Below are 144,179 nucleotides of genomic sequence, written 5' to 3'. Positions count from 1 at the left end.
TTACTCAATTCATTGCCAGTTATAAAGTATAAATAATAAAATTAAAAATACCAAATGCATGTTCGTAAGTTGTTAATTTTATAGTAATAAAGAAATGTACAATAATTATATATTAAAGGATAATTTGAATTATGCCATTTATACATATTATAGCATAATTATAATATTACTTTCTTGAGGCACTTATATTGTCACTATTATTTTATCATGATTTTTGTCATTTGGAGCCACTTTCTAGTTCTGAATCATCCTGAGTATAGAACTTATAGGTTATAGCATATTAAACAAGTTGATAAACACTTTGCGAATTGGATACTTCATCTTTAGATAGGAATAAAAATAACTCCTATCACAGGATGAAATAGGTTAGGATGTGAAAACTGTTCCCACATAAATCCTGGCACACAGCAATACCTTCTAAAAGCCACCAAGTACTGCTATTGATCTTACTTACAGTACAGAGGGTCTTAATTGAAATTTTTCATTTTTTTCCTACTAAGCTGTAGTCTGAGACAGTACAAAAGAGAACCCTGGTACATAAGAATTTGAACAGATGTTATCCAACACCTAGATATAAATGGACATCTTTCTAGTTACTCATATATATCGAGAGGTATTCCTATATCCAGGGCTCCAACATCATTTCCTTTCTGTCCAGAACTTTATTTTTATCTCCCCACTCCTTCTCTTGACTCTTCTACTCAAACTTCAATTATCCATCTTAACAAATGGCCCTAGAAAGCAAGCCCTGAATCTTGTCAGAGGATGTAGCCCTCTGTACTCCTGTGATGTTCTCCCATAATACACCATCAAATCAACTTAAATTGCCTGCTTCCCACTTCTTCTGAAAAAATAATAACTTCTTTGAAAGCAGGTTTCCTATTTATTTTTTCCTCATATCCTCAGTGGTAAAATACACTGCCTAGAATGACATAATATTTTACTGTATTATGTATTTGTTAATTAAAAATAGACACATTTTCTAGGGGTAGCATGCAACATTCTTGTGACTTGAAACAAAAGTGCAAATTAAGACCATTACTAACAAATGTCTAAACACATAAAATTCACTGTGTTAACTTCACCTCACTATGACAAAATACCTGAGATAAACAATGTTAAAGGAAGAGAGATTTATTTTGGGTCACAGTTTCAGAAGATTCCATCTATGGTCAGGTGACTCCGTTGCTTTTGTGCCTTTGAAAAGACAGAGCATCATGGCAGGTGGCATGTGAGAGAGCAAAGTTGTCCACTTCATGGCAATTAGGTGGCAGAGAGAGAAAGGAAAGGACTGAGGTGGCAGTGTCCCTTTGTCAGACATGTCCAGATGACCTATTTCCTGCAAGTAGGCCCCCAACGCCTGAAGTTTCTTCCAACTCCCAGTAGATTTAAGATTCAAATCATAACAGTTATTTTTCACTTTAACAAGCCTTAGTAGAAATATCCATTTGCTTACTTTGATACATTTAAAGTTCTAGATGTTCGTAACTAAAGTTTAAAATAATATTAAAAATTATTAAATTATTTAAAGTGTATTGGTGTTCTATTGACAGTGTGGAGATATAGACATATGCACATATACAAATTTATATACATACAGTAGCTTATGATTTCTTTATTTCAGTAGAATTGCTAATTATGTAGCTATTAGCAAGATTTTTACCTAATCTGTGTTTAACTAATGATAATAATGGATTAAATATAATGGCATTAAAATATCTACAATCTAATATATATATGCTTTAAAATTTAAAAAATTATTTCATTTTTTCCAAAATGGTTTTCTTCTGAAATATTAAAAATTTATCATGTTAAAAGACTAAATACAAAGCTTAACTAATTAATAGATTAATTAATCAAAATTAATATTTCATTTAATTTTGAATTTGCTTCACTTTAGATTATTTATAATCCAATTATTAGACTAATAACATATGTATAAAATCATGTTATTACAGTGATATTATGTATTACACATGTGCACAAAGGTATGCATGAATCTCATTCTGGTATGCTTTGGATATACAAGAAATTGGACAGATTTTTATATTCAAGAGCACATTGTATATATGCTATCTCAGAAAAATAATTTGACAAATTAAACAAATTGTTTTTCATTTCTATTTAAACAGTGCGCTGTCAAATCCTCCATGGACTCCAAAGTAGCATTCCTCTCAAACATCAGAAACAAAACAGGCACAAACATTTACAGAATTCAGATGCACCTGCTGTTTGTTTTAAGGGCATAGGAGAGTTATTACTCTGCTCCAGTAGAGTCCCCATTCTTCTCTGAAATCTTATGAGCCCTAACTTTACTGTCCACAGTCCTTTTGGCATTCTGGTCTTCTGAGCTCCCACCAGAATCACCCATTAAGCTCCATTTACAACATTCTAGGTCTTCTTTAGCTTGTATATCTAAATTTTTTCAAACTTTCTGCAAACTGTCCCAAATGCTTCTGAATCAAGTAGTCTGGTGAGTCACAGCAACACCCCCCCTTTTTGGTACTAATGTTAGTACTAGTCAACTTTTCACCATTGTGAAGAAAATACTTGATAGGAACAACTTAGAGGATGAAAAGTTTGTTCTGGTTCATTGTTTCAGAGTTTCAGTTCATGGTTGAATGACTCCATTGCTTTGCTGAGAAGCAGAATATCATGGCAGAGGAAATCTACTCAGTTCATGACAGTTAGGAAGCAGAAAACTTGAGTGTAAGGGTCTGGAATAATATAATACCCAAAAGCATCTCTAGTGATCTACTTCCTCTATTCACACCCTACTAGCCTACAGTTATCACCCATTAATTCATTCAAATAATTAATTCATCAAATGGATTAATGTACTGATTAGATTATAGCTCTCACAATCTAATCTTTTTACCTATAAAGATTCCTGCATTTTCCCACATTGAGCTTTCAGGCAACATCTCATATTCAAATGTAACACTTCTATAGAGGCTAAAAGACTTTCTGTTAGGATTTAAAACTAATCTTCCCTCTTTCCATTTTATTTCCAGGTTACTATAGTTGACATTCAAGAGCAAAAATCTGATTTTATCTATTTCCACTTACTATTGACAAGATATTTACTTGGTTTAGTCTATCATTCTCATTTCATTTCTATCCCATACAAAATTAAATATTCACCTTTATCTATCTATGTATTATATTGCAGGGAAACTGTGCATTATTTTATAGAGAAAGTATTGCTGATATTTCTTTATGTTATTGCTCAGACGTGTGTTACAAGATTAGTAGATGTTTTACCATTTTAATTTGTTTTAAAATGACTGTGATGTTGCATTATCTGTTAAAACTTTATTTCATATTTTTTTTCTAAAATATCAACTTTCTGTGAATGTTTATGTGAAACACACACACACACACACAAAGTTCCTAAGGTAAGGAAGCCTAAGCAGTGTTCATGAGGAATATCTTCTTAAGTGTATGTTTATGCATGACCTACATTATCAACAGAGAATTAAATGAAAACAGACAACCGTTTCTGCTTTTCAGAAAAGTTTTCCTCGTATAAGACATTCAAGGAGAGTAGCTGTCAAGGACCTTTTTGCAAGTTCATCTAATGTATTGTTTCCACATGTGTTAAACTTACAGCTTAACTGCTAACGTGGAGACAAGGACATACCCAGTTGCCAATGGTTTCACTGAAAGGCAGTTTTATTCAGTTTCACTCTGGAGAAATTTGGAGAACATTTTTATTTAAGAAGTTTTCAAACATCAATTCATGTGAACTGTATTTTAATTTAGAGAATCTTTTCATTAATAAAATCTAGATGTTTCATGTTTGTGCCTATTATGGAATTTTAGAGCATATTCTTTCATCTTCATTTTATAGTAAAATTTACAACTACTACTTCTACTACTACAACTACTATATCCTTCATTGTGAATACAGGCAATGAAACTGGACCAACAAACAACATAAAATCCCATTGGCTGTGTTCCTTACTCAGTGAAACATTCTACACTTGATATTTTATATCTGATGATCTCAAAACAACTGCATATTTCAAATTAAAAATGAAGTCCGCATGTACATGCATGGGACTGTGATACCTCATTTGCCATTAAAAAAAAAGGGGGAAAAAAAGTCTGTTATGACTGAAAGACATCAAACTCCTCTCTCTCTCTCTCTCTCTCTCTCTCTCTCTCTCTCTCTCTCTCTCTCTCTCTCTCCCTGTCTCTCTCTCTCTCTCTCATTTTGCTTAACAATTAATTGAGACATAAACACATGCTAGAAACCATTTAAATTTCAGATCATGGAGTTTAAGTAAGAAACAGGAGTAATAGGGTCCCTGATACACAATGCAGCTTAATTTAAAAGGCAGACAAGCTCAAATCTTAACAAGTAAACAAATTCATGGGTAGAATACATTTAGACAATTATAGGTGTTGGGAAGAAAATGAAAGGGTTGAGGGATAGAAAGGTGCATGAGGCTGAGGAGATGTCCACCCTCCCTAACTGCATGTTGAGATTCCAAGTCATACAAATCCCACCCTTCTGTCCCCATGGTAGTGGTTACTGCAGGCCTGGTCAGTTATGTTTTAAAATCCTCTATTCACATCTAAAGAGCAGAGATGGACAGTGAGCCCAACTCTGGTCAAAGTCCTTCTCTGAGATCGTACATGCTGATGCTGAGAGATTTTATTTTATTTATGTGGCTTGCAAAACAACCTATTTAGATCCCTAGGGCCCCTGAGTCAGCCCCATTCCAGGATATCATGATTTCCAGGTTAACATTTAGTTTTAAATTTTCTTTTGAACATCATTTGGTATGAATTACTGTGGGCTGCATCAGCAGAGTCCAGAGTGTGCGCCCACTCTGCTGGCTCCTTCTTTCCATGACATAGTATGCTCAAGACTCCTAAAAACTAAACCAATCGCCTTCCCAAGACATATCCTCAACCACGTGCTGCTACTCATTCTCTTCCTTTCCACTCACTCCTTAATAAAGCTGCTTCCCATGTCAGTCAATCTGTGTGTTCACAGGTCAACTCTGAAATTAATTCTAATGAAATCACTATTGATGAACTTGTTAGAAAATCAAATGAATGCTGCTTAGATCTTACTCAATTTATCCTGAAATACAGAAATACTCTCTTCCATTGCTTGCCTAACTATTTTCTTTTGGTGTTGTGACTGAACACAGAGCCTCATGCACACTGTGGACTCTGTGCCATTGAGCTATCCTCATAGTACTAAACCAGTATTCTTGACTTGCTTTTCCATATGCCTTTCTGATACCTCCCTTGGATCTTTATGTCTGTATATATTATTGCTTCTTTTGGCACTCTACTTGGAAGAATTCTACTTCTCTCTAGACCATCTGAGGCATTTCCAGGGCCCGACTTGCCACATAGTTCTATTAATTCCTAAGTCAATATTTTCTACTACACACTTGACTTTAAATATATAATTTGTAGGTACTTCCTATCATTCGACAGGACCACAGATTCAATATGTAAAACACTGAGCTCAATATAGTCTTTGTGGTTCTCACTCCACCCCTTTGTTCCCCATCTCAGCAAAGAATGCCACAAGCCACCTGTATTCAGAGCTGGATACTAGTATCCATGTGATGATTTAACTTTCATGGCTATTCTGAGAATGAAATAACATACAGAAAATACATAGTATTGCTTGACCCAAAATATTCAACAAAGAGGAGGTATCAAAAAGATGTTCTTAGGAATAAAAATTATTTATACCTTATTTTAATAAATAAGTTACCTTCTTTCTGTCACACTCAGTATAAACACCCATTTTATCGATAAAACCCATTTTAAGAAATTGCGATATGCATACCATTCAACTTGGATATTAGATAAATAGGATGCTGCTACTCTTAGTCTAATTGTTGTTCTAATCAGTTTTTTCATTGCTGTGACCAAAAAACCATACAAGAATAGTTATAAGAGAAAAAGTTTATTTTGGGAATCAGAGTTTCAGAGATTTAAATCCATAGATGACTGACTCCATTTCTTGGGGCCTAACATGAAGTAGAACATTATGGTGAAAATGTGGGGCAGAGGAAAGCAGATGGCAACATGGCAGCAGGAGAGAGAAAGAAAGGGGGAGGAGAGAGAGAGAGAGAGAGAGAGAGAGAGAGAGAGAGAGAACTCACCTTGCCAGGACAAAATAAATCCAAAAGACATGTCCCCAGGGACCCACATCCCAGCCATACCCTACCTACCTACAGCTTACAGTTACCACCAAGTTAACCCCTATCAGGGGATTAATACACTGATTAGGTTAAATCTCTTATAATCCAATTATTTCACCTCTAAACTCTCTTGCATTGTTTCACTCATGAGCTTTTGGAAGACACCTTACATCTAAACGGTGACAACTGGGGAAATAAAGAAGAAAGTCTGCAGGCCTTCATCACGAAGCTCCTACTTCTTAACATAGGCTTTAGAAGTGACTGAACAAACCCTGCTCCTTGTTCAACTTGCATGTTAAGTGTTAGCTTCTCAGAGACTCCCCATCATATTGTACCTTCCCCTCTAAGGATAGGTATTACTTATATGGCCATTATTCAGTCACGAGTCTGTGTCACCCTGTAGAATTTGAACTTCTTGAGTCCAAGAGCTCTGTCTTAACCATCACTACCTCCCTATATCTGATTGGAAACATGCACATTTTAAATGCATTGCAAAACCCTCCCTCCCCTAATTACAAATTTGTCAACTGTGAGGCACTTTCAGAAAAGCAGTCTGACTACAGACTCGGTGAGAATCCTCTCTTGTATTTCACAGTCTTGCAGGAAAGCAGTATTTTTTCAGGTATTCCACCCTACAATCAATACATGTAAATATACTGCAACTAAAAATAGGGTCTTGGGATAGGCCCTACCATCACCTTAGTTTCAGAAAGTTTTTTGTGAAGAATATCTGCTTATCTCAGCTGTCTTTGATTTACTCTCTAGCTTGCTCCCTGTGGAATCTTCTGATTTGAGTTTATTTCATGACTAATGCTCTAAGATGCTGCTGATTACTTGAAAAGTGTCTCTTTGCTCCTCAAACCATTCATACGCAATCACTAACAAAAGAACAAAACAATGTAAGCTTTCCAAGACTTAAAATCACCCTATGCAGTGTTCCAGGGTTGGTTAAATAAGGAATGAACGAGAGTGACAAAGGAAGGTTCTTAACTCAGAATGGGTCCAAGAACAGACTTTTTAGTTCTTGGTTTGGATTTTCGAACCTATTATATAAAACAATTAAAATTTGAGATTCAAAGGATTCAGTCTACCTTACACATACATATGTCTTCTATCCCCACCATTAAAAGTCACCACAAAATGAGCATCTTGGCAACCTCTCAAGTGTATTATATTATACTTTTAGAGATCAGACATCTAAGGAGGTTTCACTGAGCTAGAATCCAAATGTCAGAAGTGCTGCACTCCTCAAGGCAGACTCTGGAGGAGAATCCATGATCTGGCCTTGCCCAGCTTCTAAACACCACTAACTTCCCTTTGTTTATGATGCTTTCCTCCATCTAGAAGCTTTGGCCTAAGTCCTCCTCACACTGTCATCCATCTCTCTCTCTCTTCTGCCTCAGTCTTTCACTAAAAGAACTCTTAGGACTACACTAGGCCCACCCAAGCAATCCAGGCTACTCTCCCACGTCAGAATCAGTGTATCAGCAAACTTAACCTCTTCTACATTATTTTCCTTTGCCACATAATCCTTCAGGTTCTGGGGATTAGGATATGAAATTCTTTCAGAGGTCCATTATTCTGCCTACCACCCCATATATAGAAAGCATCTTGATTGTAAGCTACAGGATGATAGGATGCTCAAATAAATCTGAATTTCATATAAGCAATTTTTGGGGGTGTAACGACCCTCAATGGATTATTAGTATATCTTAAATGTCACATGGGGTATGATTATACTAAAATTATTTGTTATTTATCTGAAATTCAAATTTAACTGGGTATCTTGTATTTTTATTTGTTAAATCTGACAAACTACCAGGATTGGGTACAAGTAATCTTGAACTAATATCCAGATACAAAAAACTATAGAACCTAAAATTCTTGTTTAACTGCTTCTGATATTTTACTGTGCCATTATTTTTTAAAGTAAAATTCATCACTACAGTCTTATAAAAATTGTTAAGCAAAATGGAAAACATCTTTCTGTGAGAATAATTTGTGTGAACTGAAATGTTATTTCATATGTGAGAGAAAATGTGCATGACCTACTGTTGTAAGAAATCAGGATACAAAATTTCATACAACACATAGTTACAGCATGAAAGAGTTTAGGTGCAAAAAGATACCAGACACAAATAATCCAGAATGTCCAGAGAGGTTTGTTTTCCTTTGTGGGAGAAGGGAGTGATTGTTTTAAAATTTATTCTTTGTATTCATTTCCCTCATGTAGAACTTCCATAATATGAAGATACGATAAAATAAGCTATAAGCAGATAATGACTAAATTCATTCTGTTTCTTAAAGTAATATTTATGACAGGGTTAGTTGGGTCATATTGAAATAATAAAGGGATAATTAGCATAAATAAAATTTATTCACCATTTATGAATAGAAATTCTTATGTATTATGTATGGTTGCTATTTTGCAAATGTCCCCCCCCACCACACACACATTTTTTTTTCCTAAAGGGAATAGTCAAAATGTAATCTGTTTCTTTTAAAGTAAATGTACTCAAATGCTTATTAGTTTAACAACACTTTAGAAAGCACATCACATTGTAGGTATTTAAAGTTGTGATACAATCATGCAGATAACAGCTTACTGTCACACAACTTCAATGCCTTTGCTAATTAGCAACATTTGTGAGAACCTGGTCATTTCCAGCAACTTGCTCTTTTGATTAATGTCTTGAAAGTAAAGCCAGCTGTTAATTATGTTAACAACCAATTCCTTGGGAATCATCATAATCCATTTTAATGGACTGACAATTACTATTAATCAAATCCAGGGACCTGAAGTGTTACAAATTTGAAAATTCTGTTTGCTGGGCTTCAGTATATATGTATGAAAGCAAAGAAGGATACAATTGTCCTTCATTTTGATTTGGGTTTTTGTTATTTTATGAAGGAAGGTTTTCTTTTCCAATTATCTGACTAGTTCTTTGATTGTACTATTCAGTTAAGTCTCTTTACATGATGCAAAACAGCCAGCTACAGAGTAAAAAAAGTAATTCAAAATTAGTTGTTTGGCATATTGCTGAAAAGAAAAAGGATGTTAGACAGAATTTGGTAAGAAATATAAAACAAACAAAACTTGCATTGTGGCACAAATTCAAGAAAAAAGTCATTGAGAAAGGAAAGAAACTGTAAAGATTTAAAAATAGGACATAGGAGAACTCTGTGTTTTTCTTCCTGTCCTCACTTTTTCTCATTTGCTACTTCAGGTCATTGTTTCTTGTGAGGGAATCAGAGAACCAATGACATTTTAACCATTAATACCATGGACAGTGTCACATGCACTAGTTCCTTGTGCTGGAATTATGGGCTCCCATGATGATAAATATTTTGATACATTTTTTAAAGATTTGCATGAAAGTATATTAATATATTGCATTTGTCATTTATTCCCTTACTAGACACTCTTAATTATGGAGTTTCTGTTTTGCAAAAGTTGCTGTTCAAAGTCTCACAGTAAAGAGAAGGGAAGATAGATGAGGCCCTGTTCCCATGTAGCCCATAATGTTGGGAGGAGGAGAGCAAACACTTAAGAAAGTGCATTCATACTGCACTCAGGCTGCTCTAACTGGGTGGAAAGAATTGTAAAAAATAAATAAATAAATAAATAAAGGGCATGTGATACGGATCAAAAGGGGGTAGGAAATTTAGATAGGATAAGCTGGGAAGATTCTGCAAGGATGTGGCACTTGCACATGAACTTGGATGAGTAGAAGGAATGAGCTAGGAAAGATCTGAGGAAGCAGCTTCCTGGAGTGGGGTTAGCAAAAGTCTCTAACCTGAAAAAAGGGATTTGGGGTGCTTAATGAACAAAAAGAGTGGTGGGCTTGGAGTACAGTAAACTGTGAGGAGAAGCGTGATGAAATTGGAGCTGAGATGAGGCAAGGACATTCAAGGAACTCAATAGACCACAGGAAGGGTTTATATAGGTCACAGCAGAAAACGATTGGCAGTGTTAAGCAGGTGGGTGATTGATCTGAAATGCACACTTTCCTCAGAGCACAGATTTTTTCAATAGTTAATGGCAGATATAATTAATGGTATACACACAGGAGTAGGTTCTGAAATCAAATTATATATTTTCCTTATCTTTGCTTTTCAATATAACACATTCAATATTTAACAAAAAGGAGTTTACCTTTGAATTAATAGGCATATAATTCATCTAATACTCTTTTCCTTAGTAAAATGATTGATGGTTCAAGAATGTCTCCTCAATTACAGACATGCAGTCATATATTATAATAATCATCTATCATAATCAGTTTGTCTCTGAAGTAAAAAGGAAGTTCCCTGGTCTTATACTAAGAAGTCTTAGCACAGAGGAAGTGACAGAATATGGTCAAGACCAGAGGCTTTCAGACTGAAAAAGAGTGTCCAGCTCTCACTACAGGTAGATTCTCTGATCTCTTGGATGAACTTGACCTCCATTGTTCCTCTCTTTGACCTTACATCACTTGACTAAGATGCACAGAGGTTTGATTACTTCTGACTACTCATTAGGAAAGCCTATGTAGGAGACTGGGTTATTACCAGGGGTGGTATTTGGATGCTAATTCACAACGTGGTGGGACTAGGGAATAATAGAATTACTTTAGATTAGGTAGAGGGGAGTGAAGGGAGGAGAGGGGATATGGGGATAGAAAGGATTGTAGAATAAATCAGACATTATTACCTAGTTATATATGTACATACATAAACTATACAATGGATTGAGTTCTATATCATGTATAGACAGAAGAATGAGAAATTATACTCCATTGTATATGATGTATCAAAGTGCATTCTACTTTCATGGATAACTAATTAAAACAAATTAGTTTTTTTTTAATTTAATAAATGAAAAGTGATAAATTCCCATGGAATCCTTTATAGGACTCATGAACAGCTTGACATCTGGAACCACAGAAGGCTTTTCTCTACATACCTGAATTAATTTCAGGAAGGAACATAACGAGAGCTCAGATTCTTGATTACATTATGTACTTTATGATGAAGCATGGTATTTCTTCTTCTTTTTACTTATGGAACCCCAGATTCATCCACCTGTCTATAATTTCCTTGCATGCACTTTGCTCTTCCAGATTAATGTGAAGTCAAATGGCCATCTTAGCATATGTCTATTGATCCGGATTCCAAACAGACCAAAAGTACCATAACTGTTGTAGCTCTAAAGATCTTAGGAAAGCATTTTATGCAATAAATAGACACTCATTCAATGTTGTCTGTGGATTTCATTGACTTTTTCATAGATTACTATTTCATAGGAAAATAAGTAAAATGGATAATCTCTCTCAAAGAAATACTGAAAACTGAATTTAACCCAATCAAGACACTATGTGCTGTTATAATTGATACATGGTTATTCTTCTTCCCTGGTTAGGACAAAATTAGACTTTAATTTGTTATCTGAATAATATGTAAGTTCTGAAGCAAGATTAGAAAATCTGCTACTGGTAATGAGCAGATGAGTGCTAAATTAGTATCTTGCTTTTACAGAAAAAATTATGTCTGGGACACAAGAATCCTGTCTGCTAATTTGAGTCAAATTCCAGCAAGCTGTGTCAACTGGGAGAAAATATTGGATAGCCCTAAGCCTTCAATTATCCTTTTGTAATATGAAAAGTCATAAGGAAACATCCTGAAATTCTTCTTTAGTTCTATAGTTCTGTGATGTTTCATAGGTGTAATGAACCTTGGTGTTCTAACCATAACCAGTTAGTTGTGTGACTATGCATATCTTCCTCCTCTCTGAGCTCCTGCCTTTTCATCTCTACACTTAAAAGACTATAACTTTCACTTTCCATTGTAGGCTGAAAATTCAATTTAATGACCTCAAAAATAATAAGGCTTCCATATCATGATATGGACCTGCTGGAAAGATGATTTTATGCTTTATTCATTTCCCCAGACCCCTTGACCACTAAACACGTGAGTTTTTAGGGTAAACAGCTGGAGTTTACAGCAGACATTGTAATACAAGAAAAGACAGGTTAATGTATAGACAGAATAAAAGAGATGCTTATTTTTCTGTTTGAAAAAATAGCTTGAGAAGATTTAAGCCTCTCTCATACAATTTTTAGCCAACTGACAGTCTCTGAATACAGTGCTTAAAATCAGTATTCATGCATTTCTAATTAGTTAACATTACTGAAAGATGTAAAGGTATATAGATCTCCTTTACTTGCAATAACAGTAAAAAACTTTTATAGATTTGAAACCACAGAAAAACATGAAATATAATTCACCTTTAACGATATCGTTTGCAGATAATCTGTATAGTCATATGGGGGCACTTATTTTCTGTATTTTGTATTTGTACATACATTGGATTTAATATAAATATTTGATATCATATTCAGTAAAAATAACTCTGGTGTATAGCATTGTTTTTAATATCTTTCCTTAAAGAGCATTCTTAACACTAAAAAAGAAAATAACTCTCATAACATAAAATGTTTCTATTTGCTATTATTCTAAATTATCATTCTATTCTTTCTAAATTATCTACTATCATTTCATATTATATCATTGCCATATGTATTGTATACAACACAGTCATATATCAAATACTTATTGAGTGCTTTCTGTGTACTTGACAGAGTATTAGATTTTGAGAGACCCAAAAGTGAATAGTACATAGTCTTTGCTTTGAAGAATTTGCATCTTAGCTGAAGGAAAAATATGCAAAGAACATAACAGATTGGAATATATATATACATATGTATGTGTATTATAAAACAAAGTCCTAGTACAACAAAACAAAAAGAAAAAGTCTTTAAATCTATTCAGTAATTTTTTGAGACGGAAGCAAAGTATTAAAGTTTAAAAATGCATCTGAAATAAGGAGCTGTAGTTGACTAGAACAAGTACGTGGGGAAAGCATGTGTGAGCAAATATGTGATAAAACACCACCATGGTCAGATACCTGTCCAAGACTTCTCAGAGCAGCCACGCTGAGGTTCCAGGGGTAGGGTGACTGGTAGTGACCTAATGGAAAAAGTCAGGGCCAGTCAGAGAGGCACATGAACCACATGTGATGGGAAAGAATTTGAGGGAAGTCTAATTATGGAAGTAATGACAAAGGTAATGTCTATTGTGTGTTTGTTCTGTGCCAAGTACTGTGCTGACCACTGAATCCTTTGGGGTTACTGCTAAAACTGTCCCTTAGAGATCCAATGATTAACTCAGTTGCACACAGAGAGCATTAAAGCTGGAATTTTAACTCTGTGTGCCTCACGTTACTGTATGTCCTCAGCAGTATGCACAGCCAGGGTTCCAAAATGGCTCTCCATGGGCCCAGAGTGTGGCATAAAAGAATTGGAAGAATGGCAATGGCAAACCCATGCTTTAAAAAACAAATCTTTTCTTCCTCTGGTAATCTCCCTTGCCTCCTATATTGTAGCATCCTTGAATTATAATAAAGAGAACTCCTTTGATTTATATTTAGTCAAATTTGCTTCCCAGAACATGTCCGAAGAAAGTTCCCTTCAATTATTTAAAGCTGTGTTTTGGACCACAGGCCAAGAGTAGTGCTTTCTTATCAACTTTCCTCCTTATCGTCTTTTATTTGGGTCCTCCAACATATAACCCCAAGTCTCCTGTGATATTTACTTATTTATACTAAGCTTAACATTTATTTAGTGATTTCATTATAGAATGTTTAAAGAACACTGCCACAATTTCAGGACAAAACTGATGCCTCACTTTGGAAAAGAAGCCATTGGAAAGTCCATTATTATTTCAGTGACATGACGTCAGTGGTTCATTGACAGCAGATAGATGCTCTGGATGAGTATTGTTGAACCTTTGACTAATGGTTTATTTATGAGAAAGTAGGATATGATGGTGAAGCTTTGAAAATCTCCCTACGGTTGTCCTCAACTCAGAGACTGCTGAGTTGTTCTCTGTTTTAACCAACTGGACATTTTCAAATGCAACTGGAAGAAGAGCTACGCTGTTTGGGCCTGTAGCTTATTGTAGAATACAGGGCATGTGAGCAACTTGGAAAATGCAAAAGGGAAGGCAAAGGGAGTGATGAAAAGGCTGGGAAGTAGTTCCTAAAGGAAGAGCAGAGAAACAAGGCAGAAGCAAAGAGGAATGGGAGCTCAATAAACCTTTACATTCTAGGAAGGATGATTACAGGTGGAGACGGTAAATATGATTTTCCCCTCCCATCAACAACTGGGAAAAGAGGTGCTCATGCTGAAGTCTGAGGAGGTAGGTGATATGTCAAGCAAGGAGTATAAGACACAACGGAGACGTGGCATAGTATCTTCTCTGAAATTGTTCATGGATTTTAGTAATATGGTAACATATTTAACTAATATAACACAATGTGCGACTTGAGAGAACAAGCACCATGGTATCCTGAAGATGGGGAAAAGCAAGCCATCCAGAAGTTCATAGAAAAGAAAAAGAGAATTTGGAGTTATTATGCCCTGGATAAGCCCTGAAGTAGAGATAACTAAAAGGGAGACTGACAGCATCAATATGTCAGATATATAATTGGAAACTGGAGGGTAGAATCAGAGCTAGAGAAAAATTTGAGTCAGGCCATTCGAGATATTTTGAGGAAATAAGAATGAATGAAATATCCAGAAAGAAATCTGTAAACATTAAGTTTTATTTTAGTGAAGTTAATCATATGATCAGACACTGGATTATCTGTTCTGGGAATTACAGAAAGAAATTTTTAATCATCCTACCAAACCCACATATATAAATATAATAGAAATGTTTTATTTTTAATTTTGTTTTCTTATTTATTTATGTGTGCTTGTGTGAGTGTGTGCATGTGCACCCAGGTATTGAGATAAAGAAATAAATGGTGTTAGTAATGCTAAGTACCATCCACACAAATTTATACCTTAGAGAACCTGACAAACTATGGTAAGATTCTTTAACGCTTTAGTGTTTGTAATAGGTGACAACATGATAAAAAATGTAAGGCCCAATTTCTTCTCCTCTAAGAAATAATAATCTACCTGGGGGAGAAAAAAGACATTTATAAAGTGCCAAACAGTGAAAAATAGTTAATTTTAACAGTTAGCACAAGAATTTATATGGTGGGAGGTGTCTCTTAGTGATATGGTGTAAAAAAATAAAATAAAAATGAAACATCTCCCTTTCAAATATTTGGGGGAAAACTTTAACTGGTGTATTTGAGTTTTTTGGCTAAAGAGCATGCGGAAAACTTTGTTTTTCCTTCTAATAGGAAAATACGGCAGGAGAGATCCAAAATAGAGTTCCAAAGAACAAATAGAACATTGTAAGTAAACTCTCTTAAAGATAAGATCCACGTCAAGGCAATCATTGTTACTATTGGAATACTTAAAGACAATTTAAAATTTGCTGTTTATAAACTCCTCTATTTTCCAACTAAACACAATGAATAGTTATGTGTTGCAAAACAATGTTTCAGTCAATGTTAAACGCGTATATGATGGTCAACAATTGTATCATGTATTACCTTTGTAGATATCTTAGTTTGTGCAAGTATGGTCTGCAATGTTTGCACAATTATGACCTTAACAAAGAATATGGGAATAGACTTCTCAAAATGTATCCCTGTCATTAAATGACACCTGATTGCATTCTCAGTGTGACTTCTGACTGTTGGCTGCAAGAATTTAAGGAAATCTGGCAATTTTTTTTTTTGAAAATTTTTAAAACAGAAAAGAAACAGAAGGAAGTTTTACTTTTCTTCTTCAAATCATCAGGAAATTAGTATGGCAGTAAGAATGATAGGTCCAGAATTTAGGAGACCTTGATCCCACGCTGGATAATTGTGCAACAGGTTGCTGACAGCCTGAGAAGCTAAACAGAGGTCCTGAGAGCCTCATGAAGCCAAGGCTGCTGGAGGTAGGGGCATGATACAACACACACATTAGGTTGAGGCCACAAAAGACTACATTCATGACCTGGAGTGAACTGGAAGTCAAAAGCCCCCTGTATCAATAAAACCAGCTTCTGCACATATCAGTCCCTAACATAGGACTCAAGCTAAAGGGCAGCACTATCATTCCTGGGCTAGTGTTCATCTTCTCCAAAGGAGCATGACATTATACCACGTCCCAGATTAGCCTACAATTTGTTCAATACAATGCCCAGCAGTTAATAATACACCAACTGGTACATAAGAAAACAAGGTGGTCTAAAGGACAGGGGCAACAGATAATGAAGTAATTAAATACAGCTTCAATGTAATTATTCTTAGTACATTGAAGATGACAAAAGACAAGATTAAAATATTGAGTATAGAACTGAAAATCATTTAAAATAATACAAGAACCAAATAGAAATACTGGATCTGAAAAATGCAATATCAAAACTAAAGAACTCCATAGACTGACTCGAGAGGATTCGATACAAAAATAAATCAAAGTAGATGATAAACCAGGAGAAAAATCCAAAAATGATGAAGAGATGTAAAAGATTGAATAAAAGGTACAGAGAATAAAGCGAGAAGAAAAAAACGGTGTAACTGGAGTCACAGAAGGGAAGAAGAGAAAAATGTGGGACAAATAGTGTTAAGGAATAACAGCAGGTCAGCAGGTATAGCTCGATTGTAGAGCATTTGCCTAGCATGTATGAGGTGCTAGATTTGATTCCCAGCTTCAGGAAAAAAAAAAAAAAACCCAAAATAGAATAATGGCAGAATGATTGACAAATTATCAATGACATTAAATCACAATATCGAAAGATCTCTGGAGTCTACAGGATGTCTGTTGCATGCCATCATGTTCACACAACATAGTACAACAAGAAACAGTGACAATTTACTGAAACAACTGACAAAACACTTTGAAATTTGGAGAAAAGGGAGAGAATCTGGGAGTCTTCAAGCACAAGGATGGAATTTCTTCTCTGCAGTTAAAGACAACAATAGCTATTCCCCATAATAGCAGGAATTCAGAGAGAATCCAGGAATTCAGGAAGAGCTGCAGAAAGGGCTCTTCAAATTCACTGTATGAATTCTTGCCAGATCTCTGAATATCCCACATATAAAAATATTGAGAACAATATAGTCAGAGTTAAAAATTAAACATTGGTCAGCACTAAATAATTGCAAGGATTCAGGTTAGTCTCTGGGAAACAAACAAGTAGGGCCACTTACTTAGCACTAGGAAGGCTTTGAAAACCCATTTAATATTTGAACCACAGTCAACCAAAGTAGACAAGTGTGGGCATTCTGAATCGAAAAAGGTTGACTTCATACGAAATAGGATACATAGTCTCATAACTGAATACTGAGAAAACCACAGAATAAAATGCGAAATTAATAATTATAGCCGAATCACTATAACTTCACTATCAATGAGAAAGGGCAATCAACAAATGCAAACCCTGAGATGATTCAAATGCTGAATCATTTGGCATGGATTTTATTATTATTATTATTAGGTACTGGGAATTGAATCATTCAGCAATAACCCTAGTCCTTTTTATTTTCTTTTAAATTTGCAGACAGATTTTCACTAAGTTGTTGAAGGTCTTGCTACATTGTAGAGGCTGGCCTTAAACTTTTGATTCTTTAGCTTCAGACTCCCAAGTCCCTAGAATTACAGGTATGTTCTACTACACTCGGCTTCTGATATAGATTTTTAAATCATCTTTGTTGGCTCGATGTTTGGGCCCTACATATTGCCAAATTAATAGGTTTAGACCCTACCTAACGCCCAATGTGATATTATTTAAAGATATTGCCTTGGAGAGATAACAATGATTAGAGGAGATAATGAGGATGGGGCATTGGTATGATGAGATCACAGTCTCTGTAAGAGATACCAGAGAGCTCCCAGCTCACCAGAACCTGATCCCTCTGGTACCCTGATCTTTTATTTGCTGCAGCCAGAAAAATGAGATAAATATCTGTTGTTTAAGCTGTTCTACTCTTTGGTATTATTTATGGCAGCCCAATAAGACTAAAGCAAGCCACTATAGTTAAAAAAAAAAAAAAAAAAAAAAAACTTTTAAGAAAGCAATTACACACCTTCAACAAATGAAACAAATGAAAAAAAATTCAGTTTAAGAAAAAATAAGACAATATATTAAAGTAGAGCTATATGAAATTTTTAAATTATAAAACACAATAATGACTGTCACAAACAGTCCTTTGCTGGATATGCTCGGTAACAGAATGGAGATGAGAGAAAAAGTGTCAGTGAACTGGAAGAACTGTCAAAATAAATACTATTATCTGGAAACTAAAGAGATGGTAGGTAGAAACCAAAATGAACAGAATCTCAGAGACCACAGAGATCTCAGAAGCAATAGCACTGGATCCAATATTCATGAGATTAGAGTTCCAGAAAGAAAGTAAAAAGTGTAGCACTGAAAAAGTATCTGAGTAATATTGACAAAGGAGAGATATACAGAACAATAGAATAGACTAGATTCCGGAAATAGAACTCACATATAAATTCAACTGATTTTTGTGAAAAGCATCAAAGTAATTCAATAATAAAGGAAAATCTTTTTAATAAGTGAGGCTGGCATTGCATATCCATATTTCAAAAATTAATGACCACATCCCTTACCTCACGACATGCAAAAGATAATTCAAAATGGATCACATCTCTAAGCACAAAATATGAAACTATAAAACATTTTTCAAAAGACATCTAGGGGAATCTGTATGGCTATGTGGAAATCAGATTTGTTTAGACAGAGATACAAAAGCAGAAGCTATAAAGAAAAAAACTTGATAAATTATAATTCCACCAAATTTTTTAAAAATCTGTGATTTAAAAAACTCTGAAGAAAATGCACAAACTGCCAAGCTACATACTGGGAGAAAATTTTTTGTGCAACATTTTTCCAAGATAATTTATTCTTATTATATAAACAATTCATAATAAAAAGACAACCCAATTTTTAAAATGAGCAAAAGATGCAATCACCAAAGAAGAAACACAACCGGTTAATGGCCACATGTAAAATTATTCAACAATATTAGTTTTTAGAACAAGATGCAAATCAAAACAAGAGGTGTTGAATATTAAATTAAAAACACTAAGAGGGCATGTTTTAAAAAGGTTGTGGAGCAACTGAAATTATTTTGCACCAGAAAGAGAGTATAAAATATGAAAAATATTTTGGAGAATGTAAGAACTACTTTAGGTGTTTCTTATAAATTTAAAAACATAAAATTTCTGAAAATTTCAGAAATTTCTCTTAGATATTCACCAATAGAATGAGAGTTTAAATCTTTATTAATATCTATGCAATGTTCTTAACAGCTATATCATTATTGCTCCAAGTTAGAAATAACCCAACTGTTCATCAATGGGTGAATGAATGGCAATATTTGTATGTGTGTGTGTTTGTATGTGTGTGTGTGTGTGTGTGTGTGTGTGTGTGTGTGTGTGACAGAGAGAGAGAGAGAGAGAGAGAGTACAGTCAGTCTTTAAAAAACTTAAAACTTTATTAGCCCTACAGAAAAATTTCAGTAGGAATATAATTAGTCCACTACTGTAATGCACCATCCGATGTAAGACAACTAAATAGTGCTCACAGAATTAGCTATATTGAAACAACATAAAAATAACAACTGCATTACATTATCTTCAGTTATGCTTTCATTGACCTCCATGATTTTTTATCTTAAAATAACCTACTAAATGCAGTAAGGAATATACTGTTTAGAGACGCAGTAGCAATTGGTTGAGAGAATTCTTCTTTCCTAAGGCAAGCAATTTTCTCCTAATGTGACAATTTTGTAAAGTTGAATTATTATTTTAAGATATCCTTAAATCCAAATACATTTTTTGTGTTATGGACACATGTGGAAATGATATATTTCATTTTCTTCTGCAGCCAAAAAGATGGTTATCAATGTTAATATCCTTTTGTTAAAAAAAATGTCAGAATGAGCATCTGTACTAGCTTTCATAAGGTTGTTTCTTCACTATTTAATGAGATTGTGATATTATTTAATAGGCACATTTTTGCATCTTAATTGACTATTAAATATAGGGGGTAAAGGAACTGTACATTTTGATGTAAATGATATTTGAGAAATGTGTCCTTTAGTAGCAATTAATTATTTCAGACCTTGATAATTTCCCCAGGTCTCTAGAGACAGATGGGAAGAAGTCTATTTCCTTTATTTTTTTTTTTTTAACATCTGTGTTTGTGTTAAAGTTCCTTTCTAAGTGAAATTATTTTGCTGACTTCACAATCCCTAACATTTCAAATAAAAAAGTAAAATAAAGAAACTTGCTTTTCAAAGATGACTTGACATTTTCAGGACTTTAAATTTCCTCCATGTTGCCTTTTGTATCAGTGTAGTAAACACACTGAGAAGAAGAAAGGACTAACTCAAGGTTTGTACACAAAATTAAGCACCATTTTTATTTTGTAGCTAGCAATGGCATATACTCCCCAACTAACATTTTTACTTCAAACAGATTTATTAACAAAATTTGAAGGGCATAATAATTTTCAAAGAAAAATATTGCCTCTGGGAGTCAAGGGCCTTTTGTGTTGTGAGCCAAACCTGTTCTCTGTGTTCCAGATACCTCTCAACTTTCTGGTGGGAATTCTGCAACATGCCGTTTTTATTAAGGTTAAGAATTGTTGGATCAAATGTGGATGCAAACCTCAATTTAAAAAAAATAATTAACATGTACTTTTTTTTATAAAACATTTATTTTATTTCCCAAGTTTGTTCCTCATTTGAACAGTTTTCAGTTTCGTGAAACTGCAGAGAGCATTTTCTGTGTTGGCCTGCACTAATGACAGAGGACCCATTGCGTTTCATGGAGTCAGGATGGGGGGCTGGTGTTTAGCAAATACAAATGAGAATTCTTTGTTGTTTCTTTCTTCCACTGACTCAGGAAAAATCATATAAAAAGTAAAACATGAATAATTTTCTCCTCCCTCATCCACAATTTCTCCTCACCTAACTCCAGCCCCATCACACATGTCGCAAATCTTGGTGTACCTTGAATATCTTGGCCTTTTTCTAATTAAAGGCGGCTGTGCAATTCCCCAGGCAAGTGCAAAAACCCTTTAGGTCCTAAAAAGAAATGACTTCCAAATTGAAAAGCTAGTAAATAAGTCAGTTTGGGGCCCAAAGCAATTATCATTACAGGGAAGCATCTTGTTAAAAGTCCATCTTGAGTTGACTAGTTTCGGTCTTGCAGTAACCGGGAGGCAGGAAGGCAGCAATTTCTATCCCAAACATATATAATGGCATTTTCTCTGTATTGTAATGACTTTTAGGTAAAGATGTTTATGCTAGAAATGCCTAAACACCAAGAGTGCTTGCCACTCTCCCAACCTCCATGAGAAATGAAATATTATTTTTAAGTTCACAGAAGTAAATCTAACTATATTTACATCACCAGGCATTGTAACTGGTTATGTATTGCAATTCAATTTAGGATCTGGGTTTTAGTCAATACAAAGCACTGTGCTTAGCTTCCGCTGGGAGAAGATTATCAAGGTTGTTAAAATACAAGACATTTGAAAGAAAAGGAGACAGAATTTTATGACAGAGACATAAGAGCAATTCTGTAAACTAGGGGTGCAGAGCCGTGGAGAAAGGAGAAACCAGATCATCTGGACATGGGGAAGGGAAGAACCATAAGGAAAGGTCACAGGGGAAGCAGCCTTGAGCTGGTCTTTTCAAGACATTGTTTCCACGAGCAAAACTGGTGCCAAAGGACTTTCTCAGGAAAGGGAAGAGTTTGAAGTGAGTCTGGAGTGGCAAGAGTTTGGGTGAGGACATTATGAAAAGCATCAACTGTTCCATTTCAGTGGGGGAGAGAAAATGAATAAGGTAAAGACAAACATCTTCACTCAGTCTGTGACAAATATGTGAAATTTCCTATTTCAAAGACATAAGCAGCCACTTCAGTATTTTTAGCTGAGAGTAATAGAAATACATGTGGAGAATAGTAGATTGGAGGTGATAGGGACAGGTGTAGGAAAAGCTGTGAATCACTAGAGGTGACTGAAACAAGTGAATGCCAGCTTACACTCATGCCCTTGGAATGAAAGAAAGGGAGTAATATGAATTACAGAAATTTGTATTCCAGTTATGCAAAAGATGTAACATGCATAACTTAGAAAATGCTTTAAGCAGGTGGAAGAGAGAGAAGCGGGGGAGGTTATTACGACTCAAAGGTTAAGACCTAAGAAATTGGCAAGAGGATCAGATAAAAATAAATATGAGGAATTTAGTAGGAAAAATATTTTAAATAAAATGGCAATATGGGTAAGTGAAAAAAAAAATTCCTCTCACTTCCAGGGCATCAGTCATCACTGCTGTAAAAGAGAAAAAGAGACTTCCCAGAATTTTATTCATTCATTTATAAAGCATGTATTCTAAAACAGAGTATTTGTAAGACCTACATATGTTGTGATAGGTACTGAAAATGATAAAAATAATAGCTTACATACATGTGCAGGATCTTTTAAGAGCCAGGCACCGTTCTCAGTTATGTAACCATTCACTCCCCACATTGCTTCATCTCTGATAGAAGATCAAGACGTAAAGGAACTGGAAGGTTACCCAAGGACACACGGTTATCACAAGCTTAACTGAAACCATGTCCATATTTTTTTTTTCCCAAAATACAGGCTTTAATTAGGAATTATGCCCTCTAAATTGCTATTGGAGCCCAGGGGATATTTATGGGTAAAAATAAATAATAATAACTAATAACAAGAAGCCACCTTTTCTGACAATGACTGTGTAGCTAACTCTGGAAGGTTAAAAGGAGGCAGCCGGAGGACTTGTAGGAGAGCACCAGGGCAGCAGCGGGCGCAGTCTGGGCACAGGCTTGGGGTGAGCAGCACGGCAGGCTCCGGGAGTCGCAACCCATCAGGAAGCTTCTCGCACTGTCAGCAGAAGTGTCTCTGGGGAAGTCAGCCCTGTTATGTCACACTCTCATTACTCCTTGGAAATATCAGACAGTTATTAAATGAGATCTCAATTAATCAGAGACCTCAATTAGTTAGCCTGCATCTCCCAAAATGTTATTTTATAATAAGAAAAGAAGAATAACAAGCATTTGACTCTCCTTCAGGCTATCTCTTGGACTAGGGAACAACTGAACCTCGCTCCCTTATATGTAAAGTCAGGTTAGATGAGAGGTTCGCTTAAAAAAAAAGAAAGAAAGAAAAAAAAAAAAAAGAAAGAAACTTTGTACTTTTGATTCCTCCACCCCCACTCCTCAGTCAGGAAGATCCATGAAGCTCAATTGAGGAACTATTTGCAGTGAAGTTCAGAGGCTGAAGTCTCCGGTCCTATCAGGGTTAGGGTGAAGTGGGATGTTAATGGTAGGTTCATGGTCTGTGATACTGTGTCATCAAAAGAGGCAACGGGAGGTTCTGTTTAAAATTATAGACTGCCAAGAACACCGAGTTTGGATCCTGGTATGAATTTTGCGAATTGTGTGCCCTTCAGCAAATATATCCTATTGATGTGTAAAAAATAACCTGAATTTAACAACTTAAAAAGGCAAATATTCATTAACCTACCACTTCTGAAGTTTGATAGTCTAAGAGAGGCTTAGCTAACTGGTTTTGGCTCAGGGTCTCCCTGAAATTCGGATTATCTGAAGAGGTCTGAGAATCTATTCTAACTGCTATGGTTACAGGTAGATTTCAGTTCCCTAGTGTGTGGGTGGTTATGTAGAACTGCTCATAGATATTTGGTGACTGGCTTTCACTACTGCAAGGGATCTGAGAGAGAGAGACCAATATGGGAGTCATATTTGTTTTACAACTTAATTTTGAAAGGGATATTCATCGTATCTTCAGCGTATTATTCATTGGAAATTAATCACCAAGTTCAGCCCAGGTTCAAGGAGAGGAATTAAGCCCTACCTATTGAAGAGAATGCAGGAATCTGTGAAGAGATTTTTAAATCACCATAAATAGACACTTAACTTCTCATTGCACTTCTCCATTTTTAAAATGGAGATACCGATAGTGGCTGTGTAACACAAGGAAGAGCACATGAGTGTGCACACGTACACACAAACACCCACACACACACTCACTCACACAGAGTCAGGTGTTTCCCCTGAGTCTGCTTCCATTTTGTTCAGGTCTTCCATTAATTGCATGATTGCCCCACCTCCACACACAATCTGTTTACTGGGAGAACAATCTGCTTACTAGGTCCATGGATTTAAACATTAATCTCATCTAGAAAGGCCCTACAGACACACCCAGAATGTTTGGTCATGTTTCTGGGCAACCAATAACCCAATCAAGCTGACACATAAAATAACCATTATGGGGATAGTGTAACATAAATTTAGTTGATAGTTGAAAATCACTTAGAACAGTGTATAATAAGCATTTCTTAAAGTTACTCATTTTCAGATGAAATTGGTATCTGAAAATATCAGAAATATGAGAATAGTGAGAAAATATCAGAATGTGAGAAATAAAGAGACTCACCTTTCATAAATAACACATTTACTATTAAATCTGCATTGTTCTTTCTGCTGTTCTTCCTTTTAATGTTATTGTAAGGGCAATCAGAAAACTATTTGATTTCTTAAAGCAAAATATTTTCTGCATCCATTTGTGAAGATACCAGATATTGACTGCATTTACACTTTTTTGCATTGATTCTTATTTCTCCATATAAAATATTAAGGGATTTATTAAAATATCTTAATAAGTGGCCACTATGTGAACGTATTTTAATGAATGAGCCTGATGACCTGAGAGGAAAACATATTAGGTCAGGCTTACTGCAGCGTGGGTTAGCTTCATTGGGTTATCTTTCTCCTTCATAAAAGGACTAAGAAATTCTGAGAGAGGAAGCAGAAAAGACATAGAGATACAGAGAAAGAAAAAGTGGGACAAAGAACCCTTCAACTTATTTTCCCCAAATTAACTCTCTATCAGAGAATGTGGAGAAACAAAAAAGTGATCTGAACAAAATAAACTCTTGCAGCTCAGCTCAGATGTTCCAACCTCTGCTCTGAAGCCTTCCTCTCAGAAAGGCTTATGTGGGACCAATTAATTGAACATGAACAATCTACCCCAGCAGCTTCCCAATGTACAGCTGTGCCTGAATGCCTTGTTTCTAGTCTCTGAAGAAGATATAATCAAGGGAATGTTTCTCTAAATACATAAAATCTCCCCAAATCCCAAAGTGCAGGTCCCTCTTGCTTTTGGCAGGCAGTAAGATATTTTAGCTTTCAAGCAAGAATTGCCTCTTCAGGGTCGCCAGGTTACTGTGGGACTGCAGTAAAACAAAGACGTGCTTTCCATGGAGAGTTTGTAATGAGGTCTTCATGTGCACGAGGAAATACATCAGCATATTAACCCCATTGCCTTCTCTGGCTCTTTATTGAGGGGAAAAGGAGAAGAAACAATAGGGGCAGGGAATAAGAAAAAGTATCTCTGAGTAGAAAATGAATAAAGTTATCTATTGGGTTTTAAGAGTAATGTCAAATAATATTCTACTTTTTTTTTTTTTTTTTAGATATATAATGCCACTTGCAAAAACAGAGCCGTGTGGGAAACAGAGCAAAGAGGAAGACTCTAAAGCAATGCTTGGCACATAATTGTGTTCCATAAATATATGGTGAGTAAGCTTATTGACTAGTAAAAAAATGAAGCAATATGAAGCTATCATTTACACACATCAGATTTGTCTTAAATCTCCTTCTCTTATCAGACCCAAACTCTACACCCGAAGATGCCTTTGAAACATTACTGCCCTAAACGGGACTTTGGAAGGGCACGATGGTTTTGATGAGGAAAAACAAGCCTTTTGCAGTGGTTCTTTTAACTGTGGAATGCATCTTAACATTCAAACCTCAAGTTCTGCCTTCCCCCTGGGAGATTTGATTCATTAGGTCTGATGTGATGCCTGAGAATTTGCATTTCTGATAAAAATTTCAGAGGATCCAATGTTATAGGTCTAGGGACCCCACAAAGAACCTTGATGGTAAGGGACAAAACACTGGTCTAAAAGTTGTAAATGTGTTTTGTTATTTGTTTTCTTTTATCAAAGGGCTATATTTTAGGTACTCTACACCTTAAAAATTAATTGACCATAATAAATGACATAAATCTACTACATATGTTTTACAAATAAATAAATAAATCTTTACAAATAAATAATTTTTTATGTTTATTATCAAATTTGATTATTCAAATAGCTCCATGAGTTAAAAAAAAGCAGTACTTCTTATCATCATCTTTTTAGCAGGTGATTTGATGTTCAACTCAGGTGGCAAAGATATTCTAGAGAGCGATCATGTCTCATTTCCAGTAGTATCCTTAAAACCCCACAATGGAAGCAAAACATATCCAGTGTTAAAGATGTGTTTAATTAATTAGGTTTGTGCAAGGACATCACTTGTAAGTGGTTTAACCTGGTATTAAGCCGCGTCATGGGACTCTAAATTCAGTGTTCTGTTTAATTATTCATAATACTCTAGTACCAGATGATCTCTGCTCCTATTTTCTCCTCCACAACAGGTGGAGGGTTAGATCCACTCAGCCCCAGAACAAGACACGAAACCACAAGCCTCTTCTGTATGGGGACTTTCAGAGGGGCCAGCACCTCCATTGCCTGCTGCATTGAATGACACTTGACACTTGAAGATCCATCGCTCATAATGGTGGGATTGACTCTCATGTCTACCTTCTCCCCAGTTAGAAAATTCTGAATGCATGTATCTATCTTGACAGAACTACCAGCAGATCTCAAGTTTGGGGATTAAGGCTCTAGGAAACCACAAGCCATGGAGGAGGTCCATGGACCATATGGCTCTGACTCTTTTCTCATGGGAGGGAATCCTCCTCAGGCCAAAAAGCTTAGGATGGGTGATTGCCAATTCACTAACTATCATCTGAGGAGTCTCCCCTTTGAGTTTGCTCTGCTATGTGTCCACATCAGCAAATATTCCAGGGGATGTTGCTGAATTGAAGTGGATTTCCCCATTAAGTGAGGAAACAAGGCAAGACTTCATGTTGACTTCTGAGCAGAGTCCCAGAGAGAATCTGCTTAATTAGACCAAGAATCAGATTCCTGCATGCCCTGCCAGAGGAGCCCACTGACTTTCTTAAGCTGAGAGCTACAGAATGTTTTCCTCTCATAGTGGCCATGCTTCCCAGAGGAATAAAAAATATATTTATACAAATTATTTTATCCCAAGAATATTTTATCCAAAGAATTTATAACACTGGAATATGTTTTCTAAGTCAGTAATGGACTAAACATTTAGATTTGTGGTACTTTCTCAAAAATAAACAGTTCTCATTAATCACATCTATGCTTTTAATTTGGTCATTTGAATAATTATATGCTAAATAAAAGTTGGACTTCCTTACAAATTATAAGCAACTTTAAACTAACTTTATAAAATTTGAACCATTTGTCTTTGTTTCAAAACTGCTATTAATATAAACAACGATTACTACATACAACCAAGTTTGCTGAAAATATTTTGAATTCAAGTTTCTGCTTACTTAACTCAACTTAAATGAACATAAAATTATTGTTATTGAAATCAGATATAACCATATAGATACTTTCTTCTCTGTGATCCCTGAAACTCAGCAGAGCGTCTACAAATCAAATACAAACACCTGAGCACTCTGAATTTGCACTAGTAAACCACACACAAACAAGTGGTGACATTCATCTTTATGTCCTCTATTTAAAAATGCCAGTTGTCCCCAGAAGAGTCCAAGATCCAGGGACGCCTCCTAGGGTCAGGTGCATTCAGCCAAAGTGGAATGAGCAGGGAGAGAATACCAGAAGTGAAGGTTAGAGGTGATTTGTAAAGGGCAGCTATAGCTGATGCAACAACAGACCACTAGAAGAGAGAAAGAAAAAGTTTACCATGGAAACAGGCAGAAAAAAACCAGATGAGATAAAGGCTATAGGTCAGGAAAAGGGATGAAGCTGAAGTCAGATTTTCAAACGGGATCTATCTAACGGAAGTGACAGATTTTATCTGCCATATCTTGCTTCTTTTGTGGTCTCAATTTTTCTGGCATACAGAGACAGAAACCACAGGCTCTTTAATGTTGCCTCAAGTCTACTAGCTTCTAAAAACCACCTTGCAGGAGGAAACCTAATGTATGCAAGAATATTTATTAAGCATTAATACATGCCAGATGGTTCCCTACACGCTATTTATACATTGTGTTTGCACTGCTGAAACTCACAATGCAGTGTGGGAGACAAGCACTTCATATTATTTGAATCCAAGGATTGTTTTCCTGAATTATTGATTGAATGTGTGGGTGTACAACAATTAATAAAAACTATAAATGGAAGAGTTTCAAAGAAACATCCTAAAATAATTAATACCAGGTTAAATATTTAGCAAAATGGGCGGGTCACAAAAGTGCTTCTAAATTTCTATGAAGCAGATCGGCAATCTCAGGTTAATGTCTGAAAGTGACTATGACTTTGGTGTTGGGAGTTTCTATTTAGATCTTGATGCTACTAATTACTCGTTGGATCACATTTGGTAAATTTCTGAACTACTTGGTATCTCAATGTCATACCTCCTTGTCAAACTGGAGAAATCAGATTAAAATTTGTGACACATAGAAAATGTTTACCAAATGCCAACTATTCACATAAGAAGATATCCTTGTCACCTCATAAGACAACCAACTGCCTTCTCCAACCTCGATGGCAAGAATTTAAAAGACCTCATTAATTTTTGTCCATCTCATGGGATAAAGCATCATTCCAAGAGGTCTTTCAGGGGATGAAGCAGCATTCCAAGAGGTTCTTCTTCAAACTCTACACATTTCCCTATCTCAAGTCCTCTCCTGTATGACCATTTTCATAGGAGTGGAGTCTCTTCACTGACCTTGTTCCCAACACCCACAAGCAATACTGCAGAAGTGATTTTTCTAAGATCTAAATTCGTACGGGTCACCACTGCTATGGTAAACCTTGGAAGTATCATGACCTATAACTGCAATTTCTTTTCTATTTTCATTCCTGAAATATCTGAGGAAAATGTGCTTTTCAGTAGTAACTTCTAGACCCAGAATTCCAGCTCTCCAGGAAGACCAGATTCTCCTTGATGTATTGAGATTTGGATATGGAGAGAAGGGATACATGTGCCTGAGGAAGCATCCCCAAGAATCTCCCCTGGGTGGCACCTGCAATGTTCCTTCATCAATTCTACTAAGGCTCATTGAGCCCTTGGCAAGGCCTGCTGATCTCCGGATTCAAGGAAGTTAATATGCTTCCCTGTGCATAATGCACCCTGGTAAATTCAAACTAACAAAACTCACCTTGCAGAATTTGAAGCCACTTATCAAGGCACCCAGAGCATAGACCTGCAGTCTCCAGACTCATAGTCAATACCTCTTTTGCTTCTTCCTCCCACGGACCTCATGTTCTGACCACTCTGCAGGCGCACTTTGGTACCCTTCACTTTGCTTAAGCTTATTTAACTGCTCTCTACTGTGCTTCAACTTCCTGGGCTCCAACTGATCCTTCATGGTTCAATACCAATGACACTGATTATCCTTAGCTGTTTTTACAAAAAGTATTTACCCACAAAAGACACAGGAATTAATCTTGACCAGTGCTTCCTGGGTTCACATTGAATTTTCTTTATTCTTCTGTTATAACACAAATCATAATTTAGACAGATAAATAGATAATAGGTAGATAGGCAGACAGGTAAATAGTTTTCCTGCCTTAACCAAAGCACTGTAAGATAAAGGGGAATTATTTACTAACTGCTTTCTTTTTAATATATAGGGAATCTAGTTTTTAGCGTGATTGTAAGTCTCAAGAAAAATGAGTAAAAACCACAGAATTTACAAGTTCCACCAAAAGCACAGCACCTCTACCAACCATCCTCTCCAACGCAGTACATAGTTACAGTTGAAGAACCAAAAATGCATGTAATTATTAACCACATTCCATAGTTTTATAAAGGTTTACACCTTGTCTCATGGCTTATCTGGCTTTTAACAAATGTATTACAGGTATTCACCCATACAGTATCACATAACACGTCTCACTGCCCTGAAAATCTCTCTTACTCCATCTTTTCATTTCTTCCTCCCTCCCCTAACTTCATCCTACTGCTGATCTTTTACTGTTTCAAATCGTTTTGTGGCTTTTCCAGAATGTCACATAGTTGTAATCATATAATATGACTTTTCTAGAATATCATAGAGTTAGAGTCATATTGACATTTTTCACTTAGCAACTTGCATTTAAATTTTCTCCTTGTCATTTTATGATTTGATATGCTCATATCTTTTTATATTTTATTACTATTTATTTTGTTTTTATTGTTTTTTAGTTATACTGATAGTAAAATACATTTGATGAAATTAAATAAGAATAGATTATAGCATATCTTTATAGCACTGATTCATATTTCATTGTTAAATGTACCACAGTAAATTTATCCATTCATGTACTGAAGGACATCTTGGTTGCTTTCAAGGATTGGCAATTATGATTAAAATTAAAATTACTATAAATATTTGTGTGCAGGTTTTTATGTGAATGTAAATTTTCAACTCATTTGAGTCACTGACAAGGACTGCTGTTGCTGGATTGCATGACAAGAGTATGTTTAGTTTTGTAAGAAACTACCAAGCTGTCCTCAAAATAGCTATACCATTTTGAATTTCCACCAACAAGAAATGAGAGTCCCTATTGCTTAGACCCTTGCTAACATGTGACGATTTCTGTGTTTTGGATTTTTGTCATTCTTTTAGGTATGAAGTGGCATCTTATTGCTATTTAAATTTACAATTCTCTAAAGACATATGATGTTGACATATGATGTGACTGTCTTATTTGCATATCTTCGATGATGAGGCGTCTGTTCAGATCTTTTGCCCATTTTTTAATTTGGTAGTTTGTTTTCTTATTCTTGAGTTCTTTGCATATTTTCGATAACAGCCTTTTATAAGATGTAGATTTGCAAAGATTTCATCACTACTCAGGCGTGTCTTTCCATTCTTTTAAGATTGATTGTCTTGCTGGGGAGATAGCTCAGTTGATAAGAAAAAAAAAAAAGATTGTCTTTCATAGAGTCAAAGGTTTTAATTTAATGAAATCCAACTTACCAGGTTTTTCTTTCATAGACCATGCTTTTGATACTGTGTTTTAAAAAAGTCATCACCAAAACCATGATAACCTAAATTTTCTCCAATATGATTTCCTAGGAGGTCTATAGTTGGCATCTTATATTTAGGTTTGTGATCCACTTGAGAGGACTTTTGTGAAAATTTGAAGTCTGTGCCTAGACTAATTTTCTGCTTGTTGCAGTTGTTCTAGCACCACCTTTGATGCTTTGTTTTCTTCTTTGGATTACTTTGATCCTGGACCAAAGATCAGATGATTTTGTGTGTGAGGGTCTATTTCAGGGTTCCCTATTTTCTTCTCTTGATTTCCCTATTTCCACCAATACTATGCTTTCTTCACTACTGTAGCTTTAGATTAAGTTTTGAAGTCAAGTGCTCAGTTCTCTGACTTTACCCTTTTCCATCAATATCATATTGATTCCTCTACTTGTTTCCTTTCCATAAAATTTTGATTCAGCTTGTCAATGCCCACAAAATAATTCGAAGAATTTCATTACAATTGCATAGTTCAACTATAGTTGAGTCTATAGTTCAACTTGGTATTTTTATTGCCTGGATGTAGATCAGTATTTTGTACATTTGAGGGAGCCCATTATATTTTATTGAAGCCACACATCCATTGAACAAGTTTAACATAAAGAATTTGTTTACCACTCCAAAACCTTAAGATGGTAGGTTTGCACTGTTTGCTGTATATTCTCTTCTCTGTGGTAATAAAATAGAAGAGAAGAGCAACTGTGAGAATGGATCATAGAACATGCTCCACAATGACCAGAAACATTGCTTCTCTACTCTGCTGATGGTTCTACCCTAAAACCTGAGCACTTCCTTCCATATCCCAGAAATTTTAAAAATAGATTTTGAATGCTGAATGAAATGAATATGGTTTTTGGCTAGACACCAACATGCTGAAGCAATTTCAACTCCCCATTTCACCATGATTTCTTTACACCGAAGCCCTCAACTGAGATATTACCTATGCCTGGGACTCTCTTCTTATTTTTCGCACTTTGTACTACTAGTCAACCCTTAGGTACCTGTTTACACATTGCTTCTTCTTTGTCTGTGTCTCCAATGTGCTTTGTTCTCTGCTCCACTTCCAAGGACCAGACACACTGGCATGCATTAGGTAGTCAACACACAACTGCTGTTGTTAGATAATATATTTCATCCTGTTCATAGATCCCCTCAGGATTATCAAAATTCATATACAAAACAATTCTTGAATGAGCAATTCCTGTGTAGAGAACAAGTCTACATTCTGGATTAGAGTCTATAATGTGTTTTTGGATGTGGTTGTGCACTCACAAGAGTATTCTGTTTTCATCTCCCTGATCTTCGGTAGGAGCAGAATGGATACACCAGATTCAAGTTCTCTCCCTTAATAGAAAAATTCCCTCCAATATAGGAACACATCTTGCATCTCAGCACCTTAAAGACAGCTGTTATCCATTTCCTGAGAGTTTCAGTTGCAGCTTCTGGTCTTCTGCTGAAAGATTTTATTCTATTATTTATGATTCAACCTATTAAATGTCAATGGGAAGATTCCCTGGAAAGGTGTGTTACTGTGGTCACCAGCAGATTTTCTCATCCCAGGAAGAGTCTGCTTTCTGGGGTAGAGAAGGGCTTTAAAATCAGCAGGAAACACACATGCTGAAGCAGAGATGTGTGAAGGGCACAAAGAACCTGCTATTATTTTCAAAGCATCCCTGGAAATGCTAAGAAGAATTCTAGGGTTTTCTTTAGAAATGATAACTTCTGGACAGTTTGAAGAAAACCATAGATACTGAAAGATGTGATTCTTCTGCCATAGATAGAACAGTGACTTTTTATTCTACTGCTATCTTCCCCCACCTCCAAAAATGCATTTTTTATGAGAAAGTCAAACTGGCCTTGTCTTGCAGGCAAACACTCCTCACAGAACAAATGAGCCTTTTTTGTTAAATTACAGAAACAGTGAAAGATTTATGATTCTGTTGGACAAATCCTTTTGTTTTAAATAGTTGCCATTTTTCCATGAAGAAATCAGACACCTTGTTGGTGTTTTCTTATAGTAAACATAAGGTCACTGAAAGGAAACAGGCCGGATGAAAGATCACCATGGTATTAAATTACTTCCATCTGCAAACACTGTAAATCCCGCAGACATAAAAAGAGAAGTTACGGGTAGAGCTCTGAAGTGTCATGTTTTTGGACTTGAAAAAAGTCCTTCTGTGGAGTACTTTATTCTAGTGCCAAGATTAAGAAACTTGTAGTTGTGACGCAAGGCTGGGCAGAGGCCTTTTACAGCAGAAAACCTCACTCACTCTCTCTTTTTCTCAGTCCCTTTTGTCCGCTCACTTCCTATACTAACTTTTAACTTTATATTGGAAGAAATTATATGCTTTAGAGTGGAAGTCCCATAGTACTCACTTTTGACAGAACCCGTTGAAAGCATACAATCTTTCTCTTCAGTTTATTTTTTGACTGATTATACACTGTTTATACTCATACTAGAAATCAAAATGATATCTCCTAAAAACAAAGTCATTTACATTGGTAATCAATTAACGTTTTCTACAGTAGCAATTTTTCCAAATGCCTTGGTAGTCTTTAAGTAGGACTGAGATTTTTCATCCAAGGTTATTAGCTGTTAAGAGCTATGGATATTACTGCTAAGCATCTCAACTCTTGTTCTAATTTGAAGAAATGTATTTTTCTGAGTCTCACCATCAAAGGGCAGATACTTACTTCCCAGTCTCCTCTAAGACAGGATGTGGACATAAGACATGGTGGAATCAGATATCTATAGTCAATATTTGAATATGACACAACCGTTTCAAAGTAATGGGTTAATTTGGAACTCATTTTCCTCATAATGATGATATTGAGGGAAAAACTACAGAGGCAGAAATGGCAAAAGAAGAAGGGTGTTTTTATCATGACCTTGTCTGCCATTTGATAGTTTAAGGTACTTGGACAGTAAAAACTCTGCCTCAGTTTCTTCATCTCTCCAACAGGGTAAGTCATAGATACTATCCCATAATGCTGATTCAGGATTGTATGAGTTAAATGGGTCTGGCACATAGTCACAGGAATTAGCCTTCCATGAGTATGTACATAGATTGAACCGCATTCCTCAACTTCCTTCTTGATGAATTTTTCCAATATGTTTTTCTTAAGTTAATCATGTAAGAAAATTTTTTTCTTAAGTTTTTTTCTTTATAATAACCAGAACAATTTCTCTTGAATACAACCAAAAATCCTGACTTAAGCAAAACCATCTCTCAGCTACATTTTCAACAAGAAAACACTCTCACACTAGAGACACATTTTAAATTCAGAAGTGCAATGTTTGTGAGAAAATCATTTCCCTGTATAGTGCTCTGTTTGTATGATGCTATCAAATAAAAATTCTGTGTTTAACTTTGACAATAACCATCTTGGCAATATTGCCATATTTATCTTTTCATGGGATATAATTAAAGGGTGACCCAGCATCTTGAAGTATCTGCTAGAATTTCTGAAATTATTATGTTAAATAAAATTTTTTTACAGTTTTGCAGAAAATAGGAAAAGAGATGTCATTTGTCTATTTCTTTTCACCTACCAGTCCTCAGATTTACCTTAAGGAAAAAAAGAAAGTGAGTTACAAGTTCACAAGGCCAATGTGGATCTACAACTCCTGGAAACACAAGGCAAAGGTGAAATGTCTGTTTGGCTCTTGTCCACACAGCCTGAAGACATTATGGACAGATTGTCAGGAGGAAAACACCAGGGCAGACCATGTCATGACTGTCAAGAATCTGGCTCCGTGCTTAAGAATTCCAGAAGGTTGTCTGGGAAATAGTAACATCACAAGCTTCCTTTGATTCTCTCTTTGATAAGATCTCTTCTCAGAGCTTCTGAAGGGAAAGAAAAGAGATAAAAGATGATATTGACAAAAAGTTCTATCTGCTTCAAAGGAAGTCCATGTGGTTTTCCTGCCCTATATAGCTCTGCCTAAAAAAGGAAGACAGCTGTTTGCTGAAGGAGGGCCCCAACTGCTGTGGCCAGTAGCTTCAGGCCACTAATTACAGTCTCAGAGGCATCCGAGAAGGCAAATTCTTGAACATCTATCTCATATCCTTCAGTATCTTAATTCCTTCCAAATATGCACTGCTTCTCATGACCTAAGATTAACCTTGAAGAATCAGATATTCCCCTATCTTTCTATGTGGTAATTATTATTATCATTTTTACCCGATGGAGGTTGAATGTTAAGAATCTTGATGAACTCCCAGTAAATCCCACCCACACTGAGTAGCAAATAAATGTCACACTCATTTTGGTGACCAGTTAACTGGGGAAACTGTCCTTCATTCACAATGGCATGTTGGTACTATGGCCACACGATGAAGCTAGAAAGTACCAGAATGGGATGCAAGCCACCTACTCTTGTTCCTGTTCAAGTACTAATAGCCTATGTGATCTTAGAGCCCTGTGATCCTACTGTCATCAGATTTTTCATTTAAGAAATGAGCGAGTTGACTGAGATAATCTCCAAGGCAGTCTCCAAATTTCAATTACGTAACTTTCACTTTCAGAGATAATTTTTTTTTTCTAGTTAAAAGCACCTATCTAAAATAATCACATCAAAGTAGACTACGAAAGTCAGAAAAAGAGAACCATACTGGTAGTTACAATCACTCACTTCATAGTATGGATGCATACATCCTCCTATGTTCTAATAAATATGTCACATAATATGTCAGCAAAGAGTTCATTAATAATAATGTTTAGTTAGTAAATACTGAACCACCCATAAATAGTACATGACAAAATGAAAACAGGTAGTATCTATGGAACACATACTTTGTGCCAAAAACTAGACATAAATACTTTGGACATATTCATTTGCTTCATTCTCAAACGAATTGAGAGATCAAATTCTGTCACTTTATAAATTAGAAAGTTGAGGGAAAACCATACGAGTAAGACTTAACAAAGAACCAAAGCACTCAAGCTTCATATTCTATGCTCTTAATCACTTCACTACTGCCTTTTAAAGTTAAAAGTGTATTTTGAGGGTGGGATAACCCAATCATTTATTTTGTTAGATTATGATGAAAAAGTCCCAAGTATAATTAATTCAAATTCTATTATGTGATTTACTGCCTCTTTTAATCTGGAAGAACAATTTAATACTTTCAATATTCAGTTATTTCATCTGTAAATGGATAATATTATACAGAATCATCAAATGGATCTGAGAGGATCAAAATGTAAAATTATCCAGTTTAAATCAACAAAGGAATTTATTTTTTTAGCAAATATTTATGAAGTGCCTACTCTGCCAAGAACTAATATGTAGTAAACAAAAACAAATGTACGCTACCTTGGAACTGATAAATTTTAGGGAATGAGTTTTCTAAAAGTCCACAAACAACAACATAATTATAGATTGTTATCAATGAATAAGTGATTTCTTTATTTCTATGTAATAAGTACAACAGTAATTAAAGGGATTCTGGAAAGTCTCAGCAGAGATGACTCCGGCTCCATGGGATGACATGTGAGCCTGAAGGAGAGACTTGCAGGGCTGTTGGATGTACTTCCAAGATGGCTTCTTTACCTATATCAACAGGGCCAGAACTGAATGACTGAGGCTCAGATACACTCAGCTGGGATGTAAACATATGACATCTTCAACATGTTAAGATTTATGGAGAGTTAAAATAAGATGATGTGATACTGAGTGACTACAGGAATATTTGGAGAGTCTTCAAATCTTTTTTAGGAATTAAGGTCATTGGAACCTGAAGGATCCAGTCAAGCAAAGATGATGGAGGAGAATTCCAGGCAGAAATACTGTAAAAGACCTGAGGAAAGAATAGGAATCAAAGTGGAATGAGATGAGGCCAGGATGTGAATAGGGACCAGGTTATGTGTGGATTTCCTAGCCTGGTTAGAAAATTAGGGATCTTATTATAGATTCAATGGGAGGACATTGAAAGGTTCAGAATGGAAGAGTGACAAAAATCTTAAAGGAAAAAACATGTGAGAGAAGAAACACAATAAAAGAAACAACAACAAAGTGCAATCCTACTTCAATTTCTCCTGACTTCATCCTTTACAATCAATCCTTTTGGTATCTTCAAGTGAATACTAAACACTGTCTCATTCTCCTATTCTCACAATAGAGACTTTTTACTTCTTTACTAATATATGCATACCATGTGTGTAAGGTTAACATACATCTAAAATAGGAACAAAATATTTCAGAGTTGGTAAACTCATAAAATGACCATCATTTAACTCCAAATCTGAAACAAAACATTTAAGCCTTGTATCATTCATTCAGGCATCTATTTACTCAGTGAATTTTCCACGGATCACCAAGTATCAATAAATGCCAAAAAAAATTTTTAAATTGTGTGTAACACACTGTCTGCCTGACATTCTTCTTTTTTTTCTTTTCTTTCTTATTTTTTTTTTTTTTTAGAAAGTGCTATTGAAACATAAAGGAGGAAAAGCACTGTCTAATTGCAGAAAACCTATAAGACTGTTCAGCAAGTTTTGTGCCTGATAAAATACACTTAAACTGATAAAATTTATTTCAACTGTTTGTTTCTTGACCCAAGACATTCTGTTTTGAGTCATAAAAAGATTGCATTTGGTGCTTCTACCAAGCGTTATTTATGCAAACTGAAAATGGAGATCTTCCTGATGATCTTTTTGCTCACTGTCCATTGTCAACAATCCTCAGGAACTGGATTCCTTCCACTTGAAAGGAATATCAAAGCTCTATACATTCCTTAGCTTCCAAAGCAGAACCAAAAGCCTACACAATAGTTCAGATGAATGACACACACACACACTTAATTGGCAGAGTGAGGAGTGGTGAGAAATGGTTTAGTAGTTATTTCTTTTGGTTTGTTATCTCTTATCCTGCTCCTCCTACAGACCTTTCTAGGTAAATATATTTGTCCAGATGTAAGAGTCAACTATTTTAAGGGAAAAATTGGCCAAAATAAATTTTTAAAAGCTGGAATTCTAAGTGAATAACTAGTTCTTTATAATCTATTGCTAGTTTTCCAAACAAAACAGATCCTCTCTTTACCTGTCCACTCAATGATGTCAAGGTCTCAAAATTGAAAGTCAATTGCTTATTTATTTCATAATCAGATATTCCAATCTTCGAAGTTATGTTGTTTTTATGCTCTCTTGATCAAAATCATGGAAGGAGAATTCATATTCTCCTTACGACTGACGCTTCCTAAACTCACAGGACCCCATCCTCGCCTGGAATCTTTCTATGCACACTCATGATAGCAAGATTCTCTCATTGTCTCTCTTTATGATCATACTAACTACTGGTTTAGAGCACAGCATACAGAATCAAAAATGTGGGTTGTAGTTCTGTCTCTACGTCTTGTTAGTTATGTGATCTTGAACACAATTGCTCAACCTCCATGTCTCAGTATTTTGATGAAAATGATACATAACGTATAAAGTTATAAGAATGAATTTAATTAGTGTATGTAAGTATTTAGATGTGCTTGGAACATCATTTACATTTAATTAATGCAATGTTCCCAGGAATTCACTTGGGTTTTTATTTTTCTTTGTTTCATTTTGTTTGCTATTTCTAGACTCATTTTTCTTCCTAGTATCCATGTCTAGTTTGTTGTTTGCAAAACTAGTGCAATAACCTCTCATCATCAAAAATGTACCTTTTGCTGACTGAATGGAGTTGGAGCATATCATGCTAAGCACAATAAGCCAAACCCAAGAAACTAAAGGCCAAGTGTTTCCTCATATATGCAGATATTAATTCACAATGGGGGAAACACTAGGGAAGAATGGAGTTACTTTAGATTAAGTAGAGGGGAGTGAAGGGAGGGAAAGAGTATGGATGTATGAAGGATAGTAGAGTGAAACAGACATTATTATCTCATGTACATATATGACTGCATGACTGATGTGATCCTACAATATGTACAATCAGAAAAATGAAAAATTATACTCCATTTATGTATGATTTATCCAAATGCATAACTGTATTCTGTTATGTATAACTAATTAGAACAAATAAAAAATTAAATATGTATCTTTAATCATATCTCTTGCTTAAAGTCACTTACAGCTTCATGTAGTAGTTCAAGTATTTCCTTCAGATGAGAAGAAGTGGGGAGCCTCTATCCTTGATGGTGCAAGGGCTTCCAGAAGACAGGAACTCTGTAATGTAATCAGCGGTACATTGCCACAGAATTATCTCACGACATCTCAAAAACCTCAAAAACGTCTTTCAAATAGTCTGTCCACAGATTAATCAGTTCAATACTAGAGTCATAGCAATGGAAGGTAAGAAAATATAAAAGATAATTTGCATGACTCATAAGGTTTCAGATGACTGTGTATACTTGAATGACAGAAAAGAGAATGATATAGCAAATATTTTTAAAAAGCACTCCTCATTATTTATCCAAAAGAATTGAAAACATCATAATTTAGAGATACAGGCATTCTCCTTTTTGTATCAGAACGATTTACAATAGCCAAGTTAAAGAACCAGCATAGATGTCAGTCAAGAGATGAATGGATAATGAAAATATGGTGTATATACACAATGGAGCTTTAGTCAGTCATAAAGAAGAATGACTTTATATCACTTGCAGGAAATTTCATAAATCTGGAGAGCACCATGTTAAGCAAAAGTAGCTAGACCCAAACATAAATGTACATTTTCTTCCATATGTGGAAACAAGTGAGAAAAATGGGAGAAGGAATTCAGGATGAGGGAGGAGGGGAGGGCAAAAGGAGGTACTGGGAGGTGAAATTGATCCAATTGCATTATGCAAAAGTACAAATATACCACAATGAAACTCACTACTCTGCATAATTAATATGCACCAATAAAAATTAATTACATTATGTTAAAGTTTGTGCATCACTCAGGTAATACTGGAAGCAGGAGAGAGACAAGAAAAAAAATGGGTTTATAGATGTAGAAGCAAGGAAAGGGAAAATAAAATATCTGAAAAATGAAAGGAATTTCCCAGACGAATAAGAATATAGAGGAACAGCATACTCTAGATGAAGAGGTAAGGCAGGTTAGGATAGGAATGAGTTGGGTTTTGGAAATACAAATGGTGGTCAGATTGGACTGGCCAAAGGTCCAGAGACCAGGTACTTCTCAGCTATATATGTAATATATTAGATAAATGCCTTAGTCCAAGCCCGGGCTTCCTTAGCTTCATGACATGATGATGAGAACTGCTTTTGAGAAACTAGGCCAGACCTATCATTTAGAAGACTATTACTCTGAACTTACTCAGGAGTCAGAGACATCTAACCCCTCCAATTTCAAACCAGACCTATCAGTCATACTTGGTAGTCAGAGAAGTATAAGATGGCACTCTTCAGTGATTTTCATGTGATTTTGACCAGAATAAAAACAAGTTAATAAAGAAAATGTGTACTTTTCTGATTCTAGTAGTATAACTAATTATTAGTCACAGATTAACAAGTGTGGGACAAGTTTTGAGCAAAAATCTCCACCAAGATTTGTGCTAGTTAACAAACAGTGTGACTGAGGATGCAGTCCTGCACATTTGGATGGTATGAAGTCAGATTCCCAATGATCTCAATTAGTCTCTCTGTTATCACAATTTACATGCCTAGTTTAAATTAAACATCAGTGGATCATCAACAAAACTTGTGCTTCTTTGTCCTACAGTAGAGTTTTCTATTCCAACTAAAGAATGCGCCAAGAGATGAGTTGCTGGAGGTTTTGTGTTTTGCATGCATTTGATTTATTTTTACATCTTTACTGCTCAACACAGTGTGAGCAGGCCTAAGTTATTCAATGCAGTTTTGTTGAGTGAATTATTGAATGAAATAATATATGAATTGATTGAAAAATTGTTGAAAAGATAGAATGAATGATTAAATGAACAAGTGAATGAACAAATAGGTTTGTCAAAGAGCTTTACTAAAGTAATGAAAAAAATGAATGAGTTAATGAATCATGCATTATTTACATAATTACATTCCTCATAGCTACTATAATATTGAGAAGGAACTCTATATTTTGTTCCATTAAATCAGGTGCAGTAAGCCGGCTTCTTTTGTTAAGTAGCTATGGGCTTCTGCATATTTTTCTGCATCATTGAAGAAAGTTTTCTATAGAAGTTAGCTTTAAATGAATCCTTGAAGAAAGTCATCTAAAACTAGCCCAGCATGAGAAGTCCAGCATGCTATTTCTTTCACTTCCCTAGGTTACTCCCCTATGAAAAATATTTTGATTTAGCTGGTTCATTTCACGTGATGGCAGCATGAATTATCACTTTATAGCGGACATCAGCAAAAGGATAGGAATTCACCATTAAAACAGAGTGAAACTGAAACTATTTTGGCCTCCCTCTGCTTTCCTGGAAGATAAATGATTATGATGTCAGTGCAATTTGAAAGAATATTAAATCAGAGGCTGAAAATACCTAGCAGCTCCAACTCCTTCATATCACAAGCCCTGCATTCCCACGAACTCTGAAATCTAGGATGATCTTCTCATTCTCATACTCAAAAAACAAATGGCTAGTTTCATAACACATTAAGCCAAAAAATTCCCCTTCCCTTACGATAATTTTACACCTCTGATTGGTCTATAATTTGGTCTTCTTCCAGATGTTTTCCAAACCTACCTCTCATAAATAAAACACACCAGACATGAAACACTCACCAAAGAAAGAAATAAATATGTAACTTAAACAGAATAACTCTGCCTTCTTAAAGTTTTGAAAGTTATTTTTATTTTACTCTTAGAAATTGTGTCAGCAACTTTGGGCGATGACAAATTGGTAGAAAGAAAAGTGAGGTCTAACTTGCCTCCAATTCTTACAGGAGAAGAGGAGGCAATAACTCTGAAATTTATTGTATGTCTGTATGTGCCAATACCTGCAATACTTATCTTGAGAGGGTTCAAATGGACCCCCAAAGATGGTCACATCTCATCCTTAGAACCTGAAAATATATTGTCATGAAATATAGTTTGTAGATGTGATTAAGTTAATGGTCTGGAATTGGGTATATTATCCTAATGGACACTATGTAATCACAAGGGTCCTTACAAAAGAGAAGACAGAGATTCAAAAGGGAGCAAGGTGATGTGGTGGCAGAAGCAGAGATTGGAGTAATGTGCCCATGAGCCAAGGAATGAGGAACAACAGCCTATAAAAACTGGAAGAAGAAAGAAATGAATGAATTCTTTTCTGAAGTCTCCAGTAGGGAACCATATCTGCTAACCCCTTGACTTTATCCCTGTAGGACTTGTAAGACTTCTGACCTCCCAAAATATAAAATAATAAACTTGTGTTGTTTTACATCATCAAATTTTTGATGGTCTGTTATAGAAGCAATAAGAGACTAATGCACCTTTATATTATCTCATAAAGAGCTTCTAACAATGTGAACAAGTAACATCTCTGTTTTATAATGACACCCAAGATTTGGAGAGACACCCTCATGTTGACACTGTAAATTTATAATAAGGCTAGGTCCCAAATCCAGATTTGTCAGAGCAAAACAGCCCATGATTTTTTCCACAGGACTATGTAATCAATAATTTGTTCCAGATTTTTTGCTCCCACCAACATCAACCAGATGGATTGCTCATGAGTATGAGTTTTCTAGAGGTTTATAGAGGTTCATTTGGCACTGTAGGTCATTTCTTGCATGAATGAATACTATACAGTATGCATTGCCCAGAGATCTTGCTTTATTTTATAATTTCTTCTTTCACTCAACTACAAATTTGGGGATTATCCGCTTTGCAAGGAGGTAGCAAAGAAAGGAGAAGAAAGTGAAAGTCAAGGCAGACCTCAGTGTCTAAATCCTGGCCCAGAACCTAGTTTCCAGCAATGTAGAGTCTGGTGGAATGAGTTTAGGGCTTTTATTTCTCCTTTATAACTTCTGCAGGAAGTTACTACAACACACAGCAAGTCCTGCCAAAAAAGCTGGCTTTGGGGATATTCCTGGAAATGATTGAAACGGATCTCTTCTCCCTGAGCTACCAGAGAGCTGCACCTAACATCTTTAAGGGCAGCTTGGCCCTCTTCCAGAAGAGATGCTATCTGATTTACTGCAGTGCCTACCATGACTCCTGCACAGCCCAGCTCCCCACCTGACTGGTGGGGAACAGCTGCAGGAAAGTGCCCCCCAGCAGCCTCATTCCAGAGGGAGGGGGAGGCAGGTCCAACATCTGCCTTTCTTATCGGTTACCGAAGTGCACAACTACGCATGTTTTGGGGTTGATGTTTGTCAAAGAAATTTTCCAGTATGTTAAGTCAGTCCTGCCCTATGACTTGTTAAGATTCTTCGGCAACTCATTTAGGATCCTTGAAAAATAAAAATAATTCCTCCTGCTTTCAGCTGAACTACAGGATGTTAAATCAGATACACAGTTTAAAGATGAGGCCCCACCAAAGTATTTCCTCTATTTTCATGAAAAAAAAAAAAAAAAAGGAAGTCCTGGGGAGAAGAGAAGATTAAACATATGAAGGACACCATGTCGGCCACCTTCACATTGTCAAGAAGTGTGGGGTTTGGTAAAGGTGGGATTAGCACTTCCTTCAAATTTCTCTTCCGGCGGCTCTCCTGCTCTCCTCTCCCTCATCAGAGTTTTTCAGGCAAAGAAGCCGGCAGCAGTTTGTATCACTTACACCCCTTTGGTCTGATCGGCTCTAAACTTGAGTGGCTTCATGCAGCTCAGTGTGCATGTGTAAGGGGAGGTACTGAGCAGCTGCAGAACCTGACAGGCAACACAGAGTGCCTCCTACATTTCTATAAGACCCATTCCTTAGCATTAGAACCTCGAGGGAAAATAACAGCCAAGCAAAACTCTAGAGTCACCATCTTGAGCCCAGCACCACTTTTCATTTGTTCTAATTGGCTGCTAAAGAGGGGGCAGGGAAAAGGAGAATCTCTTATGTATTTTTTAAAAACCCAGAGAAAGATTTTAGGTGGATAATGTGAATTTGGGGAGAAAATGAACGCGAGAAACATAGAAAAGGTAAGATGGTATGAAACGTTAAAAAAAAAAAAAAATGTGTCTGAAGTCATTGAGAAAGTACCTAAAAGTAGCATTGATTATTTTGATTTTTAATTTTTAAAACTCACAAAGGTACAATTTTGGAAGACAACTATCTAATTTGAATAAGAATCAAAACATCTTACCTTTCAGTAAGATGTCAGAGTATGCCACTATTTGGCTTATATGTTGAAGGGGAAGCATCTTCAGACTCTCTTGTTAGTTTCTTGACAGAACCTAAAACAAAACAAAACAAAGTATTTCCTCTATTTTCAAAAAAAAAAAAAAAAAAAAAAAAAAAAAAGGAAGTCCTGGGGAGAATGGAAGATTGAAACATGTGAATGAACACCATGTCAGTCACCTTCACACTGTCAAGAAGTATGGGGTTTGGTAAAGGTGGGACTGGGTGCTATGAAAGCAAAGGTGTTTAGCATTTCCTTCAAATTTCTCTTCCATCAGCTTTCCTGCTCTCATCATCTCAAGAACTTTTCCATGTGAGTCCTATTTGTCTATACTTAGTTGTTAAAGTGGACTCTACAATCCCAACCCACACTTGCCATAAAACTGATAAATCCTGATCCCTTTTTTCAGTCCCTGTTTTAGACATAGCTTCTTCCATATAGAAGTCTCTCCTTCCTTTGAAGCCCAATATTAATTGGAAAAATGTATTTCAAGGATGGCCCTTAATAAATCTAGCTTGAGTCACATCTCTCTGCATATATAAACTTCCTGCTGGTTGGCAAATTCTTTGAGAAGATGAATTGTGTCATTTTTATTTTATATAATCTTAGGCAAGTTCTACAATACCTATAACAAGAAGTTTTAGTCATCTTTTTTGGCCGTGACCAAAAGACCTGAAAATGGCAATTAGGGGAAGAAAAGGTTATTTGTGGGCTCATGGCTTCAGAGGTTGACGCTTGCTCTGGGTCAGAGATGAGGCAGAACATCATGGCAGAAGAGTAGTGGAGGAAAGTGGCTCAAGATATGGCCACCAGGAAGCAGAGAGAGACATTCACTCAAGAAGAACAAAATATATACCCCAAGACATGCCCCCAAAGACCTACCTCTTTCAGGCACACACTACCAGCCTACAGTTACAACCCAGTTAATCCTTGTTAGGCAATTAATACACTGACAAGGTTTAAATTTTTATAACCCAATCATTTCACCTCTAAACTTTCTTGCATTGTCTCACACAAGAGCTTTTAGGGATCACCTAATAGTTAAGCCATAATAATAGATGATGCAAAATAAATACTTATTGCAAAATGTTATGGTCATAGATTGTGCTTTTGACTCTATGATATAATGGCATATATATGAATTAAAATGAAATAACCGATAGAAAAGGAACACCTATATATTATAGCCATATTTTAAGTATCCACAAGTAGTCTTGAGTATTTTAGATCACTTAATTTAATTCTTAACAATTTTAAATTCTTTCAAGGAAAGTATGAGTACCTGCCATGTGGAAATCTAAGTACAAATTATATCCCTATTTTACTTATGACACAAAATAAGGCTTAAAAAAGTAAAGTCACAGAGATAGTAAATAAAAGAACCAGGATTCAAATTCAGGTGTATATTAATCTTAACATCCCAATCTTTTAATATAAAGTCTAATTAAAAATGAAGTTTTCCTAAATGCAACGAGGGAAAGAAAAGTTATCTTATAAACTGTTTCTAGCCCACCATGGAACCATCAATTGTATTTTTTTCTTAAATTAATAAAAGAATTGACACATCTAGCTAAAAATCCTTATGGTTTCTAATTTATGTTCAATTGCTTGATTCTGTTTTATATACAACTGACCTAGACCCTTAGGAGCCTATTAGTGAATCTTTCTTGCAACTAAGAAAGATGTGGTAAGGAGTTTCTATAGTCAATTTTTTCTGATATTCACCTTTCATTTTTTTTTTCTTCCAAGCACTTTCAATTACAAATAATAGAAACCAAACTCTAATTGCATAAACAATGATAAATTAATAAATGAGTGGGGAGTTACATTTGCTTTGGAACTAAAAAAGCAAAAGTAAATTTCTTAGTCTTTCTAAAACCCAGGGTTTCAATTGCATTAAATTCTAGATCACCTTTTCCCTCTTTCTCTTCCTCCTTTTTCCTTCTTTCCCATCCTTTTTCTCTCCCCTTTGAATCTCTTTCCATCTATTGACTTTCTTTTTCTTATGTGCTTTATATTCTCAGAGAGACTCTCTCTGAAATTTAAACTTTGAAAGATAGCTTCCAACACCATTAGCGCTATATATAAAACTATCAGTAATAGAAAATAATGAACAACACGATTCAGTCAGCTCAAACAAATGCCTGTGGCAATAAAGTAAGTTCTCTTTGTTTATGAAACTTTTTTTCTAGAAAGTTGCCATCAACACTGAATTAACAAACATAGAACCACTGCTTCTAGGTAAAATACAATAAAACATTAGGTTTCTGTGAGTCTGTGTATATATATGCTTATACATTATATAAAATATATACTTACACACATGTATCTGTAGTTTATCATTAACATTAATTCAAAATCAACAGCACTATACTTCATGCTTGGATAAAACATATTATTTATTTTCTCTATCAGACAATCGAGAGCCTCTTGCTCTTTGAAACCCTAGCTTTTACTTCAAGATTATGCTTGGGGTCATTTATTCTTTTAAATAAATAAATACATTTATTTATTTATTTTCGATATTGGGGATTGAATGAAAGGGCACTTTACCACTGAGCCTCATGTCCCATCCAGTTTTTACTTTTATTTTCAGTCATGTTCTTTCAAAGTTGCTAAAGGTCTCACTAAGTTGATAGGCTGGCCCTAAATGTGCAATCCTTCTCCTGCTTCAGCTTCTGCAGTCCCTGGGATTATATGCATGTGCCACCACACCCTCCTCCTTGGAGTCATCTTAAAAGACATAGTCACGCTCACACAAATACACACACACACACATACACACACACACACAAAACCACCAAAACATGAGAAACATGAACATTAAGTGAACATCAAAAGAGCACTTGCTTACAGTATGAGAACTGGAACAGAAAGTCAGTCTCACCCTGTGCAACCTTAGCTAGGAAGGTGACATCAGGTGACTCAAATCATTAGTCCCTCAGTGCATATCTGAGAATGATGAAGAAACACTGCAAGTACTTATTCTGAAGATAGAAATAAACTTTATAGAGAATTTATATCAGTATTCATTCACAAATATGGAAGCCATGAACAATGAGGATCAACTGTATTTGCCCAATTCTGAGTCATGTACTCACTCCTGGACAAAAAGAGATTGATGCCAATTTCACTTGAGCAACAAGGATGATTCAGTTTATCCAGGATGGTCCCCTAAGGAAAATAGATGTAATTAGCTCAGAAAAAGGAGATTGAAAGATAAGCAGGAAAAATGTACTTTTATAGGTGTTCATAACACCCCTCTCAGCTTACTCCTTCCCAAACAAGAGAGATCTATTTAAGACGTACTTTAAAACAAATTTTTCACTTTTAATTTTTAGCATTTAAAACTGTTAGCACAGTTTTCCTCATGTATAATTGATCGGCTATTTGAAGACTTATGTAGGAAATGTGTACCCTGGGTAGTATTTATTAATTTTTATAGTCTACCCAACTATCACACATATATACATATACATATACATACATATATATTTATATGTTTTTGAATATTGTGTCAACGTTTATCTAGAATTTTATTTAAAAAATCAAACTTAATTTGTGATCATCATGTTTGCATTTTCCTTATTGGGATTAATAACTACTAATCAGCTAAGAAGTAAATTTCTTGAATGATTGTATTATACTTACACGGTGCCTAATTCACCTTCACTTCTTAAAAGACAGGGGAATAATGCTTATTTTGCTTTATTGTGAATGAAGTCCTAGGCTTGTTGCTTTTTAGGTGATGTATTTTGTCATCAGGAACACTTTGTCTGAGACAAGGGAACTGGGCTCAATTTTGTTAGGTAGTTCCACTCATTTACGTAAAAATTCAGTTAGTACTGATTGTCTTCTCTGAGCTCAGCCTGTACTATCTGTTGGAGACATAGCCCTCCCAACAATAGAGAGGTAAATAGGTAAACAGAGAGTTGCATAAAGCAGTCACTCAAGAATCCACTAATTCCTAAAGGTATCTTCATGTTAGCCTTGGACATATTCACGGTGAAGAAGACCCACTCTCGACAAGTGCACAGTCAAGATGGAAATATTTCAGCTGAGTATGAGAAGAGCCATTACAGTATAGAGTTCAGTTCATTTAGGTGGCACATGGGTAGAAGTAGGGAGGAGGGTAGACAAAGAGTGACATTTCAGTGACATCCAGGTTAAGTAAATGTGTCTGAGGTGACCAAGAGGTTTGAAAGTCATTATGGAAACTTGTTAATACAAGTTTGACTTGTCCTTTGAACACTTGTATTGTTATATCTCTCTTCTTATCAACTCTTATAAAATGTGAATAGGTGATATGCCTGAGGTGAAGGCTTTAGGAGCCAGGATGTTGGGGCCAGTGTTCCTATGTATTAAAATCAGGTTTCCCATAGGAATGCAAGCTTTTTTTTTTACTCTTTTTTTTATTATTATTATTGTATACAATGGGATACATGTTGTTTCTCTATTTGTACATGGATCAAGGCATACCATTTGTGTAATCATACGTTCACATAGGGCAATGATGTTTGATTCATTATTTTTTTTCCCTTACCCCCCACCCCTCCCACCCTTCTTTTCCCTCTATACAGTCCTTCTTTCCTTCATTCTTACCACACTCCTTATCCCTGACCCTAAACCTAACCCTAAACGTAATGCTAACCCCTCCCACCCCCCATTATATATCCTCATCCGCTTATCAGGGAGATCATTCGTCCATTAGTTTTTTGAGATTGGCTTATCTCACTTAGCATGATATTCTCCAATTTCATCCATTTGCCTGCAAATGCCATAATTTTATCATTCTTCATTGAGGAGTAATATTCCATTGTATATATATGCCACAGTTTCTTTATTCATTCATCAATTGAAGGACATCTAGGTTGGTTCCACAATGTGGCTATGGTGAATTGAGCAGCAATGAACATTGATGTGGCTGTATCTCTGTAGTATGCTGATTTTAAGTCCTTTGGGTATAGGCCAAGGAGTGGGATAGCTCGGTCAAATGGTATTTCCATTCCAAGCTTTCTGAGGAATCTCCATACTGCTTTCCAGAGTGGCTGCACTAATTTGCAACCTCACCAGCAATGTATGAGTGTTCCTTTTTCACCACATCCTCGCCAACACCTATTGTTGCTTGTGTTCTTGATATCGCCATTCTAATTGGGGTGAGATGAAATCTTGGGGTAGTTTTGACTTGCATTTCCCTTATTACTAGGGAGGTTGAACATTTTTTCATATATCTGTTGATTGCTTGTACATCTTCTTCTGTGAAGTGTCTGTTCATTTCCTTAGCCCATTTGTTGATTGGATTATTTGTATTCTTGGTGTAGAGTTTTTGAGTTCTTTATAGATTCTGGAAATTAGCACTCTATCTGAAGTATGGTTGGCAAAGATATTCTCCCACTCTGTAGGCTCTCTCTTCACTTTGCTGATAGTTTCCTTTGCTGAGAGAAAGCTATTTAGTTTGAATCTATCCCAGTTGTTCATTCTTGCTTTTATTTCTTGTGCTATGGGAGTCCTGTTAAGGAAGTCTGATCCTAAGTCAACAAGTTGAAATTTGGACCTACTTTTTCTTCTATAAGATGCAGGGTCTCTGGTCTGATTCTGAGGTCCTTGATCCATTTTGAGTTGAGTTTTGTGTAGGGTGAGAGATAGGGGTTTAATTTCATTCTGTTGCATATGGTTTTCCAGTTTTCCCAGCAACACCATTTGTTGAAGAGGCTATCTTTTCTCCATTGCATATTTTTGGACCCTTTGTCTAGTATGAGAAAATTGTATTTATTTGCTTTTGTGTCCGTGTCCTCTATTCTCTACCATTGATCCACCTTTCTATTTTGGTACCAATACCATGCCATTTTGTTACTATTGCTTTGTAGTAGAGTTGAAGATCTGGTATTGCAATACCCACTGCTTCGCTCTTGCTACTGAGGATTGCTTTAGCTATTCTAGGTTTTTTATTCTTCCAGATGAATTTCATAATTGCTTGCTCTATTTCTGCAAGGTACATCATTGGTATTTTAATTGGAATTGCATTGAATCTGTATAGCACTTTAGGTAGTATGGCCATTTTGACAATATTAATTCTAACTATCCAGGAACATGGGAGATCCTTTCATCTCCTAAGGTTTTCTTTAATTTCTTTCTTTATTGTTGTGTATTTCTCATTGTAGAGGTCTTTCACCTCTTTTGTGAGATTGATTCCCAAGTATTTTATTTTTTTCGATGCTATTGTGAATGGGGTAGTTTTCCTAACTTATCTTTCTGAAGATTCATCACTTATGTATAAAAATGCATTGGATTTATGAGCATTGATCTTGTAACCTGCTACTTTACTGAATTCACTTATGAGTTCTAAAAGTTTTCTGGTGGAATTTCCAGGTTCCTCTAAATATATAATCATGTCATCAGTGAACAGGGATAGTTTGAGTTCTTCTTTTCCAATTCGTATCCCTTTAATTTCTTTGGTGTGTCTAATGGCTCTGGCTAGAGTCTCAAGGATGATGTTGAATAGAAGTGGTGAAGAGGGCATCCCTGCCTTGTTCCAGTTTTTAGGGGGAATGCTTTCAGTTTTTCACCATTTAGAATGATATTAGCCATGGGCTTAGCGTAGAAGGCCTTTATAATGTTAAGGAATGTTCCCACTAGCCCTATTTTTTCTAGTGTTTTGAGCATGAAGGGATGCTGTATTTTATCGAATGCTTTTTCTGCATCTATCGCAATAATCATGTGATTCTTAACTTTAAGTCTGTTGATATGGTGAATGACATTTATTGATTTCCGGATGTTGAACCAACCTTGCATCCCTGGGATAAAACCCGCTTCATCGTGGTGCACTATCTTTTTAATATTTTTTTGTATGCGATTTGCTAAAATTTTGTTGAGAATTTTTGCGTCGATGTTCATTAAGGATATTGGTCTGAAATTTTCTTTCCTCGATGTGTCTCTGTCTGGTTTAGGTATCAGGGTGATATTGGCTTCATAGAACGTGTTTGGGAGGGTTCCTTCCTCTTCTATTTCATGGAATACTTTGAGGAGTATTGGAATGAGCTCTTCGTAAGGTTTTGTAGAACTCGGCTGAGAACCCTTCTGGTCCCGGACTTTTCTTTGTTGGTAGACTTTGATGACCTCTTCTATTTCATTGCTTTGAAATTGGTTTATTTAAGTTGTGTATGTCCTCCTCGTTCAGTTTAGGTAATTAATATGTCTCTAGAAATTTGTTGATGTCTTTGAGGTTTCCTGTTTTGTTGAAGTATAGATTTTCAAAATAGCTTCTAATTATGTTTTGTATTTCACTCGTGTCTGTTGTGATGTTTCCTTGTTCATTCTGAATTTTAGTAATTTGACTTTTCTCCCTCTTTCTCTTTGTTAGTGTGGGTAAGGGTTTATCAATTTTGTTTATTTTTTCAAAGAACCAACTATTTATTTTGTTAATTTTCCCAATTGTTTCTTTTGTTTCAGTTTCGTTGATTTAGGCTCTGATTTTAACTATTTCCTGTCTTCTACTACTTTTGGTATTGGTCTGCTCATCTTTTTCTAGGGCTTTGAGCTGTAGTGTTAAGTCGTTTATTTGTTGATTTCTACTTCTTTTTTTGAATGTGCCCCATGAAATAAATCTTCCTCTAAGTACTGCTTTCATAGTGTCCCAGAGATTTTGATATGATGTGTCTTTGTTCTTCTTTACTTCTAAGAATTTTTTTATTTCCCTCCTGATGTCTTCTGTTATCCACTCATCATATAATAATGTATTATTTAATCTCCAGGTATTGGAGAAATTTCTGTTTTTTATTCTGTCATTTATTTCTAATTTCAATCCATTATGATCTGATAGAGTACAAGGTAGTATCTCTATCTTCTTGTATTTGCTAACAGTAGCTTTGTGGCATAAAATATGGTGTATTTTAGAGAAGGAGCCATGTGCTGCTGAGAAGAAAGTGTATTTGTTCTTTGTTGGATGGTATATTCTATATATGTCTCTTAAATTCAAATAGTTGATTGTGTTATTGAGATCTATGATTTCTTTATTCAATTTTTGTCTGGAAGATCTATCCAGTGATGAGAGAGGTGTGTTAAAATCGCCTAGTATTATTGTGTTGTGGTCTATTTGATTTCTGGAATTGAGAAGGATTTGTTTGACGTACGTGGATGAGCCAGTGTTCGGGGCATAGATATTTATGATTGTTATGTCTTGTTGATTTATGCTTCCCCTTAAGCAGCATGTAATGTCCTTCTTTATCCCTTCTGACTAGTTTTGGTTTGAAGTCACATTATCTGAAATGAGGATGGATACTCCAGCTTTTTGCTGTGTCCGTGTGCATGGTATGTTTTTCCCCATCCTTTCACCTTTAGTCTATGGGTATCTCTTTCTATGAGATGAGTCTCTTGCAGGCAGCATATTGTTGGATTTTTCTTTTTAATCCAATCTGCCAGTCTATGTCTTTTGATTGATGAGTTCAGGCCATTAACATTCAGGGTTATTATTGTGATATGATTTGTATTCCCAGTCAATTGACTCATATTTGTTTTTGACATGATTCGGTTTCTCCTTTATTTGGCTATTCCTTTAGGCTAGTGCCTCCTGTTGCTGATTTGCATCGTTGTTTTTCATCTCTTCCTAATGGATATTTTGCTGAGAATGTTCTGTAATCTGACTTTCTTTTTGTAAATTCCTTTAGCTTTTGGTTATCATGGAAGGATCTTATTTCATCGTCAAATTTGAAGGTAAGTTTTGCTGGGTATAAGATTCTTGGTTGGCATCTGTTTTCTTTCAGGGCTTGATAAATGTTGTTCCAGGCCCTTCTAGCTTTTAGGGTCTGGATTGAAAAATCTGCTGATATTCTTATTGGTTTCCCTCTGAATGTAATTTGATTCTTTTCTCTTGTGGCCTTTAAAATTCTGTCTTTATTTTGTATGTTAGGTATTTTCATAATAATGTGCCTTGGTGTGGGTCTGTTGTAATTTTGTATATTTGGAGTCCTATAAGCCTCTTGTACTTGGTTTTCCATTTCATTCTTCAGATTTGGGAAATTTTCTGATATTATTTCATTGAATAGATTGTTCATTCCTTTGGTTTGTTTCTCTAAGCCTTCCTCAATCCCAATAATTCTTAAATTTGGCCTTTTCATGATATCCCATAATTCTTGTAGATTTTGTTCATGATTTCTTACCATCTTCTCTGTTTGGCAAACTTTATTTCAAGATTAAATAATTTGTCTTCAATGTCTGAGGTTCTGTCTTCCAGGTGTTCTATCCTATTGGTTATGCTTTCTATGGAGTTTTTAACTTGGTTTATTGTTTCCTTCATTTCAAGTATTTCAGTTTGTTTTTTTTTCAGTATCTCTAACTCTTTATTGAAATGATCTCTTGCTTCCCATATTTGATCTTTTAACTGTCGATTGGTGCGATCATTTAATGCCTTCATTTGCTGTTTCATCTCCTCCTTCAATGCCTCCATTTGCTCTTTCATCTCCTCATTTGCTTCCCTGATTATTTTAATTACGTACATTCTGAACTCCCTTTCTGACATTTCTTCTGCTGTGCTGTCATTGGGTTTTATTGATGTAGTATCTAGGTTTGTTTGGGACATTTTCTTCCCTTGTTTTCTCATATTGGTCAGCTGTCAGTGGGACCCTGTGATATTGTAGATTTCCTCTATTGGCTTATAGTGTCCCTGTAGATTTCCAGTATATCACCTCCCAGCCTTCAGTAGTCTGAAGTGTTGGAGGAACTTGATAATGCAGTGTTTCTGAAGAAAGCTGCCCCTAGCCCCCTACTGGTTCCAGGGCTTGGAGCTGGCTCTGTGGGGAAAGGCTCTCACTGGGGGCCTGCACTGTGCAGCTGGACATGTGGGAAGAGCAGACCGCTGGAGTGTGGAAGGCTACCTGGGGAAGACTCTAGCTGCCCTGCCCTGCTCTGATAAGCCACCCTTACCTGTGCCTGCTGCCCAGGCCAAGTTTTGCCCAGTGGGGGAGACTCACCCCGTGACTCTATTTCAGTCCAAGTCTCTCAATGCCTCCCCTTCTGAGTCCTGGGTTCTGGAGCGACTGGAGATGCAGTCACCCTCTAGGCCGCCATCTTGGATCACCCCGTGGAAAGAGCCTGCGGCTGGAGTGGGCAGAGCCACCTGGAGAAGTCTCTGGCTGCCCTGCCCTGATCCCAGAGGCTGCTTGCGGCCGAAGCTCTCCGTTGGTTCGGGGACTTGTGGCTGGCTCTATGTAGAAAGGCTCTCACTGGGTGGTCTGTTTTGAGAAGCTAACCTTGAAAGGTGCCTCCCACCGCAGGGGGCCGGGCTGCTTGGGTAAGTCTCTGGCTGCCCTGTCCCTGGTCCCTGAAGCCGCTTGCAGGCCAGAGCACGCCGCGCTGGCTCCGGGACTTGGAGCTTGTTCTGATGAGAAAGCGGAATGCAAGCTTTTTGAATACTGTTCACCAAAATAATAGCAGCCTGTGGTGTTAATCGCATCTTTGGCAAGAGTGTTTGGGGACTAGATAAATACCACAGCCACTGTATCAAAAAGCCTTAGTACAGTATCTCCTAGTACTTTCAGTATGGTAATAAATCATGTTCAGTTATATAAGAAAGGTAAAATGCATAACATCCCTATGATGATTCTTACCCACAAGTCACTAAATCCAATAGATATTTTCTAGAACTCACATTATTTGGCTGTTCAGGAATATTTGACACTATTGATCTCATTTCCTAAGGGGTTTTAGTGCATTGATTTATCCAAGTATGTATTAACTAGTCCAATAAGTATTTATTGGCCACATCATAGGTGCTGGGCACTAGGGAGTCACGGAAGATAAAAGAGTGGGCACCAGCAAGCACAATCTAGTGATTCAGAGTTTAAGTCACCTCATCTTTAGGTCAGCAAAAGGATGCTAAAGTTCAAGATAATTTTTTTTTTTTATCCAAGGATCTTCCTTTTATTAACTTATTTTTTTTTATCTTTTAATTTTTACAGACTGCATTTTGATTCATTGTACACAAATGGGGTATATCATTTTGTTTCTATGGTTGTGCACAACGTAGATTCATACCATTCATGTAATCATCCATGTACATAGGGTAATGATTCTGTCACATTCCACCATTTTTTATACACGCCTCCTTCTCATTTCCTTCTACATAATCTAAAGTTCCCCCATTCTTCTCACCCTCCCCACACCCCACTCCCATTATTTATCATTCTCCACTTATCAGGGGAAACATTCAGCCTTTGGTTTTTTGGGATTGGCTTATTTCACTTAGCATGATATTCTCCAATTCCATCCATTTATTTGCAAATGCCATACTATTACTCTTCATTATGGCTGAATAATATTCCATTGTGTATATATACCACAGTTTCCTTATCCATTCATCTATTGAAGGGCATTTAGGTTGGTTCCACAGTCCAGCTATCATGAACTGAGCTGCTATAAACATTGATGTGGCTGTGTGACTGTAGTTTGCTGATTTTAATTCCATTGGGTATAAACTGAGGACTGGGATAACTGGGTCCAAAATGTGGGTCCATTCCAAGTTTTCTGAAGATTCTCCATACTGCTTTCCAGAGTGGCTGCACCAATTTGCAACTCCATCAACAATGTAAAAGTGTGCCTTTTTCCCCACATCCATGCCAACATCTATTATTGTTTGTGTTCTTGATAATAGCCATTCTAATTGAAGTAAGATGAAATCTTAGGGTTGTTTTAATTTGCATTTCTCTAATTACTAGAGATGTTGAACACTTTTTCATATATTTATTAATTGCCTGTATCCTTCTTCTGTAAAGTGTCCAGTTCCTTGGTCCATTTAATGATTGGGTTCTTGGTTTTTTGGTGTAAAGTTTTGTAAGTTCTTTAAAAGTTTGTAGATAAGTGCTCTATCTGAAGTGAGTGTGGAAAAGATTTTCTCCCACTCTGTAGGCTCTCTTTCTTCAGATACTTGATTGTATCCTTTGCTGAGAAAAAGCTTTTTACTTTGAGTCCATCCCATTTATTGATTCTTGCTTTGATTTCTTGTGCTTTGGGAGTCTTGTTGAGGAAGTCTTATCCTAAGCCAACATGATGAACATTTGGGCCTACTTTGTTTTCTCTTAGGTGCAGGGTCTCTGGTTTAATTCCTGTGTCCTTGAGTTTTGTGCAGGGTTAGAGATAGAGGTTTAATTTCATTTGACTGCATATGGATTTCCAGTTTTGCCAGCACCATTTGTTGAACTGGCTATCTTTTCTCCATTGTATGTTTTTGGCTCCGTTGTCTAGTATGAGGTGACTATATTTATGTGGTTTTGTCTCTATGTCTTCTATTCTGTACCATTGGTCTGCCTGTCTATTTTGGTGCCAAAATAGACTGTTTTTGTTACTATTGCTCTGTAATATTGTTTAATGTCTGGTATTGTGATACCTGCTGTTTCACTTTTTCTACTCAAGATTGTTTTGGCTATTCAAGGTCTCTTGTTCTTCCAGATGAATTTCAGGATTGCTTTCTCTATTTCTATGAGGAATGTCATTGGAATTTTAATTGGAATTGCATTGAATCTGTATAGCACCTTTGGTAGAATGGCCATTTTGACAATGTTAATTCTGCCTATCCAAGAACATGGGAGATCTTTCCATCTTTGAAGATTTTCTTCAATTTCTTTAATGTTCTGTAGTTTTCATTGTAGAGGTCTTTCACCTCTTTTGTTAGATTAATTCCCAAGTATTTTATTATTTTTGAGGCTACTGTGAATGGAGTGGTTTTCCTAATTTCTCTTTCAGAGGATTCATCACTTATAAATAGAAATGCATTCTATTTATGCATATTGATTTTTTATCCTGCTACTTTGCTGAATTCATTTATTAGTTCTAAAAGTTTTCCAGTAGAGTTTTGTGGATCTTCTAAATATAGGATCAGGTCATCAGCAAATAGTGACATCTTAAGTTCTTCTTCTTCTATTTGTATCCCTTTAATTTCTGTCTAATTGCTCTGGCAAGTGTTTCAAGGATGATACTGAATAGAAGTGGTGAAAGAGGGCATCCCTGTCTTGTTCCAGTTTTTAAAGGGAATGCTTTCAGTTTTTCTATATTAAGAATGGTGTTTGCCATGGGCTTAGCATTGATAGCCTTTACAATGTTGAGATATGTTCCTACTATTCCTATTTTTTCTAGTGTTTTAAGCATGAAAGGGTGCCGTATTTTATCAAATGCTGTATTTTATCAAATGCTTTCTCAGCATCTATTGAAATAATCATATGATTCTTAATTTTAAGTCTATTGATGTGATAAATTACATTTATTGATTTCCAGATATCAAACCAACCTTGCATCCCTGGGATAAACCCCACTTGATCATGGTGCACTATCTTTTTAATATATTTTTGTATGCACTTTGCCAGTATTTCGTTAAGGATTTTTGCATCTGTGTTCATCAGGGATATTGGTCTAAAGTTTTTTTCCTTGAGGCATCTTAATCTGGTTTTGGTATCAGAGTGATACTAGCCTCATAGAATGAATTTGGAAGGGTTCCTTCCTTTTCTATATCCTGGAATACTTTGATTAGTATTGGTATCAGTTCTTCCTTAAAAGTCTTATAGAATTCGGCTGAGAATCCATCTGGTCCTTGACTTTTCTTGATTGGTAGTCTTTTGTTGGCTTCTTCTATTTTGGTGCTTGAAATATATCTGTTTAGATTGTGCATGTAGTCTTGATTCAGTTTGGGAGGATCATATGTTTCTAAAAATTTGCCAATGTCTTTGATATTTTCTATTTTGTTGGTGTATAGATTTTCAAAGTAGCTTCTAATTATATTATGTATTTCAATGGTATCTGTCGTGTTCTTTCCTTTTTCATCACTAATTCTAGTAATTTGAGTTTTCTCTCTTCTCTTTGTTAGTGTGGCTAGGGGTTTATCAATTTTGTTTACTTTTTCAAAGAACCAACTTTTTGTTTTGTCAATTTTTTAAATTGTTTCTCTTGTTTCAATTTCATTGTTTTCAGCTCTGATTTCAATTATTTTCTGTCTTCTACTGTTTTGGTGTTGAACTGTTCTTCTTTTTCTAGGGCTTTGAGATGTAATGTTAGATCATTTAGTTGTTGACTTTTTATTTTTTTAATTTATGAGCTCAATACAATGAACTTTCCTCTTAGTAGTGCTTTCAGAGTGTCCCAGAGATTTTGATATGTTGTGTTGTTGTTCTCATTTACCTCTAAGAATTTTTTTATTTCTTCCCTGATGTCTTCTGTTATCATTGCATCATTCAACAGCATATTATTTAGTCTCCAGGTGTATGAGTAGTTTTTGTTTGTTATTTTATCATTCATTTCTAATTGCATTCCATTATGGTCTGATAGGATATAGGGCAGGATTGCTATTTTTTTATATTTACTAATGGCTTCTTTGTTGCATAGCATATGGTCTATTTTGGAGAAGGATCCATGAGCTGCTGAGAAGAAAGTATATTCGTTTGATGATGGATGAAATACTCTGTAAATATCCATTAAATCTATATCATTGGTTTCATTATTTAGTTCTATAGTTTCTTTGTTCAGTTTTTGTTTGGAGGATCTATCCAGTGGTGAGAGTGGTGTGTTAAAAGTCCCCCACTATTAATGTGTTTTGGTCTATTTTATTCTTAAAATTGAGAAGGGTTTGTTTGATGTGCATAGATGCTCCATTGTTTGGGGCATAAATATTTAAAATTGTTATATCTTGCTGTTTTAAGCTTCCCTTAAGCAATATGAAATATCCTTCTTTATCCCTTCTGACTAACTTAGGTTTGAAGTCCACTTTATCTGATGTGAGGATGGAGAACCCTGCTTTTATACTGGGTCCATGTGCATGGTATGTTTTCCCCCATCCTTTCACTTTAGTCTGTGGATGTCTTTTTTCTATGAGTCTCTTCAAGGCAGTATATTGTTGGGTCCTTCTTTTTAATCCAATCTGCAAGTCTTTGTCTTTTGATTATTGAGTTTAGAACATTGACATTCAGGGTTATTATTGTGATATGATTTGTATTAATGGTCATTTTGGATTATTTTTGTTTTTTTACTTGACTTGGTGCCTTCTTTGATTGGCTTTTTCTTTAGGGTAGTTCCTCACTTTGCTGACTTGTATTGTTGCTTTTCACTTCCTCCTCATGAAATATTTTGCTGCGAATGTTCTGTAGGGCAGGTTTTCTATTTGTAAATTCTTTTAACTTTTGTTTATCATGGAAATATTTTATTTCATCATCAAATCTGAAGATTATTTTTGATGGGTATAGTATTCTTGGTTGGCATCCATGTTTTTTCAGAGCTTGAAATATATTGTTCCAGGCCCATCTTGCTTTTAGAGTCTGGGCTGAGAAACCTGATGATAGCCATATAAGTTTCCTCTTAAATGTAATCTGTTTCTTTTCTCTCACAATATTTAAAATCCTATCTTTATTTTGTATTTGAGGTATTTTCATTATAATGTGTCTTGGTGTGGCTCTTTTGTAGTTTTGTGCACCTGGCGTTCTGTAAGTCTCTTGTATTTGATTTTCCATTTCATTTTTCAGGTTTGGGAAATTTTCTGATATTATGTCATTGAACAGATTGTTCATGCCTTTTGTTTGTATCTCTGTGCCTTGCTCAATCCCAATAATTCTTAAATTCAGTCTTTTCATGATGTCCCATGATTCTTGAAGATTCCATTCATGACTTCTTAACATCTTCTCAGTTTGTTCAACTTTATTTTCAAGATTAAATATTTTATATTCATTTTCTGAGATTCTGTCTTCCACGAGATCTATTCTGTTGGTGGTTGGTGATGCTTTCTTTTGAGTTTTTAGTTTGGTTTATCATTTCTTTCATTTCACATATTTCTGTTTTTTTTTTTTTTTTTCAGAATCTCTATCTCTTTATTGAAGTGTTCTTTTGCTTCCTGCATTTGCTCTTTTAACTATTTACTGGAATGATCATGCATTGCCTGCATTTGCTCTCTTATCTCGCCTTTTGCTTCACAGATCATTTTAAGTATGCAGATTCTAAACTCTTTTTCTGTCATTTCTAGTGCCATGCTGTTATTGGATTGTATCACAGTAGTATCTTGGTTTGTTAGTGACAATTTCTTCCCCTGATTTTTCATATTGTTTCTATATATTCCCCTCTAGCCGTGAAGATCAGAGATACTGAAGTTCCCCCCTTGCAGGCTTATTATGACCCTGCAGTTTTCCACTACCTCTCCTTTTAGGAGAAATTAATACCAGTAGTACTCAATACAGAGAAAATATAGCTCTTAACCAGATAGTCCCTATAAAGACTTCAACATTATTGTAATGAACAGGATGAGTTCAATTACTATTTACAGTATTTCTAGTTGTGAACAAGAGGATGGGAAAAAGTATAGGATATAAGTGAGTAAATAGAGGTAGGTGTCAAAGGGCCTCCAGTCTCCTGTGGTGTCTCAGGAAGGGAGCCGCCCTTCCAATGATGATGGCCATGCCCTCAGGAATAATTCAAAATGCCTGCACCAGCCTCCAAAGGAGCTGGGGAGCCTTAGCGAGGGTGCACTGAGGCAGCACGGAGGCAGGTGCAGTGTCCCTCAGCAGTAGGGGGTCAGGTGGGCAGGCTCAGTTACCAGCCTCCTTCCTCTGTGTGGGGGCAGGCTGGAGGGCTCAGTCACCATGACCACCATGGTGTGGGGGTTGCAGTGGGCTCACAGATGGCCTCTGACTTTGGTGTCCATTTATTAATTCTTTTTTTTTTTTTTTTTTTACCATCCCATTTATTGATTCTTTTTTTTTTTTTTGCCTTTGTTCCTAATCTTTTTTTTATTATTGTAAACAAATGGGATACATGTTGTTTCTCTGTACATGGAGTCAAGGCATACCATTTGTGTAATCATAAATTTACATAGGGCAATGTTATTTGATTCATTCTGTTATTTTTTCCCTTCCCCCCCCACTCCTCCCATCCTTCCCACCCCTCTTTTCCCTCTATACAGTTCTTTCTTCCTCCATTCTTACCACCCTCCTTATCCCTAACCCTAAACCTAACCCTAACCCTAACGCTAACCCCTCCCACCCCCCATTATATGTCCTCAACCGCTTATCAGTGAGATCATTCGTCCTTTATTTTTTTGAGATTGGCTTATCTCACTTAGCATGATATTCTCCAATTTCATCCATTTGCCTGCAAATGCCATAATTTTATCATTCTTCATGGCAGAGTAATATTCCATTGTGTATATATATATATATATATGTATATGTGTATATATATATATATATATATATATATATATATATATATATATGCCACAGTTTCTTTATCCATTCATCAATTGAAGGACATCTAGGTTGGTTCCACAATCTGGCTATTGTGAATTGAGCAGCAATGAACATTGATGTGGCTGTATCTCTGTAGTATGCTGATTTTAAGTCCTTTGGGTATAGGCCAAGGAGTGGGATAGCTGGGTCAAATGGTGTTTCCATTCCAAGCTTTCTGAGGAATCTCCATACTGCTTTCCAGAGTGGCTGCACTAATTTGCAACCCCACCAGCAATGTATGAGTGTTCCTTTTTCAGCACATCCTCGCCAACACCTATTGTTGCTTGTGATCTTGATAATCGCCATTCTAATTGGGGTGAGATGGAATCTTAGGGTGGTTTTGATTTGCATTTCTCTTATTACTAGGGATGTTGAACATTTTTTCATATATCTGTTGATTGCTTGTATATCTTCTTCTGTGAAGTGTCTGTTCATTTCCTTAGCCCATTTGTTGATTGGATTATTTGTATTCTTGGTGTAGAATTTTTTGAGTTCTTTATAGATTCTGGAAATTAGTGCTCTATCTGAGGTATGGTTGGCAAAGATATTCTCCCACTCTGTAGGCTCTCTCTTCACCTTGCTGATAGTTTCCTTTGCTGAGAGAAAGCTATTTAGTTTGAATGTATCTCAGTTGTTGATTCTTGCTTTTATTTCTTGTGCTTTGGGAGTCCTGTTGAGGAAGTCTGGTCCTAAGCTGACATGTTGAAGATTTGGACCTACTTTTTCTTCTATAAGATGCAGGGTGTCTGATCTGATTCCGAGGTCCTATTAATTCTTGATATTACTTCCTGAGCTTTAGGATTCTTCCTGAGGAAGTTGTTGCCAGCAATTAGACTCCTTATTATTTCCTTTGGAAGACGCTCTCCCTCAGGTGCTCAGGTCAGGCTTGCATGTGTGATCCTCCTGCCTTGGAGTCCAAGTAGAGAGGATTATAGCCCATGATGCTTTCAGTGTGAGGTGCCCCCTGCCCCTGCCACACACACACAGGCTCCTGAGCTCGTGCAGGCATGTTTGTAGGTGAAATGATTGGGTGGGGAGAGCTGTGACCTTCAGGTAGAATGGACTGTCTTGCTGATTGCTCTAGGTAGGTGGGACATGGCCGGTTACTTTGGGCCGAGACTCACTGGGGTTGTGTCCCCAACCTCCCCCTCTCTCTGCCTCTGTCTCTGCCTCTTTGCTGCCCTGAGCAGAGGAACTTTCCTCCCCTGGGCCCTCCTCCCATGATCGGCAGCCTCTACTTGGGCCCAGAGCGATAGAGTCAGCAATCCATGGACTGAGACCACTGAAACCTTGAGTCCCAAGTGAACATCACCCCCTCTAAGATTTTCTTATTCAGATTCTGGGCCATGGTGATGATAGAGTTAATGAACGCACAGCTGTAGGCCATTGTTTCCAGCTTTGCAAATAGACTCGTGTGTGTTTGTGCTTGTGTGTGTGTGTTGCTGGGAAGCGAACTATGTCCTTGGGCATGCTAGAGAAGCACTCTTCAAGTTCACCTCCCATCCCTGTGGTTGGAGCCTCCTGGCCTGACGGCGCCCTTGTGGAGCTGGTCCCCACAGGATGTGCCTGTGTGAGGGAGTTCTTCAAGTTAACCTGAAGGACATTGGATCAGGTCCTCAGGTGAGAGGAAGACAGAAAGTTCTCTGGCAAAGCAAATCTGTGACAATGATAAAAGCCAGTGACGCTTTTGTTTTCTACAAGATGTAAGAGATTGCTGTAGCAGAAAAGCCCAACTTTATTCTGTGGTATCCAACACAGTGTGTCCACATTAACATTGTGACATTACTGACCGAGGGGGTGGGGCTGGAGAGGCAAGGCAGCAGCATTCTCTACACTCGGGAAACCTCCCTGCCACCGATTCCCATCAGGGTGCTGTTCCTATATCGTGGGAAATAGAACCCCCATGGGAAGCACACAGGATTATCTGTAGGACATACCCAATGTTAGGGGCAAAGAAATTCAACTGTTTCACTACAAACATTAACCCAACAGGAGAGAAGTAGTCGTATAAGGACTGAAGTGGCCCTGAGCCAAACTTGCCCTGGCCTTCTCATACGGAAGCAAGCCACGCTGAACCCTGAGCCTACTCGGGTCCCTTAGGACTCTGTCTTTGGTAATCACATCCCAACCATTCCATTTCAGACCAGAGAGACTTAATTCTTCACTGGGGAGTTAAGAACCTGTATGTGTTTTGGGGGATAGAATTTAGTCCCCAACACTCCCTGGTCCTACCTGTCTCAGAACTTTTTTCAATAGGTGTTGAATTTTGACACGTAATCATTCTACATGAATCCATACCATCATGTGTCTTTCCTGGCTGTTCAATAAAGTGCCTTTTAGAGGGCTATTTGTGTCCATATTCAGGATGGCCTTTGGTCTGTCCTTTTTGGTTTTCTCTGATGGTTTTATTCTGGCAGCGTCTTTTCTAGCTTGATGGTGGGGTAATTCCAGCTCCATGAAACACATTGGGAATGCTTTCCTGTGCTTCTGCTTCCTGGAAATGTTTGTATACAACTGGTGTTAATTCTCCTTCAGAAGAGTAGAATTCTCCAGGGATATCATTGACACCTGAAGATCTTTTTGGAGCTCTTCATATTAGGAACTTTATTTCCTTGATATTCACTTGGCTTTCTGGTTAAGTAGCAAGCCTGAGAAGGTTTAAGCTCTCCAGTGCCCAAAGCCCATGTACTCACCCTCAATGACCTTTAGCAGTGACCAGGAGGAGATTTTGGTTGCAGAGGCTGTGGGGCATGTGGTGAGGCCCTTAGCCCCTGCTGCAGGCAAGCCCTCCCCTGCCCACTGGCCCGCCTCATGCCTCCCTGCCCATGGGATTATGGAGGTGATGCCACAGAATACTCTGGAGTCTCCAGTACCTTTCCAGATGTGTCTTCTCTAACACCAGTGCCCCCCAAACCCCCACCCTGAACCACAAACTTCAGGGAGGACCCGCAGACTGGGAAAGGGATTCTCTCTGGCCAAAGCAGTGGAATCAGGTCTACAGTGGCTCAGGAGAAAATCTGCCTATACTAAGGACAAGGGGAGAGAGGCTCCATCTACCCTGGCTCGAGGTGCCCAAGTCTCTGTCTACACTGAACATTGGTGGGAGGCCCAGTCGTACTGGCTCTGGCCTGGATGGCTGCTGGGTTCCTGCCTTTGCCCTGAGGCCTCTCTCTGTTGTTTTGTGTGTGTGATTTTTTTTTTTTTCCTTTTTAAAATTTCTCTGTATTTTGTAACCTGCCTTTTTAAAACAAAGCAAAAGAAAACAATCCTTGGAACATCAATTTTATTATACAATTGGTGAGGAGGAGAAATTTCTCCAGAACCATCTCTACCTTTCCAGAAGCACAGGAGGAAGACCAGGGAAAAGCAGGGCAGGGGGAAATGTCCCAGGGGACAGCGTTTCTGATGTCTGTAGGTGGGGGCAGAGAGTCGTGGAGGGTGCAGACTGGAGTCTGCGGTGGAGAAGCCAAGGCCAGTAGACACACATCATGGCTGAAGCACTTTGAGTTCACTGGGGATGGGTGAACTTCACTAGGTCAAGATGCTGGAGCTCGGGGACTTCTTGCTGTCTGTTGGTCTGTCTATCCCATCACGGCACATTCCTTGGAGTCACTCTGTGTGGGGACCTACGGGGTCCGTGGCCTCCTTGCATGGGTGCCATGCTCCTTGCGATGGTGGGCCAGCAAAAGCAGGGCACACAGCAGCAGAGTTTTCGAAGGCAGGTGGCAATCCTCCCAGTGACCCGCCTCCAGCCTCTGCGGCTCTCCGAGGATCGTCCTGAGGAGAAACCCTGGGAGGACGAGCTGGGGCCTTCTGTCACCCACCTGCTGAGGCTGGGCCTGGGGTGCTCGGGCCTGCAGGGCACAGGGCCTCGCAGGCAGGCTGGGCTGGGCGGAGCCCTGTGTACCCGGAAGAAGCCCAAAGGGACTGCAGGCCCGCTGGCACCGGCAGCGCCCTTCTGGCCCGCCGACCTGGCCTCCACAGCCTGCTGCTGCTCGCTGGGCACGGGAAGTGCAGGCTGGCTGGCACACTTGTTGGGGTGGGTGCCGGGGGCATTCGTGGGAGCCGGGAGAGGCACGACCACACAAGGGCGCACAGGCCTGGCCTGGAGCTCGCGGCCCGCCCCCTGGTGTCCCTGGTGCTGGAGGATGCCATAGGTAGCCACAGCCTCGTCCCAATTCTGATTGTCCAGGGACACCCAGGCTTCGTAGGGGTCGAAGCCCATGTCCAGCATGATGGTCAGGATGGCAGGATTGGGGCGTTTGGGGAGCAGCTGGCTGCCAGGGCTGGGTGGAGGCTGCTGGCCCTGGCTCAGCCACGGGTGGCCCATTACCTGCTCGAGGGTGGGCCTGGGCCAGGTCCACTGTCAGCATCTGCTGGATGAGGCTGCGGGCTTTGCAGACAGGGGCCTGGGGAGGGCGTAGGGGGCCCGCAGGATCTGCTTCCACAGGCCCTTGTGGGTGCAGGCCCGGAACGGTTGCCTCCCTGTGAGCAGTTCAAAGAGCAGGACTCCCAGGCTCCAGACGTCTGCCGGGGGCCCCTCGAAGTCCTGCCCCCACAGGAGCTCCGGGGCCCAGTTCGGGAGCGTGCCCCAGGAGGTGCTGAGCTTCTGCCCCCACCTGAAGGTGAGGCTCAGGCCAAAGTCAATGAGCTTGATGCTGCACCTGGGGCGTCCAGCACCAGGTTTTCGGGCTTCAGGTCCAGGTGTGCGATGTCCCTGTGGTGGCAGTGTGGCCTGCCAGAACAGCCTGCGGGCCTTCCCCTCCCTCAGGCCACCGGACACCAAGATGCAACACGTCAGATGGCCCCCACCTGCGCGCTCCATCACCATGCACATGTTGCAGGGTCTGGATGACCTGGAAGAGCTGGATCTGGTTCGGGTGTTCCAGGGCCATCAACCTCCGCGGTTCCCACAGGACATGCTGGAGTGCCTCTGTCTTGGGCACGACTTTCACCGCTACCTCTGCCCCGGTGAGGAGATGGAGGGCCAGGACCACCTGGCTCAAGCCCCCCCACCCGAGCTTCCTCACCACCTGGTAGTGGTCCATGAGGGCCGCCTGGTAGCAGGAGCTGGACCCCTGCCGCTCTACTCGATGCTGTCTACTCTGACTGCCAAGCATCCTAAAGCCGGAACACTGAGGAAGGACACTAGCTAAAAAAAAAAATAATAACTAACCCAAACAAAACACCAAAACCAACAACAAAAGACAAAACAAACAAACCAAAGCCCAAATCAAAAAACCAACAGCCAAAAAACCCCAACCACCAACCACCAACCACCAACCACCAACCACCAAACGCACTATCTGGGAGTCCAACAGGTCACCACCAAGAACTTCCTGTACTTATGGACGAAGAGCCCAGCCCAGTCACCAGCTCATATGACCGCAGTGGGACAGCACATCACAGTGGCTGCTTGGGAGGTCAGAGCATGAGATGACCCAGTCACACATGGGCACAGCCCCCACTGGCCTTCTCACTTTGGGGTCTCCAGGATCTTTGCCACTGTCATCATAACAAGAAAGGACCCCAGAAGTGTTTTTCTTTCAGGGGTTTATGGAGAATGATAGTTCAACTTTTAGAGATTAAAACATGTGGCGTCCTCCAGTGGTCTTTTCACTTGGAGTCTGATGAGAATTCCTAGTCACTTGGGGCTCTCACAGGCCACCTCATCTCTATACACAAAGTGTTCATTCAATTCCTACTTCTTCCAACTCAGAATGCTTGGCATTCAAGGCATGGTAGCGCTTTGCTCACATGGTGATGCTACCCTATAGTGCTCTGTCCCCTCAGATGCTCTAGGGCTTGACATTAACACCTGTTGAGAGGGAGGGAACGTTCATCAGCCTCTCCCCACAAAGGTTCACACTGGATTTCACTCTAGAGAACCTGGCTCACCAAAAGCAGTGGCTGAGCCGCTCAAAATAAGAAAGGATAAAATACCCAAACCAAGAATCCTAGAACCACCAGACGTGTCCTTCCTATAGGGGGAGGAAATGGAGGCCTTCCCAGATACCTGGGTCCCTTCCTGATGCTGTAACAAAGTACTGGGCTGTGCCATTTATTTGCAATACAAATCACATTCCCAGGTCAAAGCACCTTGTTGCTGTGTCCTTGCAGGATGGGAGGGGCAGGAGGCTTGAACTCATTCTCTCAAGTCCTGCTTTGGGTTGGTTTTGTTTTGTGATTTTTGGTGTTTTGACATATTGGCCATTGAAGCCAGGGCCTCGGGTGTGTCAGGCAAGTGCTCTATCACTTCAGTACTTCCACAGATTTTTTTATCTTCTGTTTTCTCTCTTATTATTTCCTTTTTTTTTTTTTTTTGAATATAAGAAGAAAATTATTTGTGTAGATAATGTAAATATATCTGAAAAATGCTAAATACTACACACACAACAACAGCAAAAAACGTGTTAAAACAAATACAGTAAATTTGCAAGACACAAAATCAGCAAAATACAAAAATTATTGGCATTCTATACACTAATAATGAACTATATAAAAAGAAATTAAGAAAATAATCTTTCTATAATAGCATCAAATAGAATAATATACTAATGAACTTAATCAAGGAAGTAAAAAACTTGTACACTGAAAACTACAAATTGTTGATGAAATACATTTCAAAACAAAAATAAAAGGAAAGACATTCATGCTCATGGATTGGAAGACTTGCCAAAATGTCCACAATACTCAAAGAAATCTATAGATACTGTGTAATTTCTGTCTAAATTCCAACAATTTATTATTATTATTTTTTTTTTACAGAAAACAGAAAAAAGTAATCCTAAAATTCACATAGGACTGTGAATAGTCAAAGGAATCCTGAGAAAGGAGAACAAAACTGGAGGTATCAGAGTTCCTAATTTTAAAATGTATTTCAAATCTGTAGTAACTACAACAATACATTAATGGCATAAAAACTGACATTTAGGTCAATGGAAAAGAATATGGAGCCCAGACAAACCCATGTGTATACAGTCAACAAGGGGGACAAGAACATACAATAGGTAAGGGGCAGTCTTTTCAATGATGTTGTCAGAAAAACTTGATACCCAGATGACAAAGAATGAGATTGTATTCCTATCTTATACCATACAAAATATTGGCTCAAAATGGATCAAATATTTAAATGTAAGACCTGGAGCTACATAACACTTAAGAGAAAACATGAAAAAACTTCACACCACTGGGGATAGTGATGGTTTCTTGGCTATCCCACCAAAAGCACAAGCAACACAAGCAAACATAGGCAAGTGGAATTACATCAAACCAAAAATGGTACAAAGCAAAGGGAGTCAAGAATACAGTGAAAAGACAGCCTAGGGAATGACAGCCTAGGGAAGAGACTAATATCTAAAATATAGAGAGGACTTTTACAATTCAACAAAAAAAAAAAAAAAAAAAAAAAAAAAAAAGAAGGAAAAAGAAAAACTAAGCAAATGGGCAAAGGACTTTAGAAAACAGCAAAGAAAGGTCAGATTCAAAAGTAAGGATTAGAGAATGAAGTCACTAACTAAACTGTCCTCCTTAAACTCTGTCAGGGGTGGACCTCTTAGTGTTTACAAGGACCCTGGAAAGCAACTTGTCCTTCGCCTTAGACTGATAAAAATTTCATTCAGACAGTAGGCTCAGATTTTTTCCACTCTTTTTCTTTTTCTTTCTTTCTTCCTTCCTTCCTTCCTTCCTTCCTTCCTTCCTTCCTTCCTTCCTTCCTTCCTTCCTTCCTTCCTTCCTTCCTTTATTTCTTTCTTTCTTTTCCTTTTGAAACAGGGTCTCACTAAGTTGACCAGGCTGGCCTTGAACTTACAAATTTCCTGTCTCAACCTCCTGAGTAGCTGGGATTACAAACGTGTGTCACCTAGCTGGGTCAACCATATCAATTATTTTTTAAAGCATTTTTGTTGGTACATTATAATTATACATAATGCCGGGATTCATTGCTCCAATATTTATATACACACATGAATATAAAAATATGATTTGGTCAGTTTCACTCCCCAGTACCCCCCTTTCCTGCCCCTCCTCCTACTCCCTTGGCCCCTTCCTCTATGCTACTGATTTCCCTTCTATTTTCATGTATCTTCTTCTTAGTCCCACTTTTTTTTTTTCTTTTTCTTTTCTAGCTTCCACATATAAGAGAAAACATACAACCCTTGACTTTCTGAGTTTGGTTTGTTTTGCTTTTCATAATGCTCTCAAGTTCCATCCAGTTTCCTGCAAATGCCATAATTTCATTCTTCTTTATGACTTACTAAAACTCCAACATGTATACACACTACTCTTTGTTTTTTATAGTAGACACCTAGGCTGGTTCTATAGTTCGGCTATTATGAACTGTGCTGCTACAAATATGGATATGCCTGTATTGCTATACTATGTTGATTTTAGTTCTTTGGGATAAATACCAAGGAGTGGTATAACTAGGTCATATAGTGGTTCCATTCCTACTCTTTTGAAGAAACTCCAGACTAATTTCCATAGTGTTTGTACTAATTTATAATCCCACGCAATGGTGTAAAAATGTTCCTTTTCCATCATGTCCTCTCCAACATTTATTATTGTTTGTATTTTTAATGGCTGCCTTTCTAAGTGGTGTGAGATAAAATGTCAGTGTAGTTTTGAATCGCATTTCCCTAATTGCTAAAGATGTTGAACATTTTTTCCCAAGTTTTTTGGCCATTTGTATTTCTTCTTAGAGAAATGTCTGCTTAGTTCCTCTGCCAATATATTGATTGGGTTGTTATTTGAATGATACATTTTTTGAGTTCTTTATTTATTCTGGATATTAGTACTCTGCCAGAAGATCTAAGATTTTATCTCATTCTTTAGGTACTTTCTTCACACTCTTGATTCCTTTGCTGTGTAGAAACTTTTTAATTTGATGCCCTTCCATTTATTAATTCTTTTTTAAATTTTTATTTAGTTTATCTTTTTATTATTATTATTTTTATTTAGCTTTTATTTTTTACAGACTGCATTTTGATTCATTGTACACAAATGGGGTACATAATTTTGTTTCTGTGGTTGTACACATCTTCCAATTTCTTACAGATTGCATTTTGATTCATTGTATACAAATGCGGTACATCATTTCATTTGTATGGTTGTACACAATGTATATTCATACCATTCTTGTAATTATACATGTACATAGGGTAATGATGTCCATCTCATTCCACCTTTTTTCATACCCCCTCTCTCTCATTTTCTTCTACATAATATAAAGTTCCCCCTTTCTTCTCTCACTCCCACCTCCCCAACCCCATTATATATCATTCTCCACTTATCAGGGGAAACACTCAACCTTTGGTTTTTTTGGGCTTGGTTTATTTCACTTAGCATGATATTCTCCAATTCCATCCATTTATTTGCAAATGCCATACTATTATTATTCTTTATGGCTGAATAATATTCCATTGTGTATATATACCATAGTTTATTTCTCCATTCATCTAAGGCATCTAGGTTGGTTCCACAATCTAGCTATTGTGAACTGAGCTGCTGAAAACATTGATGTGGCTTTGTTCTGCAGTATGCTAATTTTAACTCCTTTGGGTATAAACCAAGGAGTGGGATAACTGGGTCAAAAGGTAGGCTCACTCCAAGTTTTCTGAGGATTCTCCATACTGCTTTCCAGAGTGGCTGCACCAATTTGCAACTCTGCCAGCGATGTAAAAGTGCCTTTTCCCCCACATCCATGCCAACATCTATTATTGTTTGTGTTCTTGAAAATAGCCATTCTAATTGGAGTAAGATGAAATCTTAGGGTTGTTTTAATTTGCATTTCTCTAATTACTAGAGATGATGAGCACTTTTTCATATATTTATTAATTGCCTATATGTCTTCTTCTGTAAAGTGTCTGTCCATTTCCTTGGCCCATTTATTGATTGGGTTCTTTGTACTTTTGGTATAAAGTTTTGTAAGTTCTTTATAAGTTTTGGAGATAAGTGCTCTATCTGAAGTGAGTGTGGAAAATTTTTCTTCCACACTGTAGGCTCTCTCTTCACATTCTTGATTGTATCCTTTGCTGAGAAATAGCTTTTTAGTTTGAGTCCATCCCATTTATTGATTCTTGCTTTGATTTTTTGTGCTTTGGGAGTCTTGTTGAGGAAGTCTTATCCTTCCTTCATCTTAGCCAACATGATGAAGATTCAGGCCTACTTTGTTTTCTCTTAGGTGCAAGGTTTCTGGTCTAATTCCTATGTTCTTGATCCATTTTGAGTTGAGTTTTGTACAGGGTGAGAGATAGAGGTTTAATTTCATTTTACTGCATATGGATTTCCAGTTTTGCTAGCACCATTTGTTGAACTGGCTATCTTTTCTCCATTGTATGTTCCTGGCTCCACTGTCCAGTATGAGGTGACTGTATTTATGTGGTTTTCTCTGTGTCTTCTATTCCGTACCTTTGGTCTGCCTGTCTATTTTGGTGCCAATACCATGCTGTTTTTGTTATTATTGCTCTATAATATAATTTAATGTCTGGTATTGTGATACCTCCTGTTTCACTTTTTCTACTCAGGATTGTTTTGGATATTTGAGGTCTCTTGTTCTTCCAGATGAAGTTCATGATTGCTTTCTCTATTTTATGAGGAATGAAATTGGGATTGTAATTGGAATTGCATTGAATCTGTATAGCACCTTTGGTAGAATGGCCATTTTGACAATGTTAATTGTGCCTATCCAAGAACATGGGAGATCTTTCCATCTTCAAAGGTTTTCTTCAATTTCTTTTTTAATGTTCTGTAGTTTTCATTGTAGAGGTCTTTCACCTCTTTTGTTAGATTAATTCCCAAGTTTTTTTTTTTTTTTTTTTTTTTTTTTTTTTTTGAGGCAATTGCGAATGGAGTGGTTTTCCTAATTTCTCTTTCAGAGGATTCATCACTTATGAATAGAAATGCATTAGATTTACGTATATTGATTTTATATCCTGCTACTTTATTGAATTAATTTATTAGTTCTAGAAGTTTTCTAGTGGAGTTTTTTTGCATCTTCTAAATATAGAATCATGTCATCAACAAATAGCAACAGCTTTAATTCTTCTTTACGTATTTGTGCCCCTTTAATTTCTTTGGTCTGTCTATTGCCCTGGCAAGTGTTCCAAGGATTATGCTGACTAGAAGTGGTGAAAGAGGCATCTCTGTCTTGTTTCAGTTTTTAGAGGGAACGCTTTCAGTTTTTCTCCATTAAGAATGATGTTGGCTGTGGGCTTAGCATCAATAGCCGTTACAATGGTGAGGTATGTTCCTACTATTCCTATTTTCTCTAGTGTTTTAAGCATGAAGGGGTACTGTATTTTATCAAATGCTTTCTCAGCATCTATTGAAATAATCATGTGATTCTTAACTTTAAGCCTATCGATGTGATGAATTACATTTATTGATTTCTGGATGTTGAACCAACCTTGCATCCCTGGGATAAACCCCACTTGATCATGGTGCACTATCTTTTTAATATATTTTTGTGTGCAATTTGCCAGTATGTAGTTAAGGATTTTTGCATTTATGTTATCAGAAATATTGTTCTAATGTTTTCTTTCCTTGATGTGTCTTTGTCTGCTTTTGGTATCAGAATGATACTAGCCTCATAGAATGAATTTGGAAGGGTTACCTCCTTTTCTATTTCCTGGAATACTTTGAGGAGTATTGGTACCAGTTCTTCCTTAAAGGTCTTGTAGAATTTGGCTGAGAATCCTTCTGGTCCTGGGCTTTTCTTTGTTGGAAGGTTTTTGATGGCTTCTACTATTTCGGTGCTTGAAATTGATCTGTTTAGATTGTGTATGTCATACTGATTCAGTTTGAAAGGATCATATGTCTCTAAAAATTTGTCAATGTCTTTGATATTTTCTATTTTTTTGGAGTATAAATTTTCAAAGTAGCTTCTAATTATATTATGTATTTCGATGGTGTCTCGTGATCTTTCTTTTTTCATCACGAATTCTAGTAATTTGTGTTTTCTCTCTCCTTCTCTTTGTTCGTGTGGTTAGGTGTTTATCAATTTTGTTTACTTTTTCAAAGAAACAACTTTTTGTTTTGTCAATTTTTTAAATTGTTTCTCTTGTTTCAACTTCATTGATTTTAGCTCTGATTTCAATTATTTTCTGTCTTCTACTGTTTTTGGTGTTGATCTGTTTTTCTTTTTCTAGGGCTTTGAGATGTACTGTTAGGTCATTTAGTTGTTGACTTTTTATTTTTTTAATGTATGAGCTCAATGCAAAGAACTTTCCTCTTAGTACTGCTTTCAGAGTGTCCCAGAGATTTTGATATGTTGTCTCATTCACTCAATGTTGGATGAATACTCTGTAAATATCCATTAAGTCCACATCGTTGATTGCATTATTTAGTTCTATAGTTTTTTTGTTCAGTTTTTGTTTGGAAGAGGATCTATCCAATGGTCAGTGTAGTATGTTAAAGTCTCCCACTATTAATGTGTTTTGGTCTATTTGATTCTTAAAATTGAGAAGGATTTGTTTGATATGCATAGATGCTCCATTGTTTGGGGCATAAATATTTAAAATTGTTACATCTTGCTGTTTTATGCTACCCTTAAGCAGTATGAAATGTGCTTCTTTATCCCTTCTGACTAAGTTAGATTTGAAATCCACTTTATCTGCTGTAAGAATGGAGACTCCTGCTTTTATACTGGGTCCATGTGCATGGTATGTTTTCCCCCATCCTTTCACCTTTAGTCTGTGGATGTCTTTTCTTTATGAGATGAGTCTCTTGAAGGCAGTATATTATTGGGTCCTTTTTTTAAATCCAATCTTCCAGTCTATGTCTTTTGATTAATGAGTTTAGGACATTGATAATCAGGGTTATTATTGTGATATGATTTGTATTAATGGTCATTTAGGCTAATTTTTTTTTTTTAAATTGAATTGGTTGCTCCTTTGATTGGCTTTTCCTTTAGGGTAGTTTCACTCTGCTGGCTTGTATTGTTGCTTTTCACTTCCTCCTCATGAAATATTTTGCCAAGAATGTTCTGTAGGGTAGGCGTTCTATTTATAAATTCTTTTAATTTGTTTATCATGGAAAGATTTTATTTCATCCTCAAATCTGAAGATTATTTTTGATGGGTATAGTATTCTTGGTTGGCATCCATGTTCTTTCAGAACTTGAAATATATTGTTCCAGGCTCTTCTTGCTTTTAGAGTCTGGACTGAGAAATCTACTGATATCCGTATTGGTTCCCCCTTATATGTAATCTGATGCTTTTCTCTCACAACCTTTAAAATCTATCTTTATTTTGTAGTGAGGTATTTTCATTATAATATGTCTTGCTGTGGATCTGTTGTAAGTTTGTGCACCTGGCAATCTGTAAGTCTCTTGTATTTGATTTTAAATTTCAATGTTCAGGTTTGGGAAATTTTCCGATATTATTTCATTGAACAGGTTCTTCATGCCTTTGGATTGTATCTCTGTGCCTTGGTCAATCCCAATAATTCTTAAATTCAGTCTTTTCATGATGTCCCATGATTCTTGGAGTTTCTGTTCATGACTTCTTAACATCTTCTCAGTTTGTTCAACTTTATTTTCAAGATTAAATATTTTACCTTCATTTTCTGAGATTCTGTCTTCCATGAGATCTATACTGTTGGTGATGCTTTCTTTTGAGTTTTTAATTTGGTTTATCATTTCTTTCATTTCAAGTATTTCTGTTTTTTTTTTCAGAATCTCTATCTCATTATTAAAGTGTTCTTTTGGTTCCTGCATTTGCTCTTTTTTTTTTATTGTAAACAAATGGGATAGATGTTGTTTCTCTGTTTGTACATGGCGTAAAGGCATACCATTTGTGTAATCATCAATTTACATAGGGTAATGTTGTTTGATTCATTCTGTTATTTTTTCCCTTCCCACACCACTCCCACCCCTCTTTTCCCTCTATAGAGTCCTTCCTTCCTCCATTCTTGACCCCTCCCTAACCCTAACTCTAACCCTAACACTAACCCCTCCCACCCCCCACTATGTGTCATCATCCAATTATTAGTGATATCACTCAACCTTTAGTTTTTTGAGATTGGCTTATCTCACTTAGCATGATATTCTCCAATTTCATCCATTTGCCTGCAAATGCCAAAATTTTATCATTCTTTATGGCTGAGTAATATTCCATTGTATATATATACCACAGTTTCTTTATCCATTCATCAATTGAAGGGCATCTAGGTTGGTTCCAAAATCTGGCTATTGTGAACTGAGCAGCTATGAACATTGATGTGGCTGTATCTCCGTAATATGCTGATTTAAGTCCTTTGGGTATAGGCCAAGGAGTGGGATAGCTGGGTCAAATGGTGTTTCCATTCCAAGTTTTCTAAGGAGTCGCCACACTGCTTTCCAGAGTGGCTGCACTAATTTGCAGCCCCTCCAGCAATGTATGAGTGTACCTTTCTCCCCACATCCTCGCCAACACGTTGTTGCTTGTATTCTTGATAATCGCCATTCTAATTGGGGTGAGATGGAATCTTAGGGTGGTTTTGATTTGCATTTCTCTTATTGCTAGAGATGTTGAACATTTTTCCATATGTTTGTTGATTGCTTGTAGATCTTCTTCTGTGAAGTGTCTATTCATTTCCTTAGCCCATTTGTCGATTGGATTATTTGTATTCTTGGTGTAGAGTTTTTTTGAGTTCTTTATAGATTCTGGAGATTAGTGCTCTATCTGAAGTATGATTGGCAAAGATTTTCTCCCACTCTGTAGGCTCTTTCTTCGCATTGCTGATAGTTTCCTTTGGAGAAAGCTTTTTAGTTTGAATCTGTCCCAGTTATTGATTCTTGCTTTTATTTCTTGTGCTATGGAAGTCCTGTTGAGGAAGTCTGGTCCTAAGCTGACATGTTGAAGCTCTGCACCTACTTTTTCTTCTATAAGATGCAGGGTCTCTGGTCTGATTCTGAGGTTCTTGATCCATTTTGAGTTGAGTTTTGTGCATGGTATAGGGGTTTAAGTTAATTCTGTTGCATATGGTTTTCCAGTTTTCCCAGCAACAACATTTGTTGAAGAGGCTATCTTTTCTCCATTGCATATTTTTGGCCCCTTTGTCTAGTATGAGAAAATTGTATTTATTTGGGGTTTGTCCATGTCCTCTATTCTGTACCATTGATCCACCTTTCTATTTTGGTACCAATACCATGCCATTTTTGTTACTATTGCTTTGTAGTAGAGTTGAAGATCTGGTATTGTGATACTCCCTGCTTCACTCTTTCTGCCAAGGATTGCTTTAGCTGTTCTGGGTTTTTTATGCTTCCAGATGAATTTCATAATTGCTTGCTCTATTTCTGTAAGGTACATCATTGGGATTTTAATTGGAATTGCATTGGATCTGTATAGCACTTTTGGTAGTATAGTCATTTTGACAATATTAATTCTTCCTCTCCAAGAACTTGGGAGACCTTTCCATCTTCTAAGGTTTTTTTTAATTTCTTTCTTTATTGTTGTGTATTTCTCATTGTAGAGTTCTTTCACCTCTTTTGTGAGATTGATTCCCAAGTATTTTATTTTTTTTGATGCTATTGTGAATGGGGCAGTTTTCCTAACTTCTCTTTCTGAAGATTCATCACTTATGTATAAAAATGCATTGGATTTATGAGCATTGATCTTGTAACCTGCTACTTTACTGAATTCACTTATGAGTTCTAAAAGTTTTCTGGTGGAATTTCCAAGTTCCTCTAAATATATAATCATGTCATCAGCGAACAGGGATAGTTTGAGTTCTTCTTTTCCAATTCGTATCCCTTTAATTTCTTTGGTGTGTCTAATTGCTCTGGCTAGAGTCTCAAGGATGATGTTGAATAGAAGTGGTGAAAGAGGGCATCCCTGCCTTGTTCCAGTTTTTAGGGGGAATGCTTTCAGTTTTTCACCATTTAGAATGATATTGGCCATGGGTTTAGCGTAGATGTCCTTATAATGTTAAGGAATGTTCCCACTAGCCCTATTTTTTCTAGTGTTTTGAGCATGAAGGGATGCTGTATTTTATTGAATGCTGTTTCTGCATCTATCGCAATAATCATGTGATTCTTAACTTTAAGTCTGTTGATATGGTGAATTACATTTATTGATTTCCGGATGTTGGACCAACCTTGCATCCCTGGGATGAAACCCACTTGATCATGGTGCACTATCTTTTTAATATATATGTTTGTCTATGTGATTTGCTAAAATTTTGTTAAGAATTTTTGTGTCGATGTTCATTAAGGATATTGGTCTGAAATTTTCTTTCCTCTATGTGTCTCTGTCTGGTTTAGGTATCAGGGTGATATTGGTTTCATAGAATGAGTTAGGGAGGGTTCCCTCCTCTTCTATTTTCTGGAATACTTTGAGAAGTATTGGAATGAACTCTTCTTTAAAGGTTTTGTAGAACTCGGCTGAGAACCCATCTGGTCCTTGAGTTTTTTTTGTTGGTAGGGTTTTGATGACTTCTTCTATTTCATTTCTTGAAATTGGTCTATTTAAATTGTGTATGTCCTCCTTGCTCAGTTTAGGGAATTCATATGTCTCTTGAAACCTGTTGATGTCTTCGAAATTTTCTATTTTGTTGGAGTATAGATTTTCAAAATAGCTTCTAATTGTGTTTTGTATTTCACTCGTGTCTGTTGTGATATTTCCTTGTTCATTCCAAATTTTAGTGATTTGGGTTTTCTCTCGTCTTCTCTTTTTAGTGTGGCTAAAGGTTTATCAATTTTGTTTATTTTTTCAAAGAACCAACTATTTATTTTGTCAATTTTTGTATTATTTCTTTTGTTTCAATTTCCTTGATTTCAGCTCTGAGTTTAACTATTTCCTGTCTTCTACTACTTTTGGTGTTGGTCTGTTCTTTTTCTAGGGCTTTGAGCTGTAGTATTAGGTCGTTGATTTGTTGAGTTTTACTTCTTTTATTAAATGCGCTCCATGAAATAAATTTTCCTCTAAGTACTGCTTTCATAGTGTCCCAGAGATTTTGATATGATGTTTTTTTGTTCTCATTTACCTCTAAGAATTTTTTAATTTTCTTCCTAATATCTTCTGTTATCCATTCATCATATAATAGCATATTATTTAATCTCCAGGTGTTGGAGTAGTTTCTGTTTTTTACTCTTTCATTTATTTCTAACTTCAATCCATTATGTTCTGAGAGAATACAAGGTAGTGTCTCTATCTTTGTGTATTTGCTAACATTAGCTTTGTGGCATAATATATGGTCTATTTTAGAGAAGGATCCATGTGCTGCTGAGAAGAAAGTGTATTCGCTCTTGGTTGGATGGTATATTCTATAAATGTCTGTTAAGTCTAAATTATTGATTGTGTTATTGAGATCTATGGTTTCTTTGTTCAATTTTTGTTTGGAAGATCTGTCCAGTGGTGAGAGAGGCATGTTAAAATCACCTAGTATTATTGTGTTATGGTCTATTTGGTCTCTAAAGTTGAGAAGAATTTGTTTGACATACATGGATGAGCCACTGTTTGGGGCATAGATATTTATGATTGTTATATCTTGCTGATTTATGCTTCCCTTAAGCATTATGAAATGTCCTTCTTTATCCCTTCTGACTAACTTTGGCTTGAAGTCCACATTATCTGAAATGAGGATGGATACTCCAGCTTTTTTGCTGAGTCCATGTGCATGGTATATTTTTCCCCATCCTTTCATCTTTACTCTATGGGTATCTCTTTCTATGAGGTGAGTCTCTTGCAGGCAACATATTGTTGGATGTTTCTTTTTAATCCAATCTTCCAGTCTATGTCTTTTGATTGATGAATTCAGGCCATTAACATTCAGGGTTATTACTTAGATATGATTTGTATTCCTGGTCATTTGGTTTATTTTTTAAATTTTATTTCTTTATTTATTTTGACACAACTTGGTTCCTCCTTTTTTTGACAGTTTCCTTAGGATAATTACTCCCTTTGCTGATTTGCTTCTTTGTTTTTTATCTCTTCCTCATGGAATATTTTGCTGAGAATGTTCTGTAATGCTGGCTTTCTTTTTCTAAATTCTTTTAGTTTTTGTTTATAATGGAATGATTTTATTGCATCGTCAAATTTGAAGGTAAGTTTTGTTGGGTATAAGATTCTTGCTTGGCATCCATTTTCTTTCAGAGCTTGAAAAATGTTGCTCCAGGCCCTTCTAGCTTTTAGGGTCTGGAATGAAAAATCTGCTGATATCTGTATTGGTTTCCCCCTGAATGTAATTTGGTTCTTTTCTCCCACAGCCTTTAAAATTCTGTCTTTATTTTGTATGTTAGGTATTTTCATTATAATGTGCCTTGGTGTGGGTCTGTTGTAATTTTGCGTATTTGGAGACCTATAAGCCTCTTGAACTTGATTTTCCATTTCATTCTTCAGATTTGGGAAATTTTCTGATATTATTTCATTGAATAGATTGATCATTCCTTTGATTTGTTTCTCTAAGCCTTCCTCAATCCCAATAAATCTCAAATTTGGCCTTTTCATGATATCCCATAGTTCTTGGAGATTCTGTTCATGATTTCTTACCATCTTCTCTGTTTGTTCAACTTTGTTTTCAAGGTTAACTATTTTGTCTTCAATATCTGAAGTTCTGTCTTCCAGGTGTTCTATTGTATTGGTTATGCTTTCTATGGAGTTCTTAATTTGGTGTATTGTTTCCTTCATTTCAAGGATTTCTGTTTGTTTTTTTTTCAATATCTCTAACTCTTTATTGAAATGATCTTTTGCTTCCTGTATTTGCTCTCTTAACTGTCGATTGGTGCTATCATTCAATGCCTGCATTTGGTCTTTCATCTCATCATTTAATGCCTGCATTTGCTCTTTCATCTCATTCAATGCCTGCATTTGCTCTTTCATCTCATTGTTTGCTTCCGTGATCATTTTAATTATGTACATTCAGAACTCCCTTTCTGTCATTTCTTCTGCCATGCTGTCTTTGGATTTTATTGATGTAACAGCTATATTTGTTTGGGGCATTTTCTTCCCTTGTTTTCTCATATTGTTCAGGAATCAGTGGGTCATTAAGGTATTGCAGATTTCCTCTATTGACTTATAATTTCCCTGAAGATTTCCAGTATATCTCCTCTTATCCTACAGTAGCCTGAAGTCTTGGAGGAAGTTGATAATGTGGTGTTCCACAAGGAAGCTGCCTCTCTAGGTTTGGTGACCCTCAGGTGGGGTATATTCCCTGATAGTGGGCAGACGTGCCTCCACTTGTTGACCAGTGGTCATCCAAAGGAGAACTAGGCTGCGAACTGAGGCAAGGCCTGTTTGTGCCTGTGTCTCTGGTTTTACCATCCTTGTGGGAAAATCTCACCTGGCAGGGAAGACTCACCCTGTGGGGAGGTCTCGCTGGTCAGTTCCCCTCCTAGAGGTTCCCCTCAATCTACAACTACCGCCTGGGCTGGGCTGCCTTCCTCTGCAACGTTCCCAGGGACCCGGACCTACCTCCTGGGCCTGGGAGCCTCACCCTTCGCAGACGAGTCTCCTTAGACTGCCTCTCCTCAGAGAATCTGCCTGCAGTCCTGGAACCTTCGCTCCGCCCCTAGGCTTTTCTCTGTACGGCTCTTCCACCAAGAAGCCGCCTAGGTCCTGGGACCCTGCTCTGCACCTAATCGCCTGGCTATGCGACCCCTCCTCTGAGCCGCCACCTGGAGCCCCATACAATAGCTCTGAGACCCAAGACCCGCCACACACCTCTTCCTCCGGACAGCCGCCCGGTGTTCCGACGCAGTCACTAGGAGTCCAAGCAACTCACTTCACATCTCCTCCTCCTGCCAACCGCCTGTAGTCTTTTTTACATCTTGTTTCTCTATTTGTACATAATGTAGAGGCATACCATTTGTGTTTTCATGAATAAAGTTGCTAAGAACATTTATGTGAAAATCTTTGCATGTTGTTTTTATTCCTTTTCCTTGGATAGTCTATTGTGATTAGACACCTAATTTAATTTTTTAAAGACATGTCTGAAAAGAACTTTTCCTCCTTTGTTCCATGTAAAATAATTCTGAGACAAGAAAAAGAAACAGAACATCATTTGCCATATAACTCACGCATCCAACTTTTGCTGTTCAGATAGCAGCTCAGGAGTTACAACAGTCCTTCTCTCCTCACATTGTCAGATAAGACCTTTATTATTATGGAGTGTTCATGGGGTTCTGGGCACCTCTGGAAGCCTGATTTGGAGCTGGGTCTTGCTTTGAGCCTTGACAGTGGCCTTTGGGTGACAGTCTGAGACCCTTGGTAGCAGGGGCAGAAAGCTGTTTCTCAAGCTTGGGATGAGTGATGTAGGCAAGTCAATGGAGCTTGCAACTGACACCTTGTGGGATCTTGGATTTAACTTTGTTGTGCTTTAAAAGGTCTTTGATAGCCCTGCTTGGCACATGCATTCATGGCCTTGGCAGTGTTTGCCTGCCTCTCCTTTGGCCTTTCTTGTGCTTCTTGGTAAAACACATGTTAATTAGGAACAACACTCTTATAAACATTTTATCTCATAAGTACTCGTGAAAGCAGACAGGGCTATTTTATTAGTTAAAAGCAATTAAATGGCGATTATTGAAGGATGTACAACCAGGTCTTCTACGTAAATGTCATCTGTATTTCATTCATGTTACACCGAGAAAAGCAGCTTCTCTAGCTGAAGTCTCACTCGTGTGAATGAATGGTCTTATCATCATAAGGACGTACATGGCCAAGGTTTTGAAAGTTTTTTGTGACCAAATCCTAGAAATTTTCAACTTCTGACTTTATCATGTTATATATGTCCAATTTGTCTCCCAAGAGTGATAAGAATCAGTAAGAAAAATAAAGCCAAACAACAGGGTGAAGAGGTGGTGAAGAGGAAGAGAAGGGCAGAGAGCTGCTTAAGGACAGTAGGAGAAGAAAGAGAAATCCTTCCCAGACTTTTCAAGTCTGCTTTTGCTGGGTTCTCATTCTGTTTGATCAAATGCAGTTTTTCTTGGATTCTCTGGAAAATCTTGCAGTTAAGAAACCATATAGGTGGCAAATAAATGAAGACGATACAGTAATTAATTGAATATATAGAAGCAAATGAATGGATAAGAAAGTGGCACACTAAGGGACCAATGAAGTAAGGGAGTAGTAATCACTGATGGAAATAGAGGTCACCTGCAAGACCACAAGACTTTGAAAGTCAGTCTTCAGGTACTTTTTGGTGTGTTTGTTTATTTACCTTAAATTGATTCTCTGTGTAAACTTACAGAAAATGCTAACAATTGAAACTAGAGAATTCGTAAAAATTAAACTAGGCATTTACTTATAAATATTGAGAAAATTGTAATGAATTTAATTAGTGTATGGTGAAATCAGCAACCATCACAGGTATATTTATCTTTTAAAAATAAACAACACTTTAATTACTTTGCTAACTCAATGAATATTCATTTAGTGCCTGCTCTATGCCAGGTACCCCTGTAGGAGTTTGGGTATATCAGTGAAGAGAATAAAATTCCTTTCTTGATCATAAATTTTCACATTAGGAAAATCATAAAATAAAGAATAAATATAATAAACAATTTAACTACATAGTATACTGTGTTCACACAGTCAGCTGCAAGTGAGAAGGTGATAAGTGCTAGTGGAAATAAAGAATAGGCAGAGCAGGGATTTGGGGACAAAGAATGCCCAGGAGTTGGGAGGTGCTGTGGAAAGCAAGAGTAAGAAATCAACCATGGTCATAATGACATAATCATATCTATTTGGCATTTATATTTTTACCCATATCTGATGACTAACAGTTACATTTTCCAAAAATGAAAATTGACCACATTTATGTTATTTGGAACTGTGATTTGATATGGAAGTTGCTATCATAGTGTCTGTAAGCATTTGAAATAAATACAATTATTTTCCTTTTGGTTGGTGTATGTTTGATGGCTGATTCTTTCTTTTTTGTAATTAAAATTCTGAAAACAATAGCATTGTGCATATTTTTCATGTTTCTTCTTTGATTTAACCAATGGAACTTCACAAATATAATGTATTAATTCATGGAATAAATCTATAAAATTGGGCATTATTTTTCATTTCTGTTAAATATCAAAGTGTTCTTCAAGAGCAAAAAAACTAAGGCAATAAAATGACAGTTATCAGAAAATCAAGTTAAGTTGACTGAGCTCATGAACCCTATTCCTACTTTATGGGCTCTGAATTCAATGTCATGATAAGAGCCAAAGAAATGTAGAATGAGAATTGAGAAGCAGTTGCTTTTTTTTTTTTGTAATGCTTGAACTGTTCTGTATGATTTTCCATTCTATAAAATGCATTTAATTCCATAACATAAAATTGAAATTGAAATGTAGTTACAGTAGGAACTTGTCTTTAATCTAAGGATTATAGTAATGTGATAGGTTAGGTCATAGATTGAATTGCATTTGTTAGTTCTTTGAACTTTGTAGGTTTTACATACCAGCATTGTCTCTTACAAGCTTCTCTCTCTCTCTCTCTCATTTGTGTGTGTGTGTGTGTGTGTGTGTGTGTGTGTGTGTGTGTGTCACTGGGGATTGAACCTAGGGGCACTCTTTCACTAAGCTACATCCCCAGTCCATTTTTTGTTTTTTTGAGAGAGTGTCTTGCTAACTTGCCTAAGTGAGTTGCGAACTTGCAATCCTCTTGCCTCAGACTCCTGAGATGCTGAAAATACAGGTGTGTATCAATGGGACCAGTGTACATGCTGCTGTTACTCGTGGGACTATACAATCATAAGGAAGAATTATATAACAAAATGCAAAGAGAATTACATCTAGTTTATTTAGAATTTCTCCATTCACTCATTCACTCCTTTAACCTTTTACTGAAAATTTATTTTCTGACATGATGGTGTGCCCTGGGATTAAAATATGAATAGGGCACAATCTCAATGAGATAGATGTGTCTTATAGATTTGTGATATGGAAAGAGGACAAGTGAGACTAGATTTGTTTGTTCAATAATAATCCTTTCCTGAGAACTATCGAGAGAACCACCAAAGGGTTCTTCAAAAAATATCTCACAGCCCCATTCACCTAAGCTCCTGCCACTAGACCCCACCTCCCAAAGATTCCATCACTTCCCAACAATGCCACACTGGAGTCAAAACCTTTAATCACACAACTCCATGCGGGACACAAACCATATTCAAACAATAGAACAAAGGATGAGTAGGGATTTGGAAGGCAGTGAAGGTAACACTACAATTGGAAAAAGTTCCTGAATTTGCTGAATATTTGCTTCCCGCCACAGAGTTCATCCTCCTAAACCTTTCACTGTGCAGTCCTGTGTTTCAGAAATTCTCGTGAAGACTTGATTTCCGCTGATGTTCTTGTCCTCTGGATCAACCTCTAGAGCTGTGGCTAGTCTCCGTTTGTCTAACCTCACTGTGCGATGCTTGTGATCTCTGTGGAGCTGCTGGTTTCTGTGACTGTGTCCTAAGGAATGGGGTCAATGGGGACACACTATGTGCTGAAATATGGTCATCTGGCAAATCCTGGTCTGTCAGCATCCTTGGAAACAAGAACTCAGAAACACCCTCTTGAACCATTTTCTGTGCAAATGTTAAATTACAGGCTGTCTGCGTTGTCTCCAGTGCTTATTTTACCTTCCACTTGCCCTAATGCAGTATAATTGTTAATGCCTACCTTACCTACTGGAGTCTGGGTTTCACTGTGCACATATTTCTCTCCTCTTTCAGCAGCTAGTGCTCATTTGTTCATGTATGCACTCACTCACTCATTAATCTAATGTATGTATACTAGTGCCTACAGTACACCAGTTACGCTGCCAAGCACTGGAGGCACCACAGGAAACTACACTAATGCAGTAACTGTGCACTAGAAGTAAGGGGTACAGATAATTTCACTTTTAAGTAGTCTGAAGGAAATAAGTTGTATGATATGATAGGGAAATTGAACAATAAGAGAGAGAGTGAAAGCATAGAGATGAGACAGAGCCAGTGCTGGGAAGAGGAATGAGGAGATGAACCAGAGAAAATGCTTTAAGGTAACAAGGTTAAAAGTTTTGGCCTTTTCATGATATCCCATGATTCTTGTAGATTCTGTTCATGATTTCTTACCATCTTCTCTGTTTGGTCAATTTTGCATTCAAGATTAAATATTTTGTCTTCAGTGTCTGAAGTTCTGTCTTCCAGGTGTTCTATCCTATTGGTTATGCTTTCTATGGAATTCTTAATTTGGTGTATTGTTTCCTTCATTTCAAGGATTTCTGTTTTTTTTTTTTTTCAATATCTCTAACTCTTTATTGAAATGATCTTTTGCTTCCTGTATTACTCTTTTAACTGTCGATTGGTGCGATCATTCAATGCCTGCATTTGCTCTTTCATCTCATCATTCAATGCCTGCATTTGCTCTTTCATCTCATCGTTTGCTTCCCTGATCATTTTAATTGTGTACATTGTGAACTCCCTTTCTGTCATTTCTTCTGCCATGCTGTCGTTGGATTTTATTGATGTAACATCTAGATTTGTTTGGGGCATTTTCTTCCTTTGTTTTCTCATATTGTTCAGGAATCAGTGGGTCATTAAGATATTGCAGTTTTCCTCTATTGACTTATAATTTCCCTGAAGATTGCTATTATATCCCCTCTTATCCTTCAGTAGCCTGAAGTCTTGGAGGAAGTTGATAATGCGGTGCTCCACAAGAAAGCTGCCTCTCTAGGTTTGGTGACCCTCAGGTGGGGTATATTCCCTGATAGTGGGCAGAGGTGCCTCCACTTGTTGATCAATGGTCATCCAAAGGAGAACTAGGCTGCGGGCTGAGGCAAGTCCTGTTTGTGCCTGTGTCTCTGGTTTTACCGTCCTTGTGGGAAAACCTCACCTGGCAGGGAAGACTCACCCTGTGGGGAGGTCTCGCTGGTCAGTTCCCCTCCTAGAGGTTCCCCTCAATCTACACCTACCGCCTGGGCTGGGCTGTCTTCCTCTGCAACGTTCCCAGGGGCCCGGACCTACCGCCTGGGCCTGGGAGCCTCACCCTTCACAGACAAGTCTCCTTAGGCTGCCTCTCCTCAGAGAATCTGCCTGCAGTCCTGGAACCTTCGCTCCGCCCCTAAGCGTGTCTCTGTGCGGCTCTTCCACCAAGAAGCCACCTAGGTCCTGGGACCCTGCTCCGCACCTAATCGCCTGGCTATGCGGCCCCTCCTCTGAGCTGCCACCTGGAGCCCCGTACAATAGCTCCGAGTCCCAGAGACCCGCCACACACCTCTTCCTCCGGACAGCCGCCCGGTGTTCCGACACAGTCTCTAGGAGTCCAAGCAACTCACTTCGCGTCTCCTCCTCCCGCCAACCACCTGTAGCCCTAGGCAGTCACTACGAGTCCAAGTGACCTGCCCTGTTCCTCCTCCTCCTCGGGGTAGTCCCCCAGGTGTTCAGGAGCGGTCACTTAGCAACCCACCATGCTCCTCCTCCAGGCAGGCCACCGGTGTTCAGGAGCAGTCGCTTTGAGTCCAAACAACTCACCACTGGCCTCCTCCTCTGAACAGCCACCCGGAGCCTTGATGCAGTCACTCCTAGACCAAGCGACCCACCACGTTCCTCCTCTTCCTCTGGGCAGCCCCCGGTGTTTAGAAGTGATTGTGCTGAGTCCAAACAGCTCGCCACGCAGCTCCTCCTCAGGCAGCCGCCCGGAGCCCCAGTGGTTGCTCCGAGTCCAAGCGCTGTGCTGAGCAGCCACCTCTATGATGTTCCCAGTTGTCTGTGTTCACCGCTCCAGCGGGGGGAGGGGTGTCTTGCCGGACAACTCTACTTCACAAAGTTCCCTGCGTTCTGGGACTACCGCCCCATCCGGGACACCTCTCCAACGGGAGAGACTCACCCGGCAGCTTTGAGTTGGTCCCAAGTCTCTCAGTATCTCCTCTTCTGAATCCTGCCTCCTGGAGCAACATGAAATGCAGCCACCCTCTAGGCCGCCATCTTGAAACCCCCCTGCATTTGCTCTTTTAACTGTTTACTGGAATGGTCATGCATTGCCTGCATTTGCTCTCTTATCTCGCCTTTTGCTTCACAGATCATTTTATGTATGCAGATTCTAAACTCTCTTTCTGTCATTTCTAGTGCCATCTGTTATTGGATTGTACCACAGTAGTATCTTGGTTTGTTAGTGACAATTTCTTCCCTTGTTTTTTCATATTGTTTCTATATATTCCCCTCTAGTATTGAAGATCAGAGATACTGAAGTTCCCCCCTGCAGGCTTATTATGACCCTGCAGTTTTCCACTACCTGTCCATTGAAGGGGATATCAATACCAGTAGCACCCAATACAGAGAAAATGCAGCCCTCAACCAGATAGTCCCTATAAAGGCTTTAACATTATTATAATGATCAGAAGGAGTTCAATTACTATTTAAAGTATTTCTAGTTGTGAACAAGAGGATGGTGAAAGTTGTGGGATGTAAGTGATTAAATAGTGGTACCTGTCATAGGGCCTATAGTCTGTAGGTGTCTCAGGAAGGGAGCCACCCTTCCAATGATGATGGCCACACCTTCAGGAATGATTCAAAATGCCTGCACCAGCATCAAAAGAAGCTGGGGATCCCCAGTGAGGGTGCACTGAGTCAGCACGGAGTCAGGTGCAGTGTCCCTCAGCAGTAGGGGGGCAGGCAGCATGCTCAGCTACCAGCCTCCATCTTGGGTGTGTGGGCAGGCTGGAGGGCTCAGTACTGGTGTCTAACCTCAGTGTGGGGCAGGCAGGCTCAGACTCAAGATAATCTTGAACGGAAGAATATTTAACTGAGAAACTTGGTCTATCCATAGGGATGAAAGAAAAGTAGTTGCTTGATTTAAACTCAATAGATAAGGGGGAGTTAAAGACACTGCAGAAGTGGGTCTCATGAGGCAGAGGAACAAGCATTTGAAAGGACTTTAGGACTGTGGGTGAGGAACAGAGGAAGAGAAAATGCTAGTAATCTACAGTGCCTCAAATACAGAAAAAATCATTAACCAAGTGTTACCATTAGATCTTGAAGACCTGTGTAGTATGTTAATATTCACCTGCAATATGGTAAGCCTTTAAAGGAGTTTTGGTGGGAGAGAGAGTAAGTGAAGAAAGGAGTGCACCTACTGGGCCCCTAACAGGGTTGTTCAATATACATGCATATATGTGATTATTTGGTTTATGTATTATTTAATCTTTATGAGAATGGGGATATATTTGTATTGGTTCACCATAATGTTCATGGAGCCCAGCAGTATGTGAAGAGTCTGTAGCATTCCATAAGCTTTTATTGATTAATTGAAGGAATGAAATACACAATGCTTTTCATCTTAAATTCCCTTCTAGAGATTTTCCACAAAAAGGATCATCCTAATTTCGTGCTTTTCAAACTTTCATGTGAATATGAATTACCAAGGTGTTTATTAAAATTCAGCAAGTATAAGGTTCTACAAATCTAACAACTCCAGGTGAGTTTGATGCTGGTGACCTTGGAATACACTTAGATTAGCATCAAAGTTCTAATAAATGGTTTCCCATGAAATATCATCTAGGAATTTTTCCCCTCTACTATCTGGGCTCCATCACTAGAGATTCAGATTCAATTGATCTGGAATAGGGAACAAGCAGGAGATGTCTGAAGAGCTCCCCTTGAAAGTCTAATGCACAGCTCAGGGTAAAATTCACTGTTCCCTGAATGTCCACCTCCGGATTGCTTGGAGTTAAATCCAACCACCTTGCCCTCTCCCATCACTCCTTGTCCCTTGCCAGCCCCTACTTACTTTGCTCATTAGCCTAGCTCCTGCACAGATGGTGTTTGTGGGCATGCTGATGACTTCCGTCACCATCAGGCTGCTCATTGCCAGAGGTGCTGCAGATAAATCGCCTGTGCAGGTGTAATGGGGAAAGGAGAATTGATGCTCAGAGGCATGTCTCCTTTTGTGATATATTCTATCATATTCAATCTCCATGGCTGACTTGTAAGGAAGCATACTTTGTCATGTTAATACGATAGAGAGCTAATGACACTTACATATATTTACCTTTCCTTCTTTTTTTCTGTTTTCAAACTATCCAGATGTTAGAAGCTCCGTATTTAATATGCCATGTTTGACCTTATAGACCACTGCCATCTGCTACCCAGGGTGTTTCAGCTAGCTAATGTGAAGAGGCATTTGGTAACAAATTAACTGTGTGGCATATTCTGATGATTCCAATTCAAGGTAAAAATTTCAATGCTAATAATTATTTAAATGAGGATGTTCATATATATACTCCCCCCAAAATTTTTTGATGGCATAAATTTCTTGTACTTGTGTTAAGACAGCTCTACTGTTCAATGTAGCCTGTTAGATCTTCCTCAAATCACACTCCTTTCTCACTGGTAGCAGAGATGGCCTGCACTATCATAAAAGCATAGCTGCATTTGACCTTCAGAGTTAAGAAATTTCCCAATATACTTTATTAATGAGATTCACAGCAAAATATTAGTAATATTGAAGTATAAGTTAGCTTGGTCAGTCAGTAGGAAAACAATATAAAAACAGTCTCAAATTTTAGGGAAAAGACCAACTAAACCCTCGGAAGACATCATATCTTCATGTGATGATTGTACTTAGTCCCTTTGCTCAACCATAAACTGTAAGAAGTGTCATTGTTAATATGATCTCATGTTAACATGTACAAGGGAAAAATTATTACCTTTCCCTCACCAATCACCAAGTACATGACTGAATGCCCTATAATAAAAGACAGAGATAATATAAACTTTATGTGACCCAAAGAAATAGGAAGATCTGTATATTGATATAGAAAGTCATACAAAAATATTGTGGGATGACAAAAAGTTTCAATTGAAGGCAATGAACAGGTGAGGTAGACTGTTCTTTGGACTCTCCTGTGTCTCTGCATGAGGATCCTTTCTTCAAAGTACAAGTCAAGACACCTGTCGCATGAAGTTCTTCAGGGCAGAAGATAGGGAAAACGTCAGAGAGTGACCTTTACAGGTTTTCTAGCCTGCTTAGAAAAAGAAAGAACAAAAAAAGAGAAATCTAGTTTCTATGGCCTAATACAGCAGAGAAGTGACAAAGTGAAGGTCAATAAGACCACCTTTCTTCTGCTGTTTGCTCAGCTTTCTTCCGTGGACCAAGGATGCCACATTTTGGGGTAGATACCCTGAGTACTGTACATTCTGTAGGCTTAGAAATAATTATATGGTGTAAGGACCATCCTGGTTTTATAGAGAGCAGGACCACTGTCCTCAGAATCCTTTGTGAGCCATCTCTTCATCCTTTCTTCCACCAGTGCATAGCAACCACTGATCAATTATTTTCCTGTATCCATAATTTTGCCTTTTTGATAATCTCATATCGTTGGAACCATACATTCCATAGCCTTTCCATACTGACTCTTTCCCTTACCCATCTACAGATACATTTCCTCTGTGTCTTTTCATGACTTGAAAGCTCAATTCATTTTAGTTCTGAGTAGTAACCTTGTCTGTACGTATTACAGTTTACTTTTCCTGGCTGAACACCTGTCACCTACTGAAGGACATCTTGGTAGCTTCCAAGTTCTGGTAATTATAAAATATCCATGTGAATGTTTTTATGTGGAAATAAGTTTTCACTTTTTATGGGAAAATATGTTGCTGGATCATATGTTAAGAATGTGTTTAGTTTTCTGACAAACCACGAGAATCCTTTCCAACATGACCCCATCATTTTGCATTCCCACCAAAAGTGCATGGGAGTTTTCCACCCCCTCACCTGTGTTTGGGGTATTCGATTTTCTAGATTTTGTCTCTTCTAATAGTTGTGTAGTGTTCTCTCACTGCTGTTACAATTTGTGTCTTCTGATAAAATATGATATAGAACATCTTATTTTTATTGGCTATCTGTATTTCTTCTTTGATGAGGTGTCTGTTCAGGCCTGACCATTTTGAAACCTGGTTGTATGTCTTGTTTTGTTTAGTTTTAAGAATTCTTTGTATAATTTAGATAATATGCCTTTCCCATAGATATCTTTTTCAAATATTTCCTTCAATCTATGACTTATCTTGTTGTTACTTTTATCTTTATGAAGCAGAAATGATTTATATTTAGTAAAATTTAGCTTATCAATTCTTATTTTTCTTTGATAACGCCTGTGATATATGTTAAAAGGCATAGCTAAATCTAGATTTTCTCCTATGTTAACTTCCAGGAGTTTTATAGTTTTGCATTTTACATTCAGGTCTGATTGTTTTGAGTTAATATTGTGTAAGATGAAAGATTTGTGTCTAGATTCATTTGTTTTTCTTGTGACTATGCAGCTGTTCCAGGATTGGGAGGTATAAATTCTCTATTTGTCCTTCTTGCTTCTATGCTGATTTTTCATTTAAAGCAAACTGAGTGCTGATTAGGTTTATTGCTTGTTCTTCAACCTGCACATGGATCTCCTTCACTTAGATGCTGATAGAATTCTTACTTCCACATTCAACTTAAAGAAGAATTACAAGACTTGTTTTTGGATATAAGAGGAATCTAACCAATGAAATGATTAGAAAGCATGGGTATTACTGAATCTCTGTCCCATTGGATTCACGGTGATGAGATTGGAATCTTTAAAAGCTTTTTGTAGCTTCAGCAGATCAAATGAAACAATCACCAAAATGTAAAGAAAGTTTGTGGATTGGGAGAAAATATTTGTGAACCACAATGTGATAAGGGGTTAATATCTAAACTATGTAAGGATCCTAAAACTGTAAAATTCAGCAACATGAAGGAAGGAAGAAGGAAGAAAGGAAGTGAGGCAGGGAGGAAGAAAAGAAGGAAAGAAATCCTCTAAGAAAATGGGCAAAGGACTTGAGTAATTTTCCCAAAAAGGAAGGCATGCATACAAAAGGCCAAAATGTACAGGAGAGGTGCTCAACACTATTCATCAGGGAAATGAAAAACAAAACTGGAGGAAAATATCGCTGATTTCTGTTAGGATTTTTGTTATCAAAACATCAAGAGAGAAGACATTGGAAATGATGAAAATCTTGTATACAGTTGCTAGAAATGAAAATCATTTTTTCCATTACATAAAACAGGATGGACATTCCACAAACATTAAAAATACAACCACCATGAAATCCAACAATCCCTCCACTTGGGATATTCTCAAAGAGAATGAAATCACCCCCTGGTAGAAATAGCTGTAATCCCATGTTCACTTCAGTATTAGGAACAATAGCCAAGATCTGGAAACAAGAAAGTCTCCACCAGTGGATGAATGAATGCAGAAATTATGAGAGATTCAATAAAATCCTCTTTACCTTTAAAAATGAATGAGATCTTGCCATTTGTGGCAACATGGTTGAAGCAGAAGGGCAAAATGCTAGATGAAATAAACCAGACATAGAAAGAAAAATATTACCTAATTCCCCTCATTTATAGAATCACAAAGAGAGAGAGAGAACGCACATGTGCGTGCATGAGAGAGAGAGAGAGAGAGAGAGAGAGAGAGAGAGAGAGAGAGAGAAACAGAGAGAAACATAGAGTAGAAGGGTTGCATAGTAGGGCAGGGAGGGGTAGAAAATGGGAAGAACTAGGTCAGAGAGTATAAACCTGTGGTTATGGAAGATGAGTTAACTTTAAGATCTAAAGTACAACATAAGCATTGCAGTTAACAATAATGAATTGTGTATTAAAAATTTGTTTGGAGAGTGGATTTCAGGGTCTTTAACCACAACCTTACACACACACCATAGATGGGTAACCAAGGAAGTGATAGCATGTTCTGCATGATTGTAATTTCTATATGTAGAGCAAAACAACACGCTGTACATCTTAATACTTAGGATTTTTAAAAAGTCATTTCGTGATTCAGAAAGCAGTATTCTTGCAGTTAAAGGGGGCAGTGGTAAAATGTTCATGTAGACCCAGGAAGATGGTCTCTCGACTCAGAGTTTACCATTGAGAGGTGCCAACACATTTTTCTTTCCTCTCAAGATTTGTTCTGTTTCAGAGGTTGAACCCTGAGTTTCAGACTGCAGTTCCTGTCATGCTGGATGATTCTTCATGAAATCTTCATGGAGGAAGTTTTATTCATGTGCAGGAAAACAGTGCATATTTGTTTTAGTCAGCTTCTTTACTGCTGTGACCCAAAGACCTGACAAGAACAATTAGAGAGGAAAAGTTTATTGGAGGGCCATAGATGGCCAACTCCATTCCTTGGGACTTCAGGTGAGGCAGCACATCATGGCAGAAGTGTGGGAAGGAGGAAAGCAGCTTGGAACATGGCACTAGGAAACAGAGAGAGAAAGAGAGAAAGAGAGAGAGAGAGAGAGGGAGGGAGAGAGAGAGTGTGTGTACTCTGATCAAGGACAAAATATATACCCCAAAAGCATACCCCTAATGACCCAGCTCTTCCAGTCACACCCTACCTGCCTACAGTCACCATACAGTTAATCCCTATGAGGGGATTAATTTACTGATTGGGTTAAAGCTGTCATAACCCAATCATTTCACCTTTAAATGTTCTTTCATTATGTCACACAAGAAATTTGGGGGATGCCTCACATCCAAACTCTAATACTATTGGTGACTTAATACTTAAGCTACTTTAATCAAAAATTTAAAAAAAGAAATTAGCAGATTCACATGGATTGAAGAATGCATTCATAACTAGAAAAATGTTAGAACACTTATCTCTGCTTGCCCAAATTCTGTTTAATTTCTTGTTTGTAATATATGGTATTTAAAAAAGCAAACAATACATGCTATTTAAGAAAGAAAAAGCCTGAATTATAGTTTTATTTATTGCATTAAACTTATCTTAATTTTATAATACTACTATCAGAATCAGAATACCTACAGCCAGAAGCTAGGAAAACGTCCCCAAGTGTCAGGTTTGCAGTGGAAGCACCACAGAGTAATGACATTCTTCTACACTCTCTGATAGCTCCTGGGTTGCTAAGGACCCTCTAGGCTGCTGACAATTGCCTAATTACCTCAAATTCACCAGTCCCAGTCAGGCAGTGTTACCCCCAGTAAGGTACCAAGTCACAAAGAGGATGACTCATTCTTTTAAGGCATAGCATTTGGGGAATTCTCAATGCCCCAATTGATCTGAACCAGGCTCCCTGCACGTCATGAAGACTGAGTTCTCTTCACTGTTTTTCTGAACATCCAGGGGGTATATTCTGTTCTCTTAGAGACTGTAATCACTGAGTGGACATGGGCGCTTTTTTCTTTTCTTTTTTTTTTTCTTTCCTTTTCTTTTCTTTCCTTTTCTTTCCTTTCCTTTCTTTTCTTTTCTTCTCTTTTCTTTTCTTTTCTTTTCTTTCCTTTTATTTCTTTTCTTTTCTTTTCTTCTCTTCTCTTTTCTTTTCTTTCCTTTCCTTTTTTTTCTTTTCTTTTCTTTTCTTCTCTTCTCTTTTCTTTTCTATTTCAGCTCTTCTTTGAGTAAGAACCAAGGTGAAGAATTACAAAAGAGTTCATCACAAAGGCACCACTGCCCCTACTAAGGCTGCCGGAGCTGACAGTGCCCTGCTTTCCCCACCAATGGCAGAGATTTCTGAGAAAATAATTCTTTATTACCAACCATAGTGAACAAGTTCATTAGAGGCTGATCTGACTTCTGGGGCTTTTGCAGATCTATGAACCCCTGTCTAATTCTGACCCATATGTTTACAGCATGTATACGCCTTGACTTTCTCTTCTTTGAGAGTCAGCAATTTCTTGGGAGCTTCTTAGTCCCTCTCCTACATATTTTCCTAAGTGCTCCCTTCATTGCCTCCAGTCCTGACTAATTAGCATACTTGACATTTCCATTTCAAGGGACCTTGAGCATGTGTCCATTATAAATGTTGCTAAAATTAAGCCACGATGGCATAAAGCAGAAGTATCAAAAAGTTCAACTACCAGGGACGATCCAAGATGGTGGACTAGAGGGTGACTGCATCTCCTGTCACTCCAGAAGCGAGGATTCAAGAAGGGGAGGCATTGAGAGACTCGGACTAAAATAGAGCCACGGGTTGAGTCTCCCCCACCAGGTAAAGCTCAGCCCAGGCGGCAGGCCTGGACAGGGGTGACTTCTCAGGGCAGGGTTGGGCAACTAGAGTCTTCCCCAGGTACCCTGCTCCCTCCGGCAGCAGGCTCCTACCACACTGCCAGCTTCTCGGAGCAGGCCCCCCAGTGAGACCCTTTCTGCACAGAATCAGCTCTAAGTCCTGGAACCAGCGGTGAGCTCCAGTCCGCAGGCAGCTTCAGGGACCAGGACACAGCAGCAAGGGACTTCCCCAAGCAGCCCTGCACCCTCCAGCAGCAGGCTCCTTTCATGGCCAGCTTCTCGAAGCAGACTGCCCAATGAGAGCCTTTCTGCACAGAACCACCTCCAAGCCCTGGAACCAGTAGCAGGCTGGGGCAGCTTTCTTCGGAAGCACTGCATTATCAAGTTCCTCCAAGACTTTAGGCTACTGAAGGCTGAGAGGAGATATACTGGAAATCTACAGGGACACTATAAGTCAATAGAGGAAATCTGCAATATCTCAGAGTCCCACTGACATCTGACCAATATGAGAAAACAAGGGAAGAAAATATCCCAAACAAACCTAGATACTATATCAATAAAACCCAATGACAGCACAGCAAAAGAAATGTCAGAAAGGGAGTTCAGAATGTACATAATGAAAACAATCAGGGAAGCAAATGAGGAGATGAAAGAGCAAATGCAGGCTTTTTTTTTTTTTTTTTTTTTTTTTGCAGTGCTGGGGATTGAACCTAGGGCCTTGTGCTTGCAAGGTAAGTACTCTACCAACTGAGCTGTATCCCCAGGCCCAAATGCAGACATTGAAGGAGGAGATGAAAGAGCAAGTGCAGGCATTAAATGATCTCACCAATCAACAGTTAAAAGAGCAAATACGAGAAGCAAGAGATCATTTCAATAAAGAGTTAGAGATACTGAAAAAAAAAAAAAAAAAAATCCTTGAAATGAAGGAAACAATAAACCAAGTTAAAATCTCCATAGACAGCATAACCAATAGGATAGAACACCTGGAAGACAGAATCTCAGACATTGAAGACAAAATATCTATTCTTCAAAACAAAGTTGACGAAACAGAAAAGATGGTAAGAGATCATGAACAGAATCTACAAGAATTATGGGATATCATGAAAAGGCCAAATTTAAGAATTATTGGGATTGAGGAAGGCTTAGAGAAACAAACCAAAGGAATGAACAATCTATTCAATGAAATAATATCAGAAAATTTCCCAAATCTGAAGAATGAAATGGAAAACCAAGTACAAGAGGCTTATAGGACTCCAAATATACAAAATTACAACAGACCCACACCAAGGCACATTATTATGAAAATAACTAACATACAACATAGAGACAGAATTTTAAAGGCCATTAGAGGAAAGAATCAAATTACATTCAGGGGGAAATCAATAAGAATATCAGATTTTTCAATCCAGACCCTAAAAGCTAGAACAACATTTACCAAGCCCTGAAAGAAAATGGATGCCAACCAAGAATCTTATACCCAGCAAAACTTACTTTCAGATTTGACGATGAAATAAGATCCTTCCATGATAAACAAAAGCTAAAGGAATTTACAGAAAAAAAGCCGGCATTACAGAACATTCTCAGCAAAATATTCCATTAGGAAGAGATGAAAAACAACGATGTAAATCAGCAAAGGGAGGAACTACCCTAAAGAAAAAGTCAAATAAAGGAGAAATCAAATCATGTCAAAAAACAAAAATGAGTCAAATGACTGGGAATACAAATCATATCACAATAATAACCCTGAATGTTAATGGCCTGAACTCATCAATCAAAAGACATAGACTGGCAGATTGGATTAAAAAGAAGAAAACCAACAATATGCTGCCTGCAAGAGACTCATCTCATAGAAAGAGATACCCATAGACTAAAAGTGAAAGGATGGGAAAAACATACCATGCACATGGACACAGCAAAAAAGTTGGAGTATCCATCCTCATTTCAAATAATATGGACTTCAAGCCAAAACTAATCAGAAGGGATAAAGAAGGACATTACATACTGCTTAAGGGAAGCATAAATCAGCAAGCCATAACAATCATAAATATCTATGCCCCGAACAGTGGCTCATCCATGTATGTCAAACAAATCCTTCTCGATTCCAGAAATCAAATAGACCACAACACAATAATACTAGGTGATTTTAACACACCTCTCTCACCACTGGATAGATCATCCAAACAAAAATTGAATAAAGAAATCATAGATCTCAATAACATAATCAACTATTTGAATTTAAGAGACATATATAGAATATACCATCCAACAAAGAACGAATACACTTTCTTCTCAGCAGCACATGGATCCTTCTCTAAAATAGACCATATTTTATGCCACAAAACTACTGTTAGCAAATACAAGAAGACAGAGATACTACCTTGTATTCTACAAAATCATAATGGATTGAAATTAGAAATAAATGACAGAATAAAAAACAGAAACTTCTCCAATACCTGGAGATTTAATAATACGCTATTATATGATGAATGGATAATAGAAGACATCAGGAGGGAAATAAAAAAAATCTTAGAAGTAAACAAGAACAAGGATACATCATATCAAAATCTCTGGGACACTATGAAAGCAGTACTTAGAGGAAGATTTATTTCACGGGGCGCATTCAACAAAAGAAGTAGAAATCAACAAATAAACGACTTAACACTACAGCTCAAAGCCCTAGAAAAAGATGAGCAGACCAACACCAAAAGTAGTAGAAGATAGGAAATAGTTAAAATCAGAGCCGAAATCAACGAAATTGAAGCAAAAGAAACAATTGGGAAAATTAACAAAATAAAAAGTTGATTCTTTGAAAAAATAAAGAAAATTGATAAACCGTTAGCCACACTAACAAAGAGAAAGAGGGAGAAAACTCAAATTACTAAAATTTGGAAAGAACAAGGAAATATCACAACACACACGAGTGAAATACAAAACATAATTAGAAGCTATTCTGAAAATCTATACTCCAACAAAACAGAAAATCTTGAAGATACCAACAAGTTTCTAGAGACATATGAATTACCTAAACTGAACGAGGAGGATATATACAACTTAAATAAATCAATTTCAAGCAATGAAATAGAAGAGGTCATCAAAAGCCTACCAACAAAGAAAAATCTGGGACCAGAAGGGTTCTCAGTCGAGTTCTACAAAACCTTTAAAGAAGAGCTCATTCCAATACTCCTTAAAGTATTCCATGAAATAGAAGAGGAGGGAACCCTCCCTAACTCATTCTATGAAGCCAATATCACCCTGATACCTAACCAGAGACACATTGAGGAAAGAAAATTTCAGACCAATATCCTTAATGAACATCAACATAAAAATTCTCAACAAAATTTTAGCAAATCGCATACAAAAAAATATTAAAAAGATAGTGCACCACAATCAAGTGGGTTTTATCCCAGGGATGCAAGGTTGGTTCAACATCCAGAAATCAATAAATGTCATTCACCATATCAACAGACTTAAAGTTAAGAATCACACGATTATTGTGATAGGTGCAGAAACAGCATTCAATAAAATACAGCATCCCTTCATGCTCAAAACACTAGAAAAAATAGGGCTAGTGGGAACATTCCTTAACATTGTAAGGACATCTACGCTAAACCCATGGCTAATATCATTCTAAATGGTGAAAAACTGAAAGCATTCCCCCTAAAAACTGGAACAAGGCAGGGATGCCCTCTTTCACCACTTCTATTCAACATCATCCTTGAAACTCTAGCCAGAGCAATTAGACACACCAAAGAAATTAAAGGGATACGAATTGGAAAAGAAGAACTCAAACTATCCCTGTTCGCTGATGACATGATTATATATTTAGAGGAACTTGGAAATTCCACCAGAAAACTTTTAGAACTCATAAATGAATTCAGTAAAGTAGCAGGTTACAAGATCAATGCTCATAAATCCAATGCATTTTTATACATAAGTGATGAATCTTCAGAAAGAGAAGTTAGGAAAACTACCCCATTCACAATAGCATCAAAAAAAATAAAATACTTGGGAATCAATCTCACAAAAGAGGTGAAAGAACTCTACAATGAGAAATACACAACAATAAAGAAAGAAATTAAAGAAAACCTTAGAAGATGGAAGGATCTCCCATGTTCTTGGACTGGCAGAATTAATATTGTCAAAATGGTCATACTACCTAAAGGGCTATACAGATTCAATGCAATCCCGATTAAAATCCCAATGATGTACCTTACAGAAATAGAGCAAGCAATTATGAAATTCATCTGGAAGAATAAAAAAATCCAGAATAGCTAAAGCAATCCTCAGTAGAAAGAGCAAAGCAGGGGGTATCGCAATACCAGATCTTCAACTCTATTACAAAGCAATAGTAACAAAAATGGCATGGTATTGGTTCCAAAATAGACAGGTAGATCAATGGTACAGAATAGAGGACATGGACACAAACCCAAATAAATACAATTTTCTCATACTAGACAAAGGGTCCAAAAATATGCAATGGAGAAAAGATAGCCTCTTCAACAAATGGTGTTGCTGGGAAAACTGGAAAACCATATGCAACAGAATTAACTTAAACCCCTATACCATGCACAAAACTCAACTCAAAATGGATCAAGGACCTCAGAATCAGACCAGAGACCCTGCATCTTATAAAAGAAAAAGTAGGTCCAAATCTTCAACTTGTTGGCTTAGGATCAGACTTCCTTAACAGGATTCCCATAGCACAAGAAATAAAAGCAAGAATCAACAACTGGGAAAGATTCAAACTAAAAAGCTTTCTCTCAGCAAAGGAAACTATCAGTAATGTGAAGAGAGAGCTTACAGAGTGGAAGAATATCTTTGCCACTCATACTTCAGATAGAGTGCTAATTTCCAGAATATATAAAGAACTCAAAAAACTCTACACCAAGAATACAAATAATCCAATCAACAAATGGTCTAAGGAAATGAACAGACAATTCACCGAAGAAGATCTACAAGCAATCAACAGATATATGAAAAAATGTCCAACATCTCTAATAATAAGAGAAATGGAAATCAAAACTACCCTACGATTCCATCTCACCCCAATTATAATGGTGATTATCAAGAACACAAGCAACAATAGGTGTTGGCGAAGATGTGGGGAAAAAAGTACACTCACATTGCTGGTGAGGTTGCAAATTAGTGCAGCCACTCTGGAAAGCAGTAAGGAGATTCCTCAGAAAGCTTGGAATGGAACCACCATTTGACCCAGCTATCCCACTCCTTGGCCTATACCCAAAGGACTTAAAATCAGCATACTACAGAGATACAGCCACATCAATGTTCATAGCTGCTCAGTTCACAATAGCCAGATTGTGGAACCACCCCAGATGTCCTTCAATTGATGAATGGATAAAGAAACTGTGGCACATATATACAATGGAATATTACTCCACCATAAAGAATGATAAAATTATGGCATTTGCAGGCAAATGGATGAAATTGGAGAATATCATGCTAAGTTAGATAAGCCAATCTCAAAAAACTAAAGGACAAATGATCTCGCTGATAAGCGGATGAGGATATACAATGGGGGGTGCGAGGGGTCAGCATTAGGGTTAGGGTTAGGTTTAGGGTTAGGGTTAAGGAGGGTGGTAAGAATAAAGGAAGGAAGGACTGTATAGAGGGAAAAGAGGGGTGGGAGGGGTGGGGGATTGAGGAAAAAAATAACAGAATTAATCAAACAACATCATCCTATGTAAATTTATGATTACACAAATGGTATGCCTTGACTCCATGTACAGAGAAACAACATGTATCCCATTTGTTTACAATTATAAAAATAGTTCAACTACCAATAAAAATCTTAAACTCCATCAGTAAAAATTGAGTTCTGAAATGCACATGCATGAATGGTTTAGTTATTTATTAATTATAGTGTGTTATACAGGAACGAAAGTTGAAGGGAAAAACCAAGAAAGGGATTAGACCCTGTTTGTCCTTGAATTAATTTATAAGCTTGAAAGTCTCAAAATTCACATTTCAGTTGAAAACATGGAGGATTGAGCTCAAAGTCACTGGGATTTCTTTCAAGCTACTACAGACTGAATAATTGTAAACCATCAAGACTTACATGTAATGGGATTTGGAGGGAAGACCTTTGGGAGGTGATTAGCTCATGAGAGTGGAGACCTCACAAATGGGATTAGTGCCCTTACAGGAGAAGTTCCCAAGAACGCCCTCATCTCCTTCCCCCATGTGAAAACACAGAAAGAAGATAGTCACCTAGGGATCAGGAAGCAGGCTGTACCTAGGTACTGAATCTGCTTGTGCCTTGATTTGAGGTTTCTAAGTATACATAATTGTGAAAAATAAATATGCTTTGCTTTTAAGCTGTCCAGTTCAGGATATTTTTCTTATAGCAGTCCAAAGCATCTAAGTCACAGATTCCTTTCAGGCCCAAATGAAAACACTCTATTTTGAGTTGTTATATCAGTAAGAAAGAGCCTGCCAAGAGAATTTAGATTTTGTAGTTTAATACCATAGCATCGGTTTGCATGATCTGTTTTAAAATATCTAAAAAGTAGAATCTCATTAGCTAGACCTTGCATGACACGCTTTCAATTTTATTTTCTTTCTTTTTTATCTAAGTGTGTAGGTGGGAATAAGCTTCAGCATTTCTTTCAAGTTATCTGCATTGATAAAATAAGTCTTCAAAAGAATACCAAAGGCTGGGAACCATCACAATGCAATTTGGGAAGGATTGCAAATAAAGCAGTTTGAGAACACAATATAAAGGAGAAAGTCAAATTCAGACTCTTAAAACAACATAAGTTTAGTAAGAACCTTCAGCCACCCTTTATTCAATGAATATAAATCCTTTGACAAAACTCCCACTGAGATTCAAATTACACAGACAGAGAAAGAGAGACAATATGTGAGTTATTTATGGTAGTGTTACTAAGGTAAATGTAAATGCCACTACAAAATAGTTGTGTTGGTAATGGTATAATGTAGGTTATGTGCACTTTTTCTCCTAGCATCTACTAGTTGATTTGAAAGCAAAACTGCAATTGCAATTCAAGTTAAAGAATGAGAAATTTTCCTACCCGAAAAGAAGATTAATCTTTCTTTAATTGACTCCTTGATCAGAATAAAGATTTATAGAAGAAAATACAATATGCCTCTGATAATGAACTAGGGATGATGAATCAGAAAACCATTAGCATTACAGGTTCTAGGATGGCATGTGTTTCAAGACAAAGTAAGTAACCTTTATCAAAGCAAGATAATTTAAGAAGTGAACTTAGATTTAAATTTATTTGCAAAGTACTTCTTAAACTTCCTCTAAACAAAACCCCAATTCTTGCATTGTTACAGCATCAATTTAGAACAGGTTCCTCTTGTCTTTATTAGGCACTTGACAAAAACACAGAGTAGCCTATAAAGTGCCATAAAAGCAGGGAGAATGTTGTTTATATTTTCCATAAAGGTCTCAGCTCACTGTGAATGCTAAGAGGATGCTAAATCTGAGTCATGAAAATGCCTCTCTAATGAGTACTAAAGAATTCCCAGAGTAATATCATGTCTTTGTAACCAGTGTCAAAAATCACCCTTCCTGGCTTTGTGTCACAATGGCTCCCAGGAGCTCGCTGCCCATAATCCTTTATCATCCACAGAACAGGTACTCTGTAAATGTTGATTAAATTAATTTGAGAGTTTTGTTGAAGTAAAATAGTCCAGCAAAGAGAGTTTTAGTAGAACCCATATTTTTAGCTCTATTACCATAATGAAAAGGTGTTTTTGTTTTAATGTTATAATACAACACTAGGAAACGTCTAGCTTCAGTTTCTTAAGGAATCATTATAATCGTGCACCTATATACAGTTTATTCTTCCTTCCTTCCTTCCTTCCTTCCTTCCTTCTTCCCCCTCCTTCTTTCTTTCCTTCCTTCCTTCCTTCCTTCCTTCCTTCCTTCCTTCCTTCCTTCCTTCCTTCCTTTCTCTCTTTTTTCTTTCTTTCTTTCTTTCTTTCTTTCTTTCTTTCTTTCTTTCTTTCTTTCTTTCTTTCTTTCTTTCTTTTTCTTTCTTTCTTTCTCCTGCTCACTTTATAATACCAGCCTGAGTTAGATTCTACTTTGTGTTTTCATCAACACAGTTAAACGTCACTGGAGACTAGAGTCGTGCTGACTGGTCTTATTTTAAATACAATACCCGTAAGCTCAAGTGGGCTTTCAGTGTTGCTCAGTCTTCAGGACTTATTTCTCTGTTCTGATTAGTTTTCTTCTTTCCTAGGCAAGTGTACCATGTTTTTTCTTCTCTCCTAGAGCACGTCCCATCTCTATTCCCATTCTCACTTTCTTCTGCGGGCCTTATTTCCTGTTTGATAAAGAAATAGTTTCGCAGACTCACATCTCACAATGACCCACATAATGGTATTGGTTCAGCGTATTAGGTCTTCTCTCCTCATGCCGTCAATGAACTTCCCCCACAAGGACCTTGCTCCAGCAATTCTCTCCTCAGTCCTGTGACAATTTCCAGCTATCAACTGGATGATTTCCATTAGCATATAGACATGCTATTGCTTGTCTCCTCTTAAAAAGCAAAACAAACAAAAGAAACATAATAAAAATCTCTAATTCTCTTAACCCTGCTCCTCTTGCAATAGCTCATCTTTCTCTTTTCCCTTTAATAGCAAAGCCCGGGGAAAGAAACTCTGATGTTTGCAACTCTAATGGTTGTCTTCATTTTCTCCTGAACCCAGTCCAAATGAGCTTTGTCTCCACCCCACGCTGAAGCTGCTCTGTCGAGGTCGCTATGAATTTCATATTATTAGGCCCGGGGTCAATGCAGTCCTCATCTGGCCACACCTGTCAGCCTCACTAGAGAGTCAGTACCGCTTTCATCTCTTATTCACTTGTTTCTTTGACCTTACCCTCTTCATACCACTTTTATTTCATTGACCTTTCATCCTTAATTGCCATTTCTGGTTTGTTCTTTTCTTTCTCATCACTTAATGTAGGAGAATCCCAGGGGATAAGTTCCTTGGCTTCTTCTTTTACTAATCTGTGACTTTTTCTGGTAATCTCACCCAGTCACTGATACCTACCAAATGCCTCTCTCTGATAGACTATGCTCACCTATTTCAAACCAAGTGCATGACTTCCCATTTGACTTTTCTATGTAGACGCCTATCCAATGTCTCAAAATTAATGTACCCAAAACAATATTCTTATCTTCAACCAATACTGCTAGCTGCCAAACTTGTTCTTTCAATTTTCAGACAAAGATTTGGAGTCATAATTGACTCCTCTATTTATTTTATATTCTACAATCTACTAACAAACTGTGTTTTATATACTTTAAAATATATATTAAGAATATGACTGCTTGATACTACTTTCAGATTTACCTGATTGGTCCAACAGGTTCTACTTTCATACTAGCATTGTTATAAGAGTCTCATTCTTCTTTCCTTTTCTGCTTATATCAAGCATAGTATATTCTTTTTTTTTAATTCATTTTTATTGTAAACAAATGGGATACATCTTGTTTCTCTATTTGTACATGAAGTAGAGGCATACCATTTGTGTAATCATACATTTACCCTAGGGTAATAGTTTTTGATTCATTCTGCTATTTTTTTCTTCCCCCCACCCCCCACCCCTCTTATCCTTCTATACAGTCCCTCCTTCCTCCATTTTTGCCCCCCAACCCCATTATGTGTCATCAGTCATTTATCAGTGAGATCATTCATCCTTTGGTTTTTTGAGATTGGCTTATCTCACTTAGCATGATATTCTCCAATTTCATCCATTTGCCTGCAAATGCCATAATTTTATTATTTTTTATGGCTGAGTAATATTCCATTGTATATATATATATATATATATATATATATATATATATATATATCACAGTTTCTTTATCCATTCATCAATTGAAAGGCATCTAGGTTGGTTCCACAATCTGGCTATTGTGAATTGAGCTGCTATGAACATTGATGTGGCTGTATCTCTGTAGTATGCTGATTTTAAGTCCTGTGGGTATAGGCCAAGGAGTGGGATAGCTGGGTCAAATAGTGGTTCCATTCCAAGTTTTCTAAGGAATCTCCACACTGCTTTCCAGAGTGGCTGCACTAATTTGCAGCCCCACCAGCAATGTATGAGTGTACCTTTTTCTCTACATCCTCGCCAACACCTATTGTTGCTAGTATTCTTGATAATCACCATTCTAATTGGGGTGAGATGGAATCTTAGGATAGTTTTGATATGCATTTCTCTTATTATTAGAGATGTTGAACATTTTTCCATATATTTGTTGATTGCTTGTAGATCTTCTTCAGTGAAGTGTCTGTTCATTTTCTTAGTCCATTTGTTGATTGGATTATTTGTATTCTTGGTGTAGAGTTTTTTTGAGTTCTTTATATATTCTGGAAATTAGTGCTCTATCTAAAGTATGAGTGGCAAAGATTTTTTCCCACTCTGTAGTTTCCCTCTTCACATTGCTGATAGTTTCCTTTGTAAAGAAACTTCAATCATTTCATTACTTCATTCAGAAACCTGCAATAAATATACTGTTATGACTGCCCATTGCTGTACAGTATCATGGAGCATCAGTCTCTCTCAGAGAACTGTGTGTTGACTGATCTTAACTAAGTGGTTCTGGTTTGGAGTCTTTCTTTTGAGTACTAAATGCATCAGAGAGCAGCAGGAGCTGGGGTCATCTTATGGGTTGAACCGACCAATGTCCAAGACAACTCAACCACATTGTTGGCAGTAGGCGTTAGCATGTGACTGGAAACTTAGGTAGTTTCAGTCATATTACTTATTCCTGGTTTCTGTATGTGGACTGGGTTTTTCAGAACATGATGCCTGGGTTCTGGTAATGAGTATTTCAAATAACATGAAGTAGAAGATGACAGAAGTAAATACCAGGTCCCAGAAACAGGCACAGTGCCATTTCTGTTGTATTCCGTTGGCAATAGTAGGTACAAAATTCACTGAGATTCAAGGAAAGTAGATAAATACAACCACATATCCATAGAAGAGATGTCAAGATTTTGTTAATATGCTTAATCTACCACTGTTTCCATTTCTTGATTGGTAAAGATACATTTCTAGTAGTGGTCTTTAAAGCCCCATACAGTAAGGACTCGTTTTTCTCATCATCTATAAATTTCCTATTTTCACTCTGAACTCCAGCTATTCTTCAAAGTCTTAATGATTGCCATTTCCCTTTTCTAGAATTCTTTTCCCCAGTTATTTATACATCTAAATGGCTTGATCCTCATTTTAGTCTTTTCTCAAATTTAACCTTCTCAATGAGGCTTGCCTTGACAACCAGAAATAGATATTTGTTGGTTTTCTAATTCATCACTAGAATGAAAGATACAAAGAGTAGGGATTATTTTTACTTTATTTTATTTTCTAGTGCATGTGTGGTGCCTAGAATAATTCTTGAAATTTTGAGAAAGCCCAAAAACATACTTTTGATTGGGAAATATGCAGCATTTCTTTAATTCTTAATAGTAATTCTATTCCTTTCCTTTCAACTGCACCAATTTAGGATTTAGCCCACTTGAGTCATTTTGATTTTACTAAAAAATGGTGAAAGGGGTTCTCATCACCCAATATGAAATATGCTTGGTGAACAACTTCAGGGATATCCAGCATTTAGAAAGATCTTAACACATAAGTGTTGAACAATTAACTATGACATAGATGGAATCTCATTACGAAGCACATGTGGCAGTAGAAGATAAAAAAGTAACTTTTCAACACCACCTGGGACTTTGAAGAGTCCAAACAGTTAAAACTTTGTAAACTTTTAAGGTCTATAAACCTGTTTCTCAGGATTTGTATACACATAAATTTAAATCTGGCTAAATTTAACAAATTCTTTAAATTCAAAAACTATTCATTGAATCCTTTTATTATTCCTTGAAATTCAGTCCAATTCTCTGTCCATCCAACCATATTGTCTTCAGGGAGTAGATCAGAGCCTGAACAAGCGGGCACTCACTTTAATCTTTCACTCACGAAACTCTCCTAGGATTTCTCACAAACTCTGGTTTTCAAAAAAATTGAGATATAAAGAAATCATTGCACTGACAAAAGTGCCATTTTCGTCGTAGGCCTCTGTCATATAAGTTAACAATAGATTCAAATTCAAATTTGTTGGGGTTGTTGATTAATTTTCAAAGTTGTGCTCTTCACACCCTACAGATGGAACATGTTTATTAGGTAAAACATGGATGGTACAGCCAGTTTATGGAGCACACAGTGACATCTTCTAATTTTTGGAAACAAAATTGAACCTTGCTGATGAATCTTCAGCACCAAATGGCAAATGAACTACAAGAGAGTTTTCTAATAGGAATACGTTTTTGAAAACAGAGACACTGGGCTCTTAGAAACAGGGTCAGGGGAACCCAGGAATCATATCCACGTTTTATCAGCAGATGGGTTTAGAATGGCAGGTCCTGCTCTGTCTGTGAAAGTCTATACCCAGGCCCTTGCAGAGGCAAAGAGGTAGAATGCAAGTTCTGCAAGAAGAAAGGTGACCCTGAAAAAGATGCCATTCAAAATTGGTTTGAAGGATGTCCAGAAACTTCCTGGCTGGTTGCTTCTTCTGGTACCAGGAGATGATTATTCACTTGGCAGCAAATTCCAGAAACTGTTTCATATTCAGTAGGTCACAATGCTTCAGAATCCTGCATTGATTATAATAATTCCAATTCTGTTAGCCTTCATTGAGAAGTTACTGTGCGCTAGAACAATCAGCAGAATATAGACATTATGGCATTAATCTTCAAAAATAACACCACGTTCTTTGATTTTTCTTTTTTGTGCATACTGAGCTAACCTTATCCGCCCATCTCCTCTACAACCATCAGCCCCAGCCAGCACTTTCCTTCATGTGAAGAATTTCAGTAGCATCCACATACCTCCCTTTGCTTCCAATTCTCTAGGAAAAAAAAAATAATAATTACCTTTTTACATGTTCATGTTATATCCCTGAGTGATCTGGCCCTTGACTGCCATATTGGTTTAATTTCATACCTCTGTCTTCTCAATTTCTGTGCCCTGACTACATTTGTCTTTTTTATTTTCTTCTTATTCCAGTTACTTGAAGGTTGAATATGCCTTGTCACTTCAGGATGTACAAATATATCTCTATGGTATTCATATATCTCCATTTCTCTATCTCTATTTTCTCCTATGTCACCTAGAAAATTCTATTCCTCATTTACCCAACTCTCAATTTCCATAACAGGTGTTTTCTTGACTTCAAGGCACTAATTGTAATTGAATGCAAATAGTACATTGTGCAATTACTTTGTTTCCATCTTGGGTGCACAAGGGCAAGGGATGTATCTTTTTGTTCATTTCTTAAATCCCCAGTAAGTAGTTATATGAACTACGAGAGGCTTGTAGTTGGACTTTTATAACCATAACATTAGAGAACACTGATGATTTGAATAAAAAGTCTCATAATCACAGAGAAGATAACACAGGACAATGACACAGGATGATATTTGGGAGACCCACCTCCATAGCATTAGCATCAATATCAGGTCACAGCAATGTCTCCAAACGATTCCAAAAGAGAGTGATCCTGGGATATTGCAACATGTAACACTACACTTACAAGCAGAACTGAAAGTCATTCCAAATATATATCCAGGTCCAGCATCATTTCATTTTAAAATGGATTTCTCTAATCCCACCAAAAAAAAAAATATTGACGTGAGACAAAGATTAATGATTGTCCACGCTCACTTGACTTTTCTCAGGCATTTGGCTCTGTAGGTTGATAGACTTTGCTTAATGTTTCCCTTCCTCTGCTGAATGTTCTGCTCTCCTCTATTGTTCTTGGATTTGCCTCCCTGACATTGCGTTCTCAGTTTTTTCTCTAAAGCTCTGGGTTTTCCCAGAGTTCTGTCCAAAGCCTTCTCTCTTCGTATTTTCTACTTACTTATCTGGTTGTCTACATTGACTGAGTTTTCCCACTAAAAGATTAAAAAAATAATAGTTCTCTTTTCACTTTTATGTTGCATCTTGAATCCATCCCATCCTACTGAAAATATCTATTGAATGTTCATTGTGAACTAATAAACTATTTATTCATTAGTTGACAATTTAGGAAAAAAGGTTGGGAAGATCTGCATTCTCACTACACTTAGCAGAATGCAAGAGCAATTACAAACTAAAACATATAAAGATATAATTTTTTGAGAATCAGGTTAAAATTATGAACAAAAATTCTTTCAGTCTTATGAAAAAGGAAAACACAGAAAACATAAATTTGATTGCGGTCAATGAAAACCTCTCTTACAAAAAGAAATTCCAATTTTTAGAGGGGAATATTTTCAATTTTTCTTCATTTAAAATTATGTTGACCTTGGGTTTAGCACACATGGTTTTCACGATATTGAGATAAATTCCTACTATCCCTAGTTTTTCTAGGGTTTTGAACATGAAGGGGTGCTGTATTTTGTCAAATGCCTTTTCTACATCTATTGAAAGGATCATATGATTCTTGTTTTTAAGTCTATTGATATGTGAATTACATTTATTGATTTCCCTATAACATTGTCCTTGAAACTCTAGCCAGAGCAATTAGACAGAAGGGAGAAAGTAAAGATATACAAATAAGTGAAAAAAAAAACTTAAACTATCACTATTTGCAAATGACATGATTCTATATTTAGAAGAAGTAAAAAGTTCCAGCAAAAAACTTCTAGATCTAATAAGTGAATTAAACAAAGTAGCAAGATATAAAATCAATACCCATAAATCAAATGCATTTCTATGCATCAGTAATGAATCCACTGAAAGAGAAATAAATAAAACTGCTCCATTCACAGTAGCCTCAAAAAAATAAAACTAAAATACTTGCGAGTCAATCTGGCAAAAGAGGAGAAAGATCTCACAATGAAAAATAAAGAACACTAAAGAAAGAAATTGAAGAAGACCTTAGAAGATGGAAAGACCTCCCATGCCTCTGGATAGGCAGAATTAATATTGTCAGAATGGTCATAATACCAAAAGCATTATTCAAATTTAATGTAATTCCTATTAAAATCCCAATGACTTTTTTTAATAGAACTAGAAAAAGTAATCATGAAATTCATTTGGAAAAATAAGAGACCCAGAATAGCCAAAGCAATCATTAGCAAGAAAAGTGAAGCAGGAAGCATCACAATACCAGACTTCAAACTACCCTAGAGAGCTATAGTAATAAAAACAGCATGGTATTGGCACCAAAACAGACACGCAGACCAATGGTACAGAATAGAAGCCAGAATGACACACCCACATAAATACAGTTATCTCATACCAGACAAAGGTGCCAAAAACATTCACAGGAGAAAAGATAGCCTATTCAACAACTGGTGCTGGGAAAAATAGAAAGTCACATGTAACAAAACAAAATTAAATCTTTATCTCTTACCTTGCATGAAACTCAACTCAAAGAAGATCAAAGACTTAGTCATTAGAACAGAGACCCTATGACTACTAGAAGAAAAAGTAGGACCAAATCTTCACCATGTTGGACTAGGATCTGACTTCCTTAAAAAGATCCCTAAAGCTCAAAATGTTAAATTGAGAATCAACAAATGGGATAGATTCAAACTAAAAAGCTTCTCAGCAAAAGAAACAATCAATAATGTGAAGAGAGAGCCTACAGATTGGGAGAAAATCTTTACCACATGCACCTCAGATAAAGCATTAATCTCTAGGATATATAAAAAACTCAAAAAATCTTAATATGAAAACAACAAGTAACTCAATCAATAAACAGACTAAGGAAGTGAGTAGACACTTCACAGAAGATATACAATCATTCGACAAATATTTGAAAAAATGTTCAACATTGCTAACAATTAGAGAAGTGCAAATCAAAACTACTCTACGATTTCACTACATTCCAGTCAGAATGCCAATTATCAACAATACAAGAAACAGGAAATATTTGTGAGGATATGGGGGAAAAGGTATACTCATACATTACTGGTGGGACTGCAAATTGTTGCAACCACTCTGGAAAGCAGTATGGAGATTCCTCAGAAAACTTGGAATGGAACCACCATTTGACTGAGCTATCCTATTCTTCGGTTTATACCCAATGGACTTAAAATCAGCATACTACAGTGACACAACCACATCAATGTTTATAGCAGCTCAATTCACAATAGCTAAACTATGCAACCAGCCCAGGTGCCCTTCAACAAATGAGTGGATAAAGAAAATGTGGTATGCAATTATATATATATATACATATATATATATATATATGTATATATATATATGATGGGATATTAATCAACTTTAAAGAAGAATAAAGTTATAGCTTTTGCTGGTAAATGGAGTTGGAGAATATCATGCTAAGCGAAATAATTCAAATCCCAAAAACCAAAGACCAAATGTTTTCTCTGATATGTGGATGCTAATTCACAATAAGGGATAGGGACTGGGGAAGAATAGAGTGACTTTATATTAGGTAGAGGGGAGTGAAAGGAGGAGAAGGAGCATGGGAAGGATAGTAGAGTGAAACAGACATTATTACCACATGTTCCTATATGATTACATGACCGATGTGATCCTACAATATGTACAATCAGGAAAATGAGAAATTATGCTTCATTTATGTATGATTTATCAACATGTATAAATGCATTCTACTGTCATTTACAATTAATTTGAACAAAAAAAATAAACTAACTAAAAACAGAGAAATTCCAGCTGATTCATGAGAGATGGTATTTCTGAAAGCAGGTTTTAGGTGTGCCAATAGTTTAGGGAAGAGAAATTTGGCCTGAGCACAAGAAGGAATATCTGTGTGTTTGTGATGGATAGATGTCATGGGATTGAGAGGACAAACCCTAACCAGCCTTTGGTTCTCAAAACCTTCAGCCTTCAGAAAATCTAGTCACTTGAAGAACATGAGATAGCAAGTACAAGAAACAGGATGTTTTATGTTAAGGAAGAGCAGGACCCTCCGAGTGTTTTTGGATCTCCAGCATCCAAAAGGAGCACATGGTCCTGAATGTACACAAACCCAATAATTCGGAGATGACAGGAACTTAAATGAGGATGATTGATATGTGTCCTTGTGAACCACTTACCAACTGCTACAACCTTGAAAGATTCGATAAGGATTTCTATAGTCAAGTTTGTCAAGAAAGGGTTTGGACTGCCAAAAGAAATAAATGCCCAGGTTTTTTGTGGGGGAGAGTATTTGCTAAAGAAGTGTGGGGAAGCTATGGCCTGTGAGTCCAGTGCTGGTTTGTACACATCGTTTTACACAATCACACTCATATTTATGACTTACATTACTTACATTCCGCAACGGAATAGAATCATTAGAACAGGGGCAGTATGGCCCACAAAACCTAAAATATTTACTTTTTATTTTATTTTTTGAATAATTTCCCTGATCACTGCATGAATCCATACTTGCTATGTATTCTCTCTGGATTGTTGTTAATGCCGTTTCTTTGACATAAAGAATCCTTAATGAATCTTCAGGACACAGCTCAAGTGTTACTGCTGAGACTTCTCAGGATCCATCTTTGCCAGTTACTTCTTGCTCTTATCATACCATATACTGCACTTATTGCACAGTATCTAATCTTAACCTATCTTTATCCATTAGGCTCTGGATGGTTTGAGGGCAGGCACTGTGTCTCACTCATTTCTATCTTTCGCACACATTTTCTAATATATCTGGTGCACAATAAGTATTTGAGAAAGGGAAGGCATCAATGTTAAATAGGTTGGAGATTCTTCATTTGAAATATGCATTTCTCCTCTTTGGACATGTCAGAGCTTAATTGTAAGTTAACATTATTCTGCAATCACAGGTCTTGTCCAGAATGTTTTATAACAGTTCATTTCAGAGAGCATAAGAGTCAACCGACTCTATTAACACAAATGACCAGGGTGATTTTCAAATGAAAGATTTGTTTTTGCTAGTCTTGTGAAGTAAATCATTTGGATATTTTGCATTTCCATAAAATGCTAATATATTCACTAATGTAATCCAGCAGTCCTCCCCTAGACATGCAATTAAAGTCCACTTCCATCGCAGCCACCATTTATCAGAAACTTACTGGCCCTGAAGGTCATTGGAATTTAGCTGCAATGGAACACAGAGAGATTAGATGTCCCTTTGAAGAGAATTACCCAAATAAATTTTTCTGAACAAAGAATTAACAGAAAGCATTGTGATAACTCACGAATAGTTCTCAGTTGGAAGGTGGTTTTCAAGATAATTTGTATGAAAAAGAACATTAACCATAAATGTTCACAAAATTTTCTACTGATTTCAAAAAGCACTGTGTGCCAAAATTATTGGACAATATTTATCCTATTTCCATATTTGCCATCACATAATTTTTATGCTTGGTATCAATGACATGCTAAGAAATTTCTCATAAAATTATAGGAAAGTAGTAAAATAGACTATTCGACCTGCTCCCCCTGCAAAGGGCTAAGCCTCCCTAGGTGACAATAGAGAATCTATAAATAGTGACCTTACAGACATAGTCAAGGACCAGTAAAATGACGGGAATTTCCTCTGAGGGAGTAGATCCTGAGTAACAGACTCAGCTACCTATTTTCCTTGAAATGTTTCTTATTCAATAAAGAGCCAAAATCCAGGACAAAATAAGAATCAAACTACTCTGGAGGAGAAGTCTTATAAAAGCTCATGTCATCATGCTTATAGAAATTCCTACACCTCTCTCTGCACATAAGGAATTATTAGTGAGCTATGTCCCCTCATCTATAGACAGGTGCCTGGAAATGGAGTCCTGGTCTCTATTTTTGTTCTACATCACTACAATTCTTACCTAACTGGTGGGACCATCAGACTTTGAGGCTTGCCCAGAGGATGGTCAGAACAGACTGCCCCTGTTCTCTCCCTACCTGACGGTCTATCTCCTGCCCTTAGTAGAGTGTGCGGTAGCATGAGGCCACTTTCAACTAAATTTCCTGACTGGCAGCCCTCTGGAATTTCTCTCAGGATTACATTTCCCCTTTGATCACCAATCTCAAAAAGAAGGTTTGGACTTATTTATCTGTAAAGGACCCCAATCTTGGTGGCATAATTCATGCCCCCTCTTTGATCATGCAGTTCTATAGGACTGCTGATTATGGATGGCCTTGTCTGCCACATCCCAGTCTCACCTCTTGCTGTGTTCTTTCTTTCCTCTGCTATTACATCTATTCTTTTCTATTTGTAATATGCGCTCTGATAGTTTGCTCACATTATGTGCAGAAATTATTAGCTCCATTTACCCAAGGTAGAAACTAGAGTTTGTATAAAGGTTAAGCTCAATATCCAATGTCACCAGCAATAATTAGCTGACAAAGTCAGTACCCAAATTCAGATATAATTTTTCAATATGAATGAGCTACAACATCAAAAATCAGCAGGCTCTATTTGAAAGTTTGTGGTTACACCTTCTGTTCAATTATCAGAAGTTCATAGCATCTCATGAACTTGAAGTGGCCCATTAAGTAACCTTAGATCATTTGAGGTACAGCCTGTGGTGGTCTGGTCTATGAGGTTATAGAGAATTTACATAGCAAATAGGACCTGCCCTTGGGAACTTGGAAACTTATCAAAAAGTATAAACATTAGCACAAACAACATTTTGAAAATTGTATAAAATACTGCAGTCAGGTACTTAAATAGAAGGAAGAAAAATAACAAGTGGCTGTCAACAATAATACAACTGGAAGAGGAAATGAATACTGGATTGAATATTAGTGAAAGTAACACAAATGAGGTAACTCAGGGAGATGTGTTGGTCTTGGTATGAGTCACCTGGGTTAGCCTGTTATATTGCCCTGGGTTCCCTTCAATACAAACACTGAGATAATGACTCAACTTCAAGTGGTTTATTTAAGGAATGAACCCAAAATGTAATGATAGGGAAGTGAGAAAGGAAACAAGGAAAGAAAGAGCCATGTAAAGTTAAAAAAAAAATGTGGTCAATACCTTTAAATGTGGTAAAATAAGCAGGTTACTACTATGGACAGCTGGGGATCCATTTGGGAATCCTGGCAGACCATACCACATGCATCAGTTACCCAACTGGAAGAGGAGGAATTGAATTGCCATTGGATACAGGCATCTCAGTGATCAGTGATCATCAGTACTGTTGATTGCCTGTACAAAGGTAGAGTCTGCTCCACAGCCTGAAAAATAATTAACATTGGCAGCCTTTAGTATGTAGAGATGAGTGTTGTGAGGATGTGGGTGAGTTGCTGAAAGTCACCAAAGGGAAGGGAAAAAGATAAAGAATTTTGGAAAAAGGGAGGAGGAAAAGAAAGGAATTTTGAGATGGTGGAAGGCTAAGTATGTACATGTAGGTGAAATGACTCAAAATAATCAGCCCTATCTTACAACATTTTATAACATATAAAATTTTTTATATAAAATATATAAAATATTTTCATATATAAAATATTCCCATATAGAGTACTTTATGTGGGACTGTGAACCAACAAAGGACTAAGTATCAGGATGTGGGGGCTTATCAAGGACTAAAGAGGATGAAAGTTCTGTATTCCAGATACCCAGAAAGGTAGGTCGAAACATTTACTCTCACAACAGAGAAAAGGGAAGCACTGTTTACTTGAGTAGACTGATAAATACCACATTTCAGAATGATTTTTCTAACAACCAGCGATCCATTCATCCATTTGTTGCAGAAATACATATTTGCCATCCTCTGTTGTGCCAGATAGCGAGGAGGGACAGAGGTGTGAAGTGAGAGAAGCACATGCAAATAGACAGCAGCCAGACTGTTGGAGGAAGCGGCAGAAAGTGAAAACATTGTGGGAAAAAAGGGGGGTTGGTTGGTGGTAGGAGAAACCGGAATTCAGAGAGTAGACAGGGGGCACTTTTGTACTTATCTCAGTGGGAGTCCTGTGCTTTCTCCAAACAGCAAAGCATCAGTAGGAATGAGAAGACAAGGACAGAGAGGGTATGGCGTGTGCTGTTAATTGCCTACCCAGTAGGCTTACTTACAGAATCCTGGTTTGTTTGGCAATGTTATATAGCCAGCCCCAGAGATGAAAACATGATACATCTACATTAATCAAAGCAATTCCATTCCCTTTGCCTGCTACACCCAGCCTCCTTTAAACCTAGAGGAGGCTGTGTGAGCTCCCTATGACCCATGAGACATTTTCAGAAATATGATGGAGGGGGTGGTTAAAGTTTTCCCTAATAAAAGTAAATACTTAGTTCCTAGCTCTCAATCACATATTAAAACACTGCTCACCAATGAGATTTTTAGAGCTGACCTTGCAGCAAAGTACAGTGACATGGATTAGTAAAAGCAGCAGTATGATCATGATATCTGAACACAGGGTAGGAAAAGCCGGACCTGACTGTGCCACTGGACAAGCCCAGTCATGATAGGCACTATTTCGTTGTGAGTTTGTGATAGTTTGGGTAATTCTTGGTACTATGAGTTGAAATTCTATTGTGTACAGTTCTATTCTTTCCTGTCTGTCACAATGAGTGACTGCACAAAAACACTGTAATAAAAAATGGCACAAGGCAATGGGTTTACTTTGTGACATTTGATTTAAGGTAGTATATTTAAAAGGTGAATATGGTATAAATGGTTCTAAAATCATACAGGGATGAATGATTCCAAGTGGGCCAATAGGGGTTGATTAATATCTCATTTTCCAGAGGAAAAGAGGTTTGTAAGAGAATGCCTAACATAATTCGCCCTTGACTTTCTTCTGATCGACAGTTTTTGTTTTATAAAATATTTGACTTTAGGCAAACCTAGCATACATATTATATTTTGAGATAATTCATGTGTGATGTCTGATGCTCTGCTTCAAATACTTGAGGTTCTAAAATGTCTCTGGCTAGAAAAATAACCTGACATTTAAAGGACAAATTTAAATATTGGAAAAATATACCTTTCATACTTAGGTCCATTAAACAACCACTCAATGCAGTTAGAAAATTTGGCTCAAAAGCAGTTGATGTGAAAATGACATGTTATTTGGTAACCTTAAAACTCAAACTACATCAAATGTGTTACCTACATTCATTTCTTGATTCGCCCCAAACCAAGCTTCGTAATAAGTAATGGACACAAAATCTCTCATTGAGAATAAAAGTCTCAAGAACTTCATCTGTGTTGAGGGAGATTGATAAGTAAACTGCTGATCACAATATGACTGATAATGTTTAAATGATACTATAGTTCAAAGTATATGTGGAAATCTTCCTTTAGTGAAACATACCCTAACAAACATATAGCTACTTAATAACCTTATAAAGGCTCCCAGTGTATTCATTACAAGAGATTAACATCAAAACCTCTTTCATTTATTTATTCTCCAACATTTATTACGTGTTGAACACATACTATGTGCTAGGCACTTTCTTCCTTTAGTTACTTAGGTATTTAAATGCCTAGAATAAGAGAGGGTGTAGCCAGTAAGTTGGGAATAACAGTCTCTCAAGAGAGAGGGTGTTCCAGAAAGTAAGGAAAAAACAAATCAATATAGGATACTTTATCAACTGTTTTATGTTAAGGTGACAGAGAAACTGAGTGAAAACTAACCACTGATTTTGGTAAGATGATGATACTTGGAAAAATTTCTGGATTAAGTGCACTAGTGCTGTTTTGGTTTAGATGTGAGGTGTCCCCCAAAAACTCACATGTGATGCAATGCAAGAAGGTTTAGAGAAGAAATGATTGGGTTGTGAGAGCCTTAACTCAATCAGCGAATTAATACCCTGATACAAATTAACTGTTAACTGAAGGATTATAGGGTATGGCTGGAGGAGGTGGGACATTGGGGGCGTGACTTTGGGGTATATATTTGTAACTGACAAGTGGTGATCTCTCTCCTTTCCTCTCTCTCTCTCTCTCTGCTTTCTGATAGTCATATGAGTTGCTTCCCTTTGCCACACTCTTCTGCCACAATGTCCTGCCTCACCTTGATTCCCGAGAAATGGAGCCTGCTGTCTATGGATTGGACCTCTGAAACCATGAGACCTTAAATAAACTTTTCTTCCTCCACAGTTGTTCTGGTTTGGCCTTTTAGTCACAGCGGCAAAAAAAGCTAACTAAAACAAACTGGAATCTAAATCTACTTAAGAAAGAAATATGAGAAATTGAGAATAAAGTTCTAAATTCTGCAAACTCAAGAGTTAATACTTTCAGATGCTACATTTGAAGAAACTCCCTTATGCTTGGGCTGTGTATGTGTTTGCCATTTCCAATATAATGCATTAGCACAATACAAGATGGATTTTTTTTTTAAATGATGAAACCAACAGAGTAAATAAACTGAAGTAACAAAAATTTAACCTATAGTAAGTTGCAACTCTGGACAACCTAAAGCTACAAGGGCAGTGGTATTTCCTTTACTTGTTTGGATACAATGTGCTTTTCCAGTTTGAAGCCGACCATGCATTGCAGAGCACAACTCTCAGAAATATTACATTGATAAGACATTGAGTTCAAGTATAGTGTTTTGTTTTTTTTTGAAATTCTAGAAACTTTTATTTCTTAGGCTATTTTTATTCTTTTTAAATTAAAAAAAATTTTTTTTTTTTACAGACTGCATTTTGATTCATTGTACACAAATGGGATACATCATTTCGTTTCTATGGTTGTGCACCATGTAGATTCATACCATTCGTGTAATCATACATGTACACAGGGTAATGATGTCTGCCTCATTTCACCATTTTTCATACCCTCCTCCCTCTCATTTCCCTCTATGTAATCTAAAGCTCCTCCATTCTTCTCTCAAGTGTAGTGTTTTAAAGTCGGTTATAAATAGTACATAAAGTATCTTTGGGATAAAAGAGATGATAAGTGAATATAGTCCATAACATTAGAGAATGTAAAAAGTGTTTCTCCCACTGTGAGTGAGAAGAAAGCAAAAGTGAGCCAGAATGTCAGCTGAAACTCAATCTTGAAAGTCTGGCATTCCAAAATATCTGGTTTGCCATTTCCCAAAGCTTTGTGAGGTTTGAAGATGAGATGATTGTGCCTGGAGAGGAAATGGGTGTGGGTTTTGTGGCTTTCAGATAGCGGAAGGGAAAGTCATCGTCTCAAGCCAGGATTGTGTTTTCTCAGGCTGACGGATGCCAGTGGGACTCAGGCAAAGGCAAGAGGACAATGTAAGAGTTGACTTTCTATTTTCCCCTCTTCGAGTCAGTCCATAAGCAATCTGCATGGAGGAAGGTGGAAGGGGACATAAAGAAGACATCTTTTAACCTCTCAAAGTCTGGTCCAAGATGTCCTAAAAGCAGCTGCCAGAAATGAAGAAAAAGGAAGTGTCTCAGAATCTAAGAAAAGCAGAAAAGGAAGGGCGTCTTTGAAAAGCCACCATAATAATCAGTAATCCGTTTGACATCTGGCAAAGAGACACATCTGCAGGGGGCTACTGGGATGAGTAATTGAACTTTGATTTCTACATTCTCAACATCTATGTTTAGCACCTAAATTTTAAACACAGGAAGATTTTTAGAAATGTACTCTTCTCTAAGAGGTTGTTTCATGGGATACAGGAAACATCTGGAGTAAGATCAAGTGGGTTTAATGGCTGCCTGGACAACTGGTGTTTGGGCAGTGTTGTTATGGACCTATCATGGTAGTTAAAATTCACTTGAGGGTTCCCCTAAATGCATATGGCTGTGCCAGCATTTCTCAGAATCTGGCCTGAAAGAAAACAAAAACTACCTCAAAACACATGTCAGACAAGGAAACTGTATCTTAAATTGAGTACCTGCAATAAAGAACTGATCACCTTAAAGTTAAAGGACACCTTCAACGTATTAGAATTATTAAAGAAGAAAAAGTCATTCATATCAACATATCTTCTGATATTATGAGAAATATCTCTATTAATTGAACTTAGTCTATTATTCCCTAGTTTCAGATAACATACAACAGATGGAGTCAGAAATCAAGATAATTTGACATAATAATAATTTTGCTTAAAATACTCTTTTGCGAGTTCATCTTGAAACTCTTTGTAATGGTATTATGTTGGTTTATAATTAGGTCCCCAAAATGTAACTGACAAAATATCCAGAAGAAATATAGAAAGGTGGAAAAGGGGTAAGCACAACTCATATATTTATTGAGTACTTATTTTAGTAATTACTACAATGGCATTACAGATTGAGAGCCTTAAAATAATGCATATCATTTCTTTTAGCTGAGTCAAGAAGAATTATATACAAAGTTATCCACCACAGCATTATTAATAGAAAAAAAAAATCTGATCAATTTAAATGTCCAAACAGATATCAGTCAAATAATAAGTGTGGTGACTTAGTAAGTTCAAAATTAAAAATTATATCCTCAACCCTGGGTAAAAAAAAAAAAAATTAGTATACTCACAGTATAATAATAAGTATTTTTCACTCAGAGAGATATGAAGCTATACATAGCACAATTCTGATATTAAATGTGCATGTACATGTATACATATATACATATATGTGTGTTAGGGGAGCTATATTTACAAAAACAAGCAATCTACCTTTATTTTGACAGTATAGGTCTCTAACATGTCTGAATAAGTGATTAAATTTTCAAGGGATTATGGAGAGAAATGCAATTCTCATGGATGGGCAAAGAAAAAGGAAAAGAAAAATTTCAGGAATATGAAATTTAATAATAAAGAGGTAAACATATATATGCACAGTGAAATTTGTAAAGACATACAAATGAAGAAAGTTGGGCATAGGATGGTGAGGAATTCCAAATAGAGATGTAGAATCCTAATGGTTAGCTAGCTTATTTAAGTAAAGAGGGATTCATTAAAAGAACTGTGAATGGGGTAGTTTTCCTAATTTCTCTTTCTGAAGATTCATCACTTATGTATAAAAATGCATTGGATTTATGAGCATTGATCTTGTAACCTGCTACTTTACTGAATTCACTTATGAGTTCTAAAAGTTTTCTGGTGGAATTTCCAGGTTCCTCTAAATATATAATCATGTCATCAGCGAACAGGGATAGTTTGAGTTCTTCTTTCCTATTCGTATCCCTTTAATTTCTTTGGTTTGTCTGATTGCTCTGGCTAGAGTCTCAAGGACGATGTTGAATAGAAGCGGTGAAAGAGGGCATCCCTGCCTTGTTCCAGTTTTTAGGGGGAACGCTTTCAGTTTTTCACCATTTAGAATGATATTAGCCATGGGCTTAGCGTAGATGGCCTTTATAATGTTTAGGAATGTTCCCACTACCCCAATTTTTCTAGTGTTTTGAGCATGAAGGGATGCTGTATTTTATCAAATGCTTTTTCTGCATCTATTGAAATAATCATGTGATTCTTAACTTTAAGTCTGTTGATATGGTGAATGACATTTATTGATTTCCGAATGTTGAACCAACCTTGCATCCCTGGGATAAAACCCACTTGATCGTGGTGCACTATCTTTTTAATATATATTTGTATGCGATTTGCTAAAATTTTGTTGAGAATTTTTGCATCAATGTTCATTAAGGATATTGGTCTGAAATTTTCTTTCCTCGATGTGTCTCTGTCTGGTTTAGGTATCAGGGTGATATTGGCTTCATAGAACGAGTTTGGTAGGGTTCCCTCCTCTTCTATTTCATGGAATAGTTTGAGGAGTTAAGTTGATTTAAAAAAAAAAAAAGTCGAAACCCATTAAAAGGACATTGCCACAAGTCCAACTATGAAAGCCCATACAATTCTTTCAAGGCTTCTAATCTAGCACCCCAAAGTTTACTTCCTTTTGAGGGGAAAATAAGGTTGACAAAATCTAAAACAATGAGGTTTGTGACAACAAACCTGCAGATGAGCCAAGGTGTCCTATTATATAAAGGATCCAAATGTAATGCAAAGTCAAAGAAATTATAACAGATGAGAAATAAAAGGAGGTAAGAAAAAAATTCAATGACAGAAATATTGATATGATTGCAACACTTAAGTGTACATCCGAAATAAATATTGTAAAAATCCAACAAAATACAATAAGTTGGCTTAAAAATTCCTTTGGTTTTAGATATGTAATTATTTTGTGTTTTAAATAAGTATACCAAAACTACCCCATTCACAATAGCATCGAAAAAAATAAAATACTTGGGAATCAATCTCACAAAAGAGGTGAAAGACCTCTACAATGAGAACTACAGAACACTAAAGAAAGAAATTCAAGAAAACCTTAGAAGATGGAAAGATCTCCCATGTTCCTGGATAGGCAGAATTAATATCGTCAAAATGGCTATACTACCTAAAGTGCTATACAGATTCAATGCAATTCCAATTAAAATCCCAATGATGTACCTTGCAGAAATAGAGCAAGCAATTATGAAATTCATCTGGAAGAATAAAAAACCTAGAATAGCTAAAGCATCCTCATAGCAAGAGCGAAGCAGGGGGTATTGCAATACCAGATCTTCAACTCTACTACAAAGCAATAGTAACAAAAACGGCATGGTATTGGTACCAAAATAGACAGGTAGATCAATGGTACAGAATAGAGGACATGGACACAAACCCAAATAAATACAATTTTCTCATATTAGACAAAGGTTCCAACAATATGCATGGAGAAAAGATAGCCTCTTCAACAAATGGTGCTGGAAAACTGGAAAACTATATGCAATAGAATGAAATTAAACCCCTATCTCTCACCCTACACAAAACTCAACTCAAATGGATCAAGGACCTTGGAATCAGACCAGAGACCCTGCATCTTATAGAAGAAAAAGTAGGTCCAAATCTTCAACTTGTTGGCTTAGGATCAGATTTCCTTAACAGGACTCCCATAGCACAAGAAATAAAAGCAAGAATCAACACTGGGATAGATTCAAACTAAAAAGCTTTCTCTCAGCAAAGGAAACTATCAGAAATGTGAAGAGAGAGCCTACAGAGTGGGAGAATATCTTTGCCAACCATACCTCAGATAGAGCGCTAATTTCCAGAATCTATAAAGAACTCAAAAAACTCTACACGAAGAATACAAATAATCCAATCAACAAATGGGCCTAAGGAAATGAACAGACACTTCACAGAAGAAGATGTACAGTAATCCCCAGATATATGAAAAAAATGTTCAACATCCCTAGTAATAAGGGAAATGCAAATCAAACTACCCTAAGATTTGATCTCACCCCAATTAGAATGGCGATTATCAAGAATATCAAGAATACAAGCAACAATAGGTGTTGGCGAGGATGTGGTGAAAAAGGAACACTCATACATTGCTGGTGGGGTTGCAAATTAGTGCAGCCACTCTGGAAAGCAGTAAGGAGATTCCTCAGAAAGCTTGGAATGGAAACACCATTTGACCCAGCTATCCCACTCCTTGGCCTATACCCAAAGGACTTAAATCAGCATACTACAGAGATACAGCCACATCAATGTTCATTGCTGCTCAATTCACCATAGCCAGATTGTGGAACCAACCTAGATGCCCTTCAGTTTGATGAATGGATAAAGAAACTGGTGGCATATTTATACAATGGAATATTACTCCGCAATGAAGAATGATAAAATTATGGCATTTGTAGGCAAATGGTCGAAATTGGAGAATATCATGCTAAGTGAGATAAGCCAATCTCAAAAAACTAAAGGACGAATGATCTCGCTGATAAGCGGATGAGGACATATAATGGGGGGGTGGGACGGGCTAGCATTAGGTTTAGGGTTAGGTTTAGAGTTAGGCTAAGGAGAGCGGTAAGAATGAAGGAAGAAGGACTGTGTAGAGGGAAAAGAGGGGTGGGAGGGGTGGGGAGGGGGTGGGAGGGGTGGGGTGAGGGGAAAAATAAAATAAACATCATTACCCTATGTAAATGTAAAAAAAATAAAAAAAAAATAAATAAAAAAAAAAGATGATAAGCAATAAAATATGCTAATTTAAAACACACACACAAAAAAAAAGAACTGTGAGATTTACATTACTCTGGAAGAATTTTTATAACTTTTGTATTGTAAACAGTTATAAAATAGCAATAAAAATGGCAAAATTAGATTGCTAAATTCATTGAATGTAGTGGTAAAAGCATTCGGCATGAACTAAATTATTTAAGTGCCAAAGAAAACTATGATCGTACTGTGGAAGAAACTAATAATCAATAAATAAGTAGGTAGGTGATAGATAGATGAATGGATAGATATTTGGGTATGTGTAAGTACTTATATGGATCTACTACCTCTGTTGGTTGACATTACATTCTTTTTTCCTAATTGGAGCTATAAACAACATTTTTGGATGTGGATCAGCAACATGAAATGTGTACAGATCTCCTAAATGAAGAAAAAAATTCCCCCTTCATTACTGATTCAGGATATCTCCTCATGTAGAAAATGCCATGAGAGAATTAAAATATATGGCATAAATTAATAATGGAAGAAAAGAAAGAAACTTGGTATTGACCTTGCATGTCTTCATGTAACTTCCAGACTCCTAAAGCTCTGATCCAAGATAGTGGTGAGTTACCCGTGAGGCAAGGAGCAAGTCAGGGAGGAGATGTAAAACAGAAGTGGGTAAGATCTTTTAGATAGTACCCTTTTACACTGTCAATATTAATGCCCTGGGCAGGTTCAATTCATCCCATCCTAGTTGATGAATTGTTCTGTAATATTTGATAGCTGAATGACTTGTTAGTGCTTCTGTTATTCCTATCTTTCAAACACAGTGTATGGTGCAATGGTCATGTTGTGGTTTAAGGCTTAAACTGGACTCCACAGTTGGGTTCCATTCCTCCTTTTATTTAGGAGAAAAATAAGGGTAATAAAGAACTGACATGCTATAAATGGGAGGTATTAGACTTTATTCCATAATTTTCTGATGATTAATCCTAATGAACATAAAACTTTCAAGCACAGAAATGACATCACTTAGGATTTCAATAAGTTCAAGATTTTATCCTTTCCCTTGATCTTTATTAGCCCTGCTTCAAATGTACTCAGTTATTCTCCTCAGTTCTACGTAGCACTACTTAATCTGATAAAATACAGTTCATAGGGCTTGATGCTTGATGTGTTCATTCATTTAGTAAATGTTTACTGAGAACCTAAACTATGAGACAGCCACAGTAGCATCATGAGGCACAGTTGTAAAGTGGACAGATGTTCTTATCCTCACAGGATGAGAACCTCACTGTGAGCATGAAAGGAGCAGAAATGAAGTGGTTAAGAGTTCAAGCTGGGGAATAAGACCTCTTAGCTCAAGTCAGTCCTCACCTCTCATCAGCAGTATCTTTAGGTAACTTCTGAGTCTTCTATATATTTATTAAATAATAATACCAGCTGATTCATGGGGTTGAGATAAATTAATTAGTACACGCAAAATGCTCAGAACCAGCCCTCTAGTATCCAGAGCATAGTAAATGCTCCATTTGTATTGGTGTTAGAACTTATTAGAAATATTACAAAGGGAGTTTCCAATTATTCATGAGATGAGACAATTTTGAGCAAAGAGGACTGGTTTCTAATGTCCTACAAACCTGACTTCCACATAAGAAGCATCCTGTGTGGAGGCAAGAAGAAATGCTAACATGTAAATTAAAGTAAAACTGGAGAGAGACCTTCAGAAGTTCCTTGTTATCTTGTGTTTCCTAGTAGAAGTTGTAGTCTAGATTTTGCAGAATTACAGAAAGGAATACAAAGGAGAGGTGAGAGAAGGTTTAGCCAAAGCACTAAATAATTTGCAACTATTCACTTCTCATTTTTCATTAGTTGCTCTGAAAGGCACTTTCTGGGATTTAAACTGTTTACTCATTTAATGTGTCTTTATAGTAAGTTTAATTATTTTAAAACATTTCATGTAGTAATAAATGGGGACATGGGGAAATCAAATGACTTAAGATCACACAGCAAGACACAGAGCCAGACTTCTAACCCCAATTGATTGAAGAAGAACTTCTATTGTGCCATTCTCTTTTCCTGTCAATGTGATTAAAATCAATGAAAAATCTGAAAACCCTATGTACTATCATGCCTCAGTGGAAATGTTAGGTGATGAAAATTACGAGTCACTTTCTTCACATAGAAAACATAAAACTGGTATTCTCAAAAGAAATTTAAGACATTGTAGTCCACATATGTAAGATGCAGAAGAAAAACTTGAAGAGAACATATTCCATACTATAATAGATAAACTCCAAATTGTTAAGAGGTGAGAAGTTGTTACCAAAGAAAAGATAGGGAAATATATTCATACTGAATCACTTGGATTACTTCGGTTGTTTCACTAACAGGGAGCAGATTTCACAACTGACTTTTATTATTAAGCTAAGCATTTATCTAAATTATGGCCTACACTCTTGATCAATAATTGGAAACCATAGGGATTTGAACTTTAAATAAGCAAGAACTATATAACAACTATTCTTATCCAGATCCTGGTTGGTGTTTGGGAAGTTAATTGGCCAAAGTGTCTGAGGGCTTTGGAATCAGGCTAGATGGTCCTGGTGGAATTGTGACAGACCAAGACTGAACAGCCTGTCTAGCCAGCTGACTTGTGAAGTGCCTTCTAAACCAGTCAGGGAAATCATTATTTCTCTCACTCCTCTAATCTTAGAATCTTTATATTCAGACTTATATTTTCCTTACTCAGAAAATAAGATGTGGCCCCTCTCAGAAAACACAGGAGCATGTCCATAAATGGAGTGTCTGGTGATACTAACATTTTCTCCCATTTTCTACATAAAGTACAACGAAGAAAAAGATTATTGTGTTTTTATTACATTTTTTTTTATCAGAGCTGAGTGGAGGAGGAAACATTTCCCCAAAAATAAATACATCTAATTCAAAATAGGAAGAAACAAGAAATTCTTAAAGATGTGAATTCTACGACATGTGGGGAAAGAATTTTAAAAAAAAGCTTGTCAAGAATACGACATCCATAATCCTGCTGCTAAGCATGTATGTGCATGCAGGAGAGCACAAACACAGTCTAACCTGAGCCACGTGTAGGATTTAGAACATAATCCCACACAGGGCCCATCTGCACGTGAGCAATGAGGTCAGCCCACTGATTTCCAGACACTTTATTGACTGTGTAATGGCATTCGATATTGCTAAGACATGGTTGTTCTGGAGGCCTTGGTGCATTACAGCAGAGAGGTGTATTGTGTTTGATGAGTCATGCTCAACAAATTCGTGGTCAATCTCTATACAGTAAAGAGAAAAAATAAAAAGAACAGGATCGAGTAACAGAGAACTGGGGAGTGAGAACATTCTCACTGCAGGGGCAAGAGGACCTCTACTTTGTGCAAGGTGAGGAGGGCTTATACACACTGTTTTCTAAAGAGTTCCAGTAATCTTCCAGAGTCAAGTCCTGGATCAAATGTTAGTCTAATAATACTTCCGATGGAGAAAAAGCACTTTGCATCCGTGATTTGCTTTGCAGAAAGGATAATGTCTAAATAGTGTGTGTAGCCTCTTCTTAGTTACCATGAGGTTTGGACGCCTGCCAAAAAGGAAGTGCAAGAATAAACATGACCAAGGCAAAGAGTTCGACGAGAAACCCTCAGAATTTGGGGAGGGAGGAGAGGAAAAACATCTGAAACTTGAGTATATCCAGAAAATTAGTTCATTATGTAACCCATGATGGATTGGCAGGAATGCGCTGTCTTTTATGAATGAATTCTCAAACAAGAAAATGGACACACCTCAAGGGAAAAGAATCCTAAGAAGGAAATGTATTTGTGACCTTCTTTACAACTCCATGGTTTTTAAAGAGAAAAACGCTGAACTACTTGACAGCCATGGTTTGACAAAGCAAATCTGCTTAACAGGCCCACGAACTTTGTTTTCTACGTGGTGAGGTGCAAACATCATTCCATGACATCTGTGAATCCTCCAAGGTCTGGTTTCTGCCTATTTTCCATATTTTGTTCCTTTTTCATATCTTTGCATCTCCCTACTTTTCAGCCACATCCACATCCCATGCGCACTGCTTAAAATTATTTTTTCTTTTTATGCCTCGTCCTTTGATGCATGCTCCTTCTGCCTGGAATGCTCTCTACACCTCACTCACCCTGGCAAAATCTTTAAGGTAAGGAGATAGAAATTATAGGAAGAATCAACACCTGTAGGTAACAGAGCTGGAATTAGAACTCAGAAAACATCCCATTATCAACTGACTTATTACTCAGGTCATAGCCCAAACATATCACTAAGCATGCCTAACAATGAATATTCATTAATTGACCTGTCCATTGGTGTGAGTCCTTTAAAGGCAGAGCAAAAGCTGTAACTGTATTTTGAATACTTGTTGCTGAAACTGCAGATAGCAGATGATGTATATAAATATTTAGAAAGCTAAGAAAGCAAACCAGAGAAGAGGGAACGTGGACACTTTGATAGGTCTTAAGGTAGAGAATAAAGGATGAAGATCACCCTATGCATAGATGTTCTGATTTGAGGGCTCTTATGGTGTATGTTATGAGTATATTTTTCCTCCAGTAAAATAAAGGACATAATAAGTTACATAACAGAGAAGGAAGAGGGGAGCAAAAGGAGGGGAAAGCCTTGTTGATCTCAGCAGGGGTAGGAGAGTGCTCAGGCTCACAGAAAGACCAGAGCACCAGGTAGAGAACATCCCGGAGCTGGCGCCATCTGACCTCCCCCTGATGCTGGGCTGTAACGACCACCAATCTCAGGCAAGGGAAAATTCTAGGAGGTCTTTGCTTACATGGACCCATTTGCAAAATGCTGCACAGTGGTTTGGATTGAAGGATGAGGTTAATTATTGTCTTCCCTGAGAAGTGATCAAGTCTGTAGTTTGCTGTGAGCACTTGCTCCAAACCATAAGAAGCTCAGTGTCCTTTTATGGGATGTTTTGAAATACCTGTGTGATGCTGCTTCTGGACCCAGGTGACACAGAGCCATACTGAGCTGGCCAGAACAGTATTCACCCCAACCAGTTGAACATTAAGCTCTGACATCTGTCCAGGAAGATCCACAGGGAATATGGTGATGGGGACACTGGTAGCATTGCCAACACCCTCATCTCCCTGCAGAAGGAATTCCAGCAGCAGATGTACCCTCTTAGGAAGAGCTGTTCAGAGGGTCTGTTTCTGTCTCTCTCTCCACCCGACCCTTTGTTACAGACAGCTTTGTACCCCTGTGACCAAAAGACCTGATGAGAACAATTATAGAGGAGGAAAAGTTTATCTGGGAGCTCCCAGTTTCAGTGATGTCAGTCCATAGACAGCTGGCTCCATTCCTCGAGGCTCCAGGTGAGGCAGGATCATGGCAGAAGAGTGTGGCAGAGGAAAGTGTGTCAGAACATCATATCAGGAAGAGAGAGAGAAGAGAGAGTGAATCCCCTCATTACAGACAAAATATATACCTCAAAGGCACACTTCTAAGGACCCACCTCCTCCAGCCATACCCTACTTGCTAGCAATTATCACCCAATGGAATCCCTACCATGGATTAGTGAACTGATTAAGTTAGGGATCTCATAACCAATCATTTCACCTCTAACATTCTTGCATTGTCTCACACATGAGCATTTGTGGGACACCTCAGGTCTACGCTGTAACATCCCTTTCTCCCCACAGCCTTTCTTTTTTAAAAAGAGAGTTTCTGGTGAATGAGAATGATTGAGAGCCTGTTGTGATTTGTTTTTTGGTTTATCATTATGAATGATTTCTATACTGAAAAGTGTTGGACCAGGCCTTCTATTTCTCTCTCTCTCTCTCCTCTCTCTCTCTCTCTCTCTCATTTCATATCCTCAGGGAAGAATGTAGTCACTCTGCACTCCTTTTACATGCAATGAACAGACCCAGAAAGGCTTGCTGTTGGTCTCTGCTCTCTCTGTTCAAACTTCTTTATCTAAAGCTGGATGAGTAATAAAACCAGTCCTTCACTGGGGCCTGAATTTTGTAATAGGATGTTTTAAATCTGGTGGTACCGGATTAGGTCACCCCCTTTTAGCCTTGAGCAAAAACTAGAAGTTGCAATCAAAATGTTAACAAGTCTGTAGTTTCATTCCTTGTAGGCTCTTGTGTGAGAACTAGGAGGAGAAAGAAGAGTGTCTTCGCATGTGGGGATTCCCACAGGAAACACCAGGCACTGAGCAAGTCTGTAACCTTCAAGGTGCAGGGCAGTTGCCTTCAAGGGACATTCACAGGGGAACCAAGGGCAGGTAAGAAAGCTAAGAAGCTCTGGGAGGGGGTTGAGTTGACAGACACCACCATGGGCTCGACAACACTCCCAATGTAAGTGAGAAGTCATTGCTGGGAACTATACAAACAGGCACAGACAAATGCAATGAAATATGGTTTATAATGTCATGATTAAAATCCCACAAGTTGCCAAAGGGTCAAGCCTGGGGAAATGTGTATTATGTCATATCAGAAGAGAGTTGGAACAGAACTTGTAGCTGATGCTCTGAGCCTTTTGCCTCCAGCATGAGAAATGTGTTATATGTAAAGAGATGTCCTGGGTAAGGTAGCCTTGAGGTCTCTTGGCAAGAGAGCGAATTTTGAAGACAGAAAGATCTGACTTTAAATAGCATATTTTCCATTAACAGCTATGTGATTAGATGCAAATCCCTTAACCTCTCTGCCTCACTTTCCTAGAGAAGTCTGAGCTGTGTAATCACTCACAGTTTCCCTTGGTCATGCTGGTAAACATGACAAGAGCAAACATCTTAACCATGCTTGGTAGAAAATTACAATAGAAATCTAATAGACTGGAATTTTTGTTTTGATGTTTTTAGAAATTATTTAAATGCCATACAATATTGCTAGTTTAGATCGTATACCAGAGAAAGCAGTGAAAACATCATGAGAGAAGGAAAAAATAATTGAGTTTGAATCTGCAGTGGTCTAACTTTAATTTTCAAGATTGAGGTTGTTAGACAAACTCCCTGAAACTCAGTCATGTCACCTGTAACATGTGGAAAATAATACTCAAATTAAACTATGGAATTTTATGATCACACGTTTCATCTCAGAGACAAAGTAGCAATATCTTTGTTTAGCTCAGATCTTAAGTTTCTGTTTTTGAACAAAGGGAGAAGAATTATCCAAAGGCAACATCTTTTTATAATGCTTGGTGAGACCAAAAATAAAGATTTTTCTTTCCTGCAAGTGATTTAAATCTGGTTTACCCAGTGGGAAAGCACTAAAGGCTATCATTTTGTTTTCCTTAGTTGAAACTATTAACTGTAATTGCTTTTGTTAATAATACTTTACTTATTATAATCAAAGCTCAATTTTTGTACTTATACCCTGGGGCCAGTTTGTAGAGTCACAATTATAAATGGATGAAAAACAATTAATAACAACTAGAAAAAACATTAATGATCTTATCAACAAGTGCTATGTAATCTTGCATCGCACAATCATGTGCAACAAATAAAACAGAACACTTGGATTCAACTGGAGCTGTGGGCTCCCCTTAAACAAGTATTTCAATAGCACGAAATGATTCCTCTAAGGGGCATTCTCCTCCGAGGCTTAAAAGGGGGCATTTTATTAATCACCCAAAGGTCACATGTAGTCTGTTATAGTTTCTGTGGGGTTTTAGCCTTCAAAGAGAGAAGCTACAACAATCTAAAGGAAAAATATTTCACATATCCCTTCTTCAGAGATCCCTCATTGTAACCAAAAAGGCACTAGGTAATCAGTCTATCACCTCCGATTATGCTAGTCCGCTCATTTGCCCCTTATATGTCCCTGTAAGTCTAGGCCCCAATTCTCTTCCTGAAACATGCTTAATGTTTCCTCCCTTGAACTTTTTTTCTTGTGTACTCTTGCCCAGAATAACAATCCCATAAACACCATCTTCTCATAGTCAGATCTCATTTCTGAGATGCCTCTTTTGACCCCCTTCTAGAATTAGTCTCAAAACCCATTGCTTTATTTAACATCCTCTATTACTCTCTGACACAGCTGAATTACTCATTCAATGCCTTGTCTATTATTGTATTCCAGGACATTCAACAGATCCAGAATCATAGTAAATACTCAATAAAGATCTGTTGAATGCATGAACTAATTGATGAATCAATGAATATCTACTAGCTCTTGGGACAAAACAAATAACTTCCTCAAGGAAGTTATGTTCCTGCCACCACCATAGAACATATTTCCCCTGCACCAGCCAGTTTCAAAATTGTTCAGACCTCCTCCCACCTGTGGTTCCAATTTCGAGGCCAATTGTCTTGTGAAACTGGAACTCTGTGCAATTTCAGCCCATGGAGATGGGTTCTGAATGTCATTCTTACTGGACTCTCCAATTTACTTCCTAAGTCTCAAGACATCCTCCATTCACCAGAAACAATTTTCAGATAATGAGGATTCTTACTTTGAATTCCTGTTCATATAATATTTCTTCTTTGATCCTGAGTCTTAATGAGTCTCATCAAATCTCTGGTTGGCTAAAAAATTCATGTATTTATCTCTTGCCATAAACCCAGATGAGGATCAGGTGTCCAAACTTAAACTGCAGCATGGCTTCATTCCAAGCAACAGCATGAACCATTGGTGCTGAGCTGCTCTTAATGGAGTACCCAACTCATCATAGGCTAGCACTTAATCACACTTCCAGTCTTAGCTTGGCATTATTTCCACTGTGTAATTTTAAAATATTAAGTAAAGCAAGCAGGACCACTTCCACATTTCCAAAATTCTTTAGGAATTCTTTCATTGACAAACATTTTTACTTTGGAAATTATGTGTGCTGGTTGATCTTTTAGACACTACATATCTTAGACACTAGAAACAAAAACCAGGCAAAAACTTTTGCAGTGCTGAGGATCGAACCCAGGGCTTTGTGCTTACAAGGCAAGCACTCTACTGACTGAGCTATCTCCCCAGACCCAGGGAAAAACTTTTGTATCTTCAGAAAACTTACATTATAAACCAGACATGGTGAAACACACCTACATCCCAGCTGCTCAGAAGATAGAGGTGGGTGGATCACTTGATTTTGATTAGTTTTGAGATGAGCCTGGTCAATAAAGCAAGACCGTATTTCAAAAATAAACAAAGAGGAAAAAAGGAAGGAATGATGAGAAAAAGAAGGAAAGAACGATGGAAGATTGCATTATGGTAGGGAAAAATTAAAATAAACTAGAAAAATAATTAAATGAAAATAATTTCACAGATTCCAAGTTCAGGTGTCAAGCAAGGTAGGTGGATGGGAGATATAATTTATAAAGGGTATCTTGGAAGGTCTTGGTGACTAAGGTGGCATCATAGTGAGACCTGCCAATCTCCATCTTATTGTTGACTACGTTTAGTAATGTCATCTACCCATGTTTTTCCTCCTCATCACAATATAAGTCCCACACAGGGGAGGACGCATGTCTAAAAAGTAATTCCTAGAGTATGTAGCCGGGGCAAAGAGTGGGAGCAGATTCCTGCTGTTCTATTGGTCATACCACGTCACCCCTCAAGGGCCAGGCCTTATTTCATGTCGGCATACTTTTCAGGTACTGTTAGCGATTCTCAGCTTTTCTATAAATGAGTCTTGATTCCTCACCTCTGCAATGCCTTAATGCTGTTTAGGATGTGCATCACAAAGTTGAAAATTCACCAACTTTGTGATACCCATACAAAGGAACATTGAGGGCTTCAGCAGCCGTGATGCCAATCTGTAATAGTTTACAAAGACAATTATGAAAATGTAACTCCATGGAGAAGATGTACCTCCAATGCATCTTCTTTTGTCATTGGAGAAATAAAATTTGCAATTTTAATGTAAAGAGGTAGGAGTTAGACCTTTAAGGATTCCATGTTCCAATGTCTGATTATCATGGAACCATATATTAATCCATTTGGACTGCCACAGCAAAATGTCATAGACTGTGGCATAAACAATAGGCTTTTATTTTTCACAACCCAGGAGGGAGAGAAGTACCAAATCAAGGCTCCAACAGAACCATTGTGCTAAGGGCTTTCTTCCTGGTTTGCAAATGGATGCAGTCCTTCCTGTGTTTTAAATTAGTGAAGAGTGGGAGCAGGAGGAGTGAGGCAGGATGGAGAGATGGAGAGACAGAGACAGAGAGAGAGAGAGAGAGGAGAGAGAGAGAGAGAGAGAGAGAGAGAGAGACTCTAGTTTCTTTAAGACCCACACTTTCATGCCTTTACCTAAATTTAATGACCTCCTAACACAACCATCTCCAAATATTATTGCTTTGGGATTTAGAGTTTCAACATATGAATACTGAAGAGATACAACAATCTCTAACACACTACTTTGTGAAAAGAACTAAAAATGAAGATGAACATAAAATAACCCTTTAGGGATGCAAAATGAGCAAAAGTTAAAAAGTGAAGCCCTTAGCTCACTTGGTCAATGTTTTCTACTCACTATGGGTCTTTGATCTCAAGATATAATTTAATATTTACTTAGACAGTAACAAACATCTATCATAAGTGGAGTCACACTGAATACAGTGAGCTCTAGTCGTTATTGTCACAATAATGTTGCTTACCCCACAGCTGTAAAATCTTACAAGTATTCATGATAAACAATGATTCTTAGTCAAGTATTTCTGGGGTCGGCTGATCTATCCTGGTCTTGCAGAACTTGACTCTGCATGGTTTGTGCCAGTGGTTACCCTCAATGTCGTACTCATGGGATATGGAAGAACAGGAGGAAGTCCAAATACGAAGTAGATTTTAAGCCTCTGCCAATGCGTGTGCTAATATCTGATTCTTTTGGGAAACAATTGTTCCAAACAAATAACAGCCCAAAGTCAAGTGCACAGAAGGATACTCACTGCAAGAGTATGGACGTATGAATAATTCTCTAGTGGAGTGAAACCGGATCCATATTTCAACCCTACCTCATAATATTTGTTTCAAGGAATTATTTATTAGTTATAAGGCTTGCTTCCAAGCAAGTTAGGAACTTTTGAAAATCACTATAAATAACAGCAAACTTTGTAAATCCTAGGTGTTTTAATTTGCTTATATACAACTGTATTTTTTACCATAGTTTAATATTTCTTGAATTTTTCTTTTTAACTTACCTTTTTTTTTTTTTTTTTTTAAATGTAGAGAATATGGGGCTTTGGAAAGGAATTCTAAAGATAATTAAACTTCCAGGTCCAGTCCTGGATCTGCACCTAATTAACTCTCTGACCATCAGCAAATTATCTCAAGTTCTTTTGGCCGTGCTCTCTCGTCTGTCAGGACTTGGACTCAACAGCTACATTTCCTTCCATTATTACAACTGCATGAGTGTGTGTTTACTGACATGGAAGCTGGCCATGGGCCTTGTCTCATCTTCTTTTAAAAATTTTATTGTTGCTTCATATTAAGAGTTCCCAGCACCAAAAGTACTTTTATGATCCAAGGCAGGGTGGGAGTGTCTTGTTTAAAGCCGTGGACACCATTTAAATGTTTCTTGGATGGACCCAGAGTTAAATGGGCAGGGTCTTGCCCACACTAACCGCCCCCACTTTCCCTGGATATACACTGTCAAGGGTGCAGGATCTTTGGCCTTGAGATGAAGGTCACGTCCTGATCCAAATTTTAAATTGTTTTCAGAACAGAGAATTTTTCAGAGCTGCCATGAGCACACAAGATGTTTTATTGCTCATGGTCTGTAAGGAAATCCAAAGTACACTTTGTAAATGAGAAGGTATTCCTCTTTTGGAAATTGGCACAGATCACAAATGTTTGTTTGGAAGTTAATAGCATCATGTGTGTTTTTGACAGTGACATACCAGCAAAATGTTTATAGAGAATTTCATGCACTTCTAACAAACCACAGCTAAGGTCTAATTCAAACTGAAGGCCGAAAGTGACTATAAACCAAACAATTATTATTATTATTAATTATTATTATTATTATATATTATTTAGTCCAAATGTGTTTACTTCTTAATGACCCACATTTTAAATTCACACCAAGCAGATAGCAAAGTAAATAAATAAATAAACACAAACAACAAATAAAAAAAAAAAAAAAACATTCTTTTTATGCTTCAGGCCCCAACAGGGCAAGGCACATTCTGGAAGACACTTGTGTGTGATCAAAATGCAGTTTAAAACATCAGCAGGCTTTGATCAGGGCAGCTTGCTACTTTTAATTGTTTCCAGAGTGCTTGTTTGAAAATTTGTTAGCTTACACATTGCCTGCAATGGAATTGATGGCTGAATTCACTGCCTTATTCTTGGCTCAGGAAGAAGTTATGCTCACTTCAGTTACACTTAAGAAGCAGAGCTTTAGGCCAAACCATATAAAAGGGATTTCAGTTACTGTCTCGTTTCACCCATACCCAGATAACAAGAAACGAGCAAGGAATCCTAGGAAGTGTGAGGTAATTGGTTGCTGCTTATTTTTTTTCTCTGACTGCCTGAAGTTTAATCAAAGCTTTTTGTTGTTGTAGTTGTTTTTCATTCTTTATGGATAATGGTAGATCAAGTCTTGTAAAGTTTTCCCTTAACTAACAAGCAGGCAGAGCACAATCACCATCAAAGAAAACTTCTGAAAACTGATGCGTCAAATCATCCAGTGCTTAGGGGGACAAATCAGAAAGCTCTGACTAGAGGGGAAGATCCACAGTGACTGAGGGACCCTTTCCACAACCACCCAAAGCTCAGCACTTTTCCTTCTAACCTCGTGCCTTCCTCTGATGACTTCACAAAAGTCTCACAGATTCAACAGTAAGTTTCATGCAGATTACCTTTCCTGTTTACTTCCCCCTTCCGTCTCAGCTCTTCCATTTGCCCTTCTGACTACCAGCTGGACATCCTTGCCTAGATGGAATCACACATGCACCCCAAATTCAGCGTAGCTAATGATAAGTAGATTGCCTCTCTTTAGATGGCACAGGTATCCAATCTCATATCTTTCTAAATTTTTAATTTGTGAATGGTTTCACACCTTTTTACTATTCTAACCACTGCCCAAAACCCAGAAATTCTCTTCAAATGTTTCCCGTCTCCTGTACAATGCATTTAATCTGTCACTGGGCCCTGCTTATCCCATACCCCTGAATTTTTCCTACATTTATCCTTCTGTTCACAATGCTCCAGAAAACAAATTCATAACAGGAAACCTGAGACTTCCAACTTGCCTATTACCAATCCTTCTCTATTTTACCATCAGAATTTTTGTTTTCCTAAAACCCATTTGTCATGTCTAGTTAATGTCAGTTAATGCTGTCTACAGCACAAAAGGTTAAACTCCTAGACTCCTGAGGTTGGCATTGCCAATTTTAGACTGCATCTTGAATCTTGCTTCTGCATACTCTCCAATTGCTACCCTGGGTTCCTGTGATACTTAATTGCACAGTATATGATCTGTTCTCCAATATTTTGTGTTCCACATCTGTGCTTGCTTTACTAGGAAGCCCATCTCCTTCATATACATCTTCAAAAAGTCAACTCCATTGTGAAATCTTTTCTCATGCCCTCAAAATAAGTCAAGTCCAGTTGTTCTGTGTTCTCTTGCAGAATCTTGAGAAGGCATGCATCATTACTATGACCAACTTCTCTGTATGTCTTGTCATATTCCCTATCTTAGCACAAAAGTTCTGCACCCAAGAGATTTACTTAGTCCTGAGGAAACTGCGATGGTTCACAGTATCTGGTCATTGTTTGCTTGACTGTTTCATGCACCAGAGTATGAACTACTTAAAATCAGTGAAATCTGTAATATGCCTTTGTAGTCCTAAAAAGTATCCACAAAAAAAGGTGAATTAAATAGTACATTTAATACTGTAATAATGTTTTGCCCTTTTCTGTTGGATCCTCAAAATATTGGAGGATGTTAATAGTAACTTTAATCTTTGAGACATAAGAGAATATATCCAAGAGAAACAGTGATCTGCCCAAACTTCCATGGGCAGAATGCACACAGATGTTTTCTGATTACTAAGTGATGCTTATTCCACCATGAAAACTACGGAAATCATTGGCTGGGACTTTATATGATGTGTTAGATTGAGTATTTTTCTACACACAAACTGATTTGGGGAGGAAAATGATTAAAATCAGATAAGCAGTTAATTACCAGGCCTTTCACTCAATTAAATTTTGAAACAGTTATTTGTTTGAATTAGATATCTTCAAACAAGATTGACGGTCTAGATATTATTCTTACAACCTAAACAACAGAAAATGAAAATAAATGTTATTTTCACAAGAACTAAATGAGATAATTTAGAAAATGAGACCACTGAGATTTTCCAGTTAATGTATTTATAAGCCACTGTCACATACCTATTGTTCAGTCCAGTGGTTCTCTACTGGAAACAGTTGCCCCAAGGGACAGTTGACAGTATTTGTAGACATGTTTCAGGGATGCTGCTAAATATCCTGAAATTCTAGGAATTATCTAATCCAGAATGTCAACTCTGTTAAGGTTAGGAAACCTGGGTCTATGCTGAAAAAGATATAAAGATCATCAAAGTTAACACATAATTTAATGAACTCTGTTATAAAACTGAGATGTTAATGGCAGATTCCACAAATATATATGTGAATACATATTGCATATACATAATTTAATATCATTAAAAATTCTCTTTATAATATTTAGTGTATTTTTAATAGAAAGTAGACATAATATTTATATTTACTGCTAAATGACCAGAAAAATATTTTGATAACTTCGAATTTTTTTCTTGCTCTAGTCATGAAACAATTTAGAATTATGGCAGATATCTTTAATAAAATAGGAGCCTTTTTTAAATCCTGTAATCCAACTATTGAAAGGAATGACAACTTCATTCCAGTCTATTTACTTTAGTATATAATTTACAAAGATTTAAAATTTTTAATTATACTCATAAAAGAGTTTTGAATCATCATTTCTTTACTCAACTTTTATTACAACATAGTCCTCTAAAAAATGTCATTTCATTAATGGATAAATTCCATCATATGAACAGATCATAATTTATTTAATAAATCATTTAAAACTAGATATTTGGGATTTTTCCTCTGTTTTAATATAATAAGTAACACCATGATAAACATTACTGTACATAAATCTTTAGCCCTTTCTCTGATTATTTACTTGGGATAGAGTCCATGAACTAAATATTGGGGTCAAAATGAAGCCATTTAAGGTTTAAGGTTTCAGTGATATAATCCATAAAACAGAAATAATAAACTATGGCCTCTCCCTAGTCCACAGTATAAAAAGGTCATGGAACAGCGATTTATTAACATAAACCATGGACTAGGCATCTGACTGTGAAGATAGTCAGAGGTGCAAATAGAGGGGGGAGCAGAGAATACACAAAGGCCCAGTTACAAAAACAGACCTGTTCATGTTTATTTTTGCTGTTCAAAAGCTATGACTCATATGAAACCCCCTTTTCAGGTAGAATGTTAAAGAATGTTCCAAAGAGATCTGTTTGTGTTGTGATTCCCACTTCCCAAACACATATAGAAAAGAAATATGGTTTTTGAGTTTATACTTACTAAAGCATACATATATACCATTGAGAACTCATTTAGTGAAAATTTACTCCATCCCAGAACTGTGCCGTCTTTCATTCTTTATTGTACATGTCGTTTCTTTATAACAATTCTAGAGTGCTAACTCTACTTCACAGAAAAGGATACTGAGGATTTGAGGGCTTTACGTGCACTGGCAATATAAATGACGTAGCAAGAAGAGAACCTAGTGTTCAAACTTAGTTTTATGAACCCTAAGGAATTGTTCTTCAACTCAATTCTGCTTTTCATATTATTCAAAGTCCGACAGATAAGAGCCAACTAAATGTCATAATAGAAGAATCAATTACTTCTTTCTGTGTATTTAGTAAGCTTCTAAGCCTGACTGTCCACTCGACATTGGCCTATTGTTACTTCATGACTGTTGCCCATCGAGTCACAATAGGCCTTTTCTGTATGCAGATTTTCACCTAATTTTGTTTAATTTGACATCACAGACACAGATAAAGGCAACCAATTCTCACATTGAGATTTCATGCTGGAGATGGACTTAAAGTTCAGGACTACATTTATGCTACAGCCTTGGAAATACAGAGCTGTTCTTCATTTTTCTCTACAAAATACACTCCAAGTTTTCTGGGACAAGTCGTCCTGAAGTAAGACACCACCATTCCATTGGAAGCACCATATGCACATCTGTATACAGGCTACCAAATGCAGAGAAACTATGTAGAATCTGAACTCTGTTGTGTGTTTTTTTTTTTTTTTCTAATTGTTAAACTTACAGATTTCTTAATTTTTAAAAAAATTTATCCTTCAGAATATTTCTGTGACATATACTTATACTTCTCTGTAAATCTATTGTTTCTCTTTCAATCAATGATAAGGTTTATTTCTCTGCTTCCTCCTTTCCACCTCCCCAACAATTCATCACCTGTGGTTGAGGGTAGGCTGTCCTTGTCTTTCTGTCTGATTTCTTCAGGCACAAGGCGTAAATGCATTTTCCATATTCATCTTCTTCTTACTTAACTTGTACATTATATTCTTTAATAAACAATATTCATGCATTTATTTTATTCCTAGGATACATCTACATCTTTAGATTCTTTCCTGAGTCATTCCCTTCTCTCTTCTTCCTACCCATGTACATCTGGGCTCCCAAATATTTTTTTTCTAATTATCATATTTTGCCTATTACATATGATATATTGGTGCTTTACAAATGTCACATTTAAGTATCATTGGATAACTATCCTATACTTGCATGCATCAGTGAATATAAACATATCCATATAAACATTCTTCTAAACCTTTATAGTAGATATGCAGATTGTAAATATTCAGTTCAATTTAATATTTGTTAGAGCTTACCGTATGCCAGAACACGTGCTAGTCATTGGCAGTGCACGCATCCATAGACTAAGAATCACATTCAGTGCAGTGAAGTGACTTACCCAGGATCACTACTAACTAGAGATTTGTAGATGTGGCTTCTCATGTCATTCACACTTTCAGAAATATCCATCACAACAGTCATTTTCTTGACTGTAGTACATTTACTTCTTTTGTCTCTTTTGCAGATAATTTTCATAGTGCAATCTTTGAGAATTCAGAAGGAACATCACCTGTTTGTTTGAGGATGTCTGTGTAGATCATATTTTCATTGCTGTGACCAAAGTATCCAATTAAAACAACTTGGAGGAGGACAAGTTTATTTTGGTTCATGGTTTCAGAGGTTCAGTCCATTGTTGACTAGTTTCATTACTCTAGGCCCAAGATAAGGCAGAACATCATGGCAGAAGGGCATGGCAGAGGAACACTGCTTTGCTCATGGAACTGCGAAGCAGAGAGAGAGAAAGGGGAAGAGTCCTTAGGAAACATGAACCATTCCAAGGCACACACCCAGTGACTTACCCACTATAGCCATGCCGAACCTGTTATTATATTCAAATTAGAATGGAATTATTAGGTTCTGGATCTCATAATCTAATCATTTCATCTTTGAATATCCCTTCATTAGCACAGGAACTTTGGAGAAACACCTCACACTCAAATCATCCCTGCCTCCAAAGCTCATTTCATCTTACTATGCAAAATACATTTTGTCAATTTCCAAAAGGTCTTGTAGTCTTCACAGTTTCAGCATTACCTAAAAGTCCAAGTCCAAAGTCTCTTCTGAGACTCAAGTCAAACTCTTGATGTAAGCCCCTATAAAAACCAAAAGCAAGTTTCACATATCCAATCATATAATGACACAGCATAAACATTTATATTCTAAAAGGAAGGTATAAAGGCAAGGAAAGAAGGATGGAGCCAAAAATGAAAAACCATAAGCCCCATCAGACAAACATTTTCTGTAACTTTACCTCCAGCATCCGGGATACTGGTGATGAGATGTTTTCCCAAAGGGCTTGAACAGCCTGGCCTCTTGGCCTTGCTGGTTGCAGTGTTCATAGTCTCTCTTCTAGACTGTCTCCACAGCCAACAGGATTTTTCAGGTAGGTAGCTCATATCACTGACATCTCTTCATTCCTGAGTTCACCACTGCACCATTGACTCCACCTTCGTGGCTTCATGCATCGCCCTCTGAGGACAACCCACAAATATTTTGACCCTGCTACACTTTGCCTGTTCTCCCAGTCTTCTACTGAAATCTGGATGGAATTCTCCATGATTCCTAGCTCCAGCATCTTGCATTCCTGAAGAATCAGCACCACGTGGACAACACCAAGGTCTGCTGCCAGCTGGAGCAGTAACTGAACTCCCTGGTACCATGAATGGCTGCAGCCACTTTTGAATATCTGGGCACTGACCAAAGTGAAACAACTTTCTAGGGCACCTATTATGAGCAGGGTGCCCCCAAGTTCTCTTAAAGATTTCTTTTCTCTGTTATACCATTAAGCCTTCAATAAGTGTGACCTTGCTAATTCCTGTGATGTCCTTTAGACATATTTCCTGTTGACTTTGTGCAAAGTAGTTATATCTTCAGTGACTGGTATACTGTACATTCATTGGCCCCCTTTTGTTCTGCTCTGGATTTTCACTGTAAATCTAACTAAAAGTCAATGCAATATCTATGCCACCTCCTAGATGCTCAGCTCCTTAAAATTTCCTCCACCAGATTAATTAGTTCATCACCCTTGCAATTCATCTCACATAAAGTCTCAGGACACAGGCAAAATGTACACAGGTTATTTGTCAGAATATAACACAAATGGCCTCCAATGCCATGCCCAAAAGAGTCCTTGTTCCCCTCTGAAACCTCAGGAGCACAGTCTTTATTGTCCACACTCATGTCAGCATTCTGCTCTTCTGAACTCCTACCAGAATCACCCATTGATCTCTGTTCACAACATTCTAAGGCTCCTCTAGCTTACATCTCCAAACTTTTCCAAACTCCTCCTGCAAACCAGTTCCAAGGTCATTTGAACCTCATCATTAGGCCACAGCAACTATGCCACTCCTCTGTAACAATTTCTGTGTTAGTCAGAAATTCTATCACTTTTCATGACTGTGACCAAAATATGTAACAAGAACAACTTAGTGGAGTAAAACTGATTTTGTACTTCCAGTTTTAGCATTTCAGTCCATGATCAGATGAATTCATTACTCTGATGAGGTAGATGAGGCACAGCATCATAGTGGGAGGACATGGGAGAGGAAAACTGCTCACCTCTGGATCCACTGGAAAGCAGGGAGAGAAAGGAAAATGGGCTGCAGGAAAGATAAATCCTTTGAGGGCGACCCAGTGGCCTAACTCCTTCAAGAACAACCCACCTGAATAGCATTACCACCCAATTAGTCCATTCAAATTAGGATGAATCAATTAGGTTACAGTCTTATAATTTAATCCTTTCACCCCTAAATATTCCTGCAATAATACAGGAACTTTTGGGAGACATCTCATACCCAAACCATAACACTGTCTTCTACCATTTTCCCTGCACATGAGGAAGAAGTATCTACAAAATTCTGTAACATTGCATGTTGCTCTAGTAGCAGTATGTGCATTGCATTAGACAGTGTCTTGTCTCTGTTATTCTTCCCCAAAGTCCTTTCCTTTTTCATCTTGCACTTACCTTGTTTGGTCTGACATGTGATGCCTAACAGGTATTTGCCAGGTATATAGTGCTTTAAATTTGAAAACCAACGTAAAGTTCATTACAGTTACAATCTCTGCCT

Source organism: Sciurus carolinensis, chromosome 10 (genome assembly GCF_902686445.1).
Source record: "Sciurus carolinensis chromosome 10, mSciCar1.2, whole genome shotgun sequence".
Taxonomy (NCBI): domain Eukaryota; kingdom Metazoa; phylum Chordata; class Mammalia; order Rodentia; family Sciuridae; genus Sciurus; species Sciurus carolinensis.
This window is presented reverse-complemented; position numbering follows the sequence as displayed.